Source organism: Esox lucius, chromosome 1 (genome assembly GCF_011004845.1).
Source record: "Esox lucius isolate fEsoLuc1 chromosome 1, fEsoLuc1.pri, whole genome shotgun sequence".
Classification (NCBI taxonomy): Eukaryota; Metazoa; Chordata; class Actinopteri; order Esociformes; family Esocidae; genus Esox; species Esox lucius.
In genome coordinates this window covers 14,653,721-14,782,157 of record NC_047569.1, presented here as the reverse complement: position 1 = coordinate 14,782,157, position 128,437 = coordinate 14,653,721, and the positions used below count along the sequence as shown (strand labels likewise).

General features: G+C 41.1%; 8 protein-coding genes and 5 non-coding genes across 16 annotated transcripts; 7 read left to right on the top strand and 6 right to left on the bottom strand.

Moving 5' to 3' along the window:
• The first annotated feature begins 22,837 nt into the window (after positions 1 to 22,837).
• itm2ca (integral membrane protein 2Ca) lies at positions 22,838 to 28,625 on the top strand. The gene is made up of 6 exons (XM_010902303.5): positions 22,838 to 23,072; positions 24,569 to 24,712; positions 24,955 to 25,143; positions 25,230 to 25,340; positions 27,130 to 27,277; positions 27,377 to 28,625. Exons 1-6 carry the CDS (start codon positions 22,977 to 22,979, stop codon positions 27,466 to 27,468), a joined length of 780 nt encoding a protein of 259 aa, XP_010900605.1. The 5' UTR covers positions 22,838 to 22,976; the 3' UTR covers positions 27,469 to 28,625.
• A 1,862-nt stretch (positions 28,626 to 30,487) lies between these two features.
• On the bottom strand, positions 30,488 to 32,221 carry lpar5b (lysophosphatidic acid receptor 5b). The gene has a single exon (XM_010902305.3). It carries the CDS (start codon positions 31,843 to 31,845, stop codon positions 30,814 to 30,816), a length of 1,032 nt encoding a protein of 343 aa, XP_010900607.1. The 5' UTR covers positions 31,846 to 32,221; the 3' UTR covers positions 30,488 to 30,813.
• A 1,008-nt stretch (positions 32,222 to 33,229) lies between these two features.
• On the bottom strand, positions 33,230 to 41,668 carry gpr55a (G protein-coupled receptor 55a). The gene is made up of 2 exons (XM_010902306.5): positions 41,339 to 41,668; positions 33,230 to 34,693 (listed from the first exon to the last, which is right to left on the bottom strand). Exons 1-2 carry the CDS (start codon positions 41,353 to 41,355, stop codon positions 33,706 to 33,708), a joined length of 1,005 nt encoding a protein of 334 aa, XP_010900608.2. The 5' UTR covers positions 41,356 to 41,668; the 3' UTR covers positions 33,230 to 33,705.
• Positions 41,669 to 44,873: 3,205 nt separating this feature from the next.
• On the bottom strand, positions 44,874 to 48,676 carry LOC114829945. The gene is made up of 4 exons (XM_029116457.2): positions 48,569 to 48,676; positions 48,120 to 48,179; positions 47,976 to 48,033; positions 44,874 to 47,660 (listed from the first exon to the last, which is right to left on the bottom strand). Exons 1-4 carry the CDS (start codon positions 48,649 to 48,651, stop codon positions 46,440 to 46,442), a joined length of 1,422 nt encoding a protein of 473 aa, XP_028972290.2. The 5' UTR covers positions 48,652 to 48,676; the 3' UTR covers positions 44,874 to 46,439.
• A 105-nt stretch (positions 48,677 to 48,781) lies between these two features.
• Positions 48,782 to 53,780, top strand: LOC114838808 (cancer-related regulator of actin dynamics homolog). Of its 4 annotated transcripts, none has more exons than XM_029118994.2 (13): positions 48,782 to 49,012; positions 49,274 to 49,402; positions 49,607 to 49,711; positions 49,869 to 49,934; positions 50,211 to 50,358; positions 50,895 to 50,938; positions 51,093 to 51,155; positions 51,378 to 51,464; positions 51,621 to 51,656; positions 52,044 to 52,188; positions 52,413 to 52,484; positions 52,702 to 52,729; positions 53,620 to 53,780. In XM_029118994.2, exons 1-13 carry the CDS (start codon positions 48,803 to 48,805, stop codon positions 53,768 to 53,770), a joined length of 1,284 nt encoding a protein of 427 aa, XP_028974827.2. In that variant the 5' UTR covers positions 48,782 to 48,802; the 3' UTR covers positions 53,771 to 53,780. The 4 variants fall into 4 exon arrangements, with proteins under 4 accessions (XP_028974827.2, XP_034150510.1, XP_034150511.1 ...); XM_034294619.1 differs by having other exon boundaries at positions 51,090 to 51,155; XM_034294620.1 differs by lacking the exon at positions 52,702 to 52,729 and having other exon boundaries at positions 51,090 to 51,155.
• Positions 53,781 to 59,275: 5,495 nt separating this feature from the next.
• Positions 59,276 to 79,208, top strand: ngef (neuronal guanine nucleotide exchange factor). Its single transcript, XM_013136892.4, has 16 exons — positions 59,276 to 59,488; positions 60,036 to 60,322; positions 65,379 to 65,493; positions 65,822 to 66,208; positions 66,926 to 67,011; positions 70,545 to 70,780; positions 71,005 to 71,165; positions 71,517 to 71,669; positions 74,116 to 74,245; positions 74,356 to 74,430; positions 74,881 to 74,970; positions 75,108 to 75,271; positions 75,491 to 75,649; positions 77,507 to 77,586; positions 77,660 to 77,764; positions 77,970 to 79,208. The coding sequence occupies exons 2-16, from the start codon at positions 60,127 to 60,129 to the stop codon at positions 78,215 to 78,217; spliced, it is 2,385 nt and encodes a 794-aa protein (XP_012992346.2). The 5' UTR covers positions 59,276 to 59,488; positions 60,036 to 60,126; the 3' UTR covers positions 78,218 to 79,208.
• Positions 79,209 to 83,445: 4,237 nt separating this feature from the next.
• Positions 83,446 to 83,519, top strand: trnai-aau. Its single transcript has one exon. It is a non-coding gene; the product is annotated as a tRNA-Ile (tRNA).
• Positions 83,520 to 83,759: 240 nt separating this feature from the next.
• trnap-ugg lies at positions 83,760 to 83,831 on the bottom strand. Its single transcript has one exon. It is a non-coding gene; the product is annotated as a tRNA-Pro (tRNA).
• A 468-nt stretch (positions 83,832 to 84,299) lies between these two features.
• On the top strand, positions 84,300 to 84,371 carry trnaw-cca. The gene has a single exon. It is a non-coding gene; the product is annotated as a tRNA-Trp (tRNA).
• Positions 84,372 to 84,583: 212 nt separating this feature from the next.
• On the bottom strand, positions 84,584 to 84,655 carry trnap-cgg. The gene has a single exon. It is a non-coding gene; the product is annotated as a tRNA-Pro (tRNA).
• Positions 84,656 to 84,985: 330 nt separating this feature from the next.
• On the top strand, positions 84,986 to 85,057 carry trnag-ucc. Its single transcript has one exon. It is a non-coding gene; the product is annotated as a tRNA-Gly (tRNA).
• Positions 85,058 to 89,727: 4,670 nt separating this feature from the next.
• efhd1 (EF-hand domain family, member D1) lies at positions 89,728 to 97,043 on the top strand. Its single transcript, XM_010902309.5, has 4 exons — positions 89,728 to 90,038; positions 94,143 to 94,290; positions 95,404 to 95,538; positions 96,321 to 97,043. Exons 1-4 carry the CDS (start codon positions 89,728 to 89,730, stop codon positions 96,453 to 96,455), a joined length of 729 nt encoding a protein of 242 aa, XP_010900611.1. The 3' UTR covers positions 96,456 to 97,043.
• A 253-nt stretch (positions 97,044 to 97,296) lies between these two features.
• On the bottom strand, positions 97,297 to 104,652 carry kcnj13 (potassium inwardly rectifying channel subfamily J member 13). Its single transcript, XM_010902310.5, has 4 exons — positions 104,247 to 104,652; positions 100,852 to 101,098; positions 100,291 to 100,627; positions 97,297 to 100,114 (listed from the first exon to the last, which is right to left on the bottom strand). The coding sequence occupies exons 2-4, from the start codon at positions 101,050 to 101,052 to the stop codon at positions 99,540 to 99,542; spliced, it is 1,113 nt and encodes a 370-aa protein (XP_010900612.1). The 5' UTR covers positions 101,053 to 101,098; positions 104,247 to 104,652; the 3' UTR covers positions 97,297 to 99,539.
• Between the last annotated feature and the right edge of the window lie 23,785 nt (positions 104,653 to 128,437).

Below are 128,437 nucleotides of genomic sequence, written 5' to 3'. Positions count from 1 at the left end.
AGTTGCCATTCCCAGTCTGTCTCTGTAGTTACAGTGCAACAGATGACAGAACACATGAGCATTGCGGTACCAGCTATAACTCTTATCTATGCCTTCATCATACAGCAGCAACAGTGATGCATTTTAAAGTGTGCTTTTAAGTGGCATCACACTGAACCATCCAGCTATTAGTGTTTTAAAACAGCACAAAGCGTATGGTCTGGGGCAAATGCTAGATATGAATTGGGTTTCTGTTTTTGTTCTGGGATAGGGTGAATGTGTACATATGCCTTTTTTTGCTTTGTAGATTTTTTTTTTTTAAACATTGACATGAATATATATTATATATATATTACCTTACATCAAGTTTTCTGGTTAATTGTAATCAAATTAATTTTAAAAATCGTAAGGGCGGGGGTATCTGACATTTTGCATTTCATTTTACTGCAGAATTGAAGTGTTGACTGGTTTTTATTTGTACATAACATCCAGGTAGGGCCAGCTTTTATGTTGTTAACCTATAGGACATTAATGATTTGTGTAGTTGAAGAATGTCTTGGTATTAGCCCAGATCTCTTCTTAACCACCCCCCCCCCCCACACCCCCATTGTTATTTGATTAACTTGTACACACTGCTAAAACATGCTGGGGTGCCAGGACGGTGGGAGTGAATTATGGAGGGGAATGGGAGCGCTAACCCAACCAGGATGAAGCCTGTGTGGTTGTGCTTTGTGGAGTGCTGAGTTGCCAATATCTCCCAACTGAATTCTAATCCAGGGGAGTTGGTGGAGATTTGTGGGAAGAACAACATTGCCCACGTGCCCCTCAGTTTACCTGCTCTTGTTTATTGTATTTTCAGCCCTTTCTTGTGGTGTGGGGCTTCTGCACCCCATCTATTGTGGTGTGGGGGTTAATGACGTATAAAGATGTTTGCTAGTATTTGGCACATTCTATTTTCCCTATTCACCCCGCAGTTTGAGCCTTTATTATTGGGGGTGAAATTCCAGTACAATTTAAAGCATTGTGCAAAGCATTGCTGGCTGAGCAAATATGGCATTTAAATCGCAGTATTTATTTCTGGGATGGAGATGATTGGATGATATGAATATAATACATGTGTACTGCTAGGCAGACCGGTTGCAGTGAACATGGCCAGAGTGATGTTGAGCCAAGTGCTTTTGACTGAAAGCACAACCATGCATCCCAATAGATGACTGATCAGCCATTTCATAGTGTATACTAACAGTGAACAGTATGCTAAATCCCAGTATTTTTCAATGCACACTTTAAATTGCATGTTCCTCTACTGGGTATGTAAAAACTCTACAATGTTGTACTGGAATTTTTTCTCTCTAAATATTTAAAGAAATGAAAATTAGAAATACATTGATGCTGTTTGACATCTAATCTTTGACTCCAGTCCCAGCACATAGAGCGTGTCAGAGCTTTCAGAAGTATGACAAAGGTTTGGGCTCTACGATCTAAACGGAAATAAAGGAAAACAAATTTGGAATAAACTGAACACTTTGTCTGTGTTGATATCATTTTCTCTGTGTGATTTGAAATTCACAAACGCATGCCTTTTATTTGTTTATTCTTCACCCATTTTGCCACTTTTACCCAACGGTCTGTTATCTTCCGCCTTATACATCCATGTGTTAATGACATGGCCCTAACCGATGCCCCTCTGTCACTGAAGATCACTGACATGGCCCTAACCAATGCCCCTCTGTCACTGAAGATCACTGACATGGCCCTAACCAATGCCCCTCTGTCACTGAAGATCACTGACATGGCCCTAACCAATGCCCCTCTGTCACTGAAGATCACTGACATGGCCCTAACCAATGCCCCTCTGTCACTGAAGATCACTGACATCCCAATCTTACATTGTCTTTTTACAGAGTTCCCAGTTGTCTTGACAGCACCATCTGTCTCTTCACACTCCTCCTTTTACCAACGCTGCATTCTGTGACCAAGATTCCTTTAGTTTAAAAAGGAATGGTTTATTAATAGACCATACCAGTTGTAATAACTAATTACACTCACATGTATTGAATTAACTAAGAAATGCTGATTGCCTTATGGCCAACAAACTACATTAATCATATGCTAAACTTAGCTGTGATGCTTTTAAACCATAATCTATTCAGAGAGAGATTGATTTCTTGTTGCAGATAACTGTAAAGCATGTTTAGGTATTTACATAATAGGGGTCGGCCTGTGAAACAGTTTCCAGTCAGAAATTCCGTCTCACCACTTGCGTGTTTTTGTAAAAAGCTACAATTAATAGAATTAAGAGGATATCGTTTTTACTTGTTTAGAAGCTATATGATATTCCTAGACTAATTGTTTAGAAACATTGGAGTAAAACAAGCTAATGAGGCATTAAAACATTCTATAGAGTATTTGTTTGTAACTTCAAAATTTTTTTTAGAGAAACTTTGTCCATTTATATTAAATATCTTGAAGGGTTGATTTTTTTATAACAAGGTATCTCATGTCTTGTGGTTTCCAAATTAATGGTGCTGTTTTCAGGTGAGTTGAAATTGTATGGTGATTCAGAGGAACAAACTATAAATCCAGAAAATGGGACGAATTCTCTTTAGTAACCAAGATATTGCTAAATCTAATCCCCAAGATAGCAGAGAGATAGTGGCCAAAAGAATGCTAACTGGCCACAAATTATGTCATTATACACCCAATCAAACAATGGAGACAATGTGTTTGGTTCTTCAGTTTCACCATTACATAGTTTTATTTTTCTTATTAGTTGTCTTACAGGAAACCTATACCATTTGAACAGAAAGAAATGGGTTTAAGTCACAGGCATTCAATTCAGACTTTTCCCTCCTCTTCTCTCAATGGAGCATTGTTAAATCTCCACTGTTTAGTTTGGTGTGTGTTGACAAATGATAACTGACTGGGAAGTGTGGTCTGAAATGATAACTGACATGGAGGTGTGGTCTGAAATGATAACTGACATGGAGGTGTGGTCTGAAATGATAACTGACATGGAGGTGTGGTCTGAAATGATAATGGCATGAATCTGAGAATAAATTGTATTCCCTGTGAGATCAAATATAAGAAAAGGTTGTCTAGTTGGGATTTCAAATTTTGGAAATTTGGGTAAAAGGTATATTCATGAGAGTGGGGGTTGACCAAGTGCAATACTGGTCAATGCAAATTAGATCTGCAATTCCTTGAAAGCAGGTGAAAGTGCTCCATCTGCTGGAAGAGGCTGATTAAAGTGCTCCAGCATCAGGATGGGATCCACAGTGAAGTTTCATAACAGTAAGTGGCTTGCAAGAATATAGCTTGTCCTGAATGTTGGTGTTTATAATCAGCTTGTAAAAAAATGGACACCACAGTATATATGTTATCTTTACTAGCTGGTACTTCTGAAAGTCTAAATGAAATTCTCTTAGCTACTAATATACTGATGTCCTTGGCTGGTACACTGGCAGGTAATTAAAATACTTCGACCAGTCCTTCTCTGCCCCAACTTTAAAGATTAATTCGTATTAAGGCATGTTTCTTGTAGCATAGCCACATCACATGACAGGGAATTGAAATTTCTTTGACAGATATATTACAGGAGATAAACGCAGAGCTTTATGTAAAAATAACAGTGAGTGCAACTCAAAATCACTGGAAGAAAACATGCAGACCAGTTGATACCTGTGTATTACTTTGTCAAGATGATTCGATTATAGACAGTGGAGATCCCACAGGAAATAGTGATCGTCTGCTTCATTAAGTCCTGCCCAAATTAAATAATATCTTGTCAGCAACATTAATGAAATTGAAAGATTGATAAATAGAACATTTTACACCTGAAATAAAATTATTAAACTCTATATTTAGCCTGTCAATTAATATCATTTGGTTAACGTTTACTTAGCCACAATCTTACTTACCTGTGTGTGAGTAGTTATCGGATAGATCAACTTTAGTTTTAGTACATCATAATGAAAATGTTGAGAATTGCAACAAAATCTGTGAAATACCATTGAATTATCATTATCAAACAAAGTACTGTGTACCCTAATACATAGTCTACTGAGACTAAATAGAGCTTTTCAGTCTCAATGCTAATCACTGTTTGGCAAAAGCCTACCACCGCACATTATCCTGAGAATGCCCTTCCCACTGTAAAGCATAGTGGTGGTAACTTCATGCTATGTGGATGCTTCTCTGCATCAGGGCCTGGAAAGCTTGTAAAGATCGAGGGTAAATGGATGCAGAGTGGACAGAGAAATCCTGAAAAAACAGCAGAAGTCTGCCAGAGACCTGGGTCAAAATTAATCTTCCAGCAGGATAATGACCCAACACATTCAACCTCAGCAACACTGCACAGGCTTAAAACAACAAGGTCAATGTTCTGGAGTGGCCCAATCAAGGCTCAGACCTCAAACCAATTGAGAAAATGTGCACATTTTAAAAACTGCTGTTCAACGATCCCAAACCATATTGATGGAGGTTACCCAATTGTCTAAAGAATAATGCACATCATTTGTTGTGTCCTCATTTGTTGTGACTCATTGCTGTAATTGCTGCCAAAGGTGCTTCTACCAAATCTTGACTAAATTGAGTGAATACCTATGCAATCAATTGTATTGTATTTTATATTTGTAATTAATTTAAAACAATTGGTAGATTACATTTTTCACTTTGACATTATGGACTGTGCTGATCAAAGCCAAACACAATCTATTTTGATGTAACTCAATAAAATGTGGAAAAGTGCACAGGTGGTGAATACTTTTGAGAGCCACTGTATCTAAATATATTTCTAGGGTTGTCACTCTTTCTTCTTGGTTATTTTGATAGTTAAAATGTCCATCTGTAGATGGATTACAGATATACTATCATATTATCAAATGTTAGGGTAATGTTTAGGGAAAGGGTTAAGGTTAGGGATAGGATGATGTTTACGGTTAGTAGATAGTTAACTAAAATGTTTATTGAAATTCTTCATCTTCAGTTTGACTATATAATAAAGTGTTGCCAAAGGGATTATAGACCCCCACTGGTGTGGACCTTTCTCCAATCCTCCATCCTAAACAAGCTGGATGACATTATAGAGCCAGATGTGATAACATGGTTTTTCAGACCAGAAAGCTAATTGTCCCTCAAATTAGGATTTATAGCAGTTGCTTCTTACCTATATGTTTTCATGGAAGTGCCAGGTAAATTGTTTGTAACATACACTCACCTAAAGGATTATTAGGAACACCATACTAATACTGTGTTTGACCCCCTTTCGCCTTCAGAACTGCCTTAATTCTACGTGGCATTGATTCAACAAGGTGCTGAAAGCATTCTTTAGAAATGTTGGCCCATATTGATAGGATAGCATCTTGCAGTTGATGGAGATTTGTGGGATGCACATCCATGGCACGAAGCTCCCGTTCCACCACATCCCAAAGATGTTTTATTGGGTTGAGATCTGGTGACTGTGGGGGCCATTTCAGTACAGTGAACTCATTGTCATGTTCAAGAAACCAATTTGAAATGATTCGAGCTTTGTGACATGATGCATTTTCCTGCTGGAAGTAGCCATCAGAGGATGGGTACATGGTGGTCATAAAGGGATGGACATGGTCAGAAACAATGCTCAGTTAGGCCGTGGCATTTAAACAATGCCCAATTGGCTCTAAGGGGCCTAAAGTGTGCCAAGAAAACATCCCCCACACCATTACACCACCACCACCAGCCTGCACAGTGGTAACAAGGCATGATGGATCCATGTTCTCATTCTGTTTACGCCAAATTCTGACTCTACCATCTGAATGTCTCAACAGAAATCAAGACTCATCAGACCAGGCAACATTCTTCCAGTCTTCAACTGTCCAATTTTGGTGAGCTTGTGCAAATTGTAGCCTCTTTTTCCTATTCGTAGTGGAGATGAGTGGTACCCGGTGGGGTCTTCTGCTGTTGTAGCCCATCCGCCTCAAGGTTGTGCGTGTTGTGGCTTCACAAATGCTTTGCTGCATACCTCGGTTGTAACAAGTGGTTATTTCAGTCAAAGTTGCTCTTCTATCAGCTTGAATCAGTCGGCCCATTCTCCTCTGACCTCTAGCATCAACAAGGCATTTTTGCCCACAGGACTGCTGCATACTGGATGTTTTTCCCTTTTCACACCATTCTTTGTAAACCCTAGAAATGGTTGTGCATGAAAATCCCAGTAACTGAGCAGATTGTGAAATACTCAGACCGGCCCATCTGGCACCAACAACCATGCCACTTTCAAAATTGCTTAAATCACCTTTCTTTCCCATTCTGACATTCAGTTTGGAGTTCAGGAGATTGTCTTGACCAGGACCACACCCCTAAATGCATTGAAGCAACTGCCATGTGATTGGTTGATTAGATAATTGCATTCATGAGAAATTGAACAGGTGTTCCTAATAATCCTTTAGGTGAGTGTATGTGGATATTCTGAAATGGGTGAAGTGAGAGGAACACCATCTTAATGGCATTTACATTTCCTAGCATTCAAATTGTGAGTGTTCTCCAAAATGGTATGGCTGTCCATCAAATTCAGAAATGTAGCTTGAAATAGGTTATTTTGTAAACTTCAAGCATGTACATTTTTAGAGGAATTCTTAAGTGGGCCACTTAAGAGGGGTGCCGTATCCATCTTACCATTCTTCAAGTTGAGTTTGGTTGGGACCTGTTGGAGGTTGTTCTGAAAATGGGCAGAGACTGCAGCCCTAGATTCAAGGGAAAGCTGAGTCCATTACGATGCAAATGCAAAAAAGAGTTTTGACTGTTCTGACCGAGAACTACCCTCCTTTATAGGGGTAGGACAGTCAGGATACCTTAGGTGGCAGAACAAAGAGCTTTGGTAAGGACATCGGCATTAGCCATTACCTGAAGGTAGGAATGCACCAGGGTTTTGTAATGGATGCAAACTTTAACTGAAAGCCATTTCAGTTTCTGGATTGAGAGGAGATAGCCGGGTGACATGGAAGAACTTGGGAAGGTCGAATAACAGATGGACTGTGGGCATTCTGAATGCTTTGTCAAGGTTATGGGGATGCTATCCTTTCAGAGAAGGTTAACATACTTATTAATAGCTCAGTTGGGGAACTACAGATGTTTTCATGAATTCTCTTAATAAACCTTGCGTATCTTTTAAGAACTCGATATGGCCCTTCTTCTGCCAGATCTTTGGTAACTGAACCTTGCTGAATGTCTTGGTAGAATTCACAGGAAAATATATCCGCCCTGTGGATTTGCCACTCTTTGGTTTACATTGTTTTTTGTATTTGTCCAAGATATCCACATTCATGAAGTGAGAGTCCTCTCAATTTAGGGAGTGAATATTATATCCTCAGTGTGTTCTGTATTGAGCCCATTGTGCCCAGTAGGAGGCAACGTTACACAACACATTGGAAAGTCAGGTTAAGGAACACTTAGTTTTAACATTGTGACACCTTTTAGACCAATTATATTTAAACCTAAGTGCTTAAAATGTTGCTTATGATGGCATTCAAAAAGGTTAGGTTATACATGAAAGAAAAGTGTAACTAAAAACCAAATCATTTCTATTACGAGACTATCACGTACAATAGATATAGAAAGTCACCACACCTTTCTAAATGTTCATGTTTTGTTACCTAACAACCTGAAATGAAAAGACAAAAAATCTGATTTTATTCGGCTTTATTTACACACAGAAACCCACATTATCCAAGTGAAAAAAAACATTTAAAAAACATGAATTTAAAATTAATTACAATGAAAACAGTAAAATACCCTATTTGGATAAATGAACACCCACCTGAGTTAAATCTTGGTGGAACCATATTATGCTTGAATTACAGCCATGAGTCTTTTTGAATATGTCTCTACTAACTTTACATGCCTAGACTGTGCGCCGAATTGTTCAAGCTCAGTCCAATTGCATGGTGATCGCTTATGGACTGCACTCTTCAAGTCATTCCACAGATCTTTGAAAGGATTTAGGTCAAGACTGGGCCAATCAAGGACATTCACCTTCTTGTCCTTCAGCCACTGTACATTTGCTTTGGCAGTGTGCTTTGCATCATTGCCATGTTGAAACGTGAAACCTCTTCCCATTTTCAAATTCCTGGCAGAAGGCTGAATGATCTTTACAAGAATATGTCTATATTTTGCATGTACATTTTCCCTTCTATCCTAACAAGTGCTCCAGTCCTTGCTGAAAAGAAAGAATCCCAAAAACAGGATGCTGCCAACACCATGCATTTTTGCAGGCATGGTGTTCTTTGAGTGGAAAGATGTATTGGGTTTTCGCAAAACATATCCTTTGGTGTTCCTGGAAAAATGTTCAGTTTTGGTCTAATCTGACCATAGCACCTTTTGCCACCCGTCCTCGAAATCTACAATGTGCTTTCTGGCAAAGCTCAAACTGGACCTGATGTTGCCTTTTTTGAGGAGTTTCTTTCTTGCCACCCTCCCATAGAGGCGAGATTTGTGGAGCGCGTGTGCTATTGTGGTCACCTGCACGCATTGACCAGTCTTTGCCATAAAACCCTGAAGCTCCTTCAAAGTTGCCACTGGCTTCTTGGTAGCCTGCCTGATCGGTCTCCTCCTTGTCTGGTCATCCAGTTTGGGTGGACAGCCTGATCATCCAGGTTGTGCCATGCACCTTCCACTTCTTAATAATGGTCTTAACTGTAATCCATGGGATGGACAAAGCCTGAAGCTGTATGACAGAATGCCAGCAGGGAAAAATGTTCATCAAGGCAAAGTGTGGTTACTTTAAAGAATCTGAAATATAAATATATAAAATATAGCTTTTTTTAAATTACAAGACACATGACATGGTATCTTTCTATTTGAACCTAGAGATTGTAGCATTTTTCTCATCTTGCAAGTTAATCTGAAGGGCATACTATGTCAATTTTGTGTAATAATTTCACCATTGTCATTCATTTTCAGTAACTGGATAGTGATATTAGCAGGTAGGCAACCATTATGTAACCACTTGTAGTGACCAATGCTGCTGTGAGCTGCACGAGGACAGCACTGGATAAGTCAAACACCTGTCAAATGTCAGATATAATAATCAGACTTGATTGTGATTGTATATAACAGATTTAGGCCTCTCCTAGACTGTATATTGACATTTAAAAATATGTCGAAAAACCTTTCAAAATCCACTGAAATATGACCAAAATACGTTGAGAAAAATGTAGGCTGGAGATTGTCCATACCTCAATAAATTCCTATTCAAACTGTAAAACGTCTTCCAGTAATAGTGCCTCAGTAATAACCAAAAAATTATAATTCACACTATACATTTTGAAGATGTTGCTTGAATAATACGTAGTGTCACAGTGGGAAGATGATGCATCTACTGTAAATAGTGGTTCAACACATTATAAAAATCCTGTCGGACAATCCGATTAATCTTTGTGAAATCTGGGATCCGGAAGAGAACATGTTTATTTAAAGGGAATATTGTTGTTTGGTCCATACACATTTCAATAGTGTAATAAGGGTTGATTTAATCAATCCTAGTGTTGGGACCATTGGATGATTGTATCATCTAGAGACATGTACTGAGACTGCTGAATAAACATTGAAGAAGCCAACCCTGATTCAGCCTTTCACCTGGGCAAGTCTATATGAAAAACGAACGGTTAAAAATATGGAGATCTAACAGTCTGGCAGGGTGGTTGAGTTGGATTGAGAACACTCTCCACGTGTTGGCAGCTAAGTCCGGAGCCAGGACACAGACGGAGTCGTGTACAGTCAGGAGAGCCGGCAGTGCTCCATTCCCGGCCCCATCTGGCGTCCTATTCCTGGGGTACTTTTTCAATAATCTGGTGAGTCAATCGTCGTCTCACACCACCGAGGACTGAATTGAATTATCAGTTATTAATGAATACAGTACATGCAGTGATTCAGTGTCCATTTGTGTGGAAATCCTGGGCCATGACTTGATACTACTCTTAACTACACTATTAGCCTTAGGATCTTAACGGGATCTACCACAGAGCATGCTAGGGATAGTGGAATTAAAGCCAGCAGCAATAGTTATATTAGTATTGATGGGACAGTGTACCTACTATTATACAGATATACATATTTGTGGGAGAAATTCTTTATGTGAGAAAATCGGATGCATGTAATCCTCCAGAATGTTACGTCAGGTAACCTCTGATGGTTATAATGGTGTACACATTTCTGGGGGAAATTGTGTAACTAAAAAATGGGTATCTGATGTGAGCATCATTCCTCAGAGTGTTATGACAGGCAAGCTCTGACTATTGTTAATGACTTGTATTTACAGCTTGAGAGTATTACACAATCTTCTGTCTTTCAGAGCTGTTACACATATCTGTGGAAAAGATAAATGTATACTGTATACTGTTTCCAATGTGTGAAGACAAGTTTAGAAAATCCAGTATGATTGGCTGTTCAAATAGCATAAATATACAGGTGCTGGTCATAAAATTTGAATATCATCAAAAAGTTGATTTATTTCAGTAATTCCATTCAAAAAGTGAAACTTGTATAATGTATACATTCATTCCACACAGACTGATATATTTCAAGTGTTTATTTCTTTTAATTTTGATGATTATAACTGACAACTAATGAAAACCCCAAATTCAGTATCTCAGAAAATTTGAATATTGTGAAAAGGTTCAATATTGAAGACACCTGGTGCCACACTCTAATCAGCTAATTAACCCAAAACACCTGCAAAGGTCTTTAAATGGTCTCTCAGTCTATTTCTGTAGGCAACACAATCATGGGGAAGACTGCTGACTTGACAGCTGTCCAAAAGACGACCATTGACACCTTGCACAAGGAGGGCAAGACACAAAAGGTCACAGCTAAAGAAGCTGGCTGTTCACAGAGCTCTGTGTCCAAGCACATTAATAGAGAGGCAAAGGGAAGGAAAAGATGTGGTAGAAAAAAGTGTACAAGCAATAGGGATAACCGCACCCTGGAGAGGATTGTGAAACAAAACCCATTCAAAAATGTGGGGGAGAGTGGACTGCAGCTGGAGTCAGTGCTTCAAGAACCACCACGCACAGACGTATGCAAGACATGGGTTTCAGCTGTCGCATTCCTTGTGTCAAGCCACTCTTGAACAAGACACAGCGTCAGAAGCGTCTCGCCTGGGCTAAAGATAAAAAGGACTGGACTGGTGCTGAGTTATGTTCTCTGATGAAAGTACATTTTGCATTTCCTTTGGAAATCAAGGTCCCAGAGTCTGGAGGAAGAGAGGAGAGGCACAGAATCCAAGTTGCTTGAAGTCCAGTGTAACATTTCCACAGTCAGTGATGGTTTGGGGTGACATGTCATCTGCTGGTGTTGGTCCACTGTGTTTTCTGAGGTCCAAGGTCTACCAGGAAGTTTTAGAGCACTTCAAGCTTCCTGCTGCTGACCAACTTTTTGGAGATGCAGATTTTATTTTTTAACAGGACTTGGCACCTGCATATAGTGCCAAAGCTACCAGTACCTGGTTTAAGGACCATGGTATCCCTGTCCTTAATTGGCCAGCAAACTCACCTGACCTTAACCCTATAGAAAATCTATGGGGTTTTGTGAAGAGGAAGATGCGATACGCCAGACCTAACAATGAAGAAGAGCTGGAGGCCACTATTAGAACAACCTGGGCTCTCATAACACCTGAGCAGTGCCACAGACTGATTGACTCCATGCCACACAGCATTGCTGCAGTTATTCAGGCAAAAATAACTCCAACAAAGTATTGAGTGCTGTACATGCTCATACTTTTCATGTTCATACTTTTCAGTTGGCCAAAATTTCTAAAAATATTTTTTTTGTATTGGTCTTAAGTAATATTAAAATTTTCGGAGATACTGAATTAGGGATTTTCATTAGTTGTCAGTTATAATCATCACAATTAAAAGAAATAAACATTTGAAATATATCAGTCTTTGTGTAATGAATGAATATAATATACAAGTTTCACTTTTTGAATGGAATTACTGAAATAAATCAACTTTATTATGATATTCTAATTTTATGACCAGCACCTGTAATAACTCCAGTACTATTAGCTAATTTGAAGTTAACTCAATGGCGTCCGTGGCAGAATCCATTCACGGAAAAAGGGGATTAAGCGTACCCCTCCTGCCATTACAGTAAATTAAATGATCAATTCACTGTCTGACGACTTAAAGAAAACATTCCAATCAGACAAACGTCACCAGGACATTAAAAAAAGGCATATCTCTGTAAAAATATGGCATTTCAAACAGCCTTGGGAAAAATACAGAGATTTTCAAACTCTTCTCCCAAAACAGGTTGGTTATGTTTGTTCTGGCTGAACTCAGAGGCGATAAGACTAAAAGAGTAACACGAGAAAGCCAGGAAGAAGGAAAAAGAGCATGTGAGAGCATTGGCTGAACCGATACAGACAAAAATAGCAAGAAAGTCAGAAGATAAAGAAACAACAACTGGACGTGGTGAAAGGAGAACTGTCTGTGCTACAGACTCCAGTATCAACATGTCCAATGGTCACATCCAAATATCCTCACACAGAACTGAGGAAGACTGCTGAGAGTGCATCATTGTGGGATCCAACACTGGGGGAGCTTCCATGCTACCCAGTGGATGATGATGAGAGGAAATGGGCATGAGAAACTTAACACAACGCATATGTCCTGACTAATGCTGAACAATGGACAATAGATAAGCTGTGGTGGCCATTACTGATAGGCCCCACACACCCTATCCACACCTCCTGCAAGGAACTATCCATGTGACTTTCATAGATTCTATCGATAGACCCATGGACCATAAGGGAGGTTGGAACATTCCACACAAGCGTACCATGTAGGATAAACCTTTCCTATCAGAGAATAATAGACTGTGTAATGGTTGGCTACGTTCACTGACCGCTTCCTATGTGTACTAGCATGAAAGACTGTGTTAACTTTGTAATTATTGGAGATTATTGTTCGTGCATCAAAAGTGGACAGAATCTAACACCACAATGCATCAGTAAGACGAAGAATGCAACAAGACTAACATGATACCAACCAAACCATTAATGATTTCTACTGGACCATAGACAATTGAATCCAACATGTGGGTGGGGCCATTTGAAGAATCTATTCTTGGCCTAAACCTCATCATGCAGCTTGACTTCACATTGTTATTCTCCTGAATTATAGTGACTTGTAACATAAGGAGAACAAAGACGTGCACCCTCCAACCCGGCCACACTCATGCTTCCACAGGATGCCATATTGCTTGATCATAACTGTTGTGAAGTGGTCATGGATCCGTTTTCGAAAGAGTTTACAAAATCCCATCCCTAGGCCCACCCAGATTTGATCTTATATGCAGGTTGCTGGAGCATTGTGGAGGGGGGAGTGCGGAAGGCAGGATGGGCGGTCACTATAGTGGACAGAACATTGTGGATTTAGCAGAAGCATGCAGACAGGCTGAAGGGAAAATGGCAACCATCGACACCGATTCAAGATACACCTTTGGTGTGTCGTGGAAAACCATGTCCACAACGACTAAAACAAAAAGCACTTCAACTCAGGAACTTGTGAATCCAATAGACTTTAATGAAAATCATAGGGGAATGACAGACATTAAAGCCAGGCTCTTCTGAAGATACACCCAAATTCTAAGTACAGGACCACGGCTTTTATACAAAATCTTCAAACATCACGCCATATGATCATCACCTTTGGAAGTCCCCTTTAAGGCGGGGTTTATCTCTTGCCCCTGTATCTTTACACCAAATCTTCAAATATCACGCCAACTGACCAACCATCACGTCATATGACCATCCTTCTTTGGAAGTTCCCCTTAGGGCGGAGTTTACCTCTTGCCCCTCATCACTTCCTGAGTGTCCTTAACTTAACTTGAAAATCTCATGGTTCATGTTGGGGTCACACTTTCAGTGAACCCAAGAAGCTGTAAATTTCAAGGCCATAAATATCTGGACACAGGATGCTGTTCTGCTGAATTGCACTATTACTGATAAACCCCTATAGAGCGTCCAGACCAACTGCCCCAATCTCAAGGCCATATTTTTTCTGAGGCCTTTCTGTCTGTGTGTGTGTATGTGGGCTGCATCATCTAAGAACTCATAGTGTTTTTGGCTCACTCGTTAATATATTCCCTAAAACGTGTGATTATATATGCAGTTTATAGAAAAATCCCTTTCTTCAATCAGATCTGGAAAAGGGTTTGTGATTCCACTAGGAACTCCTGTTAAAAACAGATCAGAAGGCTTTATTGGATGTACTCCGGTTACCTACCCAAGTAGCAATTGATCATTGTTAACTGATTTTCAAGATGGGTGGTTTTCAAAAAAGGAAATGCAGACAACAAAGAAAAGATCTTGGTCAGAGAAGTCATTCCAAGATGGGGATTACTGATTCAGCTGGACTCCGATCAAGGAACACCTTTCACAGGGAGAGTGTGTCAAGTTGCCAGACTGGTGAACATTGATTGGCAGCTACATTGTCCATATCACCCTCAGTCTTGTGGTCATACAGAATGGACATATTTTGAAAGACAGGCTATCCAAAACGCACCAGGCTGGCATAGCATGGCCAGTTGCTTTATCCACAGTTTTATGTATTGTCACAGCTACACACAATAAGACTACAGGGTTAGGTCCTTTGAAGAAATTAGGTCTTTATCAGGTATTGCTTGGGACTAGAGCTGATGTTAAGGTACAGGGCAAACCTAGATGGATACATGTGTCACTGTAGAGTTATTCAACGGAGACACAGAGCCTGGAGACTAAAGATTTGAATACAAGAATGGTTATTATCCAAAATAAAAAAATCTTCGTTGGTAGTCTCTTAGTAGAAATAATGCACCTGGGATCAACGCCCAGGCTTTGAATAGACTTGGAAAGTGGAACTGCCCATATTTCGTCATCTTGGGTCCACTGGTCACGTGACCCATTCATTTTTACCATAGACCACAGGTGTCGAACCGGTTCCACAAAGGGCCGAGTGTCTGCAGGTTTTTGGTTTTTCCTATAAATTGGTTCCTAGTTCATACCTAAACAACCAGGTGAGGGTAGAAACTAACCAATCAGTGACCTAATTAACCAATCAAGTACAAGGAGAGAGCAAAAACCTGCAGACACTCGGCCCTCCGTGGAACCGGTTTGACACCTCTGCCATAGACATTTCCAAGAAGGTCTGGTTATGAACCTTTGCAATGATCAATCAGTCCAGAAAGCTATCAAGTGAACAATCGCTTTCAAAGCATGGAAATTACTACTACAAAATGTTGATATATTGTAAAAAAAGTACAGGGTACAAGACTATGTACCTTTCGGACAGTGAGAAGGAGGGTTAACTACTTATCCCATAAAACATTGCGTTCTGTAGTGTCCAATCACCAACTAATACAAGTCACCTGGCCTATCTCCTCATAGAGCGCGCAAACACTTACGCCAGGAAGCTACTAGTTAGCATAACTTTGTTTGGTAACAAGCAGTGGTCCATTTTCGGCGGGGTTTAGATCCGGTCTGGTGTGCATGACTTGTCTTTTTCCATCACTGTGTTCACTTTGCACTGTAAATATTCCATTTGAAGTAATTAGAGTGATAAAGTTGCCTATTCCTGCAGCCTCAGTTATGCCTGACAAGATTGTGAAAGTTTTAGCTATTTTTTGTCCGCTATTTGCGCTACCGATGTACTTTATTCACTTTGATTTGCCAACCGGGTCCTTGTCTCTTGCGTGCCCCAATGTGTTCCGGGACCTCCAGATTTACAAATAAGCACTGTTAACTAGCTATATCTCAAACAGGAGTGCAGAAAAGCAATATCAGCTCTCGGTTAAAACAGTAAGTGCTAAATATTTCTCAGATATTATCTCCAACAACTCTAATAATCATAAAGTATTGTTTACTGCGATTAACAAGGGTTTATACCCGGTTGCTAACTTAAGTCCTCACTCAAAAAAAAAAATCCGGAGCTCTATATTAAAGATCAAAATCTTTACTCTACATTGTGTAATTTATTGAGAACAAAATTATGTAACAACGGTCAATGGAAACCAAATTCACCAACTGATTGAGGGTTGGATTCAAATTCTCACCGAAAATCTAAATAAACAGTTTAAATCACAGCCAGTTCCAACTTGCGTGAGTTTCATCACGGCAACTCCTAATGTGACTCAGTAGTGTGTATGGCCTCCACGTGCCTGTATGCACCTGACAACGTCTGGACTTGCTCCTGATTAGATGGCGGATGGTGTCCTGGGAGATCTCCTCCCAGACCTGGATCAGGGTGTCAGTGAGCTCCTGGACAGTCAGTGGCGCTACTTGGCGGTGTCGAATGCACCGATACATAATGTCCCAGAGGTTCTCAACTGGATTCAGGTCTTGGGAACATGAGCGCCAGTCAATAGCATCAATGCCTTCGTCATCCAGGAATTGCCTACACACTCTGGCCGCATGAGGCCGGGCATTGTCCTGCCCCAAGAGGAACCCAGTCCCCTGCCCCAGTGTAAGATCTGACAATGAGTATTTCATCCCGGTACCTAACAGCAGTCAGGGTGCCGTTGGCTAGCACGTGGAGGTCTGTACGACCCTCCAAGGATATGCCTCCCCTGACCTTTACTGACCCACTGTAAAACCGGTCATGCTGGATGATGTTACAGCCACCATAACGTCCACCATGGCATCTCCAGACTCTTTCACATCTGTCACATGTGCTCAGTGTGAATCTGCTCTCAGCTGTGAAGGGAATGGGGTACCAATGGCGGACCTGCCAATTCTGATGTTTCAATGCCAATCGAGCTGCATGGTGCTGGGCTGTGAGCACATGTCCCACTAGGGGACGTCGGGCCCTCATGCCACCCTCAAGGAGTTGTCTGTTTTTGACAGTTTGGTCAGAAACATGCACACCAGTAGTGCGCTGGAGGTCATTTTGTAGGGCTCTGGCAGTGCTCCTCCGGTTTCTCCTTGCACAAAGTGCAGATACCGGTCCTGCTGCTGGGTTGATGCCATTCTATGGCCTTGTCCAGCTCTCCGCTTGTAATGTCACATCTCCTGGTATCTTCTCCATGCTCTTGAGACTGTACTGGGAGACATAGCAAACCTTGTGACGGCACTAATGGATGTGCCATCCTGGAGGAGCTGGACTACCTGTGCAACCTGAATGGGCTGCAGGTACCACCTCATGCTACCAGTAGTGACAAGGATACTAGCAAAACGCAAAACTATAGAAGAATCAGTCTGCTAATTACTTACATTTGCTAATTTTATTGCAAATACTTTTAATATGATGCCTTGGATGAGGTAGATGTTAGGCTATTGAAGTATTTTCATATGGATTACCAGTTTCATTCAGATTAAAATTGTATGAAACTAAAATAGAATAAACAAAATCCTCTTTTGTTAAACATTCCCAGTCTTCTTTTTATGTATTGAGAAAACATGCCCTCCTAGCGCACAGTTCAGTAGTTCAGAAACACTAAACACATTGTCTATTGCTGCAATAGCAGACTTCTGAACTGTCAGAAGAATTCAGCAACATCAGTGAGATAGTCCAAGATCCAAAGTGCAGCAGCCATTTTAAAGAAGTAGGTTCTTTGAGAAATTAGCTTAAATGTCTGCAATGGCTGAATCATACATTTAACTGAAAGAAAACTGAAATGTCTCCTCATACTTTTGTCCTCAACTTGTAATTACCATACATCTGAACTCAGCAGTCTGTCATTGATAATTACTTCATAAGGAATAATATTTGTGTCTAAAATTGTGTGTCAACAGGATATTTTATTATTGCTCCCACAGAATGGTCAAAATACATGTCACTGTTGAGCAGGCTAATTTGATAATTACTACCTTTGTATTGCAGCACAGCATTTGTGCTTCAAGATGCCTTCTCTGTTAAATATACTCTCACCAGGTGTACTACCGTCTTCCAAGTTTTTGTTTCAGCAGGTTTTCCAAGGTCACAGAGGAGATAGAAATGAGTTATTACTGTCACATACACTCACCTAAAGGATTATTAGGAACACCATACTAATACTGTGTTTGACCCCCTTTCGCCTTCAGAACTGCCTTAATTCAAAGATGCTCTATTGGGTTGAGATCTGGTGACTGTGGGGGCCATTTCAGTACAGTGAACTCATTGTCATGTTCAAGAAACCAATTTGAAATGATTCGAGCTTTGTGACATGGTGCATTATCCTGCTGGAAGTAGCCATCAGAGGATGGGTACATGGTGGTCATAAAGGGATGGACATGGTCAGAAACAATGCTCAGGTAGGCCGTGGCATTTAAACGATGCCCAGTTGGCACTAAGGGGCCTAAAGTGTGCCAAGAAAACATCCCCCACACCATTACACCACCACCACCAGCCTGCACAGTGGTAACAAGGCATGATGGATCCATGTTCTCATTCTGTTCACGCCAAATTCTGACTCTACCATTTGAATGTCTCAACAGAAATCGAGACTCATCAGACCAGGCAACATTCTTCCAGTCTTCAATGGTCCAATTTTGGTGAGCTCGTGCAAATTGTAGCCTCTTTTTCCTATTTGTAGTGGAGATGAGTGGTACCCGGTGGGGTCTTCTGCTGTTGTAGCCCATCCACCTCAAGGTTGTGCGTGTTGTGGCTTCACAAATGCTTTGCTGCATACCTGGGTTGTAACGAGTGGTTATTTCAGTCAAAGTTGCTCTTCTATCAGCTTGAATAAGCCGGCCCATTCTCCTCTGACCTCTAGCATCGACAAGGCATTTTCGCCCACAGGAATGCCGCATACTGGATGTTTTTCCCTTTTCACACCATTCTTTGTAAACCCTAGAAATGGTTGTGCATGAAAATCCCAGTAACTGAGCAGATTGTGAAATACTCAGACCGGCCCGTCTGGCACCAACAACCATGCCACGCTCAAAATTGCTTAAATCACCTTTCCCATTCTGACACTCAGTTTGGAGTTCAGGAGATTGTTTTGACCAGGACCACACCCCTAAATGCATTGAAGCAACTGCCATGTGATTGGTTGATTAGATAATTGCATTAATGAGAAATTGAACAGGTGTTCCTAATAATTCTTTAGGTGAGTGTATATGTCTAAAATTGTCTAATGAATATATAAGAATTTGATTGAGTGCCAGTGTGGACATCAAATTTAACTTCTCCATAAAAGTTTGTTATTTTTTATACTTTTGTTGTGAGGACAATGCTATAAAGCCAGACAAAATACACATGAATGAAGTGCAATTTGCATGCTTTCAGTTGAGGTTCTTTTCAAACACTGCACCAATGTGTTCTTGAAAAACATCAGTCGGACTCAACATTGTTAGCAAGAGGCACAACATATGTTTTTCTGTCAAGCAACACAAGCACAAACCTTCTCTTAAGATGTTTTGCAAGTGTAGCTTTCAGTCCAGTCTGAACCATAACCTCATGCGTCACACCGACAGAAGAACATCCTAACTTTGTGTCCTTAAAATATAATACTTTACCCTCTTTCTTTAGGCTTGCATACATGACGACCAGAACAAAAAACAGTTGCAACTGCTTTCTTCATTACAAACACAATTATCCCACACAAAAAGAATGTGCTTTATTACCACAAAGGATCAGTTTTTAATCTACACTTTGACCTGGAGTAGGAATACATATAGTGTATGATAAGTGTATGATATAGTGTCTGATAAGGATTCTGCTGTGGTATGTTATGTTGACATTTTTTTAATGGCTTTGTCAGAATTTCATTGAGTGCCAGTTTGTACCCAATGCAAACATTGAGTTCACCTTTCTGGAAAAAGGAAAACTCTCCTTTTTAATGCATTTTTAGGGTGGACTGCTGCCATTCCATAGACCATGTACACATTCCTGTGTATAGGCTTGTGTACCTTAGAGGCTTTTTAACATTCTAGGAATGTTTCTCCACAACAAAAAGGATTTTGTGATCTGTGAGGGTACATGTTGTGTACCATGGGAAAACATTAGAAGATGCCTGTTATTTGCCTCAAAAGAAAAAGCAGATGCTGCCCAAAGGGGACCCCAGTTCTTTACAATGTCAGATAAATGTCTTAACTGGTGGATATTGAATGAGACGTTATTTTCCATATTATTATACTGTTTTGATGACAGATATCTTTAGCATCAGACTTTTCCAACATTTCTTTAGTCACCATTGGTTGCAAAAGAGAGTGAACCAAAAGAAACTAGGAGACACCAGTGCTGATACAGACTTGCTAACTCACCAAGCAACATGAACATGTAATAATAAAGCAAAAACTATTTTCATTCTCTAGCTTTCCAGTATTGTCGCTCACTGAGGGATCGTGGGGCATAGCTAATTTTTCTTGGTTGCCATATGGATACCAGTTTTGGTTTAGTATGTTCACACGTCTACTTAAGTACCTTGGGTTCAGATGGTATCGAGAGTCTAACCAAAGAGTCACCATCTGTCACAGAAGCTGGTTGGGCAAAAGCTGTAATGGAATCATCTTCCCACTGTGCTTGAGTCCTTGGTTCAGGCTCAGGCAAAAGATAAGGTTAAGCATGGACATGTCCGGCTCCTTTACTGACTGTTTCGAGTTTAAATTCTGGACTGAGTTTTTAATTCTGGGACAAGCAACAGAGTCACAAGTATGTGTTAACAAGAATGCCAGAGAGTGGACGACTTACTTTGTGGCAGGACATTTCCTTGGGAATGCTTTCCCTGCTAGGATCTCTGCCTCCTGAATGATCTTACTGAATACGGGGTCAATAGCTGGCTTGTGTTTTCCAAACCGCAGCGCATTGAAAATAACTTGCTTTTTCCAAAATTCTGGAGGGAGTTTATTTACCACAACTTGAACTGGCCAGATAGAGTATCCTGAAGACTTAAAAATGAGTACTCCATCACAGTTCCATAGCAAAGTTAGGTTGTTGGATTTCAGTTTCTTATTCTGAACCAAGTTCTTCATCTCTGTCCCATCAAAGATGTCTTCAAGGGCATTTCCATCCTTGGGTTTGCATTTGTCAATGAATGAAAAGTCTTTAAGCTTTGATGTTATTACAGTTTGCTTTGCGTAGCTCATTAGGAAAATCCCTAAAATCAATATTACTGATGTTGAGTACTACATACACTCACCTAAAGGATTATTAGGAACACCTGTTCAATTTCTCATTAATGCAATTATCTAATCAACCGATCACATGGCAGTTGCTTCAATGCATTTAGGGGTGTGGTCCTGGTCAAGACAATCTCCTGAACTCCAAACTGAATGTCAGAATGGGAAAGGTGATTTAAGCAATTTTGAGCGTGGCATGGTTGTTGGTGCCAGACGGGCCGGTCTGAGTATTTCACAATCTGCTCAGTTACTGGGATTTTCACGCACAACCATTTCTAGGGTTTACAGAGGAGAATGGGCCGACTGATTTAAGCTGATAGAAGAGCAACTTTGACTGAAATAACCACTCGTTACAACCGAGGTATGCAGCAAAGCATTTGTGAAGCCACAACATGCACAACCTTGAGGCAGATAGGCTACAACCGCAGAAGACCCCATCGGGTACCACTCATCTCCACTACAAATAGGAAAAAGAGGCTACAATTTGCACGAGCTCACCAAAATTGGACCATTGAAGACTGGAAGAATGTTGCCTGGTCTGATGAGTCTCGATTTCTGTTGAGACATTCAGATGGTAGAGTCAGAATTTGGCGTAAACAGAATGAGAACATGGATCCATCATGCCTTGTTACCACTGTGCAGGCTGGTGGTGGTGGTGTAATGGTGTGGGGGATGTTTTCTTGGCACACTTTAGGCCCCTTAGTGCCAACTGGGTATGGTTTAAATGCCACGGCCTACCTGAGCATTGTTTCTGACCATGTCCATCCCTTTATGACCACCATGTACCCATCCTCTGATGGCTACTTCCAGCAGGATAATGCACCATGTCACAAAGCTCGAATCATTTCAAATTGGTTTCTTGAACATGACAATGAGTTCACTGTACTGAAATGGCCCCCACAGTCACCAGATCTCAACCCAATAGAGCATCTTTGGGATGTGGTGGAACGGGAGCTTCGTGCCCTGGATGTGCATTCCACAAATCTCCATCAACTGCAAGATGCTATCCTATCAATATGGGCCAACATTTCTAAAGAATGCTTTCAGCACCTTGTTGAATCAATGCCACGTAGAATTAAGGCAGTTCTGAAGGCGAACGTGGGTCAAACACAGTATTAGTATGGTGTTCCTAATAATCCTTTAGGTGAGTGTATAACACACCGGTATGTATCTCCAGATTAAGGTGTACAGTTGACAGTGTTGTGGAATTTAAAATCAAAACACATTGTTCTGGGGCGTTATTGTGTTTAACTATTTAGTCCAAATGGTTTTAACTAAAAAGTTATATAATATTGTATGCAGTATGTTTTTATATAAATTAAATGTAAAACATAAATCTGGATTTAATTTAAAATTGAATAGCTGATGTAATAAAATATATGACTACACTGTAACATTTCACTATTTTTAAAGCATCTATATAAATATGTCAACCACATTTTAAAAACATAAAAGTATAATAAGGCACAAAACATCCTTTTTTATTCATTGTCTCTTATTATGATCCAGTATCCTGCTAACCGTTTGTACATCTTTACAAAACACCTTAATTAAAGTTAAACATAGACTTTGTTTCTTATAATATTAATTTTGTACCACACAATAAAAATGATTGTTCTACAGTACCACATGACTTTCTGTTGTATTCTTGTCATTGCAGCAAGTGTTAATATTCCAGTCTAACGCAAGATATTTTTTTAAGGGTATTTTACTGTGCCACCAAAGAACGTTTTTATCAGATATTAAACTTGTTTAAACAAGTTCATAATCAGATTTCGGTCGCCCGTGCGTTTTTTTTGACGTTGGAGCAAAAAAAAGAAAAAAAGAACTTCCGGTATACTGAGACAAGCAGCTACATTGTATCAGTAACAACAGAAGAGATTTTAGCTATCGGTTATTAGCTAGAATACACGAAACCCACCTGACCTTTAAGACGACAATAACAGACATGGTCAAGATCACTTTCCAGTCCGTCGTGGGACAGAAAGTCGAGAAGGAGGAGAATGATTGCGACAAGACCGAAATTCTCATACCCCATCCAATGGTAAGTAGTTAGCAATATATTTGTTGTTTCCCACATGATATATCGCTCTGCCCTTCCATAAAACATAACCAGCTAGTTAGCTAACAACTGGCTGTCGTTCTGTTGTTTTAGATGCGTCCACTGCAGTTGGAGTGGATCTCCCCTTTACGTATATTCTACACCAATAACGTTTTATTTGGCAGTAGATAGAAGAGCCGTTGCTATTTTACGAAACGTTATGCTTGTTACTGACTTTACGGTGGGGTCGGTACAGTATTTTGGGAAATAAATAACCTCCCGAAACAAGGTGGACTGTACTAGAAAAAAAGTCAGACTAATGTTACAGTTTGTTTTCAATGTATACAATGTCATTAACATTACACTAGAGTTGCATTCACTTTAGCTACCGAATATCAACACAAGACTAAACCCGGAAGGATCAAGTGATTAGGCCTTGTTTTCTTGTCTAAACATAGGATACTTTTTGCAGTGGATTACGAAGAGCAAATCTCTTAGCAAATGTAAATGCTTGACAGTAATGTAACCAACACAGAAACGTAGTCAAAATGGCAGGTCGAGGTAACTGTCATGCACATTCCTTAGCATTTCTGTGGCAGTGGTAACAGGCATCAGTCTACAAATGCATGTTCTAGGACAGCTTAACTCCTCAGTCTCTGGCTGCTTCAAATCCAGTCAATTATGCTTTCACCTATCCCTACAGACAGTAATGTACTAAAACTACTTAGAGGTTACAAATCATCTTCATAAATCAGTGTGTAACTTGTCAGTGCCCCACTGGCCATTGCATCTGAAGTAACATTCTGTGGACATGTAGACAGGTAATTGTGAGATCCTAATCTCAGTCTGTAGAGGAAAATGTTGATTGCTGTCTGTCTTAGTGAGAAACGCAGTGAAACTAATGAGTGCTCTGCCACTTCATCAGCACACTGCATCTATAGTTTGGTTGTCATCATGGCAATATTTTTGCTTTGTGAGACGTTTTCATACCCGGGCAGTCACAACATCAGGGACATTTCACACTTAAGAGCCAGGTAAGCATTATTTACTCTGTAGCTGAATCTGCAAATCTCGCCCTGAGTAATTCACCAGCAGGGAATTATTCCATGTTTCAGAACTGTCATGTTACTAACCACTTTGGCAGACTCTGTCTGCCATCCACGCTGCTATTTCCGTGCTGAAATGTGCATATTTATTCCCCCTACTATAAATAGGCTATAGCTGCAGGTCTCAGGATTCGCTTTTTAATAACCATATGTCCGTCTTAGAGCAGTTACATGAGATACTATGCTTTTTTCTTTTTCTTCCTCCCCTTGTGTAATCCCACCTGACTTAGTCGGTCTTCTACTCACTTGGCCGTAGAATATCTGCGGTGAACGACCTGTTGGGCGATCAACACTTTACTGTGACTCTGTATGTTTTGAAAGCAGGTTGACAGGTCAGGATGCTTGTGTGTCTTCGTGTGGGTTTGACCCGGTCTCTGTTTCAAATCTCGTCAGGACGATGAGGAGGGGGTTCTACCTCCACGCCCTCGGAGGTCTCCACTGAACGGCCTTTGCTGTTTGACCTTTGGCCTGGTGGTGTTTATGTCTGGTCTGGTACTGGCCTCCATCTACGTCTACCGCTACTACTTCATCCCCCAGGTACCTCTCATGTACAGACCGTCTCACTGCACTCTAATAACTAGAAGTCTCGTCTGTGAACATTCGGCTTGGAGGAACCGTCTCTCATGGTGTTATGTACAAATTTAGCATTCGGTCATCGCCACACGTATTCTGTTTTTCACATCGGAGCCCATAAAACATTCAGTAGTAGCACGGACTGGTAATAAAGATGATTGTTCGCAATAAGCACTGCTAACGGTTTCTCATGTGCATTGACCTAGAGCCAAGATGAGGGGCTTTTCCACTGCAGGGTTCGATATGAGGGCTCTGTGTACGCTCCTCAAAGAGGCAGGCAGGAGCTGGAGGAGAACGTGGGCATCTACCTGGAAGACAACTACGAGCAGATCAGCGTGCCCGTGCCCCACTTTGGAGGGAGTGACCCCGCTGACATCATCCACGACTTCCACAGGGTGAGGAGGCGGGAACGCGTACACCCCTTGAGATCAGCCAGGCTGTCGACTTGCCTAATGTTGTGTCGTTCCTTCTCTGTCGCCAGGGGTTAACTGCCTACCATGACATCGCTCTGGACAAGTGCTACGTCATTGAGCTCAACACCACCATCGTCATGCCCCCACGGAACCTCTGGGAACTGCTGGTCAACGTTAAGGTAGCGCCACAGCTCTCTGTCCCCGTCGCTGTTCCTGTCTCTGAGAACGTATTGAGTTATCAACCTCTCTCCTTGTCTGCCATGCCCACCATTTTAAACAGCCCGGCACAAAAAAATACTGAACAGATGCTCCCGGAGGAGCACAGAATGGGGCATCAGTAGAATGCTGTAGGTGCCAGTCGGTATGGTTCTGGTTCAGATTAATTGGGTTAAAGGCTTCATGAAATCTGTCACTCCATGCTGTCTCACAGGATATATAATTAGAGTGGTCAGGAAAGAACATAAAGGAATCCTCACAAATGTTGGTTGAAGTACTGTATAAACTATATGGTGGTTGGTTAACAACAAAAGGTCATAGTAAACACAATCTCTATACTGTTGTGCCGAAATCCTGCCGTAACGTATGGGGCCAAACCGAATACACATAATAATTACCGGTAGGTGTATAATAACTGAAACCTGTAATCTGACCAAGATCTGTTTGTGCACCATCTACAGCAATCGAAACCGTGAGATACAGGCTAATCGGGTGACAAAGCCACAAAAGGATCTGTTAGAACTGTGGTTAGCTAATTAAAGCGGGGTGGTTATTATTATTTCTTCCATTCTGGTTAACTCTTTCACAGCGACAGGGCTGCAAAGTGTTTCCACCTTGTCGGCTTGGGGATTCGAATAAGCGACCGGGGCTCGAAATTACCGATGGCCCTGGGCCAGTAAAGATCAAGTTGGGACTAATACAACTATCAAGTCACTGTCCCCATCGGGCCACTGCAAAAATAAAAAACCGATTGGAAAAAAATAATAATGGCATTATAAACTCAACGTACTCCAGTTGTTTCGTAATCTGGCACATGCACAAAAAAACTACCTTGCAGCTCTTGGCACGCACTGTTGGCCACTCTAGAGTTGAGCAGTGTTTTGGTGCGTGGCTGTCTGGCATTGTTTGTGAATGAAATGTTTGAAAACTTGCACGAGTCACTTGAGTGAAGAAGGCAATGAAGGATAACTACAAGCTCAAACGAAAGCAATGTTTTTTTTTTTACCTCAGTGCAAATAATTTTTTACCTGTTTCGACTTCGATGGAACTCAAATGCACTGTGTCGTCTGTCATAAGTTCCTGGCTAGAGCGGACAAATGTGGGTCTTTTTACAAAGGCACTGACAACTTTTGCAAACTGTCCCTGACCAGCCATGCCAATAGCAAACAGCACCTGGTCTGCATGACATCCAAGCGTGTGGCTGATAATCCGTCTTCAGGGCCCTTGGTCGTACTGATCAGGAGTTTAAATGCAGATGCCCATTGGGTGATTGCACACCTTATAACAACCACCTAGTAACTAAGACGGACCAGCCGTCAGCCTTGTTCCATGGGGTGAATGAGTTAGTGTTTTGTTGACTGTTTTTTTTTTTATAATTAGAAATGTGATGAAATAAATATATTTTGTTTATGTTTTGTGTATCCAGAATACATTTAATCAATGATTAAACATGTTAAGTAACAAAATTATTTGGTTGTGTGTTAAATGATAAGATAAATTACCTTTTTTGGAAGGATAGAATATTTTTTGGGGGGCCAGTAAGTTTCAAACCCAATGGTCCCCCAATGGGCCAGTGGCAAACAATGTAAATGTTGAGGCCTGGTGATGTTCCGTTTACTGGCCCATTTCTCTTCACCCCTTGGTTGCCACACCGCCCCGAAAAACACGGGATGCCGTTGGCCAAGTACTGTGGGGACTGCTGGATCAGAGTCTGCTTTTTCAACACAACGTTCTTGTCTCTTCTGCCTTTAGAAGGGGACATACCTGCCCCAGACCTATATCATCCAGGAGGAGATGGTGGTGACCGGGAGGGTTCATTTTCTGCACCGGCTGGGGCCTTTCATCTACCACCTGTGTAACGGCAAGGACACGTACCGCCTGCAGCGCCGCGCCCGGAGACGTATGTTAGGAGAGGGCCACGAGGGGGGGGGGGGGGTTAAGAGGGGTCAATCAGAGCAGGTCTTTCTTTAATAAAACCCTTTCTCCGTCTCCCTCGCAGGCGTCAACAAACGAGGAGTAAGGAACTGCCACCGCATCCGCCACTTGGAGAACACGTTCGTGGTTGAGACCGTCATCTGTGATGGAGCGTAAACCATTCCCGTCACGACTGCCCGGCCTGACCTCTGAAGGCACAGCAACCTCTCCAGCCACTGTAGCCCTCTTTTGTGGAGATTCATAGAATTACCTTTCAGTTGCACTTGAAGTATGGTTTTGTTTGGTTGTTTGGTTCCTTTTTTATATGTTTAAACTTTTTTCTTTTTTCAAATGCCATTTGTTTTGGTGTTGTTTTTGGAAGTTATATTTTCCTTGTGTTTGCTGGTTGCAATAATACATGTTTTTTCTCAGATTGGATGAAGTTGTTTCTGGTAGCAGAACCACTAAGCCAATCATGAAGGCTTCTTTCCACTTACGAGAACTGTGAAATTCCTCGTTGTCAGGGGAGATGACCGTTTCCATGTATTGTCAAGGTGACTGCACTTTATTTCCCTGGTTTTGAGACTATTGCTCTTCCCTTTTCCCTTCCCTGTTGGAAGACCTAGCGCTATGACATTTAACCCAATGTCCTTTTGTAACCAACAAAAATGTTGTATTGTGGTGTTAAATTGCTCTCAGCTTTATCACATTTTATGGTTTATATATATATATGTATTTTCTGTCTTTGGCTTTATTAACTCTCACCCTTCCAGACTACTGTAAATGTGATGTGGTCTTTAAGGACCAGTGCATTAAAAATGGACAACACAAATTGTTGGTTGAATTGTTAGTTCTTGTGCAAGTTTTGAACCTCTGAGGCCCTGACTCAGTGTATAGGACTTAAAAAATACTCGCCTGAAACAGTAAGTAATTAAATGGCAGCAGAAGCTTTTCAGCCGAAGCGGTCTTTCTCTGTAATACATTTAAAACTGTTTGTCTCGTTTTTGATTCCCTTCTTATCCCTTCATCTTTTCACTTTCTGCAACGAAGCGTCTTAAACTTTTTGTGGTCTTGATCCACGCTTGTGTAACTCATCGTAGATTTCTGTCTTGATTTCCCTTCTGCATGTCTGTTTCTCTGTAAGTAAAAACTGCACTGTTAGATGGCATTCTTTTTAAGACCACGTTTTAAGCCTTGGTCCAGAGTCAGAGACTGGACTAACGTAATGTCTACTGCAAGAGAGTTATATCATATGCTGTTCTATACCTTTGACTGGTGTGTATATTTTGTCTACTGGTGAAGTCCCTATCTGTGAATAAAGTAGTTAAACAACAGATAGCTTCTGGTTTTGTATTCTTAATAACTAATAGTTACTCTGTCTAACAAATTTGAATCTATTTTTTGTTCCTGGGTATTAAGTGTTATTTCCTAATTGCTTACTTCTATAACTTTCCAGTAATATAAACAGTAGTATAAATACAGGATTACAACAGCATCAAGACCTTGCTGGATGCCTTGAAGTATGATGAGTACAGCTGTGAATTCATAGGAGACTTCAAAATGGTGGCATTCCTGATGGGTCTCCAAGGTGGATTTACCAAGTTTCCCTGCTATCTTTGCCTTTGGGACAGCTGGGACACCAAGGCGCACTACCACAGGCAGGACAGGCCACATCGGAGCCAGTTCTCTGTGGGGAGGAACAATGTCAGGTGGGAGCCGCTAGTGGACGCCCCAAAGGTGCTGCTGCCACCACTGTACATCAGATTGGACCTTATGAAACAATTTGTCAGAGCTCTAGATAAGGAACCGGCAGCCATCAAGTACCTTCAAGACCTGTTCCCTAAGCTGTCTGAGGCAAAGGTCAAAGCCGGTGTATTCGTTGGGCACACAGATGAAGATCCTGGAGTGCAATGAATTCCCCAAGAAGCTCAATAGTAAGGAGAAAGCGGCTTGGAACAGATTTGTAGTGGTTCGGGGTTTCCCGGGCAATCACACGGCCACAAACTATGTGGCGCTGGTTGAGACCCTGGTGAAAGACTATGGCAAAATGGGCTGTAGATATCCCTCAAAGTCTATATCCTTGGTGGCTGATTCGTGAAAGTGATTTACAGTATAATTGTAAATCTCAAACTCCTCACTAAATCTTTTGTAGTAATTTTTGTATTGCTTCAGTATGGATACATGTTCATTTGGATTAATGTGGGGTTTTTTCTGACTTCATGTGAACAAAATTACAAAATATGGCTGTTTCTCATTGGAAATAGGTATGTTTGAAAATATCACTGTCCTGGTCACAAAAGCAAAGTTTGCAGGGCATAATCGCCTTTTCTATACTTTTTAGGCATAAGCAATTACGAAATAACAATTACTAACCAGGAACAAAAATTGTGTTACATAGCGTTAGCCTTCTGTAGGTTGAAGTGACATTGTGCTGTCAAAGGAGTATACAATTTAATGCAGCATCCTGTTTTGCAGGTACGTGCATAGCGGGAACATAGCTCAGTTAACTGAATATTTGAGCTGTCACACATTCAGATGAACGTAGGAAATGCATTGGAGATGCCAGCTAAACATTGTGAATACAGTAGGACTTAGACATGTTATCGTCCCGTGTCCAGTTAAAACACTGATTAGGGGTCTTAGGCCAAAGGAAGCATATATTAGCCTGCATGACTTTACTACATTACTTTTGCTGTACTAGAATCGAAAGGAAATCCTTGTCTCCAGTCTGTCTGCCACAAAGCCTGGGCACAGATGGGCCTCCATATGACTGGCTTCTGCCTGGTGCTGTCTGCCAAGATCCTCGTAAATGATAAACAAATACATGACAGACCAACCAATCAACAACAGGAAATATTGGCCATGCAGCTCCGTTTGTAGGTGTATACAGACTGGAAAGCCCCAGTAGTTGTCAGTGCTCTTAGTGCATAATCAGTGTGTAAAATCAACATACTGTATGGTTCAAGGCTGTTCACACAGTCTCTTCACAATATTCATTCTGTGGCCACACTTTTTTGAAAGTACCCAAGGACTGGACCTGTGTAGCGTAATTAGTGTCACATTATTAGTACCATGTACAAAGATGGGTAGTAATTCATAGAATTGGTGTATGCAATGTTTACTTTTTGTTTTGGATATTATTGGGTTTTGTACACATACTCATCAACATGAAATCATGCACAGAAGAGGTGTCTAAACATTTCTTTATATATTTGAACATTTAAGATCAAATCCAAGAAATAAATAACCAAGAAACATGCCAAAAATACAACTTAAAGAGTTCAGAAACGTAATTAATCCCACTGCTCCACTACCCTGACCCAAAGAACCCCCTCCCAACAGACAATGCAGCTCAGGGTAGCTTAAAACATTTAAAATATATATTTATTTGTGATGACCTAATACTCAGAGGTAACTGAATACGTATTTCAAACCAAGTAGCTGTAGCCACCTCTTACTACATTACAGCACATATTTTAGGGATGTTTTTCCTCTTTTTTTAGTAACTTACATTTTTTTTACTCACTGTGTCCTTAACTCTAGTTTATTTTCATTTGATCTGGCCAAAGAAATCTCCACATCAGAACCTTCTTTCTTTTTCCAGAATGCATCTAATGAGAAGTAGTACAACAAGGGATCCACGCAACAGTTGACGCTGGCCAGACAGATGGCGGTTTTGGGATCAACTCCGAGCATTAAAACAATGGAGAACGGCAGGAAGAAGACAATAAACATTAACAAGTTCATGGCAAAGATCAGCATGACATTTATCTTGTTCTTGACCAGGGCAGCATTACTCAGATGACTGTGTAATATCCTGGACACCATTGCAGTGGAGGCCATGTTGACCCCGAGCAGGGCAAAGATCACCCCAGACTGGACATACGCAATATAGGGACAATTATGTCCATTAAATATGAAGCAATTAGGGGTGTTAGTGGTGTTAGTGGTGTTAGTGATGTTAATGGTGTTAGTGCTGTTAGTGTTGTTAATGGTTTGGTCCTTCGTCATAGATTTCAAGTAGTTGATGCTCTCGGGGATGTTCAATGACACAATCAAGATCCAAGTGACGATGCTGGTCTTCCAGGCGTTGGCAGATGTTCGCAGGTGGCGAGACCGAAGCGGATAGACCACGGCTAGCAGCCTGTCTAGGCTGATGAAGGTGATAAAAAACGAACTGGAGCGAATATTGTTGCGAAACAGCATAGTGGCGATGACACAGGCGTGCATGCTAAGAGGCCAGTTGCCTGTGGCGAAGAAGTAGACCCGGGTGGGAAGGGAGAGAACCAGCAGAATGTCCGAGAGTGCCAGGTGGCTCATGAAGACGGAGCTGGAGGACTTGAGGCGGTGCCGGCAGACGAGAACCCAGAGTGCCACGGCGTTAAGCGGCAAACCCACCGCCAAGACACCCCCAAATACCACTGCATAAGCTGTATTCTTCATGGTCTCCTCACTTTGCTCATTGGTAGTCATCAGTGTGCTGTAACTCTGCTCCTTTAAGACAGGCTGTGCTGTGTGAGGGTGTGTGTGTGAATTTAACAAAGGCCAAACCATTAAACCACAAAACTTTTTGCTACTTCCCCTAAAAAGTTCAAAAAGAGTATTGAAACTGGAAGTGGAGATAACTTAATCTTTTCATTTTCTCAAGTACAACCTGACATCCTCTGCTAATGTAGTATAACCGTCTTTCACATTTTACATACATTTTAATAACAATCTGTGCAATTCTATTGACTTGTCTTTGACTCTTGCAGTCTGACTTGCAGTCTGACAGATTGTTGTGAAAAATGAGTTCCTTTCAGTGAACCTTCATCATACAAACCAGAGCAGCTTAAGGTTCAGTCTAAAACGTTTCAAAACTGTTGAATTTTATATAGTCAGGATGTAGATACACTCACCTAAAGGATTATTAGGAACACCTGTTCAATTTCTCATTAATGTAATTATCTAATCAACCAATCACATGGAAGTTGCTTCAATACATTTAGGGGTGTGATCCTGGTCAGGACAATCTCCTGAACTCCAAACTGAATGTCAGAATGGGAAAGAAATGGGCAATTTTCAGCGTGGCATGGTTGTTGGTGCCAGAGATGAGCCGGTCTGAGTATTTCACAATCTGCTCAGTTACTGGGATTTTCAAGCAACAACCATTTCTAGGGTTTACAAAGATTGGTGTGAAAAGGGAAAAACATCCAGTATGCGGCAGTCCTGTGGGCGAAAATGCCTTGTTGATGCTAGAGGTCAGAGGAGAATGGGCCGGCTGATTCAAGCTGATAGAAGAGCAACTTTGACTGAAATAACCACTCGTTACAACCCAGGTATGCAGCAAAGCATTTGTGAAGCCACAACACGCACAACCTTGAGGCGGATGGGCTACAACAGCAGAAGACCCCACCGGGTACCACTCATCTCCACTACGAATAGGAAAAAGAGGCTACAATTTGCATGAGCTCACATGGATCATGGAACATGGATCCATCATGCCTTGTTACCACTGTCCAGGGTGGTGGTGTAATGGTGTGGGGGATGTTTTCTTAGCACACTTTAGGCCCCTTAGTGCCAATTGGGCATCGTTTAAATGCCACGGCCTACCTGAGCATTGTTTCTGCCATGTCCATCCCTTTATGACCACCATGTACCCATCCTCTGATGGCTACTTCCAGCAGGATAATGCACCATGTCACAAAGCTCGAATCATTTCAAATTGGTTTCTTGAACATAACAATGAGTTCACTGTACTGAAATGGCCCCCACTGTCACCAGATCTCAACCCAATAGAGCATCTTTGGGATGTGGTGGAACGGGAGCTTCGTGCCCTGGATGTGCATCCCACAAATCTCCATCAACTGCAAGATGCTATCCTATCAATATGGGCCAACATTTCTAAAGAATGCTTTCAGCACCTTGTTGAATCAATGCCACGTAGAATTAAGGCAGTTCTGAAGGCGAAAGAGGGTCAAACACAGTATTTGTATGGTGTTCCTAATAAACCTTTAGGTGAGTGTAAGTTTGTGCTGTCTAGATTGAGAGTAGATGGACTGAATCTGAACAGTTCAGTATCCAAACAATGTTGAATGATTTGCTTAAATTCAATATGAATAATTAAGAATATTTGGGTTAATCAAATCAGTTAGTGTTAAATATGCCATCTGAGATTTACTGTGGAACATCTATGGATCACAAATGCCACATCGGCGAGTAATAATACAATTAAACATAAACCTTAAGGTTGGATGACTAATTTGTAAACACATGTTTTCCAAGCCTTGGCTAGTAATTCATTTTGTTTGGAGTGTTTCATGAGACTGGCCTCCTCTTTGGACTGTGGAGTTCTGAGTGTCCTGTCTGACAGATGGAACAGAAAAGCTTCCATCCACCCTGGTCTTCACTGCCCTGATAAGTAACAGGCAACATCTATCTAGCAAGTCCTATTGATCCCTTGCCACCCGTGTGTCCATCTACACCTGTTCCTCTCTCCCTCTTTGAAGTTGTCACCATGTTTGCCGAAGACATCCTCCCCCTCTCCCGCTGTACGTTAAGCAGGCTCTCCTTCAGGACGAGGTAGTAACAGAAACCATCCGTCAGACAGTTGACACTGCCAACGGTGCTACTGATGTGGACAAACTGTCTGAGGTGGAAAATTTCTGTGTCCTCTTTGTAGTTTTTGGCCAGGAAGTAGACAAACGCGGCCACGTGGTAGGGTATGAAACAAACCAGGAAGGCCACCAGGTTGGTTAGGACTATCTTGACAGATTTGTTGTCTCTCAGCTTCTCGTCCAGTGGATTCCGTCGCCGCAACTGCCTCAGAATTTGCATCACACGCACTGAGAAGAACACTATGGAGACTGTGCTGATCATGAACACGCTCTCCAAGGTGACAATGATCCACGTCTTCTGCCAGGTATTGTTGGAGAACTGTTGGAAACATCTAGTCTCATTGGCGTTTCCCGAGCTTGTGTTGTTTTCTTTTTTGTGGAGATCATACACAGGTGGGGTGAAAGCGAATATAATCAACCATACGGCCAGGCAGACCAGGGTGGCCTTGCGCGGCGAGCGCAAGCCCTTGCTGAACGGAAACTGTAGAGAAATATAGCGATCGGCCGAGATGCACACAATGAACACAATGCTCCCGTAGATGTTGACAAACACCAGGCTTTCCAGAAAAGAACAGAAGCCCATACTCAGGCCCCAGAGATTTTGGTAGGCATACATCTTGAACGGCAGAGAGAAGAGGAGCAGGATGTCGTTGACGATCAGACTGGTGAGGTACACCGTGGACTCGGTCCATCTGCAAATTCTGAACAGGAGGAGGTACAGAGCGGCCAGGTTGAGAGGAAATCCCACCACCAACGTGGGGATGTAGATGATCCACTGGATGACTCGTACGGGGTCGGATGTATTGCTGCAAACACAGACAGATGAGGAATTTGCATGTGGGCAAACACCATGTTACTTTTCACATGTTAAATTCTTTTTAATTCATACAGGTATCAGGAATGATGGCTATCGGCCGAAGAGAGATCAAAACCACTGAAATGTAATGTAGGCTAAATTATATGTCAACTGTAGGGAACTGGTAGCTATAACTGTCATGTGCATCAAATGACATAGTTATGTAACTTTCTTTTGGGATGTCTACTGCCATCTAATGGACCCATTCTGTATGTTCATACTGCCTGGGACTGAGTTCATCTTATGATGTAGCCTATTCACTTTTACTGTCCGATGCTCTGTTGGAGGCTCTGTTGGAAATCTTTTGTTGCAAATTTCCTGCCAGTGTCTGTTATCAGTGCCTCTCATAATGTTAATGTACAATTCACTTCTTTTCCCATATGACTGTTGCTTGAAAGTCAGACACTTGCCTCTCAAATGCAATCTGACCTCTGTGACCTTAGCCCTGATTGGTTGCTAGTGCAGTCGCTAAGGGGCTGGAAACCATTCTTCTCATGGATAATAGAACACTGTTATAGTCCCTACTCATCAGAATGGAACAATTTGGCAGCCATCTTACCTCAGACCTGAAAAACAGCTAAAATAGAAACACATGATAAAAATGGCAATTCATATTATATAAATATCCACTGTCATGACTAGTATAATGCAAGCAATGACTGTACTTTTCAGAGTATTAAAAAACAAATCCATGGCAGAGTTGCAAAGAAAAAGCCATATCTCAGGCTGGCCAAAAAAAAGAAATGATTAAGATGGGCAAAAGAACACAGACAGTAGACAGAGGAAGACTGTTAAAAAAAGGCAGGCATCTCAGAGTTATCAGAATTCTGTTTAGGTACCCAGATAGCTGTTGGCTTCCTTGTTCAGTAATTAAATTCACGCATCATCATGTTGCTTTTCTGGACTATAAGTGACACCTGCAAAAGTGATTCCAAACTCCGGTATCATACGTCTTTTTCTGTTGATCAAGTTGAGGCTGCACAAAATACCACCATGACCAGTGTTAAGTGTCTCTGTCTGCAGTCCCCTGCTGCTTCAAACAGACCACCATCTTTCCCTGTACCAAAGAAACCTTCCTTCACCTGCCTGAATCACACCTGCCCTGTAGCACTGACATCCATCATCATGAAGTGCATCGAGTGGCTGGTCAGAACTCACATCTGCTCCACCCTTCCTGACACCTTGGACTCCTTTCAATTTGCATACCGCCCCAATAGATCTAGGAACGATGCCATCGCCTTGACAACACACGCTGCCCTCTTCCACCTGGAAAATGGCAACACATACATGAGGATGCTGTTCGTGGACTGCAGCTCAGAATTCAACACTATTGTGCCTGCTAAGCTTGTTCCTATGCTCAGGACCCTGGGATTTAACTCCTCCCTTTGCAATTGTATCTTGGACTTCCTCACGGGGAAACCCCAGGTGGTGAGAATGGTAAACCTCACCTCCTCTGAGCACAGGAGCCCCCACAGGGCTGCGTACTCAGTCCCCTCCTGTACTCCCTGTTCACATATGTCTGCGTGGCCACACACAGCTTTAACATCATCCTTAACTCTGCGGATGACACAATCATCCTGGGTCTGACCTCCAACAATGGTGAGACCACTTACAGATAAGAGGTAAGGAACATGGCTACATGGTACCAGGACAACAACCTCTCCCTCTCTACGTCTGCAAGACTAAAGAGATGATCGTGGACTTCAGGAAGCTTCAGAGGGGGGGTCATTCCCCCTTACACTTTAATGGAGCTGAAGTGGATAGAGTATCCGAACTGAAGTTTCACGGTGTGTTCATCAAAGATGACCTCACTCGGTCCAGGCAAACTAGCTCTACAGTGAAAACTGCCCAAAAACGATTATACTTCCTGGGGAGACTCAAGAACTTTGGCATGTCTGTAAAAACTCTCACCAACCTCTACAGGTGCACCACTGAGGGCATCCTATCAGGCTGCATTACTGCAGTACGCAAATCCCTCCAGAGGGTGTTGAAGTCGGCACGGTGCTTTATCGGCTGACATCTTCCCTCCGTGCAAGGCATCTACCATACCTTAGGAAAGCATGGAACATCATCAAAGACTACAGCCACCCAGGCTATGGTCTGTACATATTGCTGCCATCTGGTTAGAAATTCCAACCATCCTTGTCTGTCCCCCACTGATGAATTCGGATGGAGGGCAGTGTAATTGGTTTATTCATGTGTCATAAGCAACTTCTCTGGCCATACACCGCCTTTTTTCTTTACAAAACTTGGGTGAATTAAATTACTTACTGTTGAGAACCACCATTTTTCTAAATTACATTGATTGGGACATGCAGAGATCTAGAAATTCAATTAACACATATACTTTGTTTTTAAATTAAATACACAAAGTGATTGAGAACAACTCTAGTTTGCTTCTAAACAACTCTGTATAACTCAAGATGATATAAATGCATTGAGATTAAATGGTTAGGAGGCTACTATGGAGAATGATAAATAAGATTAAATGGGATAGTTTTTGATAAACATAAATAAAATGGAAATGACATAAACAAGTGACAAAACATGGTAAGATATTGTGCTGGAGATACAAATGAATAACGCAACTATTCCAGTTTTTTTCACATTATTACAAAAAGAAACATGTTCAACATCATTCATACCCCTTGAAATTGTTGAAAGTTTTTTCTAATCACCTATAAATTGAGAACAGCTGAACAGCGGAACAGCAGTAGTTCTCTAGTCAGTTACTAGTCAACTGCATGTCATGGCTAAAAACAGAAATAGTTGCATTATTCATTTGTGTCTCCAGCCCAATGTCTTACTGTGTCTTGTCACCTGTTTATGTCATTTCCACCCAGAAGAAACCTATTGGTCGAATGAAAATTCACTATAGCTCAAAATTCGGCATGGCTATGAATACTATTAGGCTTAATTGTACCTGCACATATAACTTTTTTCAGAATCCCTTTCAACATCACAAACTACATGTTTCAGCACATAAACATATTTTGTGGGCTGGAAACTCCTATCGCTTATATTCAACACCAAAAGTGGGGGAAACATGTTTACTGATGCCTTAATATCTATTTTGTTAAAGCCCTGCTTCCTCGTGACAACTGCAATGGTGCTCAGGACAGTCGATGACAGTCGGGACAGGCGTCCTCAGAAGCATGTCCAATACCTTACTGGTTCTTATCACGTTGTTTGCTCAATCAGGCAGTTTTGAATGAATCTTCTGTATGTAATTAACTATCTGGTTTTTGATCTAGACTAAGCTCGCACAAACCGCCAGAAGGAATCACAAGAGCTATACAAGGCAGGGCAACATATGATAACTTACTGAATGCTGCCCTGGGCTAATCTGTGAGCAGGATTCAGTCCCTGGCCTTGCAATGATGCAGCTAACTGAGGCAGTGACATAACCACTACATCATTCAAGGATCTGAACCCTTCTAAATGGATGGCTGTCCTAATGTAAAATATTTCTTTAACTTTGGCAAATAGCCAATAATCTTTGACAAAGTCAAAAGCATAAATCATTTATTGAGTCCATCCTCATCTCCTGGACTGGATTGGCACCTGCCACTTCCTGGTCACCCAGGGTTCCAATATCCCCGGCTGGTGGAAAGCAGACAGGCAGTACAGATGGGCCTCCTGCCCCAGAGGGATTCACAGGACCATAAGATCAACAACCCATCTCAGAACTGTTCATTATACTGCTGCACTATACTATTCCTAAAACTCTGACGATTTTCCTACATGTAGTCTCATACGGTAATTCACATTGTAACTGTGTACATCAACTGTAAATTGTGTTGATTATCTAATTATCTAGGCTTGAACCAGGCTTGAAAGACCCGTTGTTGTCCCTGTCCAAAGTCCTCCTGGTTGTGTTGCAGATCAAGACAATACTTGACATTTTCAGCTACCACTGTGCTGACACCTCCCCCTCCTCCGTGTTGTCCCTGTCCTTTTCCATCTGGTCATGCTTCCGACCTGGACTAAGTTTAAATAGACTCTAGACTCAGCCCACATGCACTTATTAATTATTACAATTTGTACTCTTAATATGTTCACCCGGCCCAGCCAGAAGAGGACTGGTCACCCCTCTGAGCCTGGGTCCCCTCTAGGTTTCTTCCAAACTTTTTGCCTTCTTAGGGAGTTTTTCCTAGCCACTGAAATTCAACACTATTGTTGCTTGCTCCTTGGGGTTTAAGGCCGGGTGTTTTGTAAAAGCCCTTTGTGACAACTGCTGATGTAAAAAGCGCTTTTAAAATGTGATTGATTGATTGAATGATTGATTGATCTTAACGCTCAGTCAAATTCTGGGTATTTGCAAATGTGCTGTAGCAATTCTGAATCAGGTGTTGTTTGTTTTGACGTTGTTTTGCTCATTTTGAGAAAAACATTTTTAGGCAATATGTTTGGGGTCATTATTTTGCAGTGTGACAGTTATAATAATGATAATCATAGGATTTATTGTTGTTATGAAATGTTATGACAAAGGTATGTATGTGTATGGCCGTATTATAAGGAACAGACAAAGGAACAGTCCTAGTAAAATTACAAACCCATGCTAGCTGTTACATTGTTAGATAATCCCTTTCAAAATATCAGATGGATATCATCATCTATGTCAAATGTCTGTGTTTTCCCACCATTTGCTTTTTGGAAAATGCCTAACTGAGGTAAAGTTGATTTTACATTCAAATATTCAACAGACATGTTTATACAATGCAAACAAGTTCCATTCATATATGATTACTAAAAGGGATTTTTCACAAGCAATTATTAGTGACTGCAGGGATGTTTATTTAAATGATAGTAAACCACAATATTCAAAATTCATAGTGATATCCAGCTCTTCTTGTAATAAGGAATCATGAGAATATATGTTTTTGCAATCTCCCCTGAGAATCAGTAAAACCTAGTATGTTTTCAAAAAGTTATAGACCGAAGTAGTCAACACATCATCCACATAAAGCCTAGTAGCAAAATGTGATATTGCCTGTTTTCCAATTTCTCCGTTCATCTTTCCACAAGGAATTTTAAAATCACTATAAATATGGTCTGTGTTTTGTTTAGCCTTACTCTGGCTATGTGTTTTGAAAATCCTGTTAATCTCAAGACAAGGTGACATTTGTCAACACATTTCTTTAAATTAGCTATACAAAAATAACTTATATTTAGCCAGTATTGAAAGTCAACTTGTTTTATGAATATTTACAGAGGTACGAAAATGGTGAGGTGGTGTAAGCCTACACAAAACTCAAACCTTATTTGAAGTTGATCAAAAAAATGTAATATGGAAGACATTAATGGTGTTAGAACTGAAATATACGCTTTCTCAGTTGTGCCACAATAATTTATGGGGATTATGACTCATACTGTTTCAATCTTTTTTATTTTAAGGACAAACAGGGCTCCCATCTTACTGTATTATTTTCAAAGCCAGACAAAATGAGTCAACCTGGCTATCGTGCTATATAATGGCCAATAGGAACATCGTTGTTGAGACAAGTAACAGCAACAGAATGTGCATAGTGAAGGCTTTCGGGGTCGATTATTGAATTAATACCTGGGCCAATGTTTTATTTTGATAAAAATCTTATTGGAGTATTTCTTGTATATTTGGATTGTTTTATTCATATGCTTGATGTTTTTAGTTTAAAAGCAGTTGCTAGCTAAATGGCATGTTACTAATAGTATAGTCAGATTCAAGGTAGCGAGTGAAACCACAGAGCAGGAATTTCCGGCTGTGGATTACATTACCATGGTTAACACCCAGTCAATAGATGCTGGCAAACCAAATTAGTTTGTAAATTTGTTATTATCTACAATATAAGATACTTACAAGCAACTGTTTATTACTATAAATACAACAACATGGACCCTGGTCACTTTTGGGACAACAGACTCTCGTTCCTAACATGGAATATTGGAGGAAACACTGCGTACACACACACTTAAGAGACTTCCTCAATGGTAGAATAATAGTGGTTGTTAGTGATTATCTCTAGCCACTTCAGTCCGTCCCCCAGCACATAGCATATATATGGTAAGACAGAAAAATGACAAATACAACATGTCATGTGGCTCAGAGACCACAGCAATCGGTGTGTCTGACATTACGTCCTACTTTCCATTAATATGTCCGTGATCTGTTATGTTATGATTGCAATAAAATGAATTCATATCTTGACAAAAAGATCTCATGATCCCGACAAAATATTTTTTATGTATATGCTGTCTCTGCAGTTTGGTGCAGGAAAAATTTAATTGTAAATGCTTGTAAAAGAGCCCTAGTGGTCACCATTGTGAAATATACGTTTTGTTAATGTTGAATGTTTAAGGTCTACATATAAAAGCGACTTTACCAAGTTTGAAAACCAGTGTCTGTGCGAAGAACTTATAGAAACTATTTGGAAATGTCAATTACATTTAAGCTAAAGTACAAAGAAATTATATAGAAAACCTACCAAATTGCCATTGTGAACAAGGGAAAAAGCATTGCCCTAATCTGTGAGCAATGAAAAACACAAAACACGACCCGCTGAATCAACTCTCCTGTCAAATAAAAAAGTCAAGATTACATTAAAGAATTACTCACCTAATTGAGGTGTCCATTTCTACTTGTTCAGCAAAAGAAATAATGTATTTTACAGCTGAATGAATGTAACCTACAACGCACAGCCTATTCTCTAAGATAGTACATGTTCTGTGTCTGACTGACACTGAAACACTAATCCATTGGGGGAGAAACCGTTGTACTTGTGCTCTTTCAAAAACATTTACAAAACTGCACCACAAACCACAACATGAGCACCTGCAACCTGCCCTCTTTCATCTGCAAGAAGTGCAGCTAATGTTGGGCTTGTTGGCATAGTCAAAAGAGGCAAAGCAGATTCTAGGAAAATATGCAGTCATCCTTCTTCTTGCATGAACGATGTGTTTCTGTGTATAATGCCTAGACCGGCTAACCACTTCTGCTTTAACTATTGTCTGCGCTCACATGGTTTGCTGATTTCATTTTAAGAAATTGAGACAAACTGAAATGTTTTCTTTAAATGTAAATGTCCCACACATTTTTAAGGTTTTCAGTTGGTATGTTATGAACATTTTAGAAAAATGTTTTTTAAGAGAGGGGTGACTGTTTTCAAAAACATTTATTTTAGTATATGAAGGGACTGTAGAGGGAGCCATAGAAATGGTCAGAGGACCTCATAAAAGGAGACTATCAAAATAAATCTAAATGAAAGATGATTACAAGTACTCTAGCTCTCAAGTTGCTGCCCTTAGGTTCCGATAGTATAAACAGAGTTTCTTGTAATGCAGTCTGAATTGTGTTTGAAATAATACTGTACATGGCAGGTGCACTACATAAATTTAAAACAATTCTATTAAAAACCATGTTCAGTCATTCTTTGCTCTACTGAGGTTTTGTATACTGATGATGGGCATTTTGAGACTTTTCAGTAAGCAGGCTCTTGTGGCTCATTTGGCACCCAAACGCCTCTTTGTTTAAAATGCTTAAATATAACCTCGGAACCATGAAAAATGCCAATCTGCAAAGCGAATATGAAAAAGTAGGCTAGAATTATGTTTGAGTGTACAATCCATGTTCAAATAAGTAACCAAGTAGCCATTCTTGTGTTACAAATTTTAAGGTTGAATAAACACTCTTGCATTCCTTTGTAACTTGGGGCTATTTATTGTATTAACTTACAGAAATATTTTTGAATTGCATGTGGTTGTAACCAAATATCCACATTGAAGGATATATACAGTATATTGTGCCACTGATTTCATCTGGCTAATTCCATATATTATCTATGTACTGTATATGATGGATTCCTGTGTACAAAATTAAGACCAAGTAAACTTGATTTAAAGTGCATTTAAAGCTCATTTGAATAAACTCATTTTTTATTCTTTCACTTTAATTTCTGGCAGAGAAAGAGATGTGAAGCCACATATTATACATAATTAATGGTACATTTAAATCTGCAGATAAATTTAATCCACAGGTGGAACAAATTGTCTTCTTTAAATGTTGATATTTAGTTGCATATGTATTGTGACTGTACTACCAGGTCGGAGTGCCTTTCGAAATTACCTGTTTAAATGTATACGCATACTGGCTTTACAGACATGCAATACTGACAGGGCTGGGGTTATGGAACCAAGCGCGGACACAGAGGCAGAGAGGAGGTGTCCTGCACGGACGTCTATAGTAGGGATAGGCAGTCTCGTGGTCGGCAGGCAGGCAGAGGTCAGAAAACGAATCAGAACAGTAGAGGTACAGAGGATTTGGCTGGTTCGAGGTCGGGGGACAGGCAAAGGTCGCAACGAGGTGGTCCACAAGGCAGAAGCACAGCGGGCAGGCAGGATCGGGGTCAGGGTCAGCAGGGGTTCGGTAACTGGGAAGGCAGAGCCGAGAACGGGTAACAGGAGACAGGTAACACGGGAGTAAACACTGGAAACACATGAAAAGACAATACGACCTGGCAGCGGGCGAACAGAAAACACAGGCATAAATAGACAAGCGGTATCAGGAAGATGGGAGTAACCTGGTGGGGGGGAGGAGACAAGAGCGAGACAGGTGAAACCAATCAGGGCGTGACACAGTACTATTCTTCCACCCTAAACCACCCCGGACTAGCGAGTACTATTCCTTTCTCGTTTGGAAGAGGAGGATAAAAATCATGTTCATTCATTCATCTTCTTCCGCTTATCCGGGGCCAGGTCGCGGGGGCAGCAGTCTAAGCAGAGATGCCCAGACTTCCCTCACCCCAGACACTTCCTCTAGCACTTCGGGGGGACACTGAGGCGTTCCCAGGCCAGCCGGGAGACATAGTCCCTCCAGCGTGTCCTAGGTCTTCCCCGGGGTCTCCTCCCGGTGGGACGGGCCCTGAACACCTTCCCAGGAAGGCGTTCAGGAGGCATCCGGAACAGATGCCCAAGCCACCTCAGCTGACCCCTCTCGATGTGGAGGAGCAGCGGCTCTACTCTGAGCTCCTCCCGGGTGACCGAGCTTCTCACCCTATCTCTAAGGGATCGCCCAGCCACTCTGCGGAGAAAGCTCATTTCGGCCGCTTGTATCTGGGATCTTGTCATTTCAGTCATGACCCAAAACTCATGACCATAGGTGAGAGAAGGAACGTAGATTGACCGGTAAATCGAGAGCTTCGCCTTGCGGCTCAGCTGTTTCTTCACCACAACAGACTGATACATCGACCGCATTACTGCAGAAGCTGCACCGATCCGTCTATCAATCTCCCGTTCCATCCTTCTTTCACTCGTGAACAAGACCCCTAGATACTTAAACTCCTCCACTTGAGGCAGGCACTCTCCACCAACCTGAAGTGGGCAATTCACCCTTTTCCGACTGAGGACCATGGCCTCGGATTTGGAGGTACTGACATCCCCACCGCTTCACACTCGGCTGCAAACCGTCCCAGTGCATGCTAAAGGTCCTGGTTTGAAGGGGCCAACACGACAACATCATCCGCAAAGAGCAGAGACGAAATCGTGTGGTCCCCAAACCTGACACCCTCCGGCCCCTGGCTGCGCCTAGAAATTCTGTCCATAAAAATTACGAACAGAACCAGCGACAAAGGGCAGCCCTGCCGGAGTCCAACATGCACCGGGAACAAGTCTGACTTACTGCCGGCAATGCGAACCAAGCTCCTGCTTCGGTCGTACAGGGACCTGACAGCCCTTAGCAAAGGACCCAGGACCCCATACTCCCGAAGCACCCTCCACAGGATGCCGTGAGGGACACAGTCGAATGCCTTCTCCAAATCCACAAAACACATGTGGATTGGTTGAGCAAACTCCCATGAACCCTCCATCACCCTGTAGAGGGTATAGAGCTGCCCACATGGAAAGAACCTATATGAGGATATATGCGCATATATGTAACCTATATGCAGTCTATATGCACATATATGCTGCATATATGCTGCATATATGCACATATATGATAATATATATGCTGCATATATGCGTGTATATGCCACATATAGGCAAAATTGAGGTGCATATATGTGCATATACAGGCCATATAGGTCTCCTGTATTGCTTCTTTATATCCACATATAAGCCCTATATGTACATACAAGATACGTCTCCTAGCTCATGGCAAGATCTGGTCATTTTGTAGCTCATATCTCACTTTGGAAACTGTCATACATGATGCCTAGCTCATATTTTCTATTATCAAGGCAATAACTAAGAAATAACTAAAAAAAATTATGCTAGAACTTATGTATGTGCGAACACGTGAAATGGGTATCACATCTAATTGGCATGTTATGGAATTTAACTATGGCACTTAAGTGAGAGGAGATGTCTACACGTTTTCCTGAAACATTTACAAGGTCAATAGTGGAAAAGAAGGAAATGTATAACAAAATGGTTTGTGTTTTTTTTATTTTTGTCAATCAAGCCTTTTTTCCAATTTCAAGTCACTTCCAGATTCACATTACAGCTCATACACATCCACACATTCACCGTTACATCCACCAAATGCAATGTTTTCTGTATTGTCTTAATGCATTTTCCAGAATATGGCTGAAAGGTCATTACAGTCTGAATGTAGCAAAAAAACTAACAAAAGAAAAGTACATAGAATATACATTCAGGTAATCATCATCATCCCACATCTATCTGAGCATTTCACTGTGGTTAATGAATTTGAAGACAATGTCAACATTTCTGTTCACAGTTTTAACAAACAGACACTTTTCTTTTATCTGAGATGCTTGTATAGCAACTAAAGGCCCCAGACATTTCCTTACAGGGACGTAATAACAAGGATTCTTAAATTGACCGCAGATGTCCTGTTTCACTTTTTGGTAGTACTTCCCCACTGCATAACATGTCTCCCCCTGCCCCAGATCACAGACAATGAATGTCTTCACAGAGAAAATACTTTCCTCTCGATCAGAAAGAATGACAGTGTACGAGTTTCTCCGAAAAGTACGCGAGTAGTTTTGTGAATGAACTATTTCAAGATTAACCACTACTCTGCAAAAATACTTCACAGTGACTCTATTTTCAAGGTTGCTGATGCTGTTCAAGGCCAGAAAATCATCATTTCTGATCATACAAATTTTAGGCCTACCCAGAGATGTAACACCATGACAGCGACTTACTTCCTGCACCATTTTTTTCTCAACTGAAAAAGACTCTAAGAGAGCTAAGTAATCATCAGAAGCTGCCACCATGGTTTTTTGGGAAAATGATGGAAATGCAACCTGTAGCCAAACTGTTTTCATTATCTGCAGAGAAACTCCCTGGCTGCTCTTTATCATATCTAAAATGATCCCATTGTATGACTCAAACACAAATGCAGACTGTGCCCAGAGGGGACCCCAGTTCCTCACAGTATTGGGCAGATGAAGGCACAAATGTACATTGAAAGTGACATTATTGATCCCATAAAGGGTCTCCATTTCCTGAACAAACTCTGTTAGCAACCCCTCAGATTCTGATATGTGCAGTGGTGATATATTCTCACCGAGTAGAAGAGAAACCCCCTTTACCAACTTAAACCAGTGCTTCAGATATTTTTCAGGTAAGACCCCTTTCAATGTTGGTATGCTGTAATAAAACAACCACATGTTCCACTCGTGTGCCTTCCAGAACTTTTTCTCTTTCACTGAGCGAGGGACACGGGAAACATTACAGGGGGGTTTAATAGAAGTTCAAATGTCATCAATCTGTTCTGTTGAGTGTCCGATATACCATGGCGATTGGTTGTTTTCAGAATGAAACCACAGCGTGGTGATGCTTCTTGCTACACCCAGCAGCACACTGTGCATATAATCTGGAACACAGCCATCAATGATATTAAAATCAGGTAGACAAGACAAAATACTAGGCCCTTTCACTCCCTTAGTGGGGTTTCCAGCAAGAGCCTCTTCCACCAGATCATCAGTCTGGGAGGGATTCCTCAACTCTGCTTTTTCATAGGGATAAGCCCTTACACGCCCCCTGCGTTTTAGCACACTTGTTCCTTTCTGCATACAAAAAGAACACCCAAACTCACCATTAAACTGTTTAAAGTTCGGAATCAGTGGCCGAGCAACTGAATCTGCCACCATGGTAGTAAGCAGTACTTTACTTGTGACAATTTCCCCACTTTCACTTTCCCATATAAGACCATTAGAGTACAACTCTATGCATTCATCGACAAATGGTTTCATGTAAGTGTTCATATTTGGTTTGTTTTGACCAAACCACAGGCCACAAAGCATAACATGTTTTGCACGTAGCTGTATTGGCAGTTCATTAATAGTACACAAAATTGGCCACAAACTTTTTGTGTTTGATTTGTGCACTGGCACTCCATCACAGTTGAAAGTCAGTGATATGCTGTCTGGTGATGCAAGGGGTGATCGTTTTTTGTATAAATGTCCATCATATATATCTTTGATGGAGGCATCCTTCTTCTCAAAGCGGTGTTTCAGGTGTTTCCCTAATTGGTGGTCCTCAAGCAGTTTTTTAATTTGGTATTTTAGTGGCAAGTACAAAAAACACTGGTCTTTTTGTGCATGCGCTTTTGATGTGTCCTGGTCACAGACTGGGCACTTGACATTAAAGGGACCTTCCTGCATGCTTACCTTGCAACTCTTGCACACATAATGTACTTCTAATATGTCTTTCACTGAATCAAATGCTTTGTAGAAAAGGTACTTTGAGCCACTAACCAATTCCCCACCAGGACCAGCAATAAAGTTGATAAGATGCATGATGTCCTCCAAGGCTCTATTTGTTAATCCATGTTTGAGTTTTAATGCCAGCAGCAGGAGTTCCACCTGTTCTTTTGTTGGTTTCTGGTCTAAAGTTGGACTTGTGGGGTCTTCTAGATGTTCCTCTACTGGCTCCCCAGGTGAAGAGCTAGGGCCAGGTATGGGTTGGTTCATCTGTGAATTTAAAACATTGGATTAGCAATCCCAAATTTGCACAGACTCATACAAATGTACCATTTCATGTGGTTGGTAACCACTTGCATTTGAAGGCTCAAGTGTCTTTGTTTATTTTTTTTAACAGTCTTCTCCAAATTAATTTTATGCCCCCTTTTGTCCACATGTATATTTTTCTGACACTTTAAGCAACATCAGGAAGAATTGGGTTGTGGAATTATCTATGATGATTTACATTAACTAGTGTGCATGCACATGCACGAACAAAACAAAAAACACCTAACTTTAATATTTTTGCCATTTTTAGCCACTTACTGTGTCATCAGAAGCAGTAGACACCGGGTCATCTTGATTGTCCTCTTGGGTGAGATACCTAAAATAAAAATAAAAATCATTCAGCAAGAAATATGTAGGTTTTTTTATTTGGTATTTAATTTGGTGTGCGTGTTTTCTACTTACTGAGTTGTAGAAGAAGAGGCCACAGCTTCTTCATCATCACCCATATCTTCAGAAATGTCCCTAACAAAAATGTTGTGGTAATGTTAAAACACTTCATGCATCACTCAATATAATAGGATTGATATGACTGATTGATTAAGTCCAAGCAGGTAAATTCCATTCATGAGGTGAAACCTTTAAGACTGTAGATTCAAAACACACAAAGTGAAATATTTTCCTGGCTAGAGTTCCAACTTGAACAGTTTTCTTTATTTATTTACTTTGGACATGGAAAGGTACAGTGGACATGGAAAGATACATTTTACCTTTATACAAACATACTTAACATACATTAAGGGGAATTATGCCACATGCGTTTACATGATATAGGAAATGATCTGTAGCTGGTAGCTTTGTTAGCTGGCTAATTTAGCTAGCTAGCTTCTAGTACGTTTTGTTACAAGACTTACTTTCGTTTACGTCTTCTCTTTGTTCTTTCTGGAACGGGTGCTTCGTCGTCAACGAGGTACCTTTTGTAACGTACTGGATCCATATCTATTGCTTTTCTTTAATTGCGTCTAAATTGCATTTCTCCACTCTGCTGCCACCGATCAGCCGCTACAGCGTCGCGTAGTTGATGACGTCATCCGCATGCGGCCCAGCACACTATCTTTCGCGCCGAAAGATAACGGCTGGGCGTAAAAATGGCGATATCAGCGTTGGAGATCCGCTATGTCCTACTTGAATGGACTGAGGGTGAGGATAGAGGGGCCCATAGTATTTTGGCTCTCGACTGTGTCCGGAATTTTTCAGTAAAAACATTTCTTGAAAGGACTGAAAAAAACGAGAAGCTGGTGGAATGGCGAAAAGGCCGCCAACCCTGGCCGGTGCACCGAGCAAGAATTATTGACGTGGCAAGTATGTTACATGCTAACTTTATCTGACGTTATGTAGTTACATACCACATTTAATGTTTTTTCTCGCTCTTAAAGAAGTCTAAAATGGATCTTGCTAGGTCCCTGGTTAGCAATAGCTTCGCTTTCTGGCTCATGTTAGCTACATAATTTGCTAATGTAAGCGAAGTCCAATTGGGACTAATGTTAGATTTGGTAACGTTAAGCATGATTAGACAAACGTTTGCAGTTCATGATAACATTTTAATTTTATTGCACCAGAATTTGAAAAAACTCTCCAAATTAAACTGCGTGGGATCGAGATGGAGAAAGAAGTCACACAGCAAACAAAACATCCCAAACTCAAAGTACCGTGATCAGGGGCAGACTGAGAAGGCTTCAAAGAAAAGGGTAACTGACTGCACCAATTGGTGCTTTACTTAAATGATCTCCCCCTCTCTCTCTTGTTTCTTAATGTGTAGGCATGTGTGTAGGTTTGTAATTGTGTCATCTATGATGATTTCATGTGCTTTGTTGACAAGATGTATGTGCAAGGTGGTGTAACGTAAGTTAATAAGAGTTGGGCTAAAAGTCAGTCTGTTTCTCTCTGTCAAGGTTGACAATAAAAAGAGATGTCCTTCTAAATACAACCACGAGGAGGAGGAGGAGAAGGAGGAGGAGGAGGATGAGGCGCGTCATGACAGGCCTTCAAAGAACAAGGTACACTACCAGTCTGCATCCAGTGTGTGTTGTTACATTGCAATACAGTAAAGATAAGTAAGACTTTTATAATAAAGTGCATTACCAGTAGCTGTAACAAGGTATGACACCGGCACAGTAGGCAACTTTGTCCTCTCACTTTCTCTCTCCCTCCCAGCGGGCCAGCGAAGAGGAGGAGCGTATTGGGGATGAAGAGGACATAGTACCACCCTCTAAGAAAAAGGTAGCCTAAATGATGACATCCATTGTGTGGTGTATTACATACATACATTACATGACATACAAGATGAGGAAGTTTCATGTTTTAAGTAAGGAATAACCACCAGGAGGCCAGACAACCAGTTACATATAGCCAAGTGGAGGGACTTCTGCCCTAGACTTCTTGCCACCTTCCTCTTACACCTCTCGTGACATCCTCCCAGCCAATCAGAATCAACCATTTACAAAATAAGTTATATAACAATTAGCTGTTGTTCTTCTCTCTGTCTCTTTCTCGTAGACAGCTGCTGAATTTAGAAAACACCTGGATGAACAGATGTGGGAGAGAAGGAAACTTGACCAAATGCAAAGAAATTTGCAGGAGTTGAGAAATGAAGTCCATTCTCTTAAAAATGAAAATGCACGTCTGAAAGACATTATCATCAATCGTAAGTATTCCTAATTTTTATATTTATTAGCAAGGTTTTTTCTGGAGATGGATATTGCGGTGGCAGAGAAGTGTAAACTTAGAAATGTTATGGGCTGAAACACGTGTTTGGCAAAATATGTTGTTAGCTGGTGAGGTAGTGTGTGTGCTCATATAGCCGTTGATAAGATTCAAATTAGATTTATATTTATTTGTCTCTTTCTGGAGGAATTTGTAGAGGGTTAACAAAAGTCATGGCCTAGAGAACATACAGTTCATGAGAATAAATGATGCTTTTCTGCCTTCAACGGCTCAAGAAGGCAATCGGCTCCAGAAAAAAACCCTGGGGAATTAGAATTTGGGAGAAATTGGAGAAAGAAAATTGCGTTCACAACCAGGTTTCCTATGCAGAGCCTTATCAATGGGCTTTGGAGGGTTTTAGCTTGAGTTCACACCTGCAGGAAATGTCTTTCGAAGAGTAAGGGCACTGAGTTGCTGGGTGCTATTTTGATCTAGTGATTGTAATTATAGTTTTTTATTTATATAACCTCTTTCTAGAAATCCCTCAAATGAAAAGTGACATCGCCATTATTGCTCAAAAGGTAAGTTCCTCTGATTTTCATTGCTTTTTAAAATTGTTTCTCAAGCAGAACTGGAGAGACTTGTGATGTTGGGCTGATTGATAGTGTTAATTTTTTATGTATTTACACTTTAATTTATTTAAGAGAATAACTATATTTTTCTTCTATGAAGAAGACTGGAAGGACTCCTGTGGAGGATCTAGATTCCTCCTTCTCGACTTTTGGAGAAATGCAACCGGTGAGTAACCCCCTTGCATTTTTATTTATTTATTTATTTTACTTGTTACTCAAACAGAGCTATATGGATTTTTATTATGTTTGGCTGATTACTTTTGCATGTAACTTTAATTTATTGGCATGTTTAATGTTTTTCAAGCCCCCCCTGTAAATAAGAATCTATAGTGGCTTGCTTGGATGAATAGAAATTGTTGAGTTTGACTATGTTTCTTTCTTCTCTAAGACTCCAGAGAGGAGACAGAGCCCAGAGGACACCGAGCCCTTTAAAGAGAGTCCCATGGTGACTGAGCGCTTTCGAGAGACACCACAGGTGTGTGTAACCCTTTTATACCTCAGATTTTACTTAAGGCTCCAACTGAGCTATAGGGATTTTTATGTTGGGATAGTTAGTGGTAATATGTAATTTACTTGCCCCATATTTATAAAATTGTTGAAGAGTTTAACAATGTTTTTCTTCTCTAACAAGACTGCAGCAACAGCTGAGACCTCAGCGAAAACACAGGTGAATAACATATTATGTAGTAAGGATGGGTATAAACTGTGTGCTTTGTAGGAGCCAATTAGTGTTATAAGTGACAATCATCCTCTCCTCCTGCCCCCCTTCACTCCTCTCCACCCACTGTCTTTTCTCCTTCCCTACTCTCCATCCAACCTCCTCCTTTCCCCCCACCCTGTCCTCCTCCTTCTCTCCTTTAATAACGTTTTGGGCAGTGATTAATTTGTTTCATTTCTTTATCATTCATCTGCATTTATACATATCATTAATCTGCATTTATACATAAAAACCTATTAACTATTGGGAAGCTAAGCATAAGAATCAATATGAAACATGAAAAAGTTTCTAAAAATTGCCAATAAATGTATATTGTGATGTGAAATTATTTTTCAGATGGAAGTTATAAAGGGCTCTGGGGTGTTTTGCCAGGCAGAAGCGTGGAAAGCAGCCCGCCTTGCCCCCTCTGCTACTGCCATGGTGCGGAATCTCCTGCTGGGCACCTTTGATTTGGAGACTTTGCTGAAAAGCAACCTGAATGGTACAAAACAACATGTTCCTAATCTCTTCTGTCCTTGAAAAAAAAAAACAGTCATATTCTGTGGAATAAATTATGTGTGTGCGGGCATACCATCGCTTTTTTACTTGGCATTTTTGTATTTCCTTGCACCTCAAGAAAACATGATGTGTATATAAAAAAAACTCTTGCTTTCTCCACCTTCATTTTACACCCCTTTCATAATAATTTTGAAATATTACTTTAAGGTGGGAAGCCAACCAGAGGGGATGGGGACCAGCTGGTCGCACTTGACCAAATTAAAAAGGCAGCCATTATTGGTGAGTAAATGCATAATGCATTGAGAAGGGAAAACCAAACTTTTAAGACTTTATAAGTTCACCACTTTAACCATAGCCTACTTGTAACAAAATTTGTTAGGCATCAATGGAGACTGCATAAAGTAGAGCACCAATTATTGTTACTGTATCTGCTTGGCACCTTTAATACTAATTCATCGCTTTCTGACTTCTTGATCCTACCTTTCCTCTTCTAAAGCCACATTGCTGGGGTATTGCGCTGTAAGGTGTGTAGTCCTCTATTTTGTAGAACATATAGTGTTGCAAATAACCTCATGGCATATTGTTGTCGTCTGAAGTGTTCTTAAATAATCATATTCACCCCTCCTTCACCTTAATCCCCTCTGTCCTGTGTTTGTGCCTTATTTTGTCTATACCGGTTATTGATTTGCTTGATTTTATTGCTTGATCTTATTGCACTTCGAGTAAACCTAGCATGGCAGCTCGCGGGTGGAATGTGTGTGTGAATGGGTCAATGGGAGGACATTGTAATGTATTTTGGGGGTGCAGGAAAATGCTATAAAAGTGCAGCCCATTGACAACTAGATATGTTTACATGTGCAAAGTTTCTTACATCAGATAAAAAATTTGAGGGATTAGAATATCTGAATCTGTTTACATGGAAACAAATAATCTAATCATGACGTGCATAAACATGCACCAAGCCTTATTCAGAATAATAGCATTTTGACATCCGCAGAGCGGTCTTAATTTCCCTAAAACAACTGCAGAAGTTGTACTTCACCTGTGTTTTAAGCTAAACAAAAAACTCGGGAGTGGCAACATTTTTCCTATCCATGAATTTTCTCTCCTTTGGATGCACATGATTGACTGTGTGACTGTTAACAATGCAGTTCCCATGACGGACGTGTGCATATGAAAGAACAATGCCCCCCCCCCAAAAAGGGGGGGTGATGTTTCCAATCAGAATTTCTTTCAGATTTAGCAGAATCCAATCAGAATCTTCCAATTGACGTGTTTACATGACACATTTTTTATTATGGTCAGCCCTTTATCCAAAATATGTCTCCAGTCGCAGCTGTACTGTAAGCACTTTGGGTTCCTGATGAAGCACTATATTATTATTATACTGTCTAATTATTTTTGTCTTCTCTAGATGCTACATTGAAGAAGTGGCCGGCAGCCAGCCGAGGGCAGATAGGCACATCTATCAATTCAAAGCTCACGGAGCTGAGAAGATCAACAAGATAAATAGTTTTTTTTTTCTATTCAGTTTTTTGTCTTGTTTTTGTTCTTGTTCTATTTGATTGTTCTTAAGTAAATAAATAAATGTACATTTCTACATTTTGGGCTTTTATTTATTTTGCATAGTAGCTATGGATTTTAATAATTTTACTAATATATAGGTAAACATATAGGTGCATATATACATGCATATATGCACCCATATATACTTGCATATATGTACCTATATAGGTACATGTATGCACGTATATATGTACCCATATATGTACACATATGTGCATATATGGGTACATATATACGTGCATATATGTACCTATATAGGTACATATAAGCCCGTATATATGTACACATATGTGCATATATGTGTACATATATGCACACATATATACGTGCATATATGTACCTATATAGGTACATATATGTACCCATATATGTACATATATGTGTATATATGTACATATAATATAGGAAAACGGCCAATTTTATATATGTCACATATATTAAAAACATATATCAAAACCTATATTTAAACATATATGTTTATATAGGTTATTTCCATGTGGGTGGTCCAGTTTTCCACGGCCCGGACGAAAACCACACTGTTCCTCCTGAATCCGAGGTTCTACTATCGGCAGTATTCTCCTCTCCAGTAAAAATCATGTTATTACCATATATTAAATGGATTATTGGAAATGTTTGAGGCAGGATTCTACTCAGTGCCCCTCTAAAAATGTTTGTCCAGAAATGAATGAATTATAAATGAATGTTGGAATAATGTCTATAATTACAAATGCTGTCATAAATCAAGTCTGATTTGATTTGGCTGTAAAATAAATTTTAAGAATGATGTGTTTTCTTCTTGCATAGTGAATCAAAATGTTCTTTAAGTTAATTTTATATTTTATACATTTTATTTAGTTGCATTCTTGAACTTGATTGTTGTTTTAATGGAGACATGCTTCCAACCTCAAATAGTAAGTTTACATAATTAAATGATAATAAATTAAATCCAAAATATTAATTATCGCCTTGAATTTTGCAAGCAATTCTTGAAACCCTAGCCCAATAGAAATGTCTTGAATTGACAGAATAGCTGTTCATGGACAACTTGGACCACTAAACCTACAATGTAAAATGACTTTGATAGTTTAGTTATTGAAAGATCTGGCTATAATCATTCTCATGATAACACAACGACAGTAGTCAGTGACACATTTTAGAACTGAACAGGGCTGGGCTTGGTTAATATCGTGAATGGGAAACCAAATGGATGGCTGTATGTATATGTCAACTCTCCAGTAAGTTGTAGATTAGCTGGCCAGTCTTTTTTTTCTGATACTGGATATAAATGTAATGATTTTATATAATTCAAAGGTACATACTGAACATGTTTTGAAAAAGGTTTGTCTATGTTAACAATTGGTTGCAATTATGACATGCACATGTGGTTGAAATTTCATTATTGGATTTAAGTTGCCCCTATATTTTCATATTTTCTGTGCTAGTTGAAATAACAAAAAAACAGCACTGACTGGTGATGTCCAGAAAACCTTCGATAAGAAAAAAATTATTTGGTATCCACATATGTATAGTATCTCCCAAAAGTGAGTACACCCCTCACATTGTTTGGAAATACTTGATTATAACTTTTCATGTGACAACACTGAAGAAATTACACTTTGCTACAATGTAAAGTAGTGAGTGTACAGCTTGTATAACAGTGTAAATTTGCTGTCCCCTCAAAATAACTCAACACACAGCCATTAATGTCTAAACCGCTGGTAACAAAAGTGAATACACCCCTAAGTAAAAATGTCCAAATTGGGCCCCAAGTGTCAATATTTTGTGTGGCCACCATTATTTTCCAGCACTGCCTTAACCCTCTTGGGCATGGAGTTCACCAGAGCATCACAGGTTCCCACTGGAGTCCTCTTCTACTCCTCCATGACGACATTACGGAGCAGGTGGATGTTAGAGACCTTGCGCTCCTCCACCTTCCATTTGAGGATGCCCCACAGATGCTCAATGGGGTTTAGTTCTGGGGTATACCCTCAGCTTCTTTAGCAAGGCAGTGGTCGTCTTGGAGGTGTGTTTGGGGTCGTTATCATGTTGGAATACTGCCCTGCGGCCCAGTCCCCGAATGGAGGGGATCATACTTCGCTTTAGGATGTCACAGTACATGTTGGCATTCATGGTTCCCTCAATGAACTTTAGTTCCCAAGTGCCGGCAGCACTCATGCAGCCCCAGACCATGACACTCCCACCACCGTGCTTGAATGTAGGCAAAACACACTTATCTTTGTATTCCTCCCCTGGTTGCCACCACTAGCGGAACCCCTGGTTCCAGTAATTCATGTCCTTGGTCTGCCTTTCTTCAGAAAACTGTTTGCCGGCTTTCTTGTGTATCATCTTTAGAAGCGGCTTCATTTTGGGATGACAGCCATGCAGACCAATTTGATGCGGTGTGCGGTGTATGATCTGAGCAATGACAGGCTGACCCCCCACCCCTTCAACCTCTGCAGCAATGGCTATAATGCTGAGCACGTGCACTCAACTTCTTTGGTCGACCATGGTGAGGCCTGCTCTGAGTGGAACCTGTCCTGTTAAATTGCTGTATGGTCTTGGCCACCGTGCTGCAGCTCAGATTCAGGGTCTTGGCAATCTTCTTATAGCCTAGGCCATGTTTATGTAGAGCAACAATTACCTTTTTCAGATTCCCAGAGAGTTCTTTGCCATGATGTGCCATGGTGAACTTCTGGTGACCAGTATGAGGGAGAGTGAGAGCGATAACACCAAATTTAACACACCTGCTTCCCATTCACACCTGAGACCTTGTAACAATAACGTCACATGACACCGGGGAGGGAAAATTGCTAATTGGGCCCAATTTGGACATTTTCACTTAGTGGTGTACTCACTTTTGTTGCCAGCGGTTTGGACATTGATGGCTGTGTGTTGAGTTATTTTGAGGGGACAGCAGATTTACACTGTTATACAAGCTGTACACTCACTACTTTACATTGTAGCAAAGTATAATTTCTTCAGTGTTGTCACATGAAAAAATATAATCAAATATTTGCTAAAATGTGAGGGCTGTACTCACTTTTGGGAGATACAGTATTTCCTTGGTTTGCGGTTCAAATAAACAAAATAATCAGAATAATGTACTAAATATTAGCTGATTCGTCAAAGAAATCCTAAAACGGATGCATATTTATTTTGGAACCTTCTTTACTTGCTAAGACATAATTTGATTTCAAACAGGTGATTCGTTTACCTTCAAACTGAACTCACCCGTCGTGAGGGGCAGGTGCCTGCAATAGGAAAATCCCCCATGTTGAACCAATTTAAATAGAGAATATTTATAATTTATCCTGTTTTGTGTCACTGTATGTACTGCAACGAGCATGAAAAAAAACAGAGAATTGTTATAAGAGATCAGACACAAGATTACAGCCAAACATGAACAATCTCCAGGCTACAAGGCCATCTCCAGAGACCTCATTGTTCCTGTTTCCTCTGTAATGTTTTGAAGATTTTTAAGGCCAATGCCACTGTAGCCAATAATTTGCAGTGGTCTCTTAATTTTATCCCTTCTGTTCCTCACTCAAAATCTTGCTTTTCGACTTTTTTGGAAAGGAAATAAAAAGGTGCAGTGGTCTCTTAATTTTTACTGGAGCTGTATATAGGAATCATAGGAATTGCTTGATTAGCTGTTTAGTGTTTCTCAGGTCGACATTTATGTATTTTTTATTCTAACACTTTAGATACTGGATTTTTGATCATTAAGATTGAATGAAAATGAACTTAACCATGATATTCAAATGTATTTAGATTCACCTGTACATTCCACTTGTAATATACATACTTAATACTCTAACTTCTGGTTAGATGCTAACTGCATTTCGTTGTAATACTTGTTCAATGACTTTAAAGTTGAATTATCTGTTGCACAATACTGTATATTCATCAAGCCTCAGGTGTGGAATTTTAACAGTGTACTGAGTCAAATAAATCCTTGCTAAACTGAACCAAATGACACAGACCGGGCTTCCCTCTCTAATCTCTCTTTCACTCTCACACAGACACTTACACATACACACACTTGTCTCTCTCAAAACTAAATTTACAGTTAGAGGCATTTTTGGTGTGGGAAACATTTTATTACATTGCCGAACCAAGTGATTAAAAATAGAAAATATATAATAAACTACAAAAGTGGAAACTGAAATTACAACCAAAAACAGTAAATACTGAGTAAAGACAACACACAACGGTTTTAAAACCATAAAGTATTTCACATGTTATATTATTTAGTTATATACATATTTATATTAACAATATGCACATAGTTATGAGTATAAATAGGAAGGGAAAATGTATTAATAATTCATTAGTTAATCGGTTGTGTTTACAGTGGGGTTTATATTCCATTGGTTGCCCCTTCTGTCATAACAATGGTTTACAAATCTTGCTTCTGTAACCACCCATTCATTAAATCTAATAATAGAATTTAGCCATGTTTGAGAGAGGAATTTAAATGATATGTGGGTCAATGTGATTTTGGCGGAAAATGTTTTATCTTATCTTGTCTCGCATTTGGCAGCAGACAAGAAAGTGCAGCTCTGTTTCCACCTCATTCCACCCAATGTATCAAAAACACAGTTTAGTTTTTTCATGATATGGTTGGGTGTAACTCTATTGCACGCCTGACACAATGTCTATCTATCAGCTTAGAAACCAACCAGTTTAACAAACTGTTGATAAAAAGAGGTTAGTAAGTAAACAGCCCTACTCTAATCAGTGATCTGAGATTCCACTTTAACATCCCTCTCGGTCTCTTCTTTGTACTGTACCTCTCCTCCTCTCTTTCTATTCAAACACTGCTCAAGTCCATATTTACCTATAGGGAATGGCCTCCTCCGTCAGACCAGGAAGAGAATGTTAGATCTTATGACAACATATGTTTAGCCCTTCATCTCACTCGATCATACAAATGGTTGGGCAGTCACCACAGCTTTGTGATTCATACCCACACCCCATGCCTGTCTGAGAGGAGTCAGTAGGGCGAGTCTGACAGAGAGTGTGGAGACTAATCAATCTTTGATTGTCATGCTACCAGTGTGACGTGAGATTGTTTCTGTTATTATTATTAGAAGATCTGCGTGGCTTAATGCGCCTGTAGTCCATAATTAGATGTCAGAATCACTCCCAGTTATGCAAACGTGATTGTGGTTGGATGATTAGGACATAATGTGAGTCAAAGATGTGCATGGCTGTATTCGGTATGCGGATTCAATTAGGTTTTACCATCACTCTCTCAGCCTTCCCTCCCCTATCTTTCATGTGTTGTGTAAATGTGTTTGAGCCGCAGTCAGATTACGTGGAGGATGTTTGATGGAGCTCACTGCTTATATGGCACAGCATTGTTGTGTCTCTTTCCTTGCTTTGTGTCATAAAGGGGCTGTAACTGCAGACCGGAGACACTGAGATGGAACTTTGAACTTCCTCGGTCAGGTGACTAGGTAAGGAAGGAAGCTGTGCCCGGGTTCAGAGTGGCTGTCACCTGCCACAAGACACTGTACGCGTCGTTTGGCACCTCACTGGAGGACCTGTGGGGGACCAGGCAGGTGTGCTGATGTCCAGCATGTTGTGTGTGGAGTGACTAACCCCACACAGGAGAATACGCACCTGAGGAATACACTGAAGATCCCCAGAGGAGCGACATATCAGAAAAAAAGTGATCAGTGATGGTTGTGCTCCTGAATTCCTTAGTACAGGTGAGTGGCTTTTCTGGTTCCCAGGGCAGGGCACAGTGGGGCGGGAATGCAGGTGAGACCAGTTCAAACTCTGGAATGTCTTTTGGCATTCCATACATTATGGCGGGGGGGGGGGGGGGGGGGTCAGAGGGAGGGGAGGAAGGAAGGGAGGGGAAGGGAGGAAGGGAGGGAAAGTTAAGAAGAGCATTATAGCTTAGGGAGAGGGGGGGCTGGCTTCCATTGGCTCTGTGGCTGTGTGGGTAACTAACAACACTCCTGGCCCTCAGGCGGGGGGAGGGAAGATAGAGGGGTGGAGTGAGAGGAGGGAAGAGAGAGAGGGAGTGAGGGAGAGAGAGAGAGAGAGAGAGAGAGAGGGAGCGGGGTAAGACTAATTTGGCCTCTGTGAGCAAGTAGCTCTGCATTCACTGACCTATTTGACACAGCACACCGAGGTCTGTTTTGTGTTGCTGCTGCTGTTGTTGTGCTACTTAGCCGTGACTTGTGCTTGAAAAAGATGGATTTTCTCCTGGATTCAGGCTAACGTTTGATGGACTCTATTGTCCTGCAGCCAAACCTTACAGGGACTACCCCATCGTTCCAGATCTGAGGAGAGGGACTGGGACCGCGCAACAACCCAAGGGAACTGGCCACCGGTTGCGATGACGGCACTGTTCAGGGTCTTATGGGGTCAAAAGCAGTCAGAGCCCCAAGAGAAGAGGCCCGCTGCGCCGGTGCACCCTAGCAACCATGAGGAGGACTCGGAAGATGACGGCCGGATCATCACTCCCATTCGCAGGAACTCCCGCTTCTACCGCTCCATGAGAAAGAAGAGGCTGGCCTCGTCAGATCTCGAAAGTAAGTATAGAATAGGCCTCTTCCGAGCCCTAACCCACTCATTGTTTCTCAAAGCATCTTTGCCTTTTGAGTCACAATCCCACTTAAAAAATTACCATCTCCTTCATACAGTCAAAGCCAAGTCAATTGCTATGTAAATGTTTATAGGTACATACTATATTTGTTAATGTTTCACATCAACACTTGCCGGTAATTGTTCAAATTTCATTTAGAAATTCTAAAATCTGTTCTTATTAGCTAGTGAACTTTTCAAAATGTTTTTATGGGGGCTAGTACATCTGAAAAGGATGATGATACAAAGAAATGTCTAAGAGCATACATGCTATAGCATTTTGTAGCATATTGCAATACAATTATCACTGGATTGGTATTTCTAGGAAAATGTCCCTATCTAAAGTGTGTTTGAGATGTGTGTTATGGAGCCAAATTGGAGTCATAAAATTATTTTAGTATTATTTCCTTATGGGCAGATGTTACTCCTTCACCAAGTACAAATCCACGTATGATAGATATATTTCAACAGTGGCTTCTTTGTATTGCATTGCAGCTATAATCATCACCTATCACCTGATAATCAGCTTTAACTGAATAATTTATAACTTTATTATTGGGCCATGATTATAAAAATGTTATGCCCAATTTTATAGCAGGTTTGTGGCTCTGGGTTAGAGACTCTGGGATAGTGACTCTGGATTAGTGACTCTAGGTTTGGGTCTCTGGGTTAGGGACTCACAGATATGCTCTGCATCTATTTAACAAAAACATATTCCCATATGTGTTGAATTACATGTGAAAAAACATATGCAGGCAGTGCTGTAATTTATTGTGGATAAAAGCTTCTACTACATATTTCACCTTTTCATGTAATGTCTGATGATGATCTGAACAACATAGTAATGTTTTAATTACTTCATAGAGAGATGATTTCCTGTTAAAGCGAAAACTTCCAACATAGTTTAGATAGGAACCAATAATATAGTAACAAAGTGTACAAAAAGCCTTCTCTCATTGTATAGCATCTAGTGTTTGTAGGTTTTTATTTTGATGGTAACCATGGTGTGACCACCTTTAGTGTGCTACAATAGACTGATATTACTTAGGAAAATATCAGGTAGCATGGAATCCTAATCAATTAGTCCAATGTCTAAAGCAGTTTTAGAAAAGTCTGGGAGTATGTGTAACTTTATTGAATTCCCTAAATGATGGAGTTTAAAGATGAGTTGCTTTAAAGTAACTGGATATCTTTATATCCCATTGGACACAAGCACCCCTGACCTCTTTCAGCCAACCAGTTTGTCTGGGGACTTACTGTTGTTATTGTCAGATGTTCAACTGACAGCAGAACTGGAGCAGTTGTGCCGCATGGGCTTGGCGCTTGGCCATTCAAGGTAATGAAACCAGAGGAACTGGCTTCATTGTTTAAAAACACGTTTTGTTTTTAAAACATCTGAGTGACTCAGTCTGTAAGACCAGTATTGTTAGATACCCGGCTTTGACATCTTCCAACCTACAGGCATTCTATAGGAGAATTGCTGCCATTAAAATACACCTAAAATCTGTTTTCATGTTTTCCCAGGGAAAATATTAAAACGTTATTGTTTAGCATATGATTACATAAAGCTAACCAAAACAGCACGTATGTGAAGTTAATTCACCACTTTAAATCATGTCATAATACGAGACTTACATTTTCACCCTGTTCTTCTTTTCTCCCACAAACCAAAATCTGACTCTGACAATATCTTTGTTCATTTGGTGCACCATTCTTTGTGCGACCACATGTGCCATCTAAATGGGGAAAACATTTGTATAATGATTATGATGGAAAAGTGGTTCCCAACTTCATTTCTAAGCCGCTATATTGTTCAGTTTAGAGTACCGTTTCTTTATATCTTTGGCCACATTCCGCTCCGTCCGCAGGAAGTTGATGTCCTCGTAACGTATTTCACTAACTAGACGTATCGTTTCAATCTCTGCACTGCATCCAGTGGGTTTATCAGGTTGATAACGGTTCACTTTAAGAATAAACAAACGTTTCTGCAGTGCATTCTCATCGATGGACAGGTATTTCAGTCAGAATCCGTCGTCGATACATCCACTGATAACAACAGAGTGGCGTCCTCAACAAAATCACTCAATGAACCAATCATTGCGAGATGCCACGCTAACGTTAGCAACATTACTTCCCTCGCCACACTGTGAGAACATTCAGAGATTGTCCTCCAGTGCCTGGGTGTACGGCTCCTGGCAGGCTCCCATCTCAACTCATAACAACAGTAGACTGTAAAAAGGTAGTCTAAATAATCACTGTGACAATGTTCAAAGCCACTTTAGGGCCACTTCAGCTACCGCCATCAACACATCGCTACTGTCCCACTGGCATGGGATGCACATCTTGATGTAATCATTTGAGCAGGATTATCGGGAGGGCAGTAATGTTAGCTACAGCGTAAATTAATTATGTATGTAGACATTACTTACCCAGAGGGCAGTAATGTAAGCTGCAGTAATGTTAGCTACAGCGTTAAGTAATTGTGTATGTAGTGATTATTTACCCAGAGGGCAATAATGTTAGCTATAACGTTTATTAATCATGTATTATATTAATCTATTTCCTTAACGCTGACACCCTTCCACTCCAATCAGCTATATTGAGAGTTGTAGGAATTTACTAAAACAGGCATTTGGAAACACCCAGAATGATAAGGACAATAAAAGCTACTTAATGTTTAGAAAAAGGCATTATTTTGAAACATGATGTTTATGTGAATGAGTCTTTTAAAGACTTCTGAAAACAATCAAACCACAGGATGTAAACTGATGACATTTTCCTTTAGACCATTTAAACCTTTCTTACCACATAATTTCTACAATACTCTTACTTGGTGTTTGATAAACTTTGCCCAGGATAGATAGGCGTTCAGGGTGTGTGAGGGAAATTTATTTATACATCACTAGTTAGGTCCAGAATGTCAGGTGCCATATAAACAAGGCTAAGTCGTAAAACTTGTATAGGACCATTAAAATTAGATCAATAGAAATATTTTTCCTAAGTAAATGTCCCTATGAAAATGTGTTTTAAAACGTTGATATTGAGTCCTTTGATATTAAATTCTAGTGCAGGCCGGTTATGACTATACTTATGGGAGACATTATCTCTATTCAAGAGTTCTTTATTTATGCTTGTTGTCCAACATTTTTTTAAACTTATTAGATCCTCATGAGCTCTTCAATCAATGTTGAACTTAAAAAGTACACGACTCATTGCATGGACTGTCTAGTAAGTCGTTTTGGATGATCTTCCAGTACATGTGAGTTTTGTGGGCTGGCTATTGAATGCTCTGTTCCTGTCTGTTGCTTTGATCATGTGCTGTGAGAGCCCTTATATGTGACTGGACTGGCTTTTGAGGTGTGTGAATATGTGAACTAACTGAGTGATAAGTAGGTTTTCAGGGCAGTATGGAGTGGACACGTGGTCATAGAATACAACTTAAGAAATATTTTGGCCTGGCTGGTAGGCTACTGTATAAGAACGTGTTTGCCAATTTACTCTTCACAGTTATGCAATGAACAAAAACCCCAGCAGAGCAAAGTGCAAAGTGTGTTTCCAAGGACTATTTCCTTTTTCAATTTTACAGACACCTGGATCATCACAAAGGACTTTTATATAGTGCCCAGTATATAGAACACCAGGTGCCTTTACTTCATGTGGTCTTAGATCAACAGTGGCACTGTCCAACCTCTGTGAACTGAAGCATTTACTGAAATGAACCCATTACTATACATAAGCAATACTGCTTACAACAAGAACCATAAACATTTGGATGCAGTTGTCCCCCTAATACAGCAGGTAATCTCAGAGACTGGATGGTCCTGAAAAATACAACCCCATCTAATCCTCTTCCTCCTCCATTCCCCGCATTCCCTTAGTCCCAGGATATTAGAGCAAAGAAAAGTGGATAGATATTTAGCAAGGCCAAAGGAATGTATTCCAATTGAAGGAATGTGATATTCTCATTTAATCCCTAAAGCCTTTCATTATGAACACTGGATTTAGTTGTAAAATGTAGACTACAGCAGTCTCATCTAGAAGCTATGCAACACTGGCTCGATAAACCAACATTCTTTTCATTACCACTGGGAATTAGGTGCCTTGTAATGGATCTTATGAACTCCTGATTGGGACAGGAGTTTATCCTGAACAGGTCACATGGTCAGGAGGAACTACTAGCTTTATTCCCGTGAGTTATGATGTTTAATTATGTTCATGGTTTATGAACACGGTTATAAACATCTGCAAGCTCTGCTCTTTTTCGAAGAGTTGTTATTATGGTTCGTCTGAGTTGCCAAGCAGGAAGTTTTCACGAGTACTCTGATAGCCAACAAAAATGCAACCACCCCTGGTGTCCATTGTGTTTGTGCCTTTCAAAATATAATGTTGTTCTGTTGTTTCATTGTGTATGACAATAGTAGGCACATCAACTATCGTCCCTATCTTTAAATTGGAATCACCCAGCTCTTTATTGAGTACGTACAGCTGACTAATCGAACTTTCATTGTTTGAGTAAAACACTTAACACACCCACTTAATGCCAGTTTGCCAGATGAAAATCAAATCCCTGTGGAATGTTAGTCAGTGTTGCAGCTTCTAGGAAAACACAACACGGACCAGTTTAGCACGGGGAGGAAAACACATTTATTCACGTGTCCCTGGGTACAGTAATCTGCCTGAAACTCACAGACCCTCTCAGTCCAGCTATGGAGGCTGCCCTAGCTAGGGTAACACATTCTACAGTCTACAGAGGGATCCAGAGTCATGGCTACCTGGCAGTCTGCTCTGTCCTCAAAGGAGTCTTTGTGAGTGTGCATGTGTGTGTGTGTGTGTGTGTCTGGGATTGTGCGTGTGTACATTGGTAATATAACAAAAATATAGATAAAGATAAAGACTACTTAGGTGTTTTCATTTCCGTGTCCTTCGTGTACTGTGCCCTCTTTGACCAATCACCACTTTTCCCTTAATCCTTACTTATCCTCGCTCTACCTTTCCCTCCTCAAGGCCCTGCACGCTCTCCGAGGCCTGGCCCAGAGCCCAGCCCAGCCAGTGGGTCAGGCAACAGCTCCCTCGGTGTCCCTGTTCTCCAGAAACCTTCTCTATCACCACGGGCAAAACGGTAAGCTTCGCCCAAAACCCAGCCAAGGCTAAGTCAAACACACCCAGCCAGTCACACGCAGAAACACGCGAAAACACACTCTTCAAACTTCAAAGCAACCGGCGCGTCTTTTATGATTTGCCACTCTGTTGCGTGAAATATGATCCAAGAGAAGGACAAAACAGGACTCTACACTTTGTGCCATAGTGTATTTTGTGTCTAGAAATAGCTGTGTCTGAATGCGGGACAGTGTCAATGTATAACCCTCGTCATCTGCACTGTGAGTAGAGACATCGCTTGTTTTTTTCCACTACAGCTACTTACTACTGTTTCTTCCTTTAATGTCTAGTACGCCAACCTCTCCGCATCCACCCCATTCCGGAACTGAGTTGCCAAGCAACGGGGAGCTGAGGAGCCCACGTGCGCCTCCTAGTGGGGAGCTTTCCCCACTTTGGACTAGGAGAGGAGGAAGAGGAGGAGGAGGAGAAGGAGCGGGGTGGCAGAGTGCCGATGGTTCCCCAGCAAACGGACAGTGTGGTGGGGGCTCTTCCTCCTCCTCTTCCTCCTCCTCTGTTCCCAGGGCTCTGCCGTACAGGACGCACGGAATGCACACTGGAGACATGGAGCGCCTCTCGGAACGCACCGCTGTCGCCTGCTCCATTCAGGAGCCCAGAAGGGACACACTGTCACCAAAACCAGCGGAGGAGGTGACCGACGTAGGCGGTTTCAAACTCAGGTGAATATTGGGAAGGGGATTGTGGCGGGATTGGGACGGGGTGGGGGTGGGTGTTATGGTAGTGGGTAATGTGCAGTGTGGACAGAGAAAACACAATGCAAAAGTGATAACTGTGGTCATTTGAAATTCACTAGTGAATGTGCAGTGTGATGCAGGCAAGGTATTTCTGTGTAATGTGCTTAAGTGATTGAGCTTGCTAAAGAGGTGCTCTGTGAAATATCCATACGAGGTGAGATGGACGTGGGTGGAGAAGTGGTCATTACATTTTCCTTGACGCATTTCAACTAGTGTGCTTTTAGTATGACAGTTAACGGGAGTTGCCCGTTTTCGACACCTTCTATCAAGTATCTGCTAAATACATTTTTTTTGATGAAAATATTGACTTTGAACGTTCATGTCAGTCAACCGGATGATGGAATGTTTGTTATAGGCTGAGTGTTTGTCAGAAAAAGGATAGATGGGTCATCTGTTGACAATATTTTCTCATGTACTCTGAAGTGACTCAGGTTAATGAAAGCATATTATTTAACCAATTTGCTCTCAATTTGACTCTCAACGAACCCCAGAGGCACCAGTGTTTGATTGTCCTTGAATTATTGCGATAATGCAATATTTGGATGAATGGTGCTTTTTCACTGAAGTAATCTAAGGCTTCTCTTTGCTATTCTGTTATGTGCGATTTTCTCTTTCATTCTCTCTTTCATTTTCTCCCCTTAGGTTAGAGAGAAATGGAGAAGGGGAGGGCACAACACCGCTAAAAAAAGAACCCATCTGCCACCGCATCAACATTGTCAAGAACATCGGTGAGAAACGCGTAGCCAGTCAAACCATCAGTAACACACACGGTGGAGGGAACATCTCTTCCACCCACACCACAACCTCCAGAGCTACTGCTGCCTGCTGCTCCAACTATTCGTGTTCTTCCGTTCTACCGTACCGCCTTGGTGTCATAGATAAGACAAAACACGTATGGATGTAAATATGGGACACATATTATTATATATTGTTATGTTTGGTACAACCTTCAAGGGCGATGCTGTGTACCGTTACATTGGTTTTCTGGGGATGGTAGATAAGGATGGCCTGTGGGTGGTTAAGACACAGTATCTGACTCGAAAGGTGTTGCATTTGAATCCATGGAAAGGGACAAAAAGTTTACACTATTCACATATTGAAGATATTTACATTTTACTGACAAAACTGATGCTTTTAAGAAGAACTTAAGATAAATGATTGCATGTAAGGATTAAGGTTAAGGTTAGGCAAGTTTATTGGATAAGGTAGTAGTAGAGGTTAGGTTAACATTAAGGTTTAACATAGAGGGGAGCATGGTTTCTGGTTGATTCCTCCCCCTTAAAATACAGGAAATGAATCACATTATTTTCTGTCTGATGATGATGAACGCCAACCTGTGCAAAGACCAACAAAACCACCCATGCTTATACTGTACACACATGAATGCAATTGTGAAAACACACGCAGTTGTGTGTATATATATATATGCATTTGCATAATGCTTGGAGGACTGATTAGTGTATATTACACCTATTCAGTTTCCATAGAAATAGAAGTGAATGTGTTCACTGTTTCTTTTCCTAAATATTTTTGGTCACTCATGTGACTTTCACAATCATGGAGAAGTCAAAATGTATTAAAGACGCCATAAAGTAAACTAGTATTGTCCCATACTGACATACGTGTTGGGCTTTTACAGGTAGGTGCAGGGACAGTGAAATAGGTACAGGACTGTAAGCAATCGGTAGTGGGTTTATTAAAGAGCATGCCTTGTTTCCGTGTCCAGGTTAATTATAATTAAAAAAACTTTGTTCCAAAGTTAACACAAATTACAGTCAGACTGGATGAGACATTTATGGTCAAAACTCCGTAGTGTCCCACACAATGAAATCAGTGGGGGTACTATATATTTATAGTCCCCCCCCAATATAGATATAGATATTTATTGTATGGGCGTATGTCACGCTTGATATTTCAGACACCACTGCTTCAGATTTGCTGAAAGTTGGATGAATGTAAGGGGTCTATTGATCCACGGCATGTGGCGCTATATCTTTTCCCCTGTTTGACTCAAAGTGATGATGTGGCATACATGCTCAGGGATGAGTCTTGCAAATACACACCACTGGCACAATTTTGACTGAGCTTGGGTGAATGTGATGTTGTTGTAGAGATCTAGCATTTCAAAATAACATTGATTGGTAAATAATGTGTGGGGGAATGCTAAACAATGGCCAATTGCCTGCTAGATCAATGAATACCTCCACAGTGGATCACAAAATAATTTTTGTCATAATGAAGAACAAACCACCAAAGAACGGTCTGACAGATCAAGAACACTCTCCAGGAAGTGGGCATGGATGTGTTGGCCACTACCACACAAAAGACATCATCAACCAAACTCCACAGACTGAACTGCAGGTGCAAAAACCTTATTTAGTCACAAAAAAGAGGGTGTACTAACAAGTACCTGCCTGCAGAATATTTTGGGCAGATGTGACTAAGATTAGCATGTACCAGCAGTGTAGTAAGGGATGGAATGATCATACCAGCTCATCTTTAAGATAATGCGTTGTCATGTTTTGAGCATGTATGGCTGCCACTTGAACTTGCTCACTTGTCTTCAGTCATGATACATCTCCTGATGGCAGCTGCAACCTGAAATGTCATGCTCTTATAGACCAACAAGTTTTCTTCCAGAATTTCTTTGTATTTGCTGGATCCATTTTGCCCTCTATCTTCACTGTCCTTCCAGGCCCTGAGACACAGAAGCATCCCCATAGCATGATGCTACCAAAGCTGTACTTCACGGCAGGGATGGTGTTCTGAGCATGATGCTACCATCACCATCCTTCCCGGGTCTCAGATTCTTCCACATGCCCTCTGGAAATCTCTAGCCAAGATTTAATTAAGTGTTTTTTTTCTTCACATTTCCATGAAGTACACTTTTATAAGTCACCCAGGCTATAGTTGCATTACGCACAGTGTTCTTCCCTCTCAGTCGTGGACGACTGTAACTCCTTTAGGATGGCCATAGGTCTCATGGTGTCGACGCAGACTAATGCCCTTCTCGCCCGGAAACCTGGGCTAGACTGATTCACAGTTGTGTCATATTTCTTAATGATAGACATTACTGCGCTTTGCCAGATATTCAATACAATGGTACTGTTCTTACATCCAGCCCCTGATTGATGCCCTGGGTACCCAGTGTCCGGTGATTGCATGCAAAGGATATGAAACCAAGTATGGAGACATTATTGTCGTACATCTTTTAAATCTGCCTGAACATGTTTGGCACCCTAAAATGTGGATGATTTGTTCAAATGTGTTTTACTGAACACCCAAAGTGCTGGAATACAGAAAGAAAAGCAAAACGTTGGTCACTGTCCAAATACTTTAAGAGTTCAATGTACGTGCACACTGCTATTACATACAAACTGCTCGTAACAACGACATATCGTAACAATGACAAGTGTTACCTTAAAAAAACAAGTAGCTTTTCTTAAATATTGATCTTATATGAGAACAGAAAAGGGGCTAAGAGCGTCGTTCTGTGGGTGTAAATAAATGGGTGTCCTTTGAACTGATGCATTCGTATAATGACTAAAGAGGAAGTGCTTTTTGTGGGGGTTTAAATTTGGCACTTTCTTCCTACTGCCTCCAACTTACCTCTCTCTATTTTCAGACTCACCCTTTCTTTATATCGCTGTTTTTTATTTCTCTCTTACATAAATGTCAGTCCAAATGCCCACCTAGACGAGCTGTGAAATGTTACTGCTTATGCAACACATTCCTGCTGTTCAAAGTTCCCTTTACCTCTATAAATAACCCCCATGTTTATCAGGGTGGAAATATCTACTATGTAATCCTCTTTTGGATTAAACTGGAATAAGTGGGGGGATTGTGGGTGGGTTCTGATTAATAGGCTATATATGACAAGGGCCGGCAATTAGGTTTGGCCTCAGGTTCTGAGCCAGAATTTAAACACTACAATTTATACCCAAAATCAAAGGTATGTAACTCATATTAATACATAAAAAATTAAATGACAGAAAGTTGATAATAATTGCTTTTATCCTAAAATCCATCATTTATTTAAATATAAAAGCACCAATTTAATTATTATTTTTGTAGTAATGTATGTAATTCTTTAGTAGGACAAAATTGGTCTACGTAACATACATTATTGATATCTTAAAGAGCTGAAAACCATTAGCTTGCGAGTCATCATCCTCCTAAACGTAACCATCATGTCCTCTGTCTCATGTGGTTTTGTATTGGTTCCCTTTTCTCACCACTGTGTCACTCACTGCTCCTCCAGCTTTCCTGTACCAGGAGTACCGGGACACCTCCAAGCAGCAGGAGATTGAGCAGCGGCGGCAGCAGGATGGGTTGACCTCTGGGGTCAGTGCGGGGTCGGGAGCGACATCCCCACCGGCCCTGCAGCTGCAGCTGAGGAACAACTCCCGCTCTCTCAGCCTGTGGCAAAACCTGGAGGTCGTGCAGCAGAGTGGCCTGCTCACCCAGCTGCCCCAGCGAGAGGTCATCATACAGGAGGTGAGATGTCAAAGTTCACACTGTGGAAGGATGATGCAGCAGAGCACATGAGCGATAGAGACATAAAGATGATGCGTGCATAAAACAAAAGTTGCATTCCAAATCACTGAGTGGGCAGTTAGGTACCAGATTCATCAAGTGTGGATCAGAGAGAGAGGGGTCAAAGTAAAAACTCAACAGTGAAAGGTCAGAGAGTGTAAGCTTATCCTAACTGTATTCTACAGGCCATGTTTGAACTGGTGACCTCAGAGGCCTCCTACTACAAGAGTTTGGAATTATTAGAGACCCACTTCCTGAAGAATCCACAACTGGTCCAAACCCTCAGCCAATCAGACATGCACTTCCTGTTCTCCAACATCGAGGAGGTGATGAAGGCCAGTGAGAGGTACGAGGCGACTATAACTAGGCCTGAGCTATTTTAAGCTTTCTTGAGGTCAAAGGTAAATGTCTTGTTATACAGCTCTGGAAAAATTAAGAGACCACTGCCCCTTTTTCTTTCTTTTCCAAAAAAGTGAGGATCAGAAGAGTTTTGAGTGAGGATCAGAAGAGTTAAAATTAAGAGACCACTGCAAATTGAATGCTTCTTTCAAAACTTTCCTTTTCAACTTTTTTGGAAAGAAAAGAAAAAGGTGCTGTGGTCTTTTTATTTTTTCCGGAGCTGTATTGTAATAGTTGCACTGCAATCTTTATTCACCTATTCTTTGCTGATGATGTCTTGTAATACATCCTTCCTAAGGTTCCTGATGGACCTTGAGAACCGTATAGAAGAATCCATTCAGATCTCAGAGGTGTGTGACATCGTCTACGAACACGCCGTCAAGCACTTCCATGTCTTCATCACCTATGTAATCAACCAGGTGTACCAGGAGAAGAACTACCGACGCATTCTGTGGGTACCCCTAACACTAGTTTCTACAGCACTTCAATATGTGGTGTAAGGTCTACAGTAACAATGGTGTGGAAGTGATTAGTCTTGGTAACAATGACAAACTTTGTTTAATGCCCATCACAGATCATTACTTTAAATTCACATTTGAAAGTTCAATTAGTGCTTGTTACTTGGATTGAGTTAAATTTCCACGTGTGTTTGTCGAGAATACAGGGATAAATTGGGTAAAAGCATATATGGTTTAAACTCTATTCAGGTGGGGTGGAACCCTGGCACTTTGGATTGGTGAATTATGACTGCAAAATGTTTTAATGAAAGTCAAATCACCCAATCAACAGATATATTGAGGAATTCTTGAAAAACATATTGATGAAGATGAGCAAAAAAGACTGTATAAAATAAACGCAGATACCTCATTCTGAGCTCATGGACTACCCTCCTCAAATAATACAACAGACTGTCAATGGGATTCAAGCCTGGAGACTGGGATGGACATTGGGATTCAAGCCTGGAGTCAGGGATGGACATTGGGATTCAAGCCCGGAGTCAGGGATGGACATTGGGATTCAAGCCCGGAGTCTGGGATGGACATTGGGATTCAAGCCCGGAGTCTGGGATGGACATTGGGATTCAAGCCCAGAGTCTGGGATGGACATTGGGATTCAAATCCAGAGTCTGGGATGGACATTGGTTCACATACCGTGGTTTCCCTTTAACATTGCTGAATGTGAGTGTTTCAGCAACGTGGCAGTAGGCCATACCCTCCGAAGAGTGTTGTGGCTTGATACTTGCCAAAGCAAAAGATGACACGGATGTACAACTGTGACAATTCAGGCCGGAAGTGTTGTGGGCCTGATGAAGGTCTCTCGTGTGTTATGTCTATGCAACAGATGTTTCCATTCATCGCAGGTTCGCAGTGCCCTTTTAAGAGGCTGGAATTTCCCTTTTAGCTACCGCACTGTGTACATGGGTATAGAATAAGACAGATATCCCCGTGTGGGTGTGACAGTTGTTTGACAGTATAACTGATATAACTTTCTGCTTAACGGAAACGTGCTGAATATAATGAACCTGAGAGAACGAACCTTGAGCTGTGGCTACGGTGACAACAGAACACCTCTGCTTGGAAAAGTACTGAATTAATCTGTCCCTGATTGGATGACGCACATTTCCCCCCTCTATTTATATGCTTGTGTATGTGAGACAGCTAGCGTTTGTGTTTGTTAATGAGAAGAGAATAGTGCAAGGTTGGATGACATACAGTTTGGGTTGCCAGTCAGTGGCAGAGGGTGTGGTTGGTGGTAAGCGCTAGACGTCTGTCCCCATCATCATCACATACCTGACTTTAATATTCTTAAGCATGCCGTACTACAGGACAGACCAGAACGGATGTATCGTTGAGAGGCAATGGGAACTTAGCCAGGACCAAAACCTATCGCATTCAACCGCAGACAAAACATATGAATTTTTGAGTTTAGGTCCCTGAAATGAAACATGGTGTATAAAGAGATTTTGTGTTTGGATTGCTGAGAACAAACATATAAATGTGACATGTAACTACTTCAAATATGTTACTTAATAGATACAGGTCATAATACAATCAGTTAATTGAAATACATTCAGTAGGCCCTAATCGATGAACTTCACCTTTGATAGATCTGTTTTTTGAGTGTATGGAAAATTTGTGGGATGTTATTTTTCAGCTCATGGGACCAACACCTTACATGTTGCTGTATATTTTTGTTCATTGTACATTGATTCGAACATGTGCTCACATGTTCTATGTAATATGATTATAGCAATCATCATCATAGCATTAATCACCATAATGACATATTGAACCATGGTAACTGTTGAGTGAGTCACCTAGATTCTGGATGATGAACAGCTGTTTTGTTCTGAATTTCCCATTCATGGTTCACTACTCATTCCCAACTATATTACTTACCGGCTACACATAGCCATCGTCACACAATTTAACAATGGCGATTGTTGCAAAAACAAAAACCTTTCATTCTTATAAAACGTTTAGAAAGATGTGAGCTTGCTATTGACATCAGGTTAACACCAGACAGGGAGGCCTCTGGTGGCCAATTGGTGGCACTGCAAAGACAGGGACAATGCAGCAGACTGTTTAGTTTTTTCTGTAAGTCCCATAGTATGAATGTGATCTATGTGTGTGGACTAGCCTTGATTACTCTGTGTGGTCATTTATTTCTCTGAGTATACATTTGATGTGGGAACAGTTTCCTTTCCCATTACCTGAAGGGTTGGTAGCAGAATGCAGTAACCAATTCAGCTTCACTTTTTGAAGGTTTTTTACTGGCTGTATAGGCCTTTATGGTCAGACAAAACATATTGACTAAGTCTGTTGTCATTGGAAAATTATTTTGTTTGGTGTTGGCTGTCACTGTTGTGGTTTCAATATGCTTTTGTTTTTGTCCAGACTGGGGAACCAGCAGTTCCGTGAGGCCATGTCTCAGCTGGAGAACCAGCCTGCTGTCAGAGGCCTCTCCTTCACGTCCTTCCTCATCCTCCCCTTCCAGAGGATCACACGGCTCAAACTGTTAGTCCAGGTGAGTCGAGGAAAAGCAGGCTAAACTGAGGGGTTAGAATAACGGGGTGAACATTGTAAAAACCGCATTATAGTATCCATATTTTGGAGCCGATGTCGCTGTGTTTGCAGAACATTTTGAAGAAAGCTGAGGAGAATTCTGAGAGGGAGGCCAATGCCATCAAAGCTCACCAGCAGCTGGAGCAGGTACAAAGGGATGGGGTTGACTTGGACTTGGTCCAGAACTGGAGCTGGTCAAGTATTAGTACCCAAACCAGTTTGCAGCACCTAACCATTCTGGGAAAAATGGCAAGGCCTGAAGTGTATTAGTGGAAGTGGGGTGTTTATGATGATCATGAGCTTAGGGCATGTCATGATTTTGGGTCTTTGCAATTACCAGGTTGGTCGTATTTAGTACTGGCACTGGCATGTCTTAATATGGAATGATCATTCTTATAGTGAGTTTAGCAGCTGATGAAGAGACAACAATAGCACATGTGTAAACACAGGGTTTCACTCCAAAACGGGTTCAGCACTGACTTCCGTGTACTCCAGATTTGCATATCCTTTGCTTCCTAGTTGTTGTCTGCTAAAAACACTTTCAAATATGTGTTGGAATGTGTTTCTTATCTATGTGTTTCTTTGGGCCCCTGTCAGATTGTGAAGGAGTGCAACGAGGGTGTGAGGAAGATGAGCCGTACAGAAGAACTCATTAGCATTGAGAAAACGTTGGAGTTCAAATCTAAGGTAAGCATATCCACAGCTTATATGTGATGGCTATATTCCTTATGGCCAAATAGTGATGCTGCTGAAATGACACAAAGGTAATTGTGAATAATTGCTCATTAAACTTTAACTCTGACCTTGTGACCTTCTGGCCCCAGTCAGTGCCGGTGATCTCCCACTCACGCTGGCTGCTGAAGAAGGGGGAAGTGCAGCAGATGGGCGGGCCCAAGAGCACCAGGACCATGCGAAGCAAGAAGCTTTACCAGCCACTTTACCTGTTCCTCTTTAACAACCTGTTGCTGATCACCAAGCGCAGCTCCAGGTCAGCATGGTATCCAAAGACAGACTGGGGTCATTGGGGTTCACGGATCACATTACACACCCATATTCAGTTTGGGAATTTCTATTGCAGTACCCAAATATAATGTTATTTTGCACACAGACAAGTGTACTAATCCCAAAGTGTCCTGTGTGCTCTCATGTGGCTTTGTTTGCATGTGTGTGTGAATGTTTGTGTGTGTGTGTGTTTCATCATCATCAGTGGTGAGAAGTTCCAGGTGCTTGACTCGTGCACACGGGCCATGTTGAGGACTGAAGACCTGGATGATCAAGGCCAGATGTTGGCCTATGTGTTTAACCTAAAACTCCTGGAGAATCAGGAGGACAGGCCTGTCAGTTATATGCTAAAGACCTCCAGCATGTGAGTGACTAAGTACAAGGTGCAAGATCCATGTTTGATTCATCTTTAGCTTATTAAAAGATGGCCTCACATTCTCCTCAACAATTCTCTGGTACAACATTTATTGGAATTTATTGACTCAGTGATGGTCAACTTGCAAAGGAGTGCCAAACCATAATGCCACCTTCTCCATCCTTTATGGTTGGTATTAGGTTCTTCTGTTCTAAGACAATGTTTATTTTTCTCCAATAATGGCCTATGGCAATTTTATCAAACACCCCACATTTGTCCAGAGCATATTGTTCCTATAGTTCTGGTTTTTACCCCGGTGTGGTCTGGCGAACATATATTTAGTGTAATTTTTTTAAAGACAAGTTTATGTTTTTTCTGACCTTCCATGTAGGCCAATTTTTTCTGACGGTTGACCCATGTACTTCTACATTGATTGTGGCAAGATGCCTTGTGGTAGATCTCTTGATGGTAACCTGGGGTTCTTAGAGACTTCTGTCAGCTGTTGGGCTGAATTTGCTGGAACTACCTCTCCTGTGTAGATCGCCAGTGGTCTGGAGTTGTTATTGTAGAGGATCCTTTGTAGAAGATGATCCTTCGGACAATGAAATGATGCACTTTGAATTGCTCTGTCTTTTGATCTTGTCATTATGTGTTACCACACACCGATATGGTTACAACTAAACCAGACCAGGTTTTGAATCTTTATGGAAGGCTGGCCTGTCCCAAGTTACTCTTTAATCATTTCCTAATCATTTCCACCTCTTTTGATGCAACTGATTCAAATTTTAGCCCTGTTATGTTATGGTTAATCTAGGAGTCTGCTAACATTTTCTGCATAAGGCAAATACATTTCTGTTTATTTTCATTGCATAAAATGTAGTCACGTTTAATTAGTTTTATTTCATGTGTTAAAGTGGGTTACCTTTATCAATTCATGTGGTTAGAATTTAGCTCATATACATGTGTCCAAATATGTAAAAAAACGACATGTGTACTTACCTTTTTGCTTGAATATTATTCAAAATGTGGGCTTTGAAATTTCGCAGTTATAATGATGTAACAGTATTGTCATTCCATTTTGGTTGTGAATTGGCTTTACCGTTAAGAAATTACTACACTATTAGTAGATTGTTCTCCTATTTCTGGGAATGTTTGGAAAATATTTTTTCTGTACACTTCCAAATGAATTCCATTGCGCCTCTCAGCAGTTACCTCAGTGAAGATAGATGAGTCCCTTACACTGACATCTGTGCATGCCCAGCCATGACACCCCCTCTACCATATTTCACAGATGAGGTGGATCTTGGACACTTTATTTTTCTCTGCATTTACCTTTTACCATTATTCTGTTAATCTTTGTTTCATTGACTCATGAGACATTTTACAAGAACCCTGCAGGTTCATTTAAGCAATTATTAGCTAAATGCAACCAGAACATCCTCTTTTTGAAGCTTGCTAGTGGTTTTCCTATGCAGTGTCACCTCTGTAGTTCTGCTAATACAGTTTTCTGTGGGTGTTAGTGGCTCACACATGCGTTGCCACTTCCTGCAGAGAGTTCCTGTCGGACAGTTGTTGCTTTCCTTTTATCATTATGATGAGTTTCCTTCTGTATTCCAATGAAAAGCTCTTCTTTACAAGGCTGTTTTGTGATTTCTGAGCTAAACAAGGCTTTTCATCTTTTGAATGATTTGAACAACTTTTTTTTTGGGTCAGTGTAAGATTTTTGCTAGGTTTCAAATGCTTCACTGTCCTATTAATTACAGAGGGGACTACATATACCCACACACACGGCGTACACTTTCTGTTTCTCATTGGTCCAGATTAAATCTTAACAATCTCCATGTGTGTCGGTATGTTTCGCTCCAGGAGTGATAAGCTGCGTTGGATATGTGCCCTTACGCCAAATCGCCGCACGCGGTTTATGTCCACCAGCACCCACCAACCAGGTCAGACATACACGCAGATGGCACCCTATTCACAGCTCAATGTTTATGTACCAAACTGATTGTGTGTGGTCAGACTCTCCCCAGGTGCAGTGCATTCAGTCATACTCGTCTCAGGAGCCAGATGAGCTGTCCATAGAGATGGCCGATGTGCTGAACATCCTGGAGAGGACGGACGATGGTGAGACAACAGATCTAGCGGGTCACTTCACTAGGAGGCTAACCACTTTGTGTGTCAGAGGTTTCACCTAGCCACTGGGCAGCAATTATTTTGTCGTTGCTAGCTCTTTGGGGTTTATAGACTAGGTACCTATTGAAGCACTTAGTGACTTACTGCTGATGATAAATGTCATTGTTGTTTAATCTGCCTTTGGCTTCTCCCTCAGGCTGGATGATGGGCGAGAGGCTCCATGATGGAGAGAGGGGTTGGTTCCCCTGTCGGGTGGTAGAGGAGATCCAGAACCAGGAGGTGCGAGCCCAGAATATTAGGGAGTGTCAGAGAATCCACCTAGCCCAGGGAGGGGGCACTGCTTCAGGGGCCAGATTGGGCTCCAGGGGTGGGAGGCGTACCCCGAAAACCCCCAAAGTCTCCAACTTCTTTGGTACCTGGAGTGACCAGTCAGAGGAAGTGTAAAGCACATTACATTTACCCTTTAAGTGATTACTGGGAACCCCCTGGCAGCCATCTTTACTGGACTAAATGGATCAAACCCTGTGTTGATGGTTTGCCCAACTCAGGTGGTTTAAATGCGCCAGGGTTTAGGTTCCCAGGCTCCCCTAATTGGTCCTAAGATCAAAGCACTTATAAACAAACAAACTTTCTTCCATAACACCAAACACTGCATGTCTTACACAATGACATTCCAGAAGAAAGAATGATTCAGCACTAACAGTGAAACGGCACAGGAAGGCTAAGAAGGAATTGGAGCTACGCAAGTGTTAGTAGAACTGAGGCAATGAGTGGGAGAATAGCATGTGAATACATCGTGAACACGCCTCATTTGCATGGATGTGTTTTGTTCTTTCACTTTTGAAGTGCTTTTTTTTACAGAGAATCACAACTCCCAGAACTGGCTTGATGATCCACCCTTTTGTTTAGAGCCACTCCTCTTTTGAAAAAAGAACAGGGTTTAACAACAGGTCAACAGGCATGGACTGGAAATTGACTATGAATGTCTCATTTAACTCTAAATAGAACAATGACATAACGGCTCAATATTGGGCAGGAGGTTCATAAATGGACAAGATGAGCACTACAGAATAACAGGCTTTAAATAAACACTGGACATGTGTTAAGGGGGCCAGTCCTCAAGCAAGTACCGACACGCCACACACACGCACACACACACACAAGCACACACACACGTACACAAGGAATTCCTGCACAACCAGTCCAACGCCAAAACCCCTGCACACACACCCGGTCCTAAAGAGTCAGCAAAGAATGTAAGAGCACACTGACAGCACTGGATGGCATTGATATGGGTGTGTGTGTATGATGAGTTTATGTATACTGGAAACCTTGAATGTTTAATAGGTGATGAAATAATAATTACTCAATAATTGTCATTTCATTTTGTAAGATGTAATTTATTGTTAATAAAACAAAATCAAATTCAAATGGACCTATTTTGTTAAAATTGTGTCATATAATTCATTTGTTTCATATCTGAATCAATTACTGGTAATCAAAGGATATGAACCTGCCTACCCTGAATGCTGATTGGCTGATATATGAGACATTATACGTCATTTTACTGTACTAATTAACTGCGTTGGTAACCGCTGTTTATAAGCGCAAGAAGCATCTCGGGGGGTTTGTTATATACTGGCAGTATTCCATGGCTAAGCACTGTGTCCAGGCACTTTGCAATGCGTTGTGTCTAAGAACAGCTGTTAGCTGTGGTATATTAACCATATACCACACCCCCTAGTGCCTGGTTGCTTACATATACCAACATCTAGTATTAATTCTACCTGCTGTATTACCAGTTAGAACCTTGTCTCAGTGATAGAATATTTAAAATATTAGACCAATGTTAGGTCATCCTTCTTTTTAATTTCTCAGACTAGTCCGATAACTCACCATTACTATTAATAAATTAAGTTTACGAATGATAACGTTGATGATAAACTACCTGTAAATGCATCCGATTAGTTGGTTATCGTGAAGGACTGTATGATACAATTCCTTCACTAGCTTAAGAAAAGCCATCCGATTAATGACATGCCTGGACCTCGTAGAAACATCACCCTGGAGCAAAGGATTTACAAAACTGCATAATTGTGCTATAAATCATTTTGAATCTAACTTTAAACATAGTCAATAGCAATTTCTTAACTGAATATTTGGAGGATTACATTTACAGAAACCATCTAGGTGAACACTTCATTCAGTAGTGAAAGTGCTCAAAGTAGTAATATGTTTTCAGATGGGTTACGTTGTGAATGTATATGGAGCTTTTGAGTAAACAACAGACTATACTTTCAGTCCTTTCAGCTAATTCGTCGTTTTTTTAGCATGTGAGAATGCGTGCATGTAACTTGTTTGCTAGATCATTATTGTTCACATTGATCACAACATAGCCAAGCTATAAAACTGGAAAAAAGATACATATTCATTGTAACATATCAAACTTGTGTATCTGCTCTCTGAACTTCCGCAAGGCAGGGCTGATCAGCTGAGAAAACACTGCATTAGTCTGCTGTAATTCTTCAGTGATACAGCTTTCTGCATTCTATAAATTGCAATTACCATTGTGGAATGCACCACCCACTGTGTCTAGTTATTGTTGGTTATCTGGTACAACAAGTTGCAACTATTAATTTAACAGTTTTAAGAATGCATTCTCAGAGTTAGCTTTTTTACAACTGGATATACATATGTGTGCTAGCAAGCGAATAGCTATTCACTTTAGGTATATGAGCACACCAGCTGACATGAGGTGAAATTGCTACAGTGGATGGAACGACTGCCCAAGGTCTCCAGTCAGAGGGAGATGACTCACAGACATAAAAGACTCGTCTGTGGGGAACATGCAGGGATGGTGTGCATAAATCCTTGTCATTATGTTACATTATGGTTCAGACTGACTGCTATGGGTGAGTGTGTTTCGAGTTAAATATACTGTCTGTTTCTGAAGAGTGTTGGGGGCAGAAACACCCCTGACCATGACTCCAGTGGTTGCAAGTCTGAAAACATGAGCTTTTCCTTAACCTAACTTTGTCCCTAGGACTGTAATACTTAACCTTAATTCTATCTTAACCTTTCATTGGTAGCAACTCTAGAGTAGGAATCATTGTTTAGGTGGGTTTCTTTTAAGAATAAAATCAGAGAACAGTGCTTTCAGATTGGCTATGACTTTGCCTCTCTTAGTTGAGCCTTTTATAAACCACATGGTGACGGTAAGCCCTGTCCTCCTCATGTTGACAGTTATAAAGGTATCCTGTCTTAACAAATTACTTAGTAAGGAGATATGAATGGGGAGAAAGAATCTGACACAGTCTCAATACATCAGCGAGAAAATCCCTCATGAAACTGTCCAAGTCACTGCCCCGGCCCCCTTTGGGATTTCTTTAAACCACAGATTAGAACAGCAAGAATAATAGCCCATGTTATCCAGTGCATTGATGACTTTACCTAAGCCTAGAGTACCTAAGACTACAGTAACACCTGCAACTGCAGCTTGAGTGAGGAAACTCTGACCTCCAGTGCTGTGATAGTGTCACTGCATTTCGTAAGGTGCTGTTCCAGAACAGCCTTTTGTCTGGAGTGTGATTCTAAGAGCTTGCCCAATGATCGAGAGAAGCATGTGTGGGGCTGGAAGAAGCCTAAAAAAATCTATGTGGAGAATCATGCACAGGCTTCCACATATTTGGAGATCCCCGCAGAACTATAGTCTGGATTAGGAAAGATGATCCGCAACCACTACATTGAATGTATTCAGTGCATACAGCCACACCTGTGGAACATGTTAAGATCTTGCCTAAGGGAGGTCTAAATACAACCTACTAAGTGTATAGGAAAGTCAAGTGTAGGAAAGGTGTGTATTTCTGTCTCAATCTCAAGCCCTAAGTGCTTTAGTAGAAGTAGTGCCTTGGACTGCCAGAGCAGCCAACTCGTTCTCATCCGGCCATTTGCTTTCTATTTTAGACGCTGTTGTAAATAGCCCTTCGCTTACTCACTTATCTCAAAACAGCTAACAGCGTTTACTGTGTGTATTGGTGTGTGCGTTAGGGAGTGTGTTACTTTGAGAGCACTAACTGTAGGTTTGGTCAGCATTTTCTGGGGTTTGTGTGAGTGTTGGATGGCTTCAGAGGGATCTTTTCTTAAAAGATTCAGCAGGAACAGGTGGTATGGGTTGGTATGGGTTGTTAGACATATAGGTTACTGGTGTGTGTACTTTCTGGTACCAAAAGTAATTCAATTATTTAACACACAAGATCAATGTGACCAAGATAACAGCTTGCATTTGCCTGGACATTTCATTATTAGACCTTTTGACATTTCAATTTGAAAGAATAATTTCAACACTGCACTATCCCTATATATGTACATTAATGTTACTAACAAATGAAACTGATTTCTGGGCTCCCATTTTAATGTAATTCTTTCGAGAAATTACTACATGGAGATTTCATGCTGCTAGCTTGATTGTGCAATTAACTAAACACAAATAGCGTCAATAATTGCTACAAAAACAAAACTACTCAGGAAGCAGGCTCATTCAATCCATTGGCGAAAGGTTTCCAACACCGAAGTTCTAAGAGGTTTTTTTCTGACACCTCTTAATCAAACCAAATGAGGTAGGGAGTCTGGAAAAACAGCCTACGTATTGTTAATCTGACCTTTACTTTGAGGTGGTTCCTTTACCTCTGTGGCAAAACTGGCCACGTAACTATTTTATTTTATTTTCTTCAAGGAGTGCATGCAAAGAATAGGTTATCAACCACCCGCAAGTATGAAAAACATACAGTGAAAACTAATTTCTAACGTTTTGAATTTAGAATAGTTCTGTGCTTATTCTGTTCCCAGGTTGGAACAGGGGTTGAAATAAATTAGTGGTCATGTTGGAGAACTTGATGAAGCAGCAATGGTTATTACAGAGAGTACTAGAGTGTGATAGGCAGGCCAAACTTCTCTATTAGAGAACATATGAGGGCGATGATCAAACACATGAAGTCTAGCTTCCACATCCCCTTCATCATAATTAACCTATTATTTTGAGTACATGAACCATTTTGTTAAAATGAGGAGTCTTTATGTTAAAATTACTAAGTTTAAATGAGGTGTCTTTACGTTAAAATAACTAATTAGCTTTCTAACCATTCTGTCTTCTTTTATTTTCCTCTCATCCTCTTAGCCATTCCACTGCGGAGGTCAGCCTGCTGTTTGGTTATGTATTGGACACCCTCCACAGCTGTCACATTCTGGTTCTCCAGCGCGTGCCCGACATCGCCTCCCGCGTTGGGTGGGAGACTACTCTGATTGAGTGACGCTAAAGCACTTTGCCATTTCTTCGTCACCTGTGGATTCCAGTGGGACTTCCAGAGAACAGAAAGGATGGACGGGCAGGAGCAGAGCTACGTAGAGGCTGCGAAACGGCGTTGTTTCCGGCACCGCCCAAGTGCAGCGGGACAGTTTTAGAGCTGTGCAGGTGGTGAAAAGATGCAAGGCAAGATTCCTGAAGACGGGAGGAGCCTTAGAGAAGAAATCTTGTTAATCAAAGGACATCATTCTAATGTAGCTTAAATGGTGTTCCCTTATCAAATAGATGGCAAAAGGGTCTGACCAATAAACATTAAATATATGTAATAGACATTTTAATCGACTTCTAAGCACTATACAGTCTGTGTATGCATGGCCGGTTAGCTCAGTTGGTTAGAGCGTCGTGCTAATAACGCGAAGGTCGCGGGTTCGATACCCGTACTGGCCACACCTTTTGTATTGGTTTCTCTTTCGACCGTAATCGAAGAACATTTAATTGTCTGTTTTGTTGGATGAACGAACAATTCACGGACATTGCAAACCTCTACCCAGATTATTATAAACGGATTTTACACATTCTATCAAATCAACGTATAATTCAGTCAAGATATCTCAATTGAAACTATTGATGAAATATTAAAAATTTTGTTTCACGTAGAATTTGCATAGGAAAGAGAAAGCAAAAACTGGGCTCGTCCGGGATTTGAACCCGGGACCTCTCGCACCCAAAGCGAGAATCATACCCCTAGACCAACGAGCCACAATAACATGCGTCCATATACCAGTTTATGAATCACTACTACAGTGTGTTTCCTTGCATTTATTATGTATAGATTGAACACTGTCAAACAACCTAGTTGTTTAACTAACGCCGTTATTCAACTCGGTCTCAACGTACCAATTGTATCACTGCAACTCTGCTTATCTACAATGACCAAGAGCTTCAGGAATCTGGCATCACTGGAAATGCAACCCGTTTTCAAGCAGCATTTATAGGATTAAGCTCAAGTCAAACACCCGAAAGTGAGACTCAACTACTGCACTTCAGGGTACATGCGCATTATTCTCTTATTCTGAACCATACATTTAAAAAAACGCCAATCCTTGGATAACATAATAAATAGCTGTGTTTTGTAACATGCAAAGGACAAAATATCAATATGAACATATTTGTGTTCCATGTGCACCAATATATTTTTAGTAGAGACATTGGTGCAAACACTTTTAGGACCTCGTGGCGCAACGGTAGCGCGTCTGACTCCAGATCAGAAGGTTGCGTGTTCAAATCACGTCGGGGTCAAGCATTTTGTCTAGGCTACTATTTAGATATGACGTTTCCGCAGCGAAACCCCGCAGATTTGTCACGTAAGACACGGTAAATATTTCATAAAATGATTACGAACCAGATTTTGAAGATGTGGATACACGTATTGCTCCCTGACATCCGAACGCATGCTTTATACTACACGACATAATATTGGCTTACTTCCACACTAAGCGACAATAAAGAACGGGCTCGTCCGGGATTTGAACCCGGGACCTCTCGCACCCTAAGCGAGAATCATACCCCTAGACCAACGAGCCATACGTCAGCGGCACAACGAGTTGATTTAAAAAAGATGCAATCCAAATGTTATTTCGTGTTTTTATGTTCATAGAAATTAGTTTTACCAATGTTGAGAGATCAGAAGGGTGTACTACTCACCCGAGCTACCTCCACATGTTGTTAAATGAGCTAGCTTCACATAAGGCTACACGGGTGGGAATACGTATTGCTGCATATGCAAAGGAAAACATCTATTCTGATATTCCTAGCACCTTCCATTTAATAAATGGATTTAATAAAACCAAAAAACGATGGCGCATTCAGGGTTGTGATGCAGAATAATGGTGGCATATAGCGTTCAGAACTAAGCGTTGGTGGTATAGTGGTGAGCATAGCTGCCTTCCAAGCAGTTGACCCGGGTTCGATTCCCGGCCAACGCAAATTGTTTTGCTTATGAAGTTTATTTTAAACCTTTAAATGTCTATATGAAATCCCCTTAATGTCAGTGAGGGGTTATTAAAATATTTTATATTTGTTATTGTAAACAAATTATGTAATATTTGCTATTTCCTTGCTAACGTACGGTCACTGGCGAATAAGATGGATGAAATACGACAGAGAATCATCTCACAAAAATGTATATTGATTGCAGCGTCATGAATTTCATGGAAATGTGGCTTGACAACAACATAACTGACAACGCAATTGAGCTGGATGGCCGAGATGTTTCAGAGTGGATCGGATTGAAATTGATTCCAGTAAGACTAGAGGTGGTGGACTGTGCATTTATGTAAACCAAACACTAACTTAACCAGGAGCTCAACTAATCTGGAATACCTGATGATTAGATGTAGGCCTTTTTACTTGCATTTGGAGTTTACATCTATTGTTGTCATGGTAGTCTGCATAACCCTGGATGCTAATGCTAAGCTAGCAATGAAAGAACTGCAGGCTGCCATTAGCAAACAGCAGACAGAACACCCAGAGGGTGTTACAAAGCTATTCCCCTCCCCCACCCGGGGCAATCTGACAATGTTTCACTATTTCTACTCCGCAAGTATTTACCCCTCATTAAACATGTGAAACCATCAGTGGGACAGTCAAAGTATGGCCAGAAGGTTCAGACTCACTTCTACAGCACCAGTTTCAACATTCAGACTGTTGTTTGCCACTAAAGCCACCCTTGATTCCCATACAGACATTGAAACATATGCTTCCTCTGTTCTGGATTACATCAACATCTGCAACAAAAATTTCACCACCTATAAACTAATAAAGATCTTTCCCAACCAGAAGCGGTGGATGAACAGAGAGGTCCGACAACTGCTTAGATCTGGCAATGCGTAGGCCTACAGCTTATCCAGGGCCAATCTGAAAAGGGGCATCAAAATGACCACAAACTGTGGATCGAGGAACACTTCCACAACAACTGCAAACCCTGACGCATGTGGCAGGGCATCCAAGCCATCACTGACTACTGGCCAAAGAACCCTACCCCCACAGCCAGTGATGTCTCCTTCACTGATGAGTTAAACAGGTTCTAAGCATGCGTCCACAGTGACAACAAAGAACCAGCCATTAAAGCTGAACTCCCCCCAGTCACACCCCCTAGACTATCCACTGTAGAAGTGTTGTCTGCACTGAGCAGGGTGAATGTACGCAAGGCTGCTGGTCCCGATGGCATGCCCAGGCATGTGTTCAGAGCATGTGCTGGGCAGCTGGCCGAGGTCTTTACCGACATCTTTAACTTGTCACTGGCCCGGGCGGTCCTCCAAAATGCTTCAAAACCACAACCATTGTGCCAGTGAAGAAGCAGTCAAATGTGTCTAGCCTGAATGACTTCCGACCCTGTGCACTCACCCCCACAATCATGAAGTGCTTTGAAAGACTAGTTCTGGCCCACCTTAACTCCTGCCTCCCCCAAACACTGGATCCCTATCAGTTTGCCTACTGGATGAATGGGGTCAACAGAGGATGCCATCTCCACGGGTCTACACTCTGCCCTGATCAACCTGGACAAAACCAACATCGATGTGAGAATGCTATTCATAGACTTCATCTCAGTATTCAACACAGTCATTCCCTCTTGGCTGGTCAACAAACTCTATGACCTTGGGATCAGCCCCTCTCTATGCCACTGGATTTTGGAGTTCCTGAACAACAGACCCCAGTCTGTCAGATTAAACAACCTCTCCTCCTCCACCCTGACCCTGAACACTGGTGTTCCATAAGGCTGTGTGCTGAGCCCACTCCTGTACTCCCTTTTCACCCACTACATTCCTGTACACAGTTCCTACACCATCATCAAATTCATAGACGACACCACAGTGGTAGGCCTGATTAGTGAAAATGACAAGTCAGCCTACAGGGCCTCCATTCTCCATTGCAGACTGGAAGGCCCTGCAACAGGTGGTTAAAACAGCCCAGCACATCACTGGTGCCCAGCTTCCTGCCATTGCAGACCTCCAGTGCAAGCGGTATTTGCGCATCAGGGACCCTTCACATCCATGCCACAAACTGTTTGCCCTCCTACAAACAGACAGGAGGAACAGGTCTCTTCGGTCCCGCACCAGCAGGCTCAGAAACAGTTTCTTCCCATCTACTGTAACCCTGCTTGACTCCGTGACCCAGAGAACTCTGTGAACTCTATGTCCTATGTACCAACGATATCCCTCCGCCTCTCAGCGACCTTGTTGCACTACTCCATTCTACTACTCTGACACTGCCTTGCTATGCCAGATAATGGTATCCACGCATTTATCCACGCATTTAGGTTGCACATGCAGCTTGTACATTCAATTTGCTTCTTTACACATTTAGAATTTCCATTGTGCTAGCATTTTCCAGTGGTTACACACACACGTCTACCTCGGGACTTCATTGCTGCTATCTCTGCATCTTGGGTGCACATGCTACCTTAATAATCCATCATTTGCCTCATTTGCACATCTTGAATGCCATTTTGAAATTGCCATTTGTACCTGAACAACTATACCTATACACTAACTAATACTTGTAAAATCTCTGCCCTCCTCTATTTGCCTTATTGCACATTTTGTATTGCTCATCTACACATTCCACTGGTAATATACATATACTTCATACTTGTAAATATTTGTAAATATTCTGCTTTCTTCTATTTGCACTTCTGGTTAGATGCTAAATGCATTTCGTTGTACTGTAGTTGTACTGTTCAGTGACAATAAAGTTAAATCTAATCTGATAATAAATTTCTTTGTGTTAATTAAGGTCATAGCATTTTACTTTCTTTTAGTTACAAGATATCTGTTGTGCATGTTTGTGTGATAGGTTATTTTTTTGTTATTTAGAAACAGACCTAAGCTTTTACATTGTGTAGCATTTCTTCACAATGTTAAGAGATGTGAATACCTCAGAATCTTATTTCGGTTACAATATACTGGGGATGGACAAAATAACGGAAACACCACACAATATATTAATATCAAGGATCAAATAGAGAGTAGGGCCACCCTTTGCTTTCAGAACAGCTGCAGTCCTTCTTGGAATGTTGTCATACAAGTCCAGAACTACACTACTACCGTGTGTAGTGGGATATTGCACCATTCTTTGAAAAGAAAAGCCTCTAGTTTATTGAGGGACAAAGGAAGTGGAGACCTACTTCGAACTCTGTGCTCCAGAACTCCCCATAAAGGTTCAATTATTTTCATAGCTGGTTTTGGGGAGGACATGGAGGGCATTTTTACATTAATCAAACGTCCCATGAATTAGTTTAGCAGTGTATATGAGGACATAATCATCCTGATGTTGAAAAATCATTAGGGAACAGTATTTGTGGCATGTGGTGGACTTGGTTCTGTAAAGTGGCTTCATATTCCTTGGCTGTAATATGACCATGCAGAGCAATCATCCAACCAACTGACTCCCACAAGATGGTTGCCCATACCATTAACACATCCTTGTTAAATAGTTGGAAGCAGACATTGATGGCTGAAGGCATACTTTGGCTTCATCCAAATATAAACCTGTCCAGATGTAGGAAATAAGGTGAAAGAGTCCTGCGTCTTGGTGCATTGGCAATTGGACACAAGCTATTTCCAGATGGTAGCCATGCCATCAATTCCAGGTTTCTGAAGCTCACAACATACAGTACATTTGTTTTTAGTTGAGACTTGATCACTGAGTTGCTTCTTTACGCAGTAATTTCCGAGATTGAGATTTTGGGGCTTTGAGCAAATATCTTGTTAAGTGTCTGTCTATCCCTGTTGGCCAGTTCTGAGATACAACCACTGTTCCTGTTTGTTGGTGCAATTTCTAACCTGTCATGACTGTTCTCCTTGACACATTGAATAATTTGGTTGTTGCTTTTCTTAATCAGTGCTCCTGCAATTCAGACACTGACTGTTTGGCCTCTTTGGAATTCTGTTAGTTGCTTCATGTTGCTTTGAAAACTAAAGTATTACAATGTTTATTGTCAGACATCTTTTGTAGCTGAAATGTTTGTACTGCTAATTTGCCATCATCCTCATGTTACTGCTGGAACTGCATTTGTTTATTGTGATTTAGTTTCTTCTATATCCATTAATCATTCCATCTCCTGTAAATATCCATAGGGATTTCTGCATGTGACGGCAAAAAGATGTTTGATTAACACTAAACAACAAAATGTAGATTTTTAAAAAAAAATACTTTCCTTTGCCACTGAGCATGACATTTAGGCACAGGTAAGACTTTCTTGAATTGTGGACAAGTTGAGTTGCACAGCTAGACTGGGGTTTCAAGTTGATACTGTGTATATATAGACACACATTTAGATTTCATAACCACAAATACAGATTCCACCGCCACAAAGTACATTTTTTTCTTCACAGAAATGTGCTTTTAGCCGTAATTTAAGGTTAGGCATAAAGTTAACAGTGTGGTTATGGTTAAGGTTAGGCTGACTAGTGTGTGGCTGGTTTCAGATGTGTGTTGTGATGCTGATGCTCCGTTGTGCCCCACCCCCTCGAAAATATACTGTTTGTCGTTGATGAGAACTCTGAGCCACCAGCTGACACACACAGCTGACTTCCATCCCGACCACCCCGCACACGCTTCCACCGCATTAAATTAAAAAGGTTTCCTACGCACAATGGCATCGGATGAACTGACGAGGAAACTGCAACGCAGACTGGCCGCGGAGCATGCAGCTGCCTTGGCCAACCAGTGTGCGTCAGAGGTGAATCCGGTGAATCCAAGCGACCCTGTCTCTGAGCCGCTGGAAAAAGCGGTGGTGGGCATTGTCAATGATGCCACATCGGAACTCACGGCGAAACTCACCCGTAGACTGGACATCAACGAAGGGAACGCTACTCCCAAACAAGCCAAGGTGTTCAATCCCTACACGGAATTCAAAGAATTTTCACGAAAACAGATCAAAGACATGGAGAAAATGTTCAAACGGTAGGCTTGGACTTTATTTGCAAACTACGTTACGTGAATATAGTATCATAGTGCATTATTTTCTGCCTTGACAAAAAAAAATCCACGTCAGTAGTCAATGCATGGTCTAGTCACATCCAGGTAAAGTAATGAGTGGTCAAATGAGATGATCAGATCACGGATGAAAGAGGCTACCTGACCACAACTGACCGATATTTCCAGTGACCTAGCTCCGCATAGCTGCTACAGTTGATTTGTTCTGGAACTTCACCGACAAAAAAATAATCATTTTCAACATATTAACTGTTTGAAAACATATTAAACATGCGTATTTTAGCTCACATGACAATAAAAATCACTATAAATTTAGTCTTAATATCCGTATTTAGTTTGCTGTTTTTCTACCACTAATTAATGCTCTGAGTGCATAGGCTACTGTACGAATGTTGTGAGTGCGCGCATGTATGTGTGTACATTTGCGTGTGTGAGGGGCTTTGATAAGTTTTGTCACTGCCCAGTCTGGGTTGTGGGGCTGTACTGGACTCTGGCCTATTACTGACATCCTCAGTAATAGGCCAGAATAAGGTTTTTCTCCTGGGCCAATGGGACTGTACTATCATTGTGCTGCTGTCTTTTTTTTTTTTTCACTGGAGAGAAAAGGGTCACTCTTCTCAAACGCTGGGTCTCCAGTGACACCCCCTTTCCTGTGCAACAATGTCATCTTTGTGATTCTGTGTGAGTTTGTGTGTGTCTTTTACACGCACACTGGAAATCGACAGATGAGAGGAGAACGTACTGTATAATGTTTCACTAGTGAGGTAGAGGGATATTAGCCTCAACCCTGCACTCAACTCATGTCATCCCCAATTTTTGCTCTTAACCTAACCCCTATGCCAAATTTACATTTTCTTTTTGGTAGAAGGTGTACCTTCCAAGTGTAGTTTTACCTGTATATACACACGCGCGCACACACGTTTAATCTGGTGAATAGTATTTGGGTCAGCCACTTCACTAGCTGTTAAATTAGACATGTACATTTCTTAATTGGTTGACATTAACTGCCCAGATATCCCAGTTGTCTCACCATCGTTGGTAGGGCGTAAGTGGGATGTGTCATCCATATCCTCTGTTTTCTTCCATAAACCCCCCCTCCAGCCAGAGATGGCTCAGCCGTCTTTCCTATTGCCATCCCTGGCTTCATACACATGTCCACCCTATCAAAGAAGCGTGTCGCAACACTACCCCCAACACGGCTGGAAATCTCATGAATCATAGCGAGTTTCTGTTCACGTTTCTGACTGATGAATTGCCCACAGTGAGTTGAAAGTAAAACCACCATTTGATTACGATCCTATCGTCTCTTTGCAGGCTTTTCATTCGCGGAATAGAAGAGGTCAGGTGGGATCCATTATTTTCTGTGTGGACACTGTGTTCTTTATCCCCCACTCCCCCTGTTCTACTTAGCTTTGCGTGCAGGGTACTTGCCCCTTTGACCTTGGCACACTGGCTGGTGGCCCGAGATGTGGGTAAGGCACATGTTGAGTGGGGGCAAACTGATTAGACAGTGGCCGGTCTGTCTGTGCCCTGAAGTTTGCTTGGATGTCATGGTGGCACGGTTAGGGTGAGGGACCAGGAACCGGGGCGTTTTGTAACGTGCCAAGCGGAGAAAGGCCAGGAGAGGGAGGGGTTATTCCATCCAAAAGTCTCCTCCTCTCTCTAACCCCTCTAAACTTGGCCCCATCCCAAAACGCATGCTTATCTCCAACACACTTCATGCACAATGCTAAGTTTGTTTTGATTTAGTCACTACTAAAACATGGCCTTCGGTGATGTTCGTCACTGGATTTCAGAGGGACGGATTTTCCCCCCTCACATTTGTTTCGTCCCTCAGTCCACAAATATCCTTGTATCTAGGGTGAAAATGCACAGGCACGTGCCCCAGCCTGCCACTGTTCTTAAACGTGCTGCATTGGAGATAAGGATGTAGCGCTACCAGCCAGCTCTAACCTGCTCCGTCTTCACTCAGACACTAGAACACTCTATAGCAGCAGTGGTGTCCTGAATACATTGCTGCTAGAGAGAGAGAGAGATCTCCAAAATACAGTGTCCATGCTAAAGGCTTTGGCATCTATAATTAGCGTCCTGCAGGAAGCTAGCTGTGGGACAATAAGGCCTGACCATAGATCGAGTTTGTGGCTGGGGCACCGCTCCCTTATAAAAAAAGGACATTCCTTAACTCTCTTCTTTCAATGCTTTGCATGATAATTTTTCCAAAGCCAAACAACCTTTTGGTGTCATCAACACTCGTCAAAGCTTTCGGCTGCCTTTCAGTCAATAGGTTGGCATAGAGGGCCGAGGCTAGGATACTTGCCCACTGCCCAGAGTAGTATTTATCTCACCATAGTACTTCAAGTCTTCTGACTAGGCAGTTTTTCCCCCCTGTTCTTTCAGCATAACATATTGTTGTTGGGAGACACTGTCTGTCCTAGCTGCCGCTAATCCGTGGAGGGAGTTCTGTATGCGCCAGTGCCAGTTGCTGTGGAGCTTTTTTTTTAAACAGTTGTTGTTCTGCTCAGCTGTGGAGGGCCAAACAGAACCAGCTGTTCTGAATCAGACCTACAGACAGCAGGACATTTACTGGGGGAATCAGGGAGGGGAATGAATATGGTGATTCAGCAGGCCTGTCAGGGCAGGGGATAGGAATTAATGTGTTGGGTGGGTTAAAGTGCTGTGGATGATGGGGATTGATTTCTAATAGGTCAAACTTGTTTCATTGTGAGCGTTACTTTGTGTTATTATATAAGTTTCAATAGCTTATTTTGGGATGGGCGTTTTAGCATTCGTAAAGCAAGGTTTCCATTTGAAATTGTGGAGGTTGGGGACTGGTTTAGATCAATGGTCCTTTGTGCCACTGAGACGATATCTTTAGACTGATTGTTACAAAAGTCCTAAAGCAGCTTGTATAGAAGGGAGGGGGTTTAGTTCCTATGGCCTTTGATGTGTTTGACTGAAACAATGACCTCTCTCTGGCCTGGCCAGATTACACTCTTACCATTAAGGCCCCAGCCAATAGGAGGTGTGTTTGTGTGTCGCAGTGTATGTGCTTCCTCACTCACACCCAGAGACGGTGCTGTTCTAACAGCGATGGTAAAGTATCTATGAATACTTACCAGAAAGAAACACATTAGCACAGCTCGCTTATTTGTTTTCATCAATCACTCCATTGGTCTGTCAACTTCCCCAAATACCAATTATTCATACATTCTGGTTTGTTTTGAATGTGTTTTTAACTGTTTTAAGTGACTGTTTTGTAGGTGTGTTTTTAACCTTTTTAAATGACTGTTTTGTGGGTGTGTTTTTCGACCCATTTAAATGACTGTTTTGTGTGTGTTTAACTGGGACACATCAGAGAAAGTTGGTGTTTGTGTGGCCGTCAAGTGCAAACCAGCTGTCAGGTGTCCGTGTGGTTGGTGTCAAGCCTTGAGTGTCGTCTCAGTGCCAGACTCAAGACCTGCATCATTGTCTAGCTGCGGTCATCTGCCCAGTCTCAGGGACATAAAGTGGTCTGACCTTAGAGACGACTGTCACATGGGGCTTTGCGGTTTTGCTGAGCTGTTGATGTGAACGTGATGTATTCCTCTGGGCTCTAGTTGTTTGCTGTAGTCTTTGCCCTGCTTTATTTACACTGGACATGTTATCCGTTCTGATAAACCAGTGTCTGTGAATCGTCTCTTTCTGAGTGTAGTAGGTTTTACCTGTGGCGAAGGAACTATATGGTTATAATGGCGCTTAAAGGGATATTTAGTTTTTTAAGCACGCTACTCTTGTTTTTACATCTTTGTGGAGTAAATTAAACATTTATGCCCATCATGGTGGCAACAGCCCAGTGTTTTGAAATTAACTGGCTTCAAAGTTAATTGTGGGGACATTTTAAAGCACATTGCTGCCTGTCTTCTGCTTTATTCGCTGAGTCAATCCACCACCACTAGTGTATGACTCAGGCAAGCGATTGACCCAACCGAAGAAGCTCAGGAATGGAATTGTCTTTGTGATGGATGCTACCATGCTAAAAGTGGGGGACGACGACCATGCAGAAACACTAACATCCCTTTCCATGCGCTGCAGGTTTGACAGTGGTAAAGACGGCTTTATAGACCTGATGGAGCTGAAGCTGATGATGGAGAAGCTGGGGGCGCCTCAAACCCACCTGGGCCTGAAAAACATGATCAAGGAGGTGGACGAAGACTTTGACGGCAAGCTCAGCTACAGAGAGGTGTGTGTGTGTGTGTGTGTGTGTGACACGTCTGTTAATGAGTGTTTATTTTTAAACTGCATCCCATTTATTCCGTTCCTGCTGGCAGTTAAAGGGTGTGCCTTGTTATCACTCTGTGAAAGTACGGTGGGTGTGAAAGAAGGCGAGAGACGCTGATTACGACATGTGGAGACCTTGTGTATGTCCCTATTCTAACCACCGCCCCCCCCTTTCACAAAAACACACACGCTCCCAGGATTACACAGGTGGTGACAGGAGCAGCTGAAAGGATTGATACAAAGACTCTGTGTTGCAGCTCTGAGGCCTTTGACCAAAGCCCAGATCCTGCCTCATTCTCTCCTGTTTGGTGTATCAGTGCTCATGGATCCCCTAACAGCATATTTCCACTGGGGCTACTAGTGGTCAGGCTGCAGAGAAAACTATCAGGTGGCTGCACTGAGGTCACTCCCACAAACCACTGTGAGGACAATTCTTGCTCTACACCCACAAACAGCTGTTATCGTGTCTCCGTGATGACATGATAGCCGAATGTGTGGTACACCTTAATGTGGTGAAGCTTTGTAGGGATTGCCAGTTCTGACAGTTGTCGTGTGAGCCAATGCAGAACCCTGGCTTTATTTGGGAAAACAACAGTTAAATGAATAAAGTCTCAACCAAATGAACTTGTTCAGTTTATTTCACCATGTACAGGCCTAGGCGGTTCTGTTCCAGACATTCCACAGGTACTGCAGGATTTTGTCCCAACCAGGCACCCCAACAAAACAACTTGCTGTGAACTGAAACGTTTGTACTTGCCCAAATGAAACCCATCCAGCTGGGTTAAATCTGCAGCGTGATGAGGCTTGGCTACTCCGTTAGTCTTAAGTCATCGTCACCCCCCCCCCCCCCCCCCCTTAGAATGTTTTACTATCAAGCATAGGTAGTGTTTATGCATTCCACAGAAGGGAAATTAATATATGGTTCATATAACAAATGAAATAATAAAACCAAACACACAGGACAGGAGAAAAAACGAGCAGATCAAAAATGGCAGGTGAAGGTAAAATAAAATAACTGAAACAGGAAGTGTCACAGTCTCTATGGTTCTCTCTTTCCCTTATGGTTCTCCGCCAGTTCCTGCTGATCTTCAGACGTGCAGCGGCAGGCGAGCTGCAGGATGAAAGTGGTCTGATGGCCCTAGCCAGACTGTCTGAAATTGACGTCTCCACAGAGGGTGTCATGGGGGCGCGGGATTTCTTTGAGGCTAAGGTAAGACTCTGTGTGTGAGAGACCCTTTTAAAAAAAAAAATTTTACCTTGTTTTTCTGCCAGATTTTGTGGTGTAAAATGTGTGCTTAAGGCCCCACTTCATCAGAGTAACTAACCAACTTGGGACTGTCGATGTCGAGATATGTGACTTTGAACCACCTCCGGTGCCTTTCTGGTTCTTATCATACTGCTCGCTCAACCAGGAAGTCTAGACCGGAATCCTTTCGTGCCAAAAGGAACACACTCTTTCTCAATTGAGTCCACCTTAGGGAGTCACTAGAGCGCATCGAAGCAAGGCAACCATATTAGATTACCAACCCCAATAGCACCATCCTCTGTGGGACTCCTGCGCTAATCTGTGCGCAGTGTGTGTAAAATAGGGTTTATGTGTCATCTTCATAGGATCCATGCCTGTGATAAGCAGGGTTAATTGAGCAAGTCGAAGGTGTGCAATAGTTGTGAACCAAAACAGGTCACAGTATACAGATCACAAGCACAGCCATTTTAAGAACTGACCTGCAATAGCTGGCCTAATTAATTCCTCACAGTGCACAACGCAATCATAATGGGATTCTACTTAAGTATGTCTTAGGTTACATTGACCTCTAGTGGATGGATAATTATTGCAGTGACTGTGTGGCCATTTTTGAGTCTGCAATCTAGATTAAAACGATGTAATATGATGTTTCAAGTACTGAGTAATGAGTATTGCGTTTAAAATTGGTGTTCTGATACCCACCTATGGTGTAGGAATCTACTGTAAAAATGTGTTGTATGTTACAGGCATTGGCTCTGAAGGTGAGTAGTAAGTTTGAGGCTGAGATCCGAGAGGAGCAGGAGGAAAGGAAGAGAGTGGATTTGGACAGGAAGCAGAGACGGGCTGCTTTCAAAGAGCTGCAATCTACATTCTGTTCATAATACTGTATACACACACACACACACACACACACACTAAAAGATGCACTCAAATTCCCCAAAAGGGTAATAATTTTAAAGTAGTTCCAAAGATTTACTGACCTAGAACTTTTTACTGAATAAAGAGATATCATTCACTTACAATTAATTGTTAATATCCTTCTCATTAATGTTATTGTATAAGCTATTATACAGAAGAGTGTTACTTATTGTAAAACACAAGTCATAACTATTTTTAAATGTTTTTCTTTCTTACATTTGCCATTACTAATGACCTTTTTTATATGTTCATTACAGAGGTTTTTGGGGTGCAATGTATTGACCAATTTGTGTAGAAGGCAAAGGAATTTCACAACAGCTGTGTGAATTATTTTTTTTACCACGTTTTTGTTGAAACTTTTAAAACTCATTCATTCATTGCTATTTAATATGACCATATTCTAAGTGTTACTATTATATATCTACCTGTAATTCATGTCCTGGTTTGAAGATGAAGACCATCTAGCTATGTAGGCTATGTTTTATAGTGTTCTGAAATTAAAAGGAATGGATTTATTGTATTTTTCCATAAATAAAATAATTGTGATCGCATTCTCTCAATTGTGTGTATTCCGTTGATGGCATGCATTTTGCTATTCTGAACTGTCACAGTAAATGCATTACCAGTGGTGAAAGATATTGCTTGATGTTGTCATACTGGATTACATTTTGTATGAATCAACTCTGAGTCCTAGATAGGATTTTGTGGCAAATTGTTGAATGAAGTATGAGAAATTATAAAAAAAAAGGTATTTGAATGTTTAGAAAATATTATTTTATTTAATGTAATGTACACTGTACAAGCCATTGGAACATGTATTATGATACAATAAGATTTCATCTCTCAAAATCAGGGCTTTCTTTCCACAACATTCCTTCCAAATACTCCTTAATCGTGGTGAATTGCTGTTGTTGAGTCATGCATACACTATATGCATGATGTAGTAGTGATTTTTGTCTTTACATAAATTCAAAGGGCAAATATAACGATCAACTTACATCTTTCTGCAAATGCTGAAGCTATTACTAAAGTGCTCAATCTAAAGCCATAGTATTTTACAATGTATAACATATTACATTTTTTTTTCTGTGGCTAATATTTGGTGCATATAGACACAAACTGATTTCTGTGAAGATTTCTCCTAAACATTTAAGGCTGTAATCTAATCAATTTGCAGTTAAATCAACTATAATATTTTCTAAGGCTTGACTGATATATCTGACAGTTCAATATAATATACCTCAGTTAAAGTTATTGAAGACATTGAGTTCCCATTGAGTCACCACTCAAAGTACAAGGTTCCTCTACACTACTGAGGCTGTGTACACAAACAGCCCAATCTTATTATTTTTTTAAATAGGAGTTTTTATGAATTTGTCTTTTGACCAACATGATCAGCTTTTTGCCATAGAATTGAATTGGGCTGCCTGTGTAAAACCAGTGGAAGAGTGTATTCCATAGCAGCGTAGTTCGATTGTGGAATATCTTCCTTCATGGCAGTGAATGTGCCCGTTGGTTGTTGAGATCTCCAGGAGGTGAGAAGTTCTACAGTCTAGTGGTCTTCAATGAACTTGATGAATGCTGTTTGGTAAGGTCCAGGTTACCAAGTCAAAGGCTACATATGAACTTGCAGCCCAATTCTGATTTACATTGTCTTGCAAAAATATTCAAAAACCTGACCAATTCCCTCATTTTACTGTAATGATTTTACCTCATTTTACTGTCATCATACATGTAGTGATGATACATTGGCATTTTGTTCTGTTATTATATTTTAAAACACTGACACTAACAATCAATTGTTTAGTGGTGGCATGGGTTTTATAATATGTTTAAGAATAATAAAAAACTGAAATATGTTGCATAAATAAATATTCAACCCCTATACACAAGTATTTGATAAAGACAACTTTTGCTGCAATAACAGTCTTTTGGTAAGTAGATATGTCCCAGTTTTGCACACATCAGTGGCAATCACATTGATTGACAGTTCCATTCCTGAGAGATTGTGTCCCCTTCTTCCTGTAGGACATTTGTCTATATATTCGTGAGCCACTATAATGTGGCTTTGCCTTGTGCTTGGGATCAGTGTTGTGTTGAAAGGTGAATTTACTCCCAAGCTTTATTTTGTAAACAAACAATTCAATATTTTGTAACCTATTCCTAATCTATGCATGTCTCTTACTTTAACCCTAATGTCAGTATAATGGTCTTTGGTCTTAATGTTCCATCAAATTCACAGCCTGACCACTGATCCTTAAGCTGTAGTTTCTTATCCAGAAAATGTGACAGCAAATGGAATGGCTCTCACGTGGAGGCCAATGGTGAGGTAACTGTTCTTGTTACGGCACATTCTGGGAGCTTCCACAGCACAGGGATTTAATATTTATAAAAGCAATATATTTCAGATTTTGCATTTTTCTAAGCATACATATTTCTAAGCATATAACCAATGTAACCATATAATAATAGATTTTTGAGTGTCAGTGTTTTCAAATAAAATATTAAACAGAAAGGAAAGGAAACAGAAAGGAAGTACAGGGGTTTGAATACTTTTGAAAGTCACTGTGTTTTCCATAATTTGGTATTTTGAGATCTCGTTTTTTACATCAGATCTTTTTCAGAGCTGATCTGAATGGGCATGATGATTTTATTATGTCATAAAATTCATAAAAAATTGTCGTATAAGATACTGTTTAAAATTATATTTGTGTTTGTGGATGAATAAACCTCTGCCAAATGCATTTTACGAAGTTTTTTGCTTTGATGATCCATTGCGTATTTGCCCATTGAATAACGTTAAAAAAGCCTAAAAAAAGTTATAAAAAATACAAGGCTACTTCCTGGAAATCGACAGGTCACTTGCATGGCGTATTGCCCTTACCTCTCCCTGTCTGACCTCTGCCCTTAGCCCTTTTCCAATTTCTCTATCCCTGTGATACTTCCCTCAGCCCTCACTCAACATATCTTTTTCTTCTACACCCTTGACCCCCCGGCTTATGATTCTCTGCCCAACCCCCTTCCAATCATCCTCCCCTTTCATCTCCTTACTCCATCCTGTCACTCCCATCCCCGTTGATCTGCACCACAAACTCCTTGTCCAGCGGCTCCTTGCAGTGGGCAATGCCAAAGTGCTGGCTGCTCACCTGGTACCTGCCCTGTTTGTCAAACCCCATGGCGGGCAAGAAGAGTCGATCAAACTGGATCTCCTGACGAAGGTAGGACGTCCTCTTCTGGCAGGCATCGCCCGTGCCTTCCTGGGATGCGGAGAGAAACACCACCAGCTCAAAGTGGCTGGCACTGCCCTCCCGCAGGGCCGGGTAGAGGGGGCTATTGCGGTCCAGAACGTGGTAGAAGGTGAGTGGGAAGATGAAGAAGGGGCAGGGGCGTGCGCCCAGGCGGTCTAGTTGGAAGTCCAGGTTGGTCTGGTGCAGGACCTGGCCATCCTTCTCTTCGTACAGAACGGCGCTGACCTCCACATCCACCAGGGGGCGACGCAACAGGTTGGTGGCCCGGAACATGAGGCAGGGTTGGCCCTGGTGGTGCCCCACCACTGCCTGGGGGCTGAACTGGATGGCCCCCGCACGCTTTTGGGGTCGGGCGATCTTGGCCACAAACGCACCTAGAAGACAGTGGAGAAAAGGGACACAGTTCTTATGCGAACATATCAGCAGTTGTCCATTGCAGGTGAAACTAAAATTTTATAGAAACTAGAGAGGAAAATTATGCAGTGGACCCTCAGCATAGAAAGGTAACAAGAACAAGCAACGAACGTAAAAAGGTTCTCCAACAGCGTACCTGTGATGAAGGCCTCCAGCATGAGACCCAGCAGCATCTGAACAGCCAACAGGGCGATGGCGCTGGGACAGTCTCCGCTGGGGAACATGGTGCCATACCCGATGGTCAGCTGGGTCTCCAGGGAGAAGGAGAAGGCCGCGGTGAAGCTGGTGATGTGTTTGACGCACACCACGTGACCGTCTGGAGGAGCGTCGTGGTCCTCCACGACCAGGTCTCCGTTCAGGTGGGCCAGTAGGTACCACAGGCAGGCGAACAGCAGCCAGTGGGCCAGGAAGGAGGTGCAGAAGGCCAATAGGACCCAGCGCCAGCGCAGGCACACCACCGCACCCCAAAGGTCCTGCAGAGCAAAGACGTGGGTTCCAAACCCCTTATATTACTGGCTGGCTCCTGGGACACAGACAGAGTCCATCTGATTGTGTGTTAGGAGCACTGTGGCTTTCAAAGGCAATTTAGAAATGATCTGATATCATAAAAAGGCTGTAAAAAATGGGACATCTGTGAACGCAGATGTATTGTTTTCAGAAGCACAGTGGACACAAAGGCGTTTCTAGGTTTGTTCACCTGTAGCGCCAGGAGCCAGGCGGAGGCGGAGGACCAAGACGGCCAGAGGCCCGCAGAGGGAGCGGGGGAGCGCAGGGCACAGTGGCCATCCTTGGTCACCAAGCGCTGGCAGGACAGGGAGGACGGAGATGATGTGGACAACAGGAGAGGGGAGGAGGAGGCCTTGTTCCCTTCCAGGTCGTTGGTCGTTTTGGTCGTCATGGTTACGGGGAGGCGACGGACAGAGGGCAGGTCAGGGTGAAGGTATCTGTAAACAAGGAAATTCAGGCCAAGATCCACAGAGGACCGTTTACAATAACTTTATAAACATTGACAACTTTGACTTTACAAATCCAATTCGACCCTGTTTAGTTACGTACATAGGGGGACAGATAGAGAGAGAGAGACAGAAACTTCCAGAAACGTCTAGAATGTTGTTGCAGGTGATTAGAGAAGTGCTCAGTGGGGTATCTGTCAGTGGAACACAGCGACATGCAGAGCAGGAATGTGGTGAGTTTAATCTGTGAGGAACAGACTCTGTAACAATCACTACAGTAATAGGCCGGTACTCTCTCACATCTTTAGTCTCATTCACCAGCATTTTAGTATTCTTATAGATGAGCACTTGATTTAATAATGGCCCCTAAATATGTAGTGACTATATACGATATGATGACACTTTGGACTTTATCCATCTAGGGGAGATGGAGAGTTTTATAATGTTTATAGCTCCTATAAGAATAAATTGTATTTTATGTGAAACTTTTAATAATCCTTCCTTGTCTCCATGTTAAATATTCATTATTGGGCAACCTTTAAGTCCTACAGTACAACTCACATATGGACAGGGGGGACCAGGCTGTTCATAATTTCAGCCTGTAAATTGCACATCCTGGGAAGTGTGTAGGTTAATACAAGCAGGCAGTAAAGATATTCCTTTAATACACACTTCAGTATATTTAAGTGCCAAAACCTCTTCAGCGGTTACAGTAAACAAAGCAAATGATGTGCCGGGAAATCACATTATTGTTTTCTGTGAATCAAATAAAAAATTACACTTAATCTGGTAGTAAAAAACAACCCCCTTAACAATGAATACAAACAGTCACTAAGACAAAATGTGTCACTAAATTTCATGGAAACCTACCTTATGTTTCTAGAAGGTTTTATTCAACATTTACATTTTGACTGCTGGTACTGTTCTCTTGGCCAAGCATGAGACTGTGAATACAGTAATGCTACAGGCTAATGGGTAAGCGTAGGGTTGGCTATGTGGCTATGTGTTAGCACAGTAAGAAGTGCCCCATTGTCCTGTGGTGGGGGATGCCAGTTTGAGAGAGGCCTTCAGAGAGGCTGTCACATGAGACGCATGTGGATTGCATGGGGGGCAAACAAACATACACAGCCACAGACACACTGTGATTATCAAGCTCCCATAACCCCCGTTGCATATTGAAACTGGCAGCCATTTTCTTAGTGTGTGAGCGAAAAATTGCTGTAACTATCAAATGATGCTAACTAACTGTGCCTCTGGGCTCTGTCTGTGAATGGGTGGGGAGGTTAAACTGGGACAGTGTGTTGCAGGTGGTTGTAGTTAGCTACAATAGGTCTAGTTTCTATATACAGAGCCTTGTCAGAATGCCTATTTGTGTATTTTTCAGCATTCACATTAGACACTCGGGCTGAGGAGTAGCGTAGATCCTGAGCATCTTACCTCATAACAGCCGTCAAGCACCCAGGCTACATTGGCTAGCATGCTAGCTTCTTTTAGACATCACTTCAGTGTAAACCTTTCATTTGCCAAGCAGAATTGTTTATACTGTCTAAGGGGTTAATTGCTGTAACTGGGTTGCTTGCAAGAATTTATTACGTTGTAGATAAGATATAAGATAAGTTGAAGATTACAGATAAATTGTAGATAGCTTAAGCTGAAGACAACACAAGTTGTAGATAACATATCAATAGCATGTTATTAGTGAGTTTGGTCTAGACTTTAAAGTTTAAAGTAGGTATATGTAGGATGAGGCTGTTTTACTCTCCTCTCACTTCTCCCTGCACTAGTCTTCACTGGTATTGATTACGATATAGAACAGTGTTAAAGTTGAATAGCATATGGATGGAAACTCCACATCCCCCTCTAACGTCCATCTTTAACCCCATCCCCATTGAGATCCATTGAGAACAACAGGGGAGAACCAGTTAACCATTCAGAGCTAAACAGTTATAGATGCTCAGTTATCTTAAAGATGAACTATGCAAGCTTTATCTGTGTTTATGAAACAGAGTTGGACAGGTTGTGAAAGTTGACCTGCCTTTGCCCTACTTATACCCAACATGTGTTGAAAATGAAAAGAAACAACCATTTTGTTACTTCAAGCTGGAAAAAGTTGACCTGTTATTTGACTTCTTCAGTCTAGGGTCTCGGAGGGTACAAGCTGTGTTTATGTATTCATTTACATGTACATGATTGACGGCAGACAGTCTTGCTTACGCTTGGCCTGCGTAGGTGATTCATTAGGTCAATTATGTTGCAAAAATATTCAAGAACATTGCACCAAACCAATCTTTGTTTTAATATCAAACTCTTTTAAGAATGCATTTAGACCCTTCTTGCAGTAGCAGCACGGGTCATTCTTGATCATTCTGTGATCAATGATGTCCCTTTGGAACCATATAAAACACTTTAAAATACATCTTCATCAATAGTATATCTTCATTTTTAATGAATAGGTAATTTAATAGTGCAAAACATATGTCTATACATTGTGGAAACTACTGTGCACTAATATATTTCAGTATTTATGTCATTGGTGTTAAAATTGGTGTTAAAATATTGAAAAGGACTGACTGCAACAATATACAAGGACCTTGAGCATTCCCTCCTGTGATAAACTGTTATCAGGAAGGGGTCGATATTAGAGAAAATGATTAGCTAATTACAAGCTTTTAGTGTGTCATATATTTTATGAGGCACTTGGTGCTGGTCAGTTTACATGATGGAAATTAACACTGTGGCAAAATGCTGAATCAAATCACTTTATTTTTTAAATGACTGACAACTTAGAGTCAATTTGTGACTTCCATTTCAGAAAACCTTAAATTATCTCAAATGGCTAAAGGTTCTCACTGCATTGGTACTACACCAACTGGCAAACAGTTATTAGCCCGGGGAATATGATTCATAGCATTTCTACCACTGCATTAATAAAAAATATAGTGAATTGGACAATGTACCCGAATAAAGGATAAAAGAAGCATATTCTCTCCAAAGCTTCACATGACAATGTAATTCAAGAAGTACCCCCCACAGTGTCAAACCCTTTCTGTCTCTTTCCCTCTCCCTGTTTGTCTATGACAGTTTCACCCTCATGAGTGGCCCAGGGTCCCCTGACTGCCTGTCCATCCAGGTTACTCACCGTGGTGCAGCAGAAGGGCCAGGGATTGCCCCTCTGATGGTGCACTTTTCACCTGAGCGCTGATCCGACGGCGGGCGGGGGGGCAGGGGGGGCCAGGTCAGGGGCGGGAGACTACCAAACCCTTGGGATGAGATGGGGTTTAAATCCTGAGGTATTCCAAAAGGTTAAAAGAAGGAAAAAGAACGAAGTGTCACCCCAGGAACTCTTCGGCGTGGGAGCCGGACTGAGCCCAACGCTCTGCTCTTCCGATCTGCAGCTCCGGCTCTTGGCCGAGGATGATTCGATTGGTCACATTACTCTGCATGTGGCCAATTAGTGTTCCCGGAAGGCAAGAGAGGGAGGAGAAAACCCAAAGAACAACACCTTGTCACAGTTCATTGACAGAGCCGGTTGTTGCTCTTCAGAGTCCTGCGGTTGGTAGGAGTGAATGATGACTGAATGATGGTGAGAGAGAGGCTTGGGATAGGGACAACAGCGTGTGAGTGACGGAGAGAGAGAGAAAGAGAGAGAGAAAGGGAGGGGAAGGAATATTGTGTATATATGTGTGAGACCATTGTAGCTGTTTATTTTATGGTCTGTCCTTTTATTTAGACAGAATCAGCCATGCTGTGTTCTAATACGTCTTTGCACTTAGGTGAAAAGCAAGGCCTCTGCCACATAGCTTTTGCCGGTACAGTTATGTCCAACTGATGATTATTTAAACGACTCACTGAAGAAGTGTTTAATTAAACACAACCGTGGAAGACAGGCCAAGTTGTAAAAGCAGATCTTCTTATAACTCACCCTAACCTACACTTGTAAGGCAAGTGTACCTGATTAGACACATTGTGAGCTGATGGTTGTAAAATGTTTATGACCAACTCTGCACTGTTTATAATTGGTGATAGCGTGTGTCCTTTGTCCTGATCTTGTCAACATTCTGATTGTACCCACATTGCTGGAGGGGTATGGATGATTAAAAGATAATGCGATCAAATCTTATTGGGGTAAATGGAAAACATCAGGACTTGATCATGACAATATCAGTACTAGACCAGGACTAGATCAGGACTAGATCAGGGCTAGATCAGGACAATATTAGGATGAAGGATGCATGTTATCACATTTGTATGGATATGAATTAGGAAAAAATTAGCTGGATGGGCAGACTTTTTATATTGTTACAATACTGGCCTTAAAAATAATTGACAAGTGGAACCATTGATTTATGGCCACAATAAATAAATAAATCAATATTATTTTGAAAGAATGTCTGTCAAAACATTTGCATACGGAGGCACAAGCTAATCTGGTCTCAATGCGGACACAGTTGACAGATTTGAGACCTGATGATTAGATAGTGATCGAATCCTATTGATCAGGTCACGAAATGGGGTGTAAACAAGGCTTTTGTTACTGGTTGGGCTATAGTGAGCAATATGACAAGTAGTTGAAAGGTCACCACAGGCTGGCGCCCCGTAACTTCTCTGCATGAACAGTGTCTGTGAGCTCAACCGAGCTCTGCAATCGCAGTGTTCTAAAGAAGACAGGGGGAGAGAGGGGTTGAAAGCCATTTCACAAGAGTTATCTATGAAGATAACCAACAAATCCAGTCAAAATACAACCTCTTTATTCATTACCTGTAACCAAACTTCAGATAGCAGAGCATTTTTTAAATCCCCACTTCTTTTCAGTCTCCATGACATTGCGATGCTATAGCATGTGATTTAAGATGTGTTAGTGCTTCCATTATTTCACAGAGCTTCTTTGTTACCGGTTTGGATAGAGTAGGCCATATGACAGGAGTCCAAAGTTCACCGCAGACTGGGTTTTGGAGTCTTGTGCTCCCTAACGTCTCTGCATGCATGCTATTTGTGTCCTTAGCTGGGCTCTGAAATGTTACGCTACATTTTAAAGAGGTCAGCACAACTGGCAAGAGGAGTTGGAAGAGAGGGAGAATACATTGTATATACAGTATGTGAATCTGCTGTTATCTGATTATCCCCCCTCTGTTTAGAACACTTTTTGCGCTCCGGTAAAAAATCAAGGCCTCTGACATATAGCTTTCTCCTGTCCAATCATGTCTAACCAGTGATCAATTGATTTGCCATGGAAGACCAAGCCCTGTTGCAAGAGTTATTGAGATATCTATCGAATCCGATCCTAACGGAACATTTCCTCACAGCTAACATTACCTCGGACATTAAAGCATTTGTTCAGTCACCACCTTACTTTTTAGTAGATAGTTATTTAACCAATGATACTAGTGCTATAGCATTTAATTACTAGTGGCAGCTTTTATATTACTAGTTGAGCAAGTGTACAGTAAGTTATCACATATAAGTTCAATAGTCAGAGGCAGAAATTCTGTTATTTATTAAAAATATTGATATAAAAAAATAATCAACATCAACAAACTGTGGATAGTTCGTTTAAAATAAGCATTAGGTTAAGGGTTTAGGTTAAGGTTAAAGTAAGGGTTATAGTTAACAATTTCTAACCAGAGAAAATACCTGGTGTATGTTCCTTTAGAAGCCATTAGAACTGTATATTATTTAGAATATGACTCTCATAATTTGCATAATTCTTAGGGCGACATGCCCTCTTTCTGAAAATGACTTGCACTTAACCCCAATGTGTTGGATGTTTTCACAGGGAAAGTGGAGATTAGTATGGCCTGTGCAATGGAATACCACCGTGCATTGATGATAGTTTAGAGAAAATAGAGCAAAGCTCGTTCAACTCTAGAATCTTCAATATTTTATTATAAAGAAGTAAAAATATAACGTTTTGGCCTAGAATGGACAGATTATTCCCATAAGAATGACACAGAAGTTAGGTTGCGAGGAAGATAGGTGGAAAATGATCATCAGCTGGTGACATTTTTAAGGAAGGCATAGGTAAACCCCTTTCAGTAGCAGTAAGTGTAATGGATGTAAAGCTAGTTTCATAATTTCAAGATGACCTGCTGTCCTGAACACTTTACAGGCAATTTTCTTTCAATATAGCAATGGAGAGTAGTCATTAATGTTGTGAATTGTGTTTATTCCCCGCTAGGATGCACTGTTACAAGTTGTCAGATATCTCTCCTTGCTCCCCCCCATTACTTATAGATTGAAAATCGGCTAAATGTAAAAACTGTTGAGCTACCTAACCCCAGGTATCCTGCTGGAGCAACACACTTACATGACAATGCAGACAGCTTCCAGTCCCAATCTGCCATAGGCAGTCTGAAGAGTGCGATGTGACAAGGAAACTCTAACTGGCCATCCTTTCCCCCGACCTGGAAGAGTGCTGGGTCAGTATCTTTACTTCTAATCTTACCTCAGACAGTAAAGCATTTGTTTAATCAACAATTTACCCATCCCTTAGTCCTCATGATAAATCTATGCTATAGCATGTGATTTCGGATGAAGCAGCTCTTCCATCTTTCCACAGAGCTTCTTTGTTGTGTTAGAGTACAGTGAGGAACGGTGAATGGGGTCTCTGAGCTTGGGTGTTCCCTAACTTTTCTCTCACAAGGTGGGTGAGTGGTGGGATACATACTGTCCTCATTTGTGTAACCGATCTTTGGCCCCCTTTTTCATACACGCGGTACGGTCCATGGGATGGACCTAACACTCAGTATCCAGACAAATCAGATCAGTCAACTCCCTTCCTATTTTACGCAGTCTCTCTAACACCTCCAGATCAACTACCGGTGGTCAAATTAGGATTCACTGGAATAGCGACTGTTGGGCTAAACTCCCTTCCATACAATCCCATCACCCTCTACATTACACACCCATCCAAACGCCTATGTTCTGTCCTCTCCCAGGCTCCTAGAATGCCAGGTACAATCGGCACATCCTCCAACTAGTGGTATAGCAGAAACCGGAGAGGTCCTAAATGCCCATAACATATTTGGAATCCTTGCATCTGCTTTTTTGTTTGTTTATTAGGATTCCCATTAGTTAACGCTGTAACGACAGCTAGTCTTCCTGGGGTCCGACACAGAAATCATATGTTTAACATACAATTTTTAACTTAACATTTCACACAGTTCTGGACATTCGTGCAACACATTGCTTACAAACAAAAGGGAAAAAACTAAAAACAACTAATAAAAAGAAAGAACACAAAAATAAAAACAAGATCAACACAAGCGTTCACTATTTGTCATTTAATTGTTTTAATTAATTTAATGAAAACGGCGCTGGTATTTGTTTTAAGAACATGATCTGGTAGAGAATTCCATTCTGTAACTCCTCTGTAAATTACAATTGATTTGAGGAGATTTGTCCTAGGTGTAGGTGATAAGAGATATCCTAGACTAGCTTGTCTGGTCAGATGGTCATGCTTCTGATTAACACTACCTGAAAAATACTGTGCTTTCTAATCATTTAGGACATTCCTGAAGATTATCAGAATACTGGATTGTAATCTGTTTATTATAGGAAGCCCTGATAGATTTATGTACATTTCAAGAACATTGTTGCACATTGAACAATGTAGAGCCAACCTGGCTGCTTTGTTTTGAGCAAGTTGGGAGTGTTTTCAGATCTTTCTTAGCTGTGAATGACCAAAAGACTGGACAGTACTCAAGGTGTGACAGAAGTAAAGCCTGGATTACTTGGTTCAGAGTGCTAGATGTTATATGCCTAGAACATTTCCTGGTAACCGCAATCCTCTGACCCATTTTAGAAACAATATTATCATTGGCTCCGTCCATGTCAGTGTAGCATCCAACACAATGTCAAGTAGCTTTGTCCTTTCAGCTTGTTCTACTGTCTTTCCACCAAGTGATAGGCTTAGTTGGAGATTACTGACCAACATCTAGGTCCAAACACCATACATTTTGTTTCAGAAATATTCAGCAAATGTGTTCCTCCTTACCCACTCAGCCACAGTTCCGAGCTCCATGCTCAGTACATCTGTTAGTTCTTGATATATTAATGCTGCACAGTTAGGCCTGTAAATATTTTCATTATTTTGGTACTATACGCCACCACAATGGATTTGAAATGAAATAACCGAGATGCAAATGAAGTGCAGATTTTCATCTTTAATTCAATGAGTTGAACAAAAATATTGTATGAAATGTTTAGGAATTGTAACCCTTTTCATATACAGTCCCCTTATTTCAGGGGCTCAAATGTAATTGGACAAATTAACACAATAATAAATTGTGTTAATTTGTCGAGAATCCTTTGTTGGCAATGACTGCTTGAAGTCTGGAATGCATGGACATCACCAAACGTTGGGTGTCCTCCTTTGTGATGCTTTGCCAGGCCTTTACTACAGCTGTCTTCAGATGTTGTTTGTTCGTGGGTCTTTCTGCCTTAAGTTTTGTCATCAGCAAGTGAAATGTATGATCATTCTGATTGAGATCATTATTGCATAATATTCCACCCTTTTGACTTATAAAACTCCTGAGTTGCTTTCACAGTATGTTTTGGGTCATTGTCCATCTGTAAAGTGAAGTGCTGTCCAATAAACTTCACTGAATTTGGCTGAATCTGAATAGACAATATATCCCTATACACTTCAGAATTCATCCAATTGATTTTGTCTTTTGTCACATCATCAAAAAGCACTAGTGACCCAGTGCCATTGGAACCCACGCATGGCCAAGCCATCACACTGCCTCCACTGTGTTTTTAATTCACGTTCCAAGCCTTCTCCATACTAATTTCTTCCCATCATTCTGATAAAGGTTGATCTTAGATTAATCTGTCAAAAGAATGCTGTTCCAGAACTGGGATGGCTTTTTAAAATGTTTTTGGCAAAGTCTAATCTGGCCTTTCTATTCTTGAGGCTTATGAATGGTTTGCACCTTGTTGTGAACCCTCTGTATTTTTCTCTTGTGAAGTCTTCTCTTTATTGTAGATTTGGATAATGATATGCCTACCTCCTGGAGTGTTTTTCACTTGGCTGGATGTTGTGAAGGGGTTTTTCTTTACCATGGAAAGGATCCTACAATCATCCACCACGTTTGTCTTCCATGGACATCTAGGCCTTTTTGTGTTGCAGAGCTCACCGGTGTGTTCTTTTTTTCTCAGAATGTACCAAACTGTTGATTTGGCCACTCCTTATGTTCCTGCTATCTCTCTGATGGATATATTTATATGGTTTTTTTTATGCATGTGAAACAGAATGGCCTGTTTCACGTGCATTAAGAGCTCCTTTGACAGCATGTTGTGGGTTCACAGCAACAGCTTCCAAATTTGAATGCCACACCTGAAATCAACTCCAGACCTTTAACCTGCTTAATCAATGAAGAAATAACGAGGGAATAGGCCAAACCTGTCCATGAAACAGCTTTTGATTCAATTGTCCAATAACCTTTTGTCCCTTGAAAGAGAGGGGGCTACATATAAAAGAACTGCAATTCCTAAAACCTTCCACTAATTTGGATGTGAATACTAATTAAAGCTGCAAGATAGCACTTTAAGCTCATCTTCATAAGCTTGCATGCTACCTGGAAGGTGGCAACATGAGCTATCAAGTCATTTTACACATCAAAATAACCTAGCATCTCAAGACTTCTTAGAAACATCTCTGAAAATGTGACATTGTAAGCAATGCCAGCTGCCATAAACCCCACTTGAATAGATTCCATTTTACCATGTTCAGGAAAGCGTTAGATAAGGGAACTTCAACTCTTCTTAATGATTCTGATCTTTTTGTGTTGTTCAGTTTAAAGAACGAATATTTCGACTCATTTCATTCCGAGTCAGTAACACCAATAGTACTCAGTCCCACCTAACAGCTAACAATAAACGAAAAAGCTCAGAGGAGTCATTATTCCACAGGCCTCTTGTCCACAATGTGTTCAGCTTAGGAGGCTTAGATAGTGGACGGCTTTTGCTTGACAGCTGCTTGGATGATGAGCACATAGTTCGTGAACTTCAGAAAAACTACAAAGCTGTGTGTAATGTAGGATGCCCTTTTTGCCTAACACTGACCGCAGCATAATCTGTTTTTGAATCAGAGGACCGCTTATGAATCCTGTTATCCTGTTGTTTTGGGTCTGTAAATTGGTCTATTGCAATATTCATACATTGGATTTGATCACGTTTTATGTAGAATTCATAGAGGCCTTCCACCGTTCAAACAAACGATTAAGTTCGATGAATCATAAACCAAAATAAATCTGGACTCGTTAATGCCAGTCATAAACAATATTTTTTTCGTGAAGTGCACGTTATTACTGTGCCTTGGGAAAACTAGATCAATAAATGCAGGTGATGGGGGTATTAAATTGAAATGTAGAAATGTAAGTATACACTGATCAGCCATAACATTATGACCACCTGCCTAATAACTTGATAGCTACAATGGATTAGCATCATGCAGGCAACAATAGAGATTCGGCAGCAGCAGTATTTTTCCTTTGAAATAAAAGCCTGTGATGGGTGTTGTGTATTGTTTATATTTTCAAAGAAAAACCTATCTGGGGTAAATATAAATTAAACAAATTACTATTTAACTAATACATTATATATGGTAAAGAATATTATAAGGTGGGGCACATTGAGAAATGGTTCGAGCTTGAGGAAGTTAACGTTGAGAACCACAAAATGTTTATAGGGGAAAAACGTTTGTTTTCTTACTGAAAAAAATCCTACATAGCGCAGCTTACTGCTAAATACTTGGCATCGGAACTCGGTATGGCAAGTATCCAAATAAGTACTAGTACTCGGTTTGAAAAAAAAGCGGTATTGGTGCATCTCACACACACTAATTAATGGTAAATTCATGAATTAAAGGTACATTTTATTTTTTGAAGGTCCTGGCAGCAGTACAGGTCAAGGCATATCAAATATGCATACTGCAATGATTATATACACCAATCAGCCATAACATTATGACCACCTGCCTAATATTGTGTAGGTCCTTTTTCCACCAAACGGCCCTGACCCACCGAGGCATGGACTCCACTAGGCCTCTAAAGTTGTGCTGTGGTATCTGGCACCAAGAAGTTAGCAGCAGATCCTTTAAGTCCTGTAAGTTGCGAGGCAGGGCCTCCATGGATCGGACTTGTTTGTCCAGCACATCCCACAGATCCTCTTTTGGATTGAGATCAGGGGTTTTTGGAGACCAAGTCAGAACCTTGAACTCGTTGTTATGTTCCTCAAACCATTCCTGAACCATTCCTGTCCTCCAGGTAAGCGCACACGCACCCAGCCATCCACGTGATGTAAAAGAAAACATGATTCATCAGACCACACCACCTCCTTCCATTGCTCTGTGGTCCAGTTCTGATGATCACGTGCCCATTGTAGGCGCTGTCGGCAGTAGACGGGTCAGCATGGGCATCCTGACTGGTCTGCGGCTACACAGCCCCATACGCAACAAACAGTGGTGCATTGTGTGTTCTGACACCTTTCTATCAGTACCAGCATTAACTTTTTATGCAATTTGAGCTACATCAGCTGTCTGTTGGATGAGACCACACGGGGCAGCCTTTGCTCCCCACGTGCATCATTGGGCATTGGCCACCCATGACCATGTCACCGACTCGCTGCTTTTCCTTCCTTGGACAACTTTTGATAGGATCTGACCAGTGCAGACCAGGAACACCCCAAAAGGACTGCAGTTTTGGAGTTGCTCTGACCCAGTTGTCTAGCCATCACAATTTGGCCCTTGTCAAAATCACTCAGATCCTTACGCTTGCCCATTTTTCCTGCTTCTAACACATCAACTTTGAGGACAGAATGTTCACTTGCTGCCTAATACATCCCACCCACTGACAGGTGCCATGATTATGAAATTATAAGTGTTATTCACTTCACCTGTCAGTGGTCATAATGTTATGGCTGATCGGTGTATCAGTGTTATTCACTTCACCTGTCAGTGTTCATAATGTTATGGCTGATCGGTGTATCAGTGTTATTCACTTCACCTGTCAGTGGTCATGATGTTATGGCTGATCGGTGTGTGTGTGTGTATACCCACAATTGTGAATGTAGCAGTTTTAGTTCTCGTAGAGATGCTATCCTTCTGACTAGGCATGTCCTCTGATAGGATTTCACCTGATATTATGTTTTTGATTGATTTGATGCAAAATAGTCATACAGGTTTGCAATCTGATGTTTCAACAAATGACGTTTTTCTTTTAGACTGCTGTGTGGAGCTCTAAGAGTCTAAGATGATGTGGAAATGGTACAGACCGATGGAGATTGTACCGTAAAGCTAAAAACGGCAAATTTGCAGTAGTTGCTGCATCCAGCATCCTGTTCATTCCCATGCTACTCTTGGTTGTATAAAGAACCTGTGTTAGTTCAGTCCCGTGGACCATACCGCGTGTATGAAAAGGGGTCATAGATTGAATACACAAATGAAGATAGTATGTATACCACTACACCTCGTGACAGAGAAGTTAGGGAGCACCCAAGCTCAGAGAACCAGATTTCGGTGACTCTTTTACCCTTGATATGCCTTACTGTACTCTAACACAACAAAGAAGCTCTGTGGGAAAATGAAAGAGTTGCTTCATTTGAAATCCCATGCTATAGCATAGACCTTGCGTGAGGAGTAAGGAATGGGTAAATTGTTGATTAACCTTTTCACGCGTGAGTTTCAAATATTCCTTACCGACCCCCCAGCGTGAGTTTTTTTGCACGTGACTTCGGTACTCTGCAGCATTTGAACTCACGCCAGCCTTTGAACAGTCACCTTGCTAGGTAAGGAACACTACATGCATTGCATTGCAAGCTTCTCTCGTTGACTCGAATTCTAAGAGCTACAAAAGTTGGTTGATTTATTACTGTAGCTAGCTAGAAAACGTCAGCTAACCACTAGCAAACGTCAGCTGCCCGCTAGCTAACAAATTGTGACCAGTTATTCAATGCAGTGAAAATGAATAAACTATATAAAATGCATACAACGGGTAACGTAACTTCTAGAAAGTTTTTGCAATGGTTTTGATCGGTAGTAGTCGCTAATATAATTCGTTTTTGTGCATTAGTGTTGGCTATCTGTTGGTACGTAACTAACACTTCTTGTCCCGATTTGAATGCTTTCTACCTGGTTAATATCATAGTATGGTCTTGAAACAATTACAATCAGGAAATAAACTTATAAACACTGTTTGAGCTAAATGTGAATAAATAATAGCGCGGTTTTACCAGCCATTGTTACGTTACTTGTAGCTAGGTATGCTAATGGTGCGTTCTAAACATGACGTTCTAATCACACCGGTGTGATCGTACGCTCCAGGGACCACTCTAGATTGATCACACTGGTGTGATCGTACGCGCCAAAGGGTTAAACAAATGCTTTACTTTCTGAAGTAAGACTGGGATTTAGGCATAGTGACTGTGTGGTTTACCAGGAAGTGGGAGAAGTGGAATGATTGAGATATGGGAAACAGAATGACGGGAAACGTGATCCCAGATGTCATACAAACATTGATGCACTTGGCATTCTGGGAGTCTGGAAGGGGACAGAACATAAGCTTTTGGTGGGAAATGTCCACGAGAGGAAGATGGGATTGTATGGAAGGGAGTTTTGTCCCAAAGTGTCTATTCCAGTGAATCCACCATGGCTAGTTTGACCTCCAATATTGATGTAGAGTTGTTGGAGAGACAAAGAAAAGGTAGTGAGTTGACTTACCTTCCTTTTACCTGTGAGTGAACAGCATTGATCATGATTGAGGACAGGGCTTATCATGCTCCCCTGCAGGGTCTCCTGCTTTATGTATATTTGCCAATCGTCACTGGAACAGGGCTTACAAAAAGACATTATTCATCTTGTTATTCGGGCTGCATCCTGGCTTGATTAGCAACCTGTCCTTGCACATTACATTTCATGCCTCGTCTACATAAAAAAAGACCACCACAATCATGTTGCTGCAAACCAGCCTTACTAAACGTCTGCTTCAAAGCAAAGCCCTAGGTCCACAGTTCCCCTTCCTGAACCCACTCTGATACAGTCCGGTGAGCTAATCTATTACCCTGTTCCCTTGGTGAATTGTTAATTTAGTGAATTGTTTATGCATTGGGATACTACACTATCCCTGGAAGTCACACAAAAATGAATTAGTAGTAAGAATTAGTAAAAGTAGGCGACTGTCCGCTGTCCACAGTGAGGATGCAAACCAACATTGGGCTGAACAATGTTGAAGTGATCTAAGTTGCACATTTGTTTCACACCAACCCAGCTGCATTAATGTCGGCCAGCAAAACATTCCAAGCTGGATGGAAACATGAATTTATTCATGGACCAGACCTCATGGACCTCCATGCCTTACGGGGGCTGGGTGGGTGGGTGTCCCATAAGCCACTGCATTTATCTTCGGTGTTCCCGTCATTCATTTACACCTGTCTGATTGTCCTCTGTCATGTTAGCCGAAAATGAACCAGGACAAATCCTTTCATCCTCTTCTCTGCCATCCCATATTTTGCTGCTAGAACTTTCTCTGTTAATACTGGGTAATCCCACTCCATTTCTGATCCAACTTATCCTCTTCATAATCCCTTACACTTCATCCACGGTTGATGGCCTTCAAAGGGTATCATAGTAGCATCTTGGTCTGGAGGATAGTTCTCACTGGAGCCTAAGCATGCTTATACAGAGTTAAATGTTGGATGTTGATCTGAACAGTCACTCCATACAGATTTTTATGAGAGATCAATCATAACCAACATATAGTTCAATATGATGTTAATCCCATTTATATGGTTCACATGTGTGGCCTGAAATAGTAGTTACAGAAAATCACTGATGTGCCTCTTTTAGAGCAAACTCCAGACTCCCCACATAGAAACAAATGTACATTACTTCACCTTGACCAACACAATGAAACAGTAAGTAATGGCACACATGCCTCTACATGAACACAATTAGCTCATATCAATGGATAGAAATGTTGTCTTGTTTGTCTCTAGCTAGTCTTGCCATTGGGCAGACATTTACCTGTGGAAAACAATACTTGACATGCACAAGATAACAAGACAATGGAGAATTCTTCCCATACTTGAAGACCGCACTGGTTTCCAACTAGGGTCCTCAATTACCCGGAACTGCACACATTTGTCGTAGTCCTGAAAAAGTATACCCAATCAAGTCAATGAGGGCCCAATAATTAGTTTGACAATTCAAATCAACTGTGCTTGGCTGGGGCTATAAACAAAAATACGTTGTCAAGGGTTCTTAAGGACTTGAGTTGGAAATCACTGCTTTATGGTGCATACATAAAACCCCCAAACAACAACGGAATTAACCCTTACCGGAACTGTATGTAGACAATGATGTATAGACATGTTCACAGATCCCAAATGTGTTTTATTAAAAGTTTTAGGCCTACTAGCTTAAATGGCTAAGAATAATGGACTATCTTAAGGACTGGCTATCAACGGATTCTGATGGACACACCGTGTGTTTGGAGAAAGAATTGCAACCACAGAGTGGTTTGCACTGAGATGAGAGGGTGAAAAGGGTTACATGCGTGTGAGCACTTCTCTGTGAATATGAGAAAAAAAGTGTTGCTTTTTAGAATCCAATCGTAGCCCAATGAACACCCTGCTGGTGTCTTACTGACAGCTGAACACGCCATCAATCAGATGTGTGAGTGTTAGGGCAAAAACAAAAACATGCACCCCTTTGGTTCCCCGGGACCAGGATTGGGAAACACTGCATTAGAGGGATCAGAATTGTGCACCATGTATAGTTTTCAGTTGTGTCTTTCCAATCACGCATTAAGACATTAAACAACTGTATCCAGCAAGTTCCTCAAATCCGTACAATACTTGTTAGAGTTACACCACTATGTGACACACATTACAGCACCAGTTTGATGAGCCACTGTTTTCTCTTCACACCCACCACCAAAGACAACATTTTATTAGATTTTCAGCTTTACCATCTTGAAGCAATATAAAAATGTACAAATACAAATTAGGGTTGGAAGCATGGAGTTTTCACTTGAGATCTTCCCATGTGTTTTCTTTCACCAATTTGCTTCACCTTGCTGTGAGTATGTTCTGTGACATACCATTTGATCTGTGACCTAAAGAGAGAACAGGTCAGTGAGTGGCTGTCACGTTGATATAAAGGTAGCCACCATCTGAGCGACAACCCAAGGTAAGAGGCTAGCTATCTAACTTCCACAACTTGATAGCTACAATGGATTAGCATCATGCAGGCAACAATAGAGATTCGGCAGCAGCAGTATTTTTCCTTTGAAATAAAAGCCTGTGATGGGTGTTGTGTATTGTTTATATTTTCAAAGAAAAACCTATTTGGGGTAAATATAAATTAAACAAATTACTATTTAACTAATACATTATATATGGTAAAGAATATTATAAGGTGGGGCACATTGAGAAATGGTTTGAGCTTGAGGAAGTTAACGTTGAGAACCACAAAATGTTTATAGGGGAAAAACTTTTGTTTTCTTACTGAAAAAAATCCTACATAGCGCAGCTTACTGCTAAGTACTTGGCATCGGAACTCGGTATGGCAAGTATCCAAATAAGTACTAGTACTCGGTTTGAAAAAAAAGCGGTATTGGTGCATCTCACACACACTAATTAATGGTAAATTCATGAATTAAAGGTACATTTTATTTTTTGAAGGTCCTGGCAGCAGTACAGGTCAAGGCATATCAAATATGCATACTGCAATGATTATATACACCAATCAGCCATAACATTATGACCACCTGCCTAATATTGTGTAGGTCCCCCTTTTGCCACCAAAACTGCCCTGACCCATCGAGGCATGGACTCATGCCTTTACTAGACCTCTAAAGTTGTGCTGTGGTATCTGGCACCAAGACATTAGCAGCAGATCCTTAAGTCCTGTAAGTTGCGAGTTGGGGCCTCCATGGATCAGACCAGTTTGTCCTGCACATCTCATGCTTGAGATCTGGGTAATTTGGAGGCCAAGTCATCACCTTGAACTTGTTGTGTTCCTCAAACCATTCCTGAACCATTTTTGATTTGTGCATTATGCTGGTGAAAGAAGCTAATGCCATCAGGAAATACATGCCATGAAAGGGTGCACATAGTCTGCAACAATGCTTAAGTAGGTGGTACGTGTCAAATTGACATCCAAATGAATGTCAGGACCCAAGGTTTCCCAGCAGAACATTGCCCAAAGCATCACACTGCCTCTGCTGGCTTGCCTTCTTCCCATAGTGCATCCTGGTGCCATTTGTCCTCCAGGTAAGCGATGCACTTGCACCCAGCCATCCACGTGATGTAAAAGAAAACATGATTCATCAGACCAGGCCACTTTCTTTCTTTGCTCCATGGTCCAGTTCTGATGCTCACGTGCCCATTGTAGGCGCTGTCGGCAGTGGACAGGGGTCAGCATGGGCACACTGACTGGTCTGCAGCTATGCAGTCCCATACACAACAAACTGTGATACACAGTGTGTTCTGACACCTTTCTATCAGTACCAGCATTAACTTTTTGAGCTACAGTTAAAAACAAGCTAATATAATGCTTTCTTTCTTGAAAACCTGATTAAATTGCAAATGTATTTGGGTATTGTAATATTTAGTATATAATAATAATATTAATCAAACACATCAAATATATTTAGACAGATGGAAAGGACCAAATCATTATTGGCGCCTATGGAGGATGCATTGAGTAGTATGATTCATCCACCACTGTCTGTTTGAACTTGGAATACTAATTATCCTGATAACAATACAGGCACTGAATATTTGCTTGCCATTTTTACCACTCTACAAATAACAGGTTTCACATCATTAGTTCTGCGAAAGGACTCAGCTGCAAAAGGACTGCAAAATGCTGCAAAAGGACTCAGCTGCATGAGTAGCCCATATCGTATCTGGCATAATAGGGGTCAATATTTCTTGTAGACACAAAGCCAATCTAGCTACCGCATAATCATTGGGACACGCACATCAACAACTACTCATGAGTAACTGTATTGAAATGTGTATTTGCTTGCTAAAATAGCTAGTTAGCTAGCTAGGTAAACATGATTTGAGACATGTCTTATTAGTACTATTTAGGGCTTCTCCAACAAGCAGAGGGAGGTATAGACAGTTGCAATTACATGTGATTTATTTTATAGCAAAAATAACCAAAATGACAAAGAACAGTATCATTTCATCATTGGATCTATACAAAGTACAGAACCTGCTATTCAGCTTATACAAAGGAGGTGTGATAAGTGTGTGTGTTGTCAGGACTGGAAGGATGAATGGAGCAAAAGCAAAAGCAAAGACCATGAACATTTGTAAGGAGACGTAAATATAACAGTACACTGATACTCCCCATCCAATTTGACAGAGCTTAAAATGTTCTATAAGGAAGAATGATGGAAACTGTTGAAATCCAGATGTGCAAAGCTGGTAGAGGTATACTCAAGAAGACTCAAAGCTGTGATTGCTGCCAAAGGTGCTTCAACAAAGTACTCTCATTGTTATTGTGCAGTCACTTGTTACTGTTACGGAATTGTGTACTGGTCCCCCAATTGTAAGATGAATGTACTAACTGTAAGTCACTAGATAATGATAATTCAAATAGAAATGCTTGCTGAAAGAGAGTCCTAACCCATAAATGTCAACTTCATTCGATTGTTTATGTCCTAGAATTGTGTCATATTGAATACATTTTTTTTGGGTGGATGGGCAAAAAGGCCTGACGGCAATAATGAACATCAGAAAACAGGGTTGAATGGTGTTCAAAATTTTCTTAAAATCACAAAATTTGATTGTCACGGCAGGGATTTATGATTGTGAGGACAATCTTACATGTTCAATCTTGTCTTTCTAAAGCACTGTACTATATGGAAGGGAATGGACACTGCACATGTTTAGGCACTAAGGGTGTTTTACTAACCAAATAACAGGAGGAACAGGGGAAAAGCCCCAACTGTAATGTGAGGTGAGGTGGAGGTAAGGTGGAGGAGTTGGCTTCATCTGGGGCGACCTCACATGGCAGGTTTGGTGTAGTGGATGTGGACCTGTATCTTTAGCGGCCTTAACACCCTTTTTTCGCTTGGTTGTATTCCTTGTCTTCTGGCACTCACACTGCAGACACAGCTCAACATCAAACACAGCAAGGTTTTATTGTCACAATCTTTCTCTTTTCCTCTTTTGCCCTGAGCTGCTTTTCTATGACCCTTTTATTGTCCCTCTTATGAGGCTTGATTAAGAGCAGGTGTGCCTAGTCAAGGGGTGGCAACTGAGCTGTGTTCAAGGGCCTATTTTGCATCTCTGGGTGATCCTCCCTTGGATGTTGGCCAAATGTAATGCATAAACACACACAAGCAAAATTGGTTTTGCCACACTTTTTTTTGTACAATAAATATAACACTTGAATGCATTAAGGATTGGTCAGCAATGCATGCCTTGTGATGGTTTGATAGGAAAATTAAGTCCTAAAAAATAACTAATTAAACAATGATGTTTTGTTATTGTCTACTTATGCACACACACTGTGTACCAATGACTGCTGACTGATGTGTACATTCAAATTAGGTGTTGTATTTTTTGGCAGCTTTTAAAACGACAAGCTGAGTCATGTAATAATGTAGGTTTTGGCTTGTTTGAAATTGTTTCAGGTCCCTGCAGACGTGAAAGTCTTTAGGAAGAATGTCATGTAGGTGTGTTGTTATTCCTGCTGTTAGCGCTGACTGCCACTCTGACCCTCATTCAGTGTCATTAGTCTGAAGGGAGCGCTCAGGTGAAGAGACAGAGAGCATGAGTTCCAGAGGAGAAAGATCACAGGTCACTCACCTGTTGTACCAGAGGAGAGAGATCACAGGTCACTCACCTGTTGTATCAGAGGAGAGAGATCACAGGTCACTCACCTGTTGTATCAGAGGAGAGAGATCAGAGGTCACTCACCTGTTGTACCTGTTGTACTAGAGGAGAGAGATCACAGGTCACTCACCTGTTGTACCTGTTGTACTAGAGGAGAGAGATCACAGGTCACTCACCTGTTGTACCAGAGGAGAGAGATCACAGGTCACTCACCTGTTGTACCAGAGGAGAAAGATCACAGGTCACTCACCTGTTGCACCAGAGGAGAAAGATCACATGTCACTCACCTGTTGCACCAGAGGTGAAAGATCACAGGTCACTCACCTGTTGTACCAGAGGTGAAGGATCATAGGTCCCTCACCTGTTGTACCAGACGAGAGAGATCACAGGTCCACTCACCTGTTGTACCAGAGGAGAAAGATTACAGGTCACTCACCTTTTGTACCAGAAGAGAAAGATCACAGGTCACTCACCTGTTGTAGGGCAAAATGCTGCCTCATTCCCATTCCTTCATCTGCTCAGGAACATATGTTCTCTCTGTGTTATACTGTCTACCCCTTTTAAAATGTTCCTTTTCCATTTCTCTCAACAGTCTGGTTGGGCTGTGTTCAATATCGCCAGTAGCCTACAGTACTGCGTCACTGTCCTGCTGTACTACAACTCAACAGTACGCCCCAGTGGAGGAACTCTGCTATTAGAACATGTGTTGTGTCATTGTAACCACTAGAGGGAAGCACACCTGTTTTTTTTGCATGGTCAATGACAATTCCAAGTAGTAAGTTAGTAGATACGAGTAAGCCTTTTTCTGTCTAATAAGCTGTTGAAATAGCCAGTGGCAAAAGCCACTCAGTTCATATTGTAGATGCTATTTGTGGTGCAAGTAAACTTAATAAGAAACATTAGTCAGTTAATATAATGCTTAATGTTGTCTAGTAAAATATTCAAACCTGGTTTGATGGTTATGTGTGAAAAATGTTGAGATGCTATACCGACACTGGGCAAACATATAGGACTGTGGTATAGTAGTTAAAGACACAGCCTTTCAAGTGGGAGACCCAGGTTTGAATCCTCTGAGGGCAGCAACATTCATTCCTTTTAAAAGTGGGCTGGCTGAGCTAGGCTTGCCTGGTTCCTTTCCTTGTTCTTAAAGCGATCCGGAAAGTGGTTAAGAAGTAATTCGGTGCAGTGATTTGGTAAAGTGGTCAAGTGTAACGCTTTTTGGGGAAAGTGGCTCATTATAGTAGTTTAGTAAAGTGGTTTGTTACAGTGGATTGGTCTTAGAATCATTAAATGATGGAGTAGCTGTGCATTGTAGCTGTGAAATGGCCTGACGGTGTTTCAGTGAACCCCTTCCCTGCTAAAACACATTTTGTGTTCACAGTGACACAGACAAAAGTAATTCATTCAATCTTTCTCTTTCTCTTTTCTCTTTCTCATTGCTGTTCTTCTCCTACCTGGTGCTAGCTTACAGGGAACACAATTCCTCATCCTGGCTCTAGAGAACATGTTGCTACTGTAGGAGTATCAAACCCCTGTAGCTGTAGGCCAATTCTGTTCTCATATTAATAGGCAAGCACAGCAATAAATCAACCTACACTATTCATTACATAAAATCTCTACTTTCACAAGATGCTGTGAAATGTCAGTGTTTAATGTGCAATAGTGGCCATTACATTCAGCACTTTTGGTGTAAAGGTTAGTTAGGATTAACCAGATCATAACTCATTTAACTTGAACAAAATAAAAAGTTTTATTTTTAACAGCTCCACATGGACTCAGCCAGGGGTTTCCAACCTATGGGGCACACCACAAAATTGAGTGCCTGTGCTTCCTGAGAGGGCCCTGGGCCTTACCTGATTTTATGTATATATTCTCTTTCATCTATTTCAAAGGGTGTAGTGGCTATTCATAGATATTTGAAAACCCTATGTCTTTTCCATTGCCAGAATGGAGAATGAACTGTTTGTTCCTGACATGAACTGTGTGATCCTTGAATACAATAATTAAATGAACACATGTTGTTAGCCATAAAATTAAGTTCACTTTTTTAAAATCTGAAATAAGAGATTTAAACTATAGCTGATTTTCTTTCAGCTTCACAATACATAACGCGATTAAGGACGCATGGTCAAAAACTGTACACACACCAGTCAAACATTTTCTCCTAGGTCTCTGCACACATTATATTTGAAGTATTTTCCAACCCACAGAGGGAGTAATAGATACTTACAGATAATTAATTTTAGTCAAACAATATGATCATAATATAGAATCAATAAACAGATTTTATGTTGAGAAACATTATTCTTTATTAGCACAAACATTATTCTTAAATTGTTCCACTATTTGTCCGCGCAGCCTTTCACAGAGTGGTGAACCCCTCCCCATCCTCACGTCTGACAGACCCATCCTCTCAGGAATTATCTTTTAATACCCAATCATGTTACTGACCTGCTGCCAGTTGACTTCATTAGTTGTGTGAGATTCCACCAGGTTTAGTTTTTTTTAATTACACAGCTTTTCTATTCTTTTGTTGCCCCTGTCCCAGCTTTTTTTAAACGTGTTGCTGGCATCAAATTAATTAGAAGTGGGTAATATATTTATCAAGAAACTGACATTTCTCAGTTTCAAAATTTTATATGTTGTCTTTGTAATATTTTCTATTGACATTGCACATCATTGCATTCTGTTTCTCTTTACATTTTACACAGCGTCCCAACTTTTTTGGAAACAGTGTTTACAATGCAATGTTAAAGGAGATTTCCATAAATGTTCTCCCTTGTGGAAATTAGCTGATTTACAGCATGTGTTAGGTTCTGTTCCATTTGGTTTTGGTTTGCGAATAGACCCTTTTACGTTCTTGTTCTTGCATGCAGCCTATACTTGTGCCTTGTTTGCTCCCTTGTTGTGTCCCTATTTCAGTTCCTCCTGCCCCAGTGTTTCTGGTTGGTCATTGTTGTTAGTGTGTTTGCCTTTGCCTGTTCCTGCCGTTTGTGCCTTTTGTTTTAATTCCAGTAATACATAATTAAAACTATGTTTGCCTTTTCCTACCTCCCTGCTCATGCATGACAATCAGCAGTTTTCATTTAAACCAACTCTCACCTTAAATAGCACTCACTATACTTACAAAAGCTGTGAAAATTAATGCTTGAATATTTAAATAAGCAATATATAGCTCTAGAAAAAATGAAGAGACCACTGCAACTTTTCCTTTCCAAAAAAGTTGAAAAGGAAAGTTTTGAGTGAGGAACAGAAGCGTTTAATATGCAGTGGTCCTAATTTTAGCCCTTTTGTTCCTCACTCAAAACCTTCTTTTCCAACTTTTCTGAAAAGGAAAGAAAAAGGTGCAGTGGTCTCTTCATTTTTTCCAGAGCTGTATGTGTAAATGATGTATATGACACAATGATCCTTACACTGTTTAGTGCTTGTTTTACTACTTGAACAGATAAGAGGGAATTGAATATCAGCAATCAGGAAATGACAGGGATTTTGCTTGCCCCCGTCTCCCACAGTTTGTTTGAGGAGAGATGATCGCCAATCTTACTCACATCAATGGGGGAGAGTGAGGGTGCAGCTTTTTTGTTTGACGAAAAGAAATTCAGCAATTTTTGGTCATGGAAAATATGTTGGGAAACCTTGGGCGTAGGCTAATTTGTGAGAATCTTCCGACCTACTTCTCTCTCTCTCTCTCTCTCTCTCTCTATCTGTCTAGCTCTGTCTCTCTCTGGTTTCTTCTGATTCATTATTCAGTCAGTGCTAGCTCTTCGCTTTGTGCAGTTGACTGTTGCTCCTGTTGTCTTCACAGAGGGCTGATGGTTATAATGGAGTCAGAAATCAATACAGTTGGGTACGGTACTCTCTAGACCAGCCAGGTAACACACACGCACTCGTGCACAATGAAGTGAAGGGGGTGTGAATCTTTTTTAAATAACTGTTACTATGTTAAAAGGGAGGGAGAGACAAAGGGTGGAAAGATCACACAGAGATGGAATAGTCAGGAAAACAGCGACATGGACAGGCTGACAGTTTCCTCCGACTCTAGGACAGGCCCCAGGGAAACCCTTTCTAATCATCTTCTGCTCTTGTCTGACAAGGTTATGAGAATAGTGAGAGGCACTCAGGAAGGCTCCAAGTAGGCTACTGGTTTCTTGTAATAAGGGGGATCTGGAGCACCTGGTAAGAACTAAGCCTCGTCTGGGAAGGCAACAGTTCTCCTCAAGGCTCCCTCCCAGCTCAAAGACACATGGACACGCAGATTAATGGGGCTTATTCTGTCAGACAGTAAATAGGTATCCTTCACGTCTTCCGGCAACCGCTAAAATTCTTCTGAATATCCTTTTGTTTTTCCGCTAATGGATGAGGACCTTTGAGAAGCAAAGAAGACGTGAAACAGTTTAATACAATTTAATACAGAAATGAAATTGTGTTTGTCACATGCTTGATTAACAGTAGGTGTCAACCAACAGTGTTATGTTTATTTTTTAAATAATAAATAAATAAAATGGATGCTGTAAAAATGAAATATAAACAGGGAGTACCAATACCACACATGCCTACCAGTACAAAGGGTAGTTAGGCTAATAGCCTTGTAATCAAGTTAAAGGTGGCTGCCACAGGAAGAGATGCAGTCCAGAGGCCTGGTTGTTTCAGAAGCATGGGACATTTATTATTTTGAGTTTGTGGGAAGCAAAGTGGACTTGTGTAAGACAGGTGGGTTAATGGAAGAAAGTTGGGTTAGGGAAGAAATGTGGACTTAGGGAATATAGGTGAATGCCTGACTTCTGAGTTGTACCACTTCCTGAGTCTCTTTTCTTTCTTTGTTAGCTTCATTTTAAATTGTTAAGTTGTTAATGTCCATCAGATGGCCTCTGCAGAAAATGTGAATCCTAATTTATTAAATGTTTTTTAAACGGTCTCTTTTGGTCTTTACTCTGCCTGCACAAAGATGCTCCTTTCAACGTTGAAACACACACACACACCGACATTGATGCAGTCAAAACTGTGTCCGATCCTCTAGGTTCATTGGTGTGTTTTCCCAGAAATGCAATAAAGCATAATAGACTACTAATGAACTATTCAGGAAACCAATATTATCTACTTAAGATATTTTATTACAAGCTTGCAGGTGTTACGACAGTTGTTACACATAAAGTCTTCAGCAATGTATGACAACAGTACATGATAAAAGTGTATAACAACTGAATACAGATTAGGAATCCTTTTATAATGAAACTCCAAGTTCCCTCCCCTTGACTCTTCTCTACTGTCACATCTTACTCTCCTCCAGTAACCAAGCACATTCTTTTACACCTACTAATATGTTTCAATAATCCATTAATTAATTTTTTATTGTACCTTAACTCTCTTCTACAATATCTAAAGAAATATAGTAGACTGAGGTCTCCTATAGTAGGGCACAACTTCTAAATAGTTTTGCTCTTTTGGGAATTGCCAAAATGTTCCCAGAAGTTGACCATCTCTGCCTTCCAGAGGTTTCCCAGCCAGGCATGACCCCCACTAGCCTGATTGGTAAATGTACTTAACTGACACAGACCAGATGGTTTGTTCATTCCTACATGGGTATATTCTATATTTACTGTTTATGCAACAATGAATGCCCATTTTGAATTTTATGCCAGCAACACATTTCCAAAAAGTTGTGACAGAGGCATGTTTACCTCTGTGTTGCATCACCTCTTCTTTTAACAATACTCTGTAAGAGTTTGGGAACTGAGGAGATCAATTTCTGTAGTTTTCAAAGTGAAACGTATTCCCATTCTTGCTTGGTATAAGATTTCAGCTGCTCAACAGTACAGGGTCTTCTTTGTAATATTTTTTGTTTCATAATGCACCAATTGTTTTCAACAGGTGACATGTCTGGACTGCAGGCAGGCCAGTTGAGCACCCAGAATATTTTGCTATGGAGCCATGCTGTTGTAATACGTGCAGAATGTGGCTTGGCATTGTCTTGCAAGGCCTTCCCTGAAAAAGACGTTGTCTGGCTGGCAGCATATGTTGCTCCAAAACCTGTAAAGCATTAATGGTACCTTCACAGATGTGCAAGTCACCCATGCCATGTGCACTACTGCACCCCCATACCATCACAGATGCTGGCTGTTGAACCGTGAGCTGATAACAAGCCGGATGGTCCCTCTTCTCTTTAGTCTGGAGGTCACGGCATCCATGATTCCAAATTTTTCTTTCACATTTTCATTAGTCAGACCACAGGACAGTTTTCCACTTCGCCTCAGTCCATCTTAAATGAGCTCAGACCCAGAGAAGGTGGCGGTGTTTCTGGATCTTGTTTATATATGGTTTCTTCTTTGCATGGTAGAGTTTTTACTTGCATTTGTGGTTGCAGTGACGTACTGTGTTCACAGACAATGGTTTTCTGAAGTATTCCTGAACCCATGCAGTGATTTCCACTACAGATTCATGTCTTTTTTTAATGCAGTGCTGTCTGAGGACCCAAAGATCATGGCCATCCAATATTGGGTTTTGGCCTTGTCCCTTACATACAGATATTTCTCTGGATTCCCTGAATTTTTTACGATATTAGGTACTGTAAATGATGAGAACCTGAAACTCTGCTATTTTATGTTGAGAAACGTTTTTCTTAAATTGTTCCACTATTTGTCTGCATAGTCTTTCACAGGGTGGTGAACCCCTCCCCATCCTCACTTCTGACAGACCCATCCTCTCTGTAATGATATTTTAATATCCAATCATATTACTTACCTTATTCATGTTGTCATTTGACCTTATTAGTTGTGTGATATTTTTTAGTATTACACAACCTTTCCAGTCTTTTGTTGCCTCTGTGACTACTTTTTAGAAACCTGTTGCTGGCATGAAATTCAAAGTGGGCATAGTAAAATATCTCTGTTTCAAAATTGTACATGCTGTCTATGTACTATTTTCTATTGAATGAAGGGTTTGAATAATTTGCACACCATTGCATTCTGTTTTTATTTACATTTTATTCAGCGTCCCAACTTTTTTGGAAATGGGGTTGTACAGTGAACGCGCCTGTGCAAATGCTCACATCCAAACATTCACATGCACACACACACACACACACACACACACCCCTCTGATTCAGGAAACTCTTGTGGATATGGACCAAATCATTCAATCCAGATCTATCCTAATTGTTAATGTGTTTGTATAACTGTGTTGTCAAGGTGATGGGAGAAAGCCTTGAGGAAAAACATCTCTTTTCACAGTCTGTACCCACATGGTTTCCTCTCTGTGATCAATCTTGTCAACTAAAGTATGGAGACATTACACGTGATCAACACGGAGGCAGATAGAATGTATGCACAATTTAACTGTCTGTCTAATAGTTGTATACTCTCAGTGGGCATTTGGGTGAATTTCAGTGGTTGTATGTGTCTGTGAATGCATTTAGAAGTGTTATGCAATGTCCGCAAGATCTACTTGCATCCCATTTCATTCAGACCTTCATTGAAAATT

Coding starts and splice junctions, on each gene's coding strand:
- itm2ca (XM_010902303.5), top strand. CDS start 22,977: ATGGTCAAGATCACTTTCCAGTCCGTCGTGGGACAGAAAGTCGAGAAG. Junction 23,073..24,568: donor TTCTCATACCCCATCCAATG/GTAAGTAGTTAG, acceptor AAATCTCGTCAG/GACGATGAGGAGGGGGTTCT. Junction 25,341..27,129: donor AACTGCTGGTCAACGTTAAG/GTAGCGCCACAG, acceptor TTCTGCCTTTAG/AAGGGGACATACCTGCCCCA.
- lpar5b (XM_010902305.3), bottom strand. CDS start 31,845: ATGGTTTGGCCTTTGTTAAATTCACACACACACCCTCACACAGCACAG.
- LOC114829945 (XM_029116457.2), bottom strand. CDS start 48,651: ATGGATCCAGTACGTTACAAAAGGTACCTCGTTGACGACGAAGCACCC. Junction 48,180..48,568: donor AAGAGAAGACGTAAACGAAA/GTAAGTCTTGTA, acceptor CATTTTTGTTAG/GGACATTTCTGAAGATATGG. Junction 48,034..48,119: donor GCCTCTTCTTCTACAACTCA/GTAAGTAGAAAA, acceptor TTTTTATTTTAG/GTATCTCACCCAAGAGGACA.
- LOC114838808 (XM_034294619.1), top strand. CDS start 48,803: ATGGCGATATCAGCGTTGGAGATCCGCTATGTCCTACTTGAATGGACT. Junction 49,403..49,606: donor AGAAGGCTTCAAAGAAAAGG/GTAACTGACTGC, acceptor CTCTCTGTCAAG/GTTGACAATAAAAAGAGATG. Junction 52,485..52,701: donor TAAAAAGGCAGCCATTATTG/GTGAGTAAATGC, acceptor CCTCTTCTAAAG/CCACATTGCTGGGGTATTGC.
- ngef (XM_013136892.4), top strand. CDS start 60,127: ATGACGGCACTGTTCAGGGTCTTATGGGGTCAAAAGCAGTCAGAGCCC. Junction 71,670..74,115: donor AAGAACTACCGACGCATTCT/GTGGGTACCCCT, acceptor GTTTTTGTCCAG/ACTGGGGAACCAGCAGTTCC. Junction 77,765..77,969: donor CCTGGAGAGGACGGACGATG/GTGAGACAACAG, acceptor CTTCTCCCTCAG/GCTGGATGATGGGCGAGAGG.
- efhd1 (XM_010902309.5), top strand. CDS start 89,728: ATGGCATCGGATGAACTGACGAGGAAACTGCAACGCAGACTGGCCGCG. Junction 94,291..95,403: donor GCAAGCTCAGCTACAGAGAG/GTGTGTGTGTGT, acceptor GTTCTCCGCCAG/TTCCTGCTGATCTTCAGACG. Junction 95,539..96,320: donor GGGATTTCTTTGAGGCTAAG/GTAAGACTCTGT, acceptor TGTATGTTACAG/GCATTGGCTCTGAAGGTGAG.
- kcnj13 (XM_010902310.5), bottom strand. CDS start 101,052: ATGACGACCAAAACGACCAACGACCTGGAAGGGAACAAGGCCTCCTCC. Junction 100,628..100,851: donor CCTGGCTCCTGGCGCTACAG/GTGAACAAACCT, acceptor TTTGCTCTGCAG/GACCTTTGGGGTGCGGTGGT. Junction 100,115..100,290: donor GCTGGAGGCCTTCATCACAG/GTACGCTGTTGG, acceptor ACTGTCTTCTAG/GTGCGTTTGTGGCCAAGATC.